The 125,827-nt window shown below is 41.5% G+C and overlaps 2 protein-coding genes and 2 pseudogenes across 4 annotated transcripts; 2 read left to right on the top strand and 2 right to left on the bottom strand.

Annotated features, from left to right (window-relative positions):
- The first annotated feature begins 5,228 nt into the window (after positions 1-5,228).
- LOC122865092 lies at positions 5,229-5,402 on the top strand (annotated as a pseudogene).
- A 9,350-nt stretch (positions 5,403-14,752) lies between these two features.
- LOC122865091 lies at positions 14,753-14,928 on the bottom strand (annotated as a pseudogene).
- A 19,736-nt stretch (positions 14,929-34,664) lies between these two features.
- On the top strand, positions 34,665-82,447 carry si:ch211-57n23.4 (immunoglobulin superfamily DCC subclass member 3). Of its 3 annotated transcripts, none has more exons than XM_044172292.1 (14): positions 34,665-35,017; positions 43,108-43,413; positions 46,825-46,969; positions 48,578-48,708; positions 51,399-51,536; positions 51,647-51,805; positions 67,417-67,582; positions 71,138-71,388; positions 71,523-71,687; positions 73,168-73,356; positions 73,748-73,861; positions 76,665-76,791; positions 77,025-77,139; positions 78,592-82,447. In XM_044172292.1, the coding sequence occupies exons 1-14, from the start codon at positions 34,969-34,971 to the stop codon at positions 78,604-78,606; spliced, it is 2,070 nt and encodes a 689-aa protein (XP_044028227.1). In that variant the 5' UTR covers positions 34,665-34,968; the 3' UTR covers positions 78,607-82,447. The 3 variants fall into 3 exon arrangements, with proteins under 3 accessions (XP_044028227.1, XP_044028226.1, XP_044028225.1); XM_044172291.1 differs by lacking the exon at positions 78,592-82,447 and adding an exon at positions 77,678-78,562; XM_044172290.1 differs by lacking the exon at positions 78,592-82,447 and adding an exon at positions 77,675-78,562.
- A 9,329-nt stretch (positions 82,448-91,776) lies between these two features.
- Positions 91,777-108,170, bottom strand: LOC122864755 (gonadotropin-releasing hormone II receptor-like). Its single transcript, XM_044172370.1, has 4 exons — positions 107,850-108,170; positions 98,390-98,930; positions 94,468-94,669; positions 91,777-92,798 (listed from the first exon to the last, which is right to left on the bottom strand). Exons 2-4 carry the CDS (start codon positions 98,927-98,929, stop codon positions 92,371-92,373), a joined length of 1,170 nt encoding a protein of 389 aa, XP_044028305.1. The 5' UTR covers position 98,930; positions 107,850-108,170; the 3' UTR covers positions 91,777-92,370.
- Between the last annotated feature and the right edge of the window lie 17,657 nt (positions 108,171-125,827).

The following is a 125,827-nucleotide window of genomic DNA, read 5'->3' as shown; positions in this document are numbered from 1 at the left end:
CTCCCGTTACAGGAGATTTAACTGAGCCCGTCGACTGTTAGACTATGTAGTGCATTTATTCCATTTCTTAGTGATTTTAGTCCCAGACACTGATTTGTTGTTTCCCCTAATTTTTTCCTTTTGGTTTTTTTAAAAAAACTTTTTATAAACCACATAGTAGCACCTGTTGATTTTATGAACTTAGAATACAAAGAAATACTAGTGCCAGTGCATTATAACTCCCTGCAGGGAGTTAACCCCTTTTGCCCTAACCTTTAACACCGGTCGGCTTGGAGTTTTAAGCTTTTAAACTGAGTATTGGTCAGGACCTTAGGCAGACATTGCTGCAACAGGGCTATTCTGTTTCATTGTTTTGTTGTGTATTTGTATATTTTTTCTATTATGTACATTACGATATACTATATGCATGTTTTTTTCTATTGAAGCACTTATTCATATTACTATTATTAATATAATTTCTTGTATCTCCCTTTGATTAATCAGCACTTACCTTTTTTTATTTCCAGCACTTACCGCCCTGCTGCAGTTCTGTTTGTCTGTTTTTTGTTTTACTGACCCAGTTGCTCTCCTGAAATTATACCTGAGTATTTACTTTTTATGAATTATCAATGGTGGTGTCTCAAATCTCCCCGTTACAGGAGATTTAACTGAGCCCCGTCGACTGTTAGACTATGTAGTCATTTATTCCATTTCTTAGTGATTTTAGTCCCAGACACTGATTTGTTGTTTCCCCTAATTTTTTCCTTTTGGTTTTTTTTAAACCTTTTATGAACCACATAGTAGCACCTGTTGATTTTATGAACTTAGAATACAAAGAAATACTAGTGCCAGTGCATTATAACTCCCTGCAGGAGTTAACCCCTTTTTCACCTAACCTAACCCTAACCCTAACCACACCCCTCCCTTCCCTTACCTCTATCCCTTTACCAAATCTAACCCCACCCTTTTCCTAAAATGTATCCCTAAAGATATTCAAAAAAAAATGCATACATAGACTTAAAATCCATAAATATATTTAAATAAAAACTATTAATATTGCATGTTTTGGGATATACAATATTAAAATCGGTTTCATTCTGATTAAAAACTTATATTTATCGACATACGAGGGGTTAAAAAACAAGTGGACAAAATACAAATTGTAAAACACAGACACAAGTTAAGAACACAAACCAAAGTTAAAACAAGTTACAAGGAGGGTATAAATAGAGTGCAGTGGCTTTTTCTTTCATTCTTGCTCAAACCATTGAAGAGTCAACATCTCTGCCAGTCTGCAAGCCATTTCATTTTTTTCAGTTGTGCCTTAGCCTGAAGAAGACCCAAAGAGGTCGAAACGTCGCGCCTAGGCACACTTTATTATTTAAAAAATTATTGTTTAGTTTGTTAAAAAAAATATTTATTTTGTTAAAAAATTAAAAATATAAAAATTTATAAAAAATAAATATATTTTAAGTTCACAATTTAAATTTGAGTTCAAATTTGACTTCTGTTTTAGATAATTTCATTTTATTTATTGGGATTTAAAAACAACTCCATCATGAGTTTTGCTCATGATGATGGATGGACCGTGGTGCGCCACAGCAAAAGACGTCGTCGATCCTCTGAAAGGGATCGACAAAGAACATTTCAGGGCAAGACGGTGTAGTCCCTCATTCGTCCAGGAGTGTTCTATCGTAGAAAAGGTTTCAGTCGTAGTCATCTGGACACTGTTTTCAGAATCAAGACATTTCGGCTCCCATCCGGAAGTCATTCTCAATTGTGAAAACATTGGACGGCAACTGGAAATTTAAGCTAATCTGAGTTACATAAGCCCTGCCCTCAGGAGGGAATCTGCCTGAGTATCTGTTAATAGCTAGTTTCACCTGAAACTGCCCTAATAGTTTCAAGATGGCCCAGTGATCAGTAATCAGGCCTATTGTTCTCTGGCTGCATCTACTTCATCACTGTTAAGTGCCTGATTGGCATGTGATAGGCGTGACCAAGGTGATAATACACTCTGATAGACTTTGGGCAGATTAAATCTCAGACCACCATTTCTGTTCAAAGAGGGGTTCTCTTTCTTCACAAAAATGGCTTCCTTGACGCCCCGTTCAAACCAACTCTTCTCTCTACTAAGAATCTTCACCTCGATGTCTTCAAATGTGTGGTTTGTAGCTTTTAAATGCAAATGCACGGCGCTCTGTAACCCTGAGTTAGCGTGTCGTCTGTGCTGATAAAGTCTTTTGTGAAGTGGCTGTTTGGTTCCGCCTATGTACCGTTCTTTGCAGTTTTCCTCACTGCACTGAATGGAGTAGACAACATTGCTCTGTTTTTGTGTGGGTAACTTGTCCTTAGGGTGAACGAGTTTCTGTCTTAAAGTGTTGCCTGGTTTAAAGAGGACCGGAACATCGTGCTGTCTAAAGATCCTTTGTAGTTTTTCAGACAGTCCAGATACATAAGGAATGGAGACACCGTTCCTTCTCGGTTCAGTTACACTTTTGTCCTGTTTTTTGGCTCTTTTAACTTTGTTGATAGCCCAAGTAGGATAACCACAGGCTGAGAGTGCATTCTGGACATGCTTTTCCTCTTTCTTCTTACCCTCTGAGCCTGTGGGCACTTCTTTGGCTCTGTGTTGTAATGTCCGGATTACACCCAGCTTGTGCTGTAGTGGATGGTGTGAGTCAAGGCGGATATTACCACCAATCCGCCTTTGATAGAGGGGGAGGGTGTGGGGGTAGGGACTACAGGGGGAAGGAACGTGCATGTCCTGTCTCCCACTTTGCTGGGGGTCAGGTTCAGTTCCCCTACCCTAACCCCCTAACCCCTAACCCTTGGCCTTTTGGCTAAGATCAAGTGGAGCAAGACGGGAAAGAAAACTACAAAGAGGAGGATATACGAACAACAGAAACAACATGGCTGCAACAGTCCACAACCAGCAGATGGTCCCAAAGGTTGGTCTGAGGTTTACCTTGCGGTTCCAGGCTGTTTCAGATGCAGAACAAGTTCTATCATGAGCTTTTTTTTGGAACAGTGTGGCTATCGGGCAGCTACACCTGAAGGTGGAAGAAGTCTATTGTATTCAGTGGAACCAGCAGGAAAAGGCTTTTGACGTCACCCTGATGGATGAGGATCTCTACAGAAGAGTGGTTGAAGTCTGCAGCAAAGAAGCTGGGGTAAGGCCCTTGTCCTGTTACCAGGTTCTGAATCTAGACCGACCAAATTTCAGAACCATCACCGTACATATGTTCAACCCTTTTGTGACTGACCTGGCGTTAGCTGCATTTTTGGAGCAGTATGGAGAGGTTGTGACGGCATGCTAGGTACATGAAGGATCCAATGGGGTTTTGGACTGGAAGGCGGCAGTTCCAGGTACTGCTCAACCCCGACCCGGAAGGGCCTGGTGGACTGAAGCACCCACCTGCTTTTTTTAGCCTTGGTGGGGATCGTGGGTTTCTATACTACTCCCGGCAACCACCTTTCTGTAGGAGGTGTAGGCAGTCTGGCCACACGGAGGGGCTTTTTCCTATGCCTATTTATGGCCCAGTTTCCCCTAAGGTGAAGCAGGGGGCACGGAGAGGCTCGCAGGTGTTCGGAGCAGGGCTCCCAACTGAAAGTGGAGAGAGCGAGGAGGGGGGACACAGCAAAAAGACAAGGGGGGAGGGGAAAGAGGGTCAGGCAAAAGAGGAGGGAGCGGATGTGGTGAGGGGTGATGGAGTAGGACAGCAAGGCAGAGTAGATGAGGAAGTAGAGGAGGGAGGTGGCGACACAGAGCAAGGGGTAGGTGGAGGGGGGATGGGTCAGTCCAGAGGAGATTCGGGTGACCTGCTCCCTGTAGGGTTGGGGCTGGGTTTTGATCTTTCCCCTGGCCTGCTTATGCTGACATCCCCATCAAGTGAAGATGCATATGATGGACCCAACAGGCCATCAAGCTCGCCAACCCAGAGCCCTTTTCCTGGGCAGAACAGATGGACAGTGAGGACCTTTACTCCCCGTGAGGGAGGGGAACGTAGTTTTGGAAAGAACATTTAAATTTGAGGAATTTCAATGGTTTGTTTGAATGTTTTTCTTTAAATGTGAGAGGAATGAGGACTCTGTTAAAAGAAGGGTCATTTTTGATTTTGTAGACTCTCTGCATGTTTCCATTTGTTTTTGCAGGAGGTACATCTGCGGAATAAGTTTGATGTTGGAAACTTCTCAAGGGAATGGACAAAAGGGGATTCACTTTGGAGTGTAGGGGGGGTCCACTCTACAGGGGTTGGGATTTTGTTTGGAGTTAAAGAGATCGTGGTGGAAAATGTTTTTGTTATTGTCCAGGGGAGAATAATAGGTGCGGATATCACATGGGGGACAGCCAAGCTGAGGGTTATTGTGGTGTATGGGCCGCAAACTCCAGCAGGAAGGCAAGAGATGTTTGGGCTAGTGGAGCCGCACCTTGCCACAAATAGGCAGGTAATTGTAGGGGGTGATTTTAATGTGGAACTAGGTAAGGGGAGGGATACCAGCGAAAAATTTATCTCCCACCTTATGGCCAGACATGGCCTGGTAGATGGGGGGAGGGAGGTCAGGCCGCGGGTAGACGGTCCCACATGGCGTAACTCCCGGGGAATAGTCAGACGTTTGGATTATGTGTTTTTAGCAAAATCCTTGAGTCTGTTGGCAGGCAGGCTGCTCCCTGTTTTCTTTTCAGATCATGATGGGCTGCTGTTTGAGGTGCGCTCGTGTGTGCCAGGTTTTGGGCCTGGTTACTGGCGCCTAAATATTAGTATTCTTGAGGAAGAGTTGTTTAAACAGTATTTTCTAGTGTTTTTCAATGGCCTTCTGGGACTCAGACAAATGTGTCCTGGGGTGATAGAGTGGTGGGAGGTTGCCAAGGAGCGGATGAAGATTTTTTGTATAAATTATTGTAAAAGGAAGGTGAGGTGGGTGAAGAGGGAGGTGAAACTGTGGCGGCACGGTAAATTAGCTGGTTTGTGACTCCCTGAAAGTGCAGCTTAAGGAAATTTTTGAGTGTAGGGCATATCTGTTGCGATCACGTCGAGAATTCCACGAGAAGTTTGAGACTGTTTTTTTCAGCGCAATACAGGCTGAAAGGAAAAAACAGGTAATGACTGGGGTTAAGGATTCATGGCAAAAGGGTTTCTTTGAGAATTTCAGTTATGTTGGTAGGGATGCAATGATATCATGGACTTTGTATCTACTGAATGAAATGATGCATGTATGCTGTATTTGAGAAACTGTTTTTGGAATTGAAACCATTTTTTGTAATAAAAAAATCTGTTCCTATCAGTTTAATATCTGATATGTCCTCTATAAGGGGACGACATATTAAACGGATTTTTAGCACCGAGCTGAAAACGGGCTCGCTCCGCTCACTCCAAGCATTGACCTGGTACTGCGGCGCCGCCGGGAACGGTGCACCCTTCTCCTGCCTCGTGGAAAGCCAAACACGGACGCGAACAGAGAGGTTCGCCGCTCTGCTCGACGCTGGACAAAAAGACTCGAGTCAGGGTGGGCTCACCGATGTTCCTTGTGGAACCTCATTGGGCCCCCAGTCCCAAATCACCGTGTATCGGCCGCGACGTGGCGCAGAATTGACAGCCAGGCGAAGCCTAAGAAAATCCAGCCAGATTTGCGCTTTGGATTGGCAGACAAACTGGCAGGGGATATTGCCCCATTGCGACCAGTACACAATACCTGTTAAATGTGCCCTGCATTTTCCCTCCCTTTCTCTCACTCGTCGCCGAGGGCTTGGCTTGCGAGAGCCTGAGTACTCCTGATGTTTAAAGAAATAAAGAAAGCCTGTGTAAAAGGGGAAAACAAATCTTCTGGGTTCACTCACATCCCTTCCCTTAACCAGTCATGAAAGACAGTCATCCTCATCTGGCTCTTCAGAACGAAAACCACGCTCTGAACCGGGAGGGCTGTCCTCAGAAGGTAAGGGGCTGCCTTCTGGAACTGGTAAATGATCTGAGAGAGTAGCAGCCAACCTTGGAGACTCTCCAGATACACCGCTGGGTGTAAGCCTGCTACTGTCTGATGCAGTAATGTCCTGCTGAGACAAAGACGTTCCAGTTTCCCCATTCTCCATTCCATCTCCCTCATTTGCGGCTGCAGCACCTTATCAGACTCATTTTCTTTGTACATCTCTTCCAAAACCTCCGAAAGTACATTGTACCTGCTCGCCTTAACCAGTGGAGAGGGGGACGAGGGTGGCAAAACAGGAATGCCCACCTCCAACCTCTTTCTTTTTCCCTTTCCACCTCTGTTTGCCACCGTTACCCACTCAGCGACAAACGAGTTCTCCTCCAAACTTTCATCCTCCTCGACCTGCTTTTCCCCTGAGTCACCGCTCCCCACAAGGGCTGGTGCTGCATCAGGCAAATCAGCCACAGCTGCTTCAATCTCTCTGTCTCTTGTGAGTTCAGCGATTACATCCTCAATTGCTCTTAACGAGGAGGTGTGACAGTCGTCGACCCATGGTTTTTCCAAATGCTGTACCCCGTCACCACTGACTCCGTCTGGCAGCATTAGCATATGATGAAACAACTTTGTTAAAAAATATATTATTTAGTTTGTTAAAAATTTAAAATATAAAAATTCATAAAAATAAATAATTTTTAAAAATAATTTAAAATTTGAGTTAAATTTTGATTTTTGTTTTAGATAATTTTATTTACTTTTGTATAGGTATTCAACAAAACAACAACTCCATCATGAGTTTTGCTCATGATGATGGATGGACGTGGTGCGCCAAGGCAAAGACGTCGTCGATCCCTGAACGGGATCGACAAAGACCATTTCAGGGTGGATATTACCACCAATCCGCCTTTGATAGAGAGGGTGGGGGTAGGGACTACTGGGGGAAGGACCGTGCACGTCCTGTCTCCCACTTTGCTGGGGGTCAGGTTCAGTTCCCCTACCCTAACCCTACCCCTAACCCTAACCTCTTCCCCTAACCCTAACCACACCCCCTCCTTTCCCTAACCTCTATCCCTTTACCAAATCCCACCCCCACCCTGTTCCTAAAATTGATCCCTAAAGATATTCAAAAAAAAATTTTATACATAGACTTAAAATCCATAAATATATTTCAATAAAAACTATTAATTCATGTTTTGGAATATACCATATTAAAATCAGTTTAATTCTGATTAAAAACTTATATTTATCGACATACAAGGGATTAAAAAACAAGTGGACAAAATACAAATTGTAAAACACAGATACAAGTTAAGAACACAAACCAAAGTTAAAACAAGTTACAAGGGAAGGTATAAATAGAGTGCAGTGGCTTTTTCTTTCATTCTTGCACTGACCATCGAACAGTCAACATCTCTGCCGATCTGCAAGCCTTTTCAGTTTTCTTTTAAGTTGTGCCTTTGCCTGAAGAAGACCCACAGTGGTCGAAATGTCGCACGTAGGCACACTTTATTAATAAAAAAATATATATTTTATTTAGTTTGTTAAAAAAATATATTATTTAGTTTGTTAAAAATTATAAAAAATTCATAAAAAAATGAATATATTTTATGTTCACAATTTAAAATCTGAGTTAAAATTTGACTTATTTTATTTTGTTTATTGGGATTATAAAATAACAACTCCTTCATCATGAGTTTTGCTCATGATGATGGATGGACCGTGGTGCGCCACGGCAAAAGACGTCGTCGATCCCCTGAGCGGGATCGACAAAGAACATTTCAGGGCGGATATTACCACCAATCCGCCTTTGATAGAGGGGGTGGAGGTAGGGACTACCGGGGGAAGGACCGTGCACGTCCCGTCTCCCACTTTGTTGGGGGTCAGGGTCAGGTTCAGTTCCCCTACCCTAACCCTAACCCTTCCCCTTTTCCTCTTTCCTAACCCTAACCCGAAGTTTCCGTTTTTTACTTACCTGTTTCCCTTTACCTACTTACCTTCCCATACTTACCTACCTGGGTGACCATTTGATCCTCCTTACCTTTGGTTAAGTTTCTTTCTCTTCTCCCCTTCTTTCAGGTCAGGTTCCAGCGAGATCTCTCTTACCTAGAAGATGTAAAAAAATAAATAAAAAACACATTTTTTAACACCGGGTCGGCTTGGAGTTTTAAGCTTTAAACTGAGTATTGGTCAGGACCTTAGGCAGACATTGCTGCAACAGGGCTATTCGGTTTTATCCTTTTGTTGTGTATTTGTATATTTTTTCTATTATGTACATTATGATTTACTACATGCATGTTTTTTTCAATTGCCCACCTCCAACCTCTTTCTTTTTCCCTTTCCACCTCTGTTTGCCACCGTTACCCACTCAGCGACAAACGAGTTCTCCTCCAAACTTTCATCCTCCTCGACCTGCTTTTCCCCTGAGTCACCGCTCCCCACAAGGGCTGGTGCTGCATCAGGCAAATCAGCCACAGCTGCTTCAATCTCTCTGTCTCTTGTGAGTTCAGCGATTACATCCTCAATTGCTCTTAACGAGGAGGTGTGACAGTCGTCGACCCATGGTTTTTCCAAATGCTGTACCCCCGTCACCACTGACTCCCGTCTGGCAGCATTAGCATATGATGAAACAACTTTAGGGCAGTGCTTAAATAAATGTGCCTCTGACCCACATAGACTACACTTTTTAGGATGGTCACAGCCTCTCATAGTGTGTCCCAAGCCATCACAGTTTCTGCACCGCCCATGCTTGCACGACGTTGCCAGGTGTCCGTATGTAGCACACTGCCTGCAGTACTTCGGCTGACCTGCATAAATCAGATAACCTCTATTGGTTCCAATGGTGAAAGTGGCTGGGGATTGCAACAACCATCGTAACCGTTTGGGTCGTCTTTCAGCATGACGCGAAATTGACGGGCCTGTCTGGGCCTATTCCACTGATGTGCCAAAATGGGGCTCCCGTTTGAAATTGTCCCCTGTCTAAGACAGAGCTGGACTGGGACATCTGCCTGTTACTAAGCGGGGCACTTCTAATCCACAACTTAACCTCTCACCACTTTGTGCTTTCTGTACTTTAGTTTAAGTTACAACATTTTATTTACTTATCTTTGGTTTGTTTTTCCTTCACTTAGGTTTTCGTTTAGTCCTCTGTTATATTTTGTTTTATTTGTACTTTCTTTTAAGTTACAATCCTAGTTTAGGTTTAATTTACCATTTCTTTGGTTATCAGTTATTTTAATAGAGTCTTTTCTCCTTCTTAGGGTTCCTTCTCTCCTTTTGACCATAACTCCCCCGTCTTAGGGTTAGGGTTAGGGTTACGGCTAAGCAATCCCGGGAAGGGACTACCCACTCCATAACTCAATCTCGCCCGGAGTCCAGTCCAGGCACAGGCTAGTTAGGGTAGGGAATTGAATCAAAGCACCACAGAGTGGCACCAGGAAGTTCACGGTCCATGGACCGACTCCCAATCGGGAGTGGGGGCCCGTCTCCCCCTGAAAAATTGGGCTCTCTCGTCCCCACACAAGAAGAGACAGACACGTCATCCCATCCCGTTAAGGACTGGGGGTTCAAAAAATTGGACTCTATTATCCAGAGGAATTAATGTTACTGGTTCCAGCCTTTGTAGCTACGTTTCGAGTCTGTTTGCTCTTCGTCAGGCTAAGGCGGAACAATGTAGGGCCTACTTTGGCCTCCTATCCTTCTTACAGCGGGGCCTGTCTGGGCCTATTCCACTGATGTGCCAAAATGGGGCTCCCGTTTGGAGTTGTCCCCTTTCTAAGACAGAGCCGGACTGGGACATCTGCCCTGTCACTTTGTGCACTTCTAATCTTTAGTTTAACCTTACAACATTTTATTGCTTTTTCTTACTTTAGTTTTCCCTCTTTTAGGTTTACATTTTATTTCCTTATCTTAGGTTTGTTTTTCCTTCACTTAGGTTTTCGTTTAGTCCTCTGTTATATTTTGTTTTATTTGTACTTTCTTTTAAGTTACAATCCTAGTTTAGGTTTAATTTACCATTTCTTTGGTTATCAGTTATTTTAATAGAGTCTTTTCTCCTTCTTAGGGTTCCTTCTCTCCTTTTGACCATAACTCCCCCGACTTAGGGTTAGGGTTAGGGTTACGGCTAAGCAATCCCGGGAAGGGACTACCCACTCCATAACTCAATCTCGCCCAGAGTCCAGTCCAGGCACAGGCTAGTTAGGGTAGGGAATTGAACCATGGCACCACAGAGTGGCACCAGGAAGTTCACGGTCCATGGACCGACTCCCAACCGGGAGTGGGGGCCCGTCTCCCCCTGAAAAATTGGGCACTCTCGTCCCCACACAGAAAGAGACAGACACGTCATCCCATCCAGTTAAGGACTGGGGGTTCAAAACATTGGACTCTATTATCCAGAGGAATTAATGTTACTGGTTCCAGCCTTTGTAGCTACGTTTTGAGTCTGTTTGCTCTTCGTCAGGCTAAGGCGGAACAATGTAGGGCCTACTTTGGCCTCCTATCCTTCTTACAGCGGGGCCTGTCTGGGCCTATTCCACTGATGTGCCAAAATGGGGCTCCCGTTTGGAGTTGTCCCCTGGCTAAGACAGAGCCGGACTGGGACATCTGCCTGTTACTAAGCGGGGCACTTCTAATCCCCAACTTAGCCTCTCACCACTTTGTGCTTTCTGTACTTTAGTTTAAGTTACAACATTTTATTTCCTTTTCTTAGGTTTGTTTTTCCTTCACTTAGGTTTTCGTTTAGTCCTCTGTTATATTTTGTTTTATTTGTACTTTCTTTTAAGTTACAATCCTAGTTTAGGTTTAATTTACCATTTCTTTGGTTATCAGTTATTTTAATAGAGTCTTGCCCTTTTTAAAAAAATACAACATCTTTATCAATATGTGCAATTTTCAAAACCATATTTTATTTTTTTTGTTGGTTTTTTTTTAATTACAGATGAAAGTTGTCATATGATAAAGTTACGCATAAAAATGTTTTATTTCATCTTGTGTATGTCTGATTGTATTGAGTGTCCATGTTACAAAGTCTTTAAAAGGAGTGCATTGGTTAAAATGCTCTCTTCCAAGTCTATTGCTGTGCAGGAGCTTAGTGAGTCCCTACCAAGGATAACTCATTTCGCTCCCCCAAACATATTATGTCACTCGGGATCCTGTCGTGGCGTTCAGAGGAGACCCTCACCCTGTTGCTCCTTCCCACCTGCCTCACCCGGAGGGTCAGGCCGCCGCTGCTTTGAACTTTTTTCGTGTGGCTCCTGCTCCTTCGTCCGAATGGGCACAGAGGCGATTCTTCTTTGTGGCTGTGTCCTAGGCCTGCCGCAGCCATCCGGATCACAGCCACGGGGGGATCTGCATGTGCTTCCTTACCAGCAAGTTTCTGGAGGTCCACATGGCGTCTTTAATGGCGGCTAGGGTGAGCCACTGTTTGGCAAAATCACGTGCTGGTATTTGTTTTCTGTGGCTCACCCCATACAGCACCAGCTGTGCCGTAAGGACCTCCCTTGCTGGCAAGCACGGGAATTGCAAGGAGCCAGCCGTTGCCCACTGTTCTACGGCAGCGCTGCACTCCCAGAGCAGATGCCTCACCGTCTCAGGCGCGCCGCAACCTGGTCGGGGGCAAGTTGAGTGCGCTGACATGCCCCGGGAGTGCATTACGGACCTGACTGGGAGGATCTCGTGAGCCACCATCCACGACAGGTCCCGGAGTCTGTTTGGAAGAGCGGAATGGTTCACGTTACGCCAAACTGTTGAGGGCTCGTCGAAAGCGAGCCCGCGCACTGGACTCACCGGTTCCCGCTCCTGCACAACAGAAATCAGAGAGCGGTGGTTGGTTAAAACTTCTAACTCTTCCTGCTCAAGGTTAAAATGCTTTAAAAATGTCTGGATAAAAGCATAGGCTGGTGGCAGGCTAAAAGACACAGGTACTCTAAGATCAGTGGGTAAAATCTTTAGTCTTCTGAGGTAAGACCCCATCCAGAAACGTGTCATTGCTGTGGTCTTGGGGTTTCTGGATGGGGCTGTGGTGGTTGTGATGTGTAGTGCGGTGTATCTGCTTCCTAAAAACAAGTACAGGTCCTGCACTCCTTTTCCTCCTTTCTCCTTTGGCTTTTTCATCACGTCACTCCTCAGTCGTTCCCACTTGGAGCCCCACAGGAACTAAATTTTATGTCATTAAAGCCATAAATATTTAAGACGTTAAAATCTTTTCCCATAAAAGTCAAGTGTGCTAAAATTGCCCGGCCATGCCTCACCACAGTGCTGCCCTTCACCAAGACCAGAGGGTTTTTGATTAAAATGGCCACTCCATCGTTGTTGTTTTCATTTGATCCGCTCCATATTGATGTTTGTGGCAATAACTCCTCCCACTCTCTGTAGTGATTTAAAAATGGCAGGCCACATTCCTGTATTAAAAACACATCTGACTTAAAAGAGTTAAGAAAGGATAAAACAGTCTGGGCTCTAACTCTCGACTTCACACTTCTCACATTTATGGTTGAGAAGGTGAGTGTCATGAGTATAGTTAAAAATAACAGATATGAAATCTTAAAAGACTGAAAAGGGATTTTCAGTGTTAAAAGGCAGTTAATCCATTTCCTGTTAATGTTCCTGTGAATGGAGCTCTTCCTTCACTCTTATGGGTGAAAGGTGACAGGGTTGAGTTTCATTTCCCCGTCGGACTCTGGGGGTTGGCCTCGGACGCAAGGTTGCATTGAGGTTTGAGTCCTTAGGGGTTGATTGCAGAGCTATGGTTAAGAATGAGACCTCATTTGGGGAATTGGAGGGGAAGACTCTGGGCTCTTCCACAGATGAACTGTTTGAGTAGTTCGCAGCTCTTCCCCTCTTCTGTGAGACTCCAGGGGACTCAGAGGACAATTCCGATATAGGCCTCTTGGGCTGCTGGGCATTGGGAAAGGGGGCATCCTCGCTATCACCCATTGACTTCTCATTTTCAAATCCTGAGCTAGAGTCTGGGCTAGCTCTGCCTTCTGCCTGCATTGCCCCATCTTCCTCATCACTCTCTACCTGTGGGGCAATTGCAGGCCCCTCCCCTACTCCCGCCTCACCTGTTCCCTGTCCTCCAATCAGAGGATTTGGCGGGAGATTTGAATTTTCCAGCCCAGCCTCTTCAATTAGCTCTCTAACTGCTTCATTTTGTCCGCCATTTTTTCCTTTTTCTGCTTCTTTTGTTGCTTTCAATTTGTTGGCAAAGGATTGAGGGCAATCTCTGAAGAGGTGGTTTGTTTCTCCACAAAGATTACACTTTCTGCCATTGGTGCACTCCTCAAAGGTGTGCCTGTTGTTTCCCAATACTATCACAGATGGCAGATGTTTCAGGCCTTGGAAGCCTTGAGGGTCCTGCCATTGTTGAATGAGGACCCTCCAAGCGCACTTCCAAATACCATCCTCATCTCACTTTGGTAGCCTGGCCTTTCACGGTGCAATATCTACCCAGCCACAAACAAATGTCATCCGCATTTACTGTCTCATTGAACATTCTGACAATGACCGTTTTAGAGGCATTGTCAGTCAGTTTCTCAACATTCAAAGCGGAAAACTGGGGTTTTGCATTTTCAAAGCGTGACCAGAAGTCTCTTAGCGTAACAGCAGAGCGAAAGCTAACATCAAATCCTTTGTTGAACGGTAGCGTCAAAATGCAATTTATGTCTTCAGGTCCGAACATCAAGGTTTTTTGGATTAGCTTCCTGGAGAAGTCAAGTCTTGACATGCCCATTGGCTTTCCATCTATTTCTTTAAATGTGAATCGGACACTGTGGTGCCTCCGCATGCCGGCATGGTTGAGGCACCACACGCTAAAAAGATGAAATGAACTAAAACACTTAAAACTGCCTAAAAAACCAGGGATAAATAAAAAACTAAAATAAAAGACTAAAATAGCCTTAAACTACAAGATAAAAGAATAAAATCACTTACCTTTTCTTGTTTGGCCTAATAAAGATGTTAATCCAGCAAAGTACAGGCAAACAATCCTCTGTGCCAATGAATTCCTATATGCTTAAGATTTGCAACTACAAAGAAGTTGAAATATTTGCATAAAAAATTTGGTGAATGTCCTCCCAAATACTGGTAAAACCAACGCCACAAACAGGCGAAAGTTTTACAACCAACAAGAGGCGATCGCAGTCTTTGCCAAAAGGCCGAGAATCGATGAGCCCTGACACTTTGCTTCCGGAGCCCACGGCATGGAACACTTCTCCCTCGACCTGGTGCAGCCTTTTGTCGCTGCGCATAACAACGACTGCTACTCAGAACCGCCTCCCAAGCGGCCCATGCCCCGATATCGCCTAGGGAAGCTCTCTTGCTTTTCACAGACGCGCAAGGCTCGGACAAACAGCAAGGCCTGCCAAAAATAGGCGTAACTCATGGGAGGCCCAAATACCAGGCCATGCCCATTCTCCCTCAACCGCATTATCCCAGGCTCCATCCAATCGGATTGCGGAGAAATTAGGGCCTGGCTTTTAACATCAGGATTACTCAGGCTCTCGCAAGCCAAGCCCTCGGTGACGAGTGAGAGAAAGGGAGGGAAAATGCGGGGTACATTTAACAGGTATTGTATACCGGTCGCAATGGGGCAATATCCCCTGCCAATCCAAAGCACAAATCTGGCTACATTTTCTGAGGCTTCGCCTGGCTGTCGATTCTGCGCCGCGTCGCGGCCGATACACGGTGATTTGAGACTGGTGGCCCAATTAGGTTCCACGAGGAACATCAATGAGTCCACAGAGGGTTTTCCCACCGCTCCCAGCCCTAAGAACTGCCATCCACCCCGACTCGAGTCTTTTGGTCCAGCGTCGAGCGGAGCGGCGAACCTCTCTGTTCGGCCTTCCACAAGGCAGGAGAAGGGTGCACCGTTCCCGGCGGCGCTGCAGTGCCGGGTCGACGCGTGGAGTGAGCGGAGCGAGCCCCATTTTCAGCTCCCGGTGCTAATAATCCATTTAATACGTCGTCCCCTTATAGAGGACATATCAGATATTAAACTGATAAGAAATTTTTTTTTTTATTACAAAAAACTGGTTTCAATTCCAAAAACTCTTTCTCAAATACAGCATACATGTATCATATCATTCAGTAGATACAAAGTCCATAATATCATTTCATCCCTACCAACATAACTGAAATTCTCAAAGAAACCCTTTTGCCATGAATCTAAATTTCACCATATCCATCCAAACCCTCCTTTCCACCTCTCCAATGCAGCATGCTTCCCCCACTTCAAAATGTCCCTTTTAATTCTCCCCTTTATGTCTGCTTCCACCTTTCTTATTACCCCTTCCACACTGCTATCTCTTTTTCTTTTCACCAGATCTTGCCTGGCCAACCACAAACTCCTCTTGTTTAGGCTAACAATTTGCCAAATGAAGAAACTTGCCCGACCATTCCCTAAGCTCACCCCTCTTTCGACCCTAGCCCATGTCAGGTGAAACCCAGGGATCACCTGGCCTAGCCATGTCCCAACTTTACCCCATACCGCCCCCGCAAATGGACAGTCCCACATGACATGCCTAATCGTCTCCTCTTCTGCACAAGCTGCCCTCGGGCACACAGGGGATCTTGCCAACCCATGCCTATACACAGTTGCTCGTACCGGCATACATTTATGAAGGCATAACCAATTTAGATCTTTGAGTCCATTGTCTAGCCTCTCGAGGAGGTGCTGTAGGCGGAACACCTCCCTCTTCACCCACCTCACCTTCCTTTTACAATAATTTATACAAAAAGTCTTCATCCGCTCCTTGGCAACCTCCCACCACTCTATCACCCCAGGACACATTTGTCTGAGTCCCAGAAGGCCATTGAAAAACACTAGAAAATACTGTTTAAACAACTCTTCCTCAAGAATACTAATATTTAGGCGCCAGTAACCAGGCCCAAAACCTGGCACACACGAGCGCACCTCAAACAGCAGCCCCTCATGATCTGAAAAGAATACAGGGAGCAGCCTGCCTGCCAACAGACTCAAAGATTTTGCTAAAAACACATAATCCAGACATCTGACTATTCCCCGGGAGTTACGCCATGTGGGACCGTCGACCTGTGGCCTGACCTCCCTCCCCCCATCTACCAGGCCATGTCTGGCCATAAGGTGGAAGATACATTTTTCGCTGGTATCCCTCCACTTACCTAGTTCCACATTAAAATCACCTCCTACAATTACCTGCCTATTTGTGGCAAGGTGCGGCTCCACTAGCCCAAACATCTCTTGCCTTCCTGCTGGAATTTGCGGCCCATACACCACAATAACCCTCAGCTTGGCTGTCCCCCATGTGATATCCGCACCTATTATTCTCCCCTGGGCAATAACAAAAACATTTTCCACCACAATCTCTTTAACTCCAAACAAAATCCCAACCCCTGTAGAGTGGACCCCCCCTACACTCTCAACTGAATCCCCTTTTGTCCATTCCCTTGAGAAGTTTCCAACATCAAACTTATTCCGCAGATGTACCTCCTGCAAAAAACAAATGGAAACATGCAGAGAGTCTCTCAAATCAAAAATTACCCTTCTTTTAACAGAGTCCCTCATTCCTCTCACATTTAAAGAAAAAACATTCAAACAAACCATTGAAATTCCTCAAATTTAAATGTTTTGTTTCCAAACTACGTTCCCCTCCCTACGGGGAGTAAAGGTCCTCACTGTCCATCTGTTCTGCCCAGGAAAAGGGCTCTGGGTTCGGCGAGCTTGATGGCCTGTTGGGTCCATCATATGCATCTTCACTTGATGGGGATGTCAGCATAAGCAGGCCAGGGGAAAGATCAAAACCCAGCCCCGACCCTACAGGGAGCAGGTCGCCCGAATCTCCTCTGGACTGACCCATCCCCCCTCCACCTACCCCTTGCTCTGTGTCGCCACCTCCCTCCTCTACTCTGCCTTGCTGTCCTACTCCATCACCCCTCACCACATCCGCTCCCTCCTCTTTTGCCTGACCCTCTTTCCCCTCCCCCCTTGTCTTTTTGCTGTGTCCCCCCTCCTCGCTCTCTCCACTTTCAGTTGGGAGCCCTGCTCCGAACACCTGCGAGCCTCTCCGTGCCCCCTGCTTCACCTTAGGGGAAACTGGGCCATAAACAGGAATAGGAAAAAGCCCCTCCGTGTTGTCCGAGGGGCCTGGGCCTCCCGTCAGCCCAGTCTGCTCCCTGCACCCGGAGAGCTGCCTCTTTTGTAATCTCAGAAAGTACAGCGCCCGACTCTTCCTGCGCTGGCCTCCTTGGGACATTCCCCGCAGGTTTGTGTCCCTTTCCTGGCTCCTTGACTTCCTCCAGCCCACCACTGGTTTTGGCTACTTTGAAAAGTCCTCCCTGCGGCTAGGACAGCTCTGGTATAGGTGGTCCAGTCCACCACATCCATGACAGGCCTTAGGTGCAGTGCAATCTTTGGCCTCATGGCCCCGCTGCAAGCAAAGACGACAGCTGGCTCCAGCACAGCCTGCCTCTGTGTGGCCAGACTGCCCACACCGCCTACAGAAAGGTGGTTGCCGGGAGTAGTATAGAAAACCACGATCCCCACCAAGGCTAAAAAAAGCAGGTGGGTGCTTCAGTCCACCAGGCCCTTCCGGGTCGGGGTTGAGCAGTACCTGGAACTGCCGCCTTCCAGTCCAAAACCCCTTGGATCCTTCACGTACCTAGCAGCTGTCACAACCTCTCCATACTGCTCCAAAAATGCAGCTAACGCCAGGTCAGTCACAAAAGGGTTGAACATATGTACGGTGATGGTTCTGAAATTTGGTCGGTCTAGATTCAGAACAGGTAACAGGACAGGGGCCTTAAGCCAGCTTCTTTGCTGCAGACCTCGACCACTCTTCTGTAGAGATCCTCATCCCTCAGGGTGACGTCAAAAGCCTTTTCCTGCTGGTTCCACTGAATACAATAGACTTCTTCCACCTTAAGGTGTAGCTGCCCGATAATGACACTCTTGCAAAAGAAAGCTCTTGATAGTACTTGTTCTGCATCTGAACATGCCTAGAACCGCAAGGTAAACCTCAGACCAACCTTTGGGACCATGTGCTGGTTATGGGCTTTTGCAGCCATCTCGTTTCTGTTGTTCGTATAATTTTCTCTTTGTAGTTTTCCTTCCCTTCTTTTTTTCTTTCGAAAAGATTTATTGACACTCATTTCATACATATTTCATAAAAAATACATCACATATTTAAGACATACAACTTCCCCTTTTAAAATAAATAAATACAACATCTTTATCAATATGTGCAATTTGCAAAACCATATTTAAAACTTTTTTTTTTAAATTACAGAAGAAAGTTCTAATATGATAAAGGTACACGTAAAAGGTTTTATTTCATCTTGTCTGTGTGTATTGAGTGTCCATGTTACAAAGTCTTTAAAAGGGGAGTGCATTGGTTAAAATGCTCTCTTCCAAGTCTATTGCTGTGCAGGAGCTTAGTGAGTCCCTACCAAGGATAACTCATTTCGCTCCCCCAAACATATTATGTCACTCGGGATCCTGTCGTGGCGTTCAGAGGAGACCCTCACCCTGTTGCTCCTTCCCACCTGCCTCACCCGGAGGGTCAGGCCGCCGCTGCTTTGAACTTTTTTCGTGTGGCTCCTGCTCCTTCGTCCGAATGGGCACAGAGGCGATTCTTCTTTGTGGCTGTGTCCTAGGCCTGCCGCCTGCAGCTCTGGCCGTTTGGGCCATCGCTGCAGCCATCCGGATCACAGCCACGGGGGGGATCTGCATGTGCTTCCTTACCAGCAAGTTTCTGGAGGTCCACATGGTGTCTTTGATGGCGGCTAGGGTGAGCCACTGTTTGGCAAAGTCACGTGCTGGTATTTGTTTTCTGTGGCTCACCCCATACAGCACCAGCTGTGCCGTAAGGACCTCCCTTGCTGGCAAGCACGGGAATTGCAAGGAGCCAGCCGTTGCCCACTGTTCTCACGGCAGCGCTGCACTCCCAGAGCAGATGCCTCACCGTCTCAGGCGCGCGCAACCTGGTCGGGGCAAGTTGAGTGCGCTGACATGCCCCGGAGTGCATTACGGACCTGACTGGGAGGATCTCGTGAGCCACCATCCACGACAGGTCCCGGAGTCTGTTTGGAAGAGCGGAATGGTTCACGTTACGCCAAACTGTTGAGGGCTCGCGTCAAAGCGAGCCCGCGCGCACTGGACTCACGGTTCCCGCTCCTGCACAACAGAAATCAGAGAGCGGTGGTTGGTTAAAACTTGTAACTCTTCTTGCTCAAGGTTAAAATGCTTTAAAAATGTCTGGATAAAAGCATAGGCTGGTGGCAGGCTAAAAGACACAGGTACTCTAAGATCAGTGGGTAAAATCTTTAGTCTTCTGAGGTAAGACCCCATCCAGAAACATGTCATTGCTGTGGTCTTGGGGTTTCTGGATGGGGCTGTGGTGGTTGTGATGTGTAGTGCGGTGTATCTGCTTCCTAAAAACAAGTACAGGTCCGGCACTCCTTTTCCTCCTTTCTCCTTTGGCTTTTTCATCACGTCTCTCCTCAGTCGTTCCCACTTGGAGCCCCACAGGAAGTAAAAGATGGCTCGCTCCAGGTCTAAGAGCACTCTCCTAGGAGGGATGAAAATGGAACTGATGAGTGAAAGCAAAGGTAAAATCAATGCTTTGATGATTAAAACCTTTCCTTCTATGGTCAGTCCTCTAAGTCTCCAGTACCCTAGTCTCTGCCTGACTTTCCCTACTATGCCTGGCCAATTTGTTTTCCCTCCTCCCTCCCTATCGAATTGAATCCCAAGTATCTTTTGGTCTGTCTGGGTCACAGTCAGGGGGAGTCTTGTTGTCTCAGTCGCTGTCCACGGTCCATAAAAATGGGCTTGGGTCTTGCTTCTGTTCAGCTTTGACCCAGAGGCCCGTCCAAACCAGTCAGTCAAGTCCAGCATCCTGTTGACAGATAAAAGGTCAGTGCATAAAATGTTTATGTCGTCCATGTATAAAACACATTTTGTCACCAGTCCCCCACTCCCTGGGACTCCTACCCCGTTGATTCGTTGGTCCCTTCTCAAGATCTGTGCCAGTGGTTCTATACACGTAACGTAGAGGAGAGCAGATAACGGACAACCCTGACGGACGCCGCAGTTTATATTGACTGCTTTTGTCAGATGCCCATTTACAATGAATTTGCTGGTAATGCCCCGGTACAGCAATCCCACCCAGTCTATGAACCTTCTCAAAATCTAAATTTAGGACTACCAGCCGGATGTTTCTGTCTCTCGCATAACAGATGGTGTCTCGGATCAGTACGAGGCTGTCGGTGATCTTCCTCCCCGGGACAGCACAGGCTTGATCCGGGTGAATCAGCTCTTTTAAAAACAGGGACATACGTGATGCTAAAAGTTTACTAAAAAGTTTACAGTCAAAATTTAAAAGTGTGATAGGTCTCCAGTTCTTCAGGTCGGTCTTGTCTTTGTCTTTATAAAGGAGAGTCACTATCCCTACTCTAAAACTGTCAGGAAGCCGGTCAAGTTGTTCAAAATCCATAAAAACAGCAAGCAAGTCAGGTGCTAAAATGTCCCAAAATGTCGAATAAAATTCAAAAGGAAGGCCATCTTCTCCTGGAGACTTCCTGCTTTAAAACTCTTGATACATGTATTTATCTCTGAGTATGGTAAAATCTTGGGTTAAAAGCACACTGTCTCCTACTGCTTGTTCAATGAATTTTAAAACTTCAGTCATGGTGTCATTTTTAACAGCTTTTTCGCTGTACAGTTCTCTATAAAAGTGTTCAACCGTTTCTTTAATTTCCTTTGTTGTGTCAGCTGTGCACCCATTTTCTTTTTTAGTTTTAAAATGGTCCCCCCTTTATTTACAATTTTCTTAAAGAAATATCTTGAGCACTTCTCACCTTCTTCTATTTCCCTTTCTTTGCTTCTTAAAATGACACCCTTGCTTTTAATCTCTGCTAAAACTGACATCTCTGTTTTAATTTGTTTTATCTCTTCGTTAAAATCCATCCCTTGTTGGTTTAATTTAAAATACCGCTGGAGTCGTTTCTGCAGTCCCAGCAAGCGTCTGTTGTCTTTTTTTCTCTTACCTGCCTGTCTAAAGAAAGTCCGGGTCCTCCCTTTCACCATTTCCCACTAGCGTGCACGTGTCTCGTAAAAGTCTTGAAGGGTCTGCCACTCTTGGTACTGCTCCCTATATTGGCTAACTAACTCTCTATCTTCTAAAAGGGAGCAGTTGAGCTTCCACAGACCTCTTCCTGTTGTCACACCAGACGAGTGTGAAAGGGTGCAGGATAGCATTGCGTGATCGGAAAAGAAAACAGGTGTCAATCTAGCATCGGTTGGTGGGCAGTCACGTGATAAAAGGTAATCTATGCGAGAGGCTCTGGTGCCATCACCACTGAACCAGGTGAAGCCCTCCTCTCTGGGATGCATGGTTTTAAAACAGTCCAGGAGTTTAAAATCCCTGCATATGCCCTGCAATAAGACCGATGTTTTGTCGATTCTAAAATCTTCTCCTCTTCTTTTCCTATCTTTCTTGCTTAAAATGCAATTAAAATCCCCCCCTACAACTAAAGGTGCCCTCCCTAGCATGCCGAACTGCAAGTCTTCTAAAAGGTCATACCTGTCATTTTTGTTGTTAAAGCCATAAATATTTAAGACGTTAAAATCTTTTCCCATAAAAGTCAAGTGTGCTAAAATTGCCCGGCCGTGCCTCACCACAGTGCTGCCCTTCACCAAGACCAGAGGGTTTTTGATTAAAATGGCCACTCCATCGTTGTTGTTTTCATTTGATCCGCTCCATATCGATGTTTGTGGCCATAACTCCTCCCACTCTGTAGTGATTTAAAAATTGCAGGCCACATTCCTGTATTAAAAACACATCTGACTTAAAAGAGTTAAGAAAGGATAAAACAGTCTGGGCTCTAACTCTCGACTTCACACTTCTCACATTTATGGTTGAGAAGGTGAGTGTCATGAGTATAGTTAAAAATAACAGATATGAAATCTTAAAAGACTAAAAGGGGATTTTCAGTGTTAAAAGGCAGTTAATCCATTTCCTGTTAATGTTCCTGTGAATTGAGCTCTTCCTTCACTCTTATGGGTGAAAGGTGACAGGGTTGAGTTTCATTTCCCCGTCGGACTCTGGGGGTTGGCCTCGGACGCAAAGGTTGCATTGAGGTTTGAGTCCTTAGGGGTTGATTGCAGAGCTATAGTTAAGAATGAGACCTCATTTGGGAATTGGGGAAGACTCTGGGCTCTTCCACAGATGAACTGTTTGAGTAGTTCGCAGCTCTTCCCCTCTTCTGTGAGACTCCAGGGGACTCAGAGGACAATTCCGATATAGGCCTCTTGGGCTGCTGGGCATTGGGAAGGGGGGGCATCCTCGCTATCACCCATTGACTTCTCATTTTCAAATCTTGCCCCATCTTCCTCATCACTCTCTACCTGTGGGGCAATTGCAGGCCCCTCCCCTACTCCCGCCTCACCTGTTCCCTGTCCTCCAATCAGAGGATTTGGCGGGAGATTAGAATTTTCCAGCCCAGCCTCTTCAATTAGCTCTCTAACTGCTTCATTTTGTCCGCCATTTTTTCCTTTTTCTGCTTCTTTTGTTGCTTTCAATTTGTTGGCAAAGGATTGAGGGCAATCTCTGAAGAGGTGGTTTGTTTCTCCACAAAGATTACACTTTCTGCCATTGTTGCACTCCTCAAAGGTGTGCCCAATTTCTCTACATTTCCCACAAATTATCTGCTGACACGCTTCCGCCATGTGCCCATGCTCACCACACTTGCGGCAGAGCTTGGGCTGGCCCTGGTAATGAATATAGCCCCTGTTGTTTCCCAATACTATCACAGATGGCAGATGTTTCAGGCCTTGGAAGCCTTGAGGGTCCTGCCATTGTTGAATGAGGACCCTCCAAGCGCACTTCCAAATACCATCCTCATCTCACTTTGGTAGCCTGGCCTTTCACGGTGCAATATCTACCCAGCCACAAACAAATGTCATCCGCATTTACTGTCTCATTGAACATTCTGACAATGACCGTTTTAGAGGCATTGTCAGTCAGTTTCTCAACATTTAAAGTGGAAAACTGGGGTTTTACATTTTCAAAGCGTGACCAGAAGTCTCTTAGCGTAACAGCAGAGCGAAAGCTAACATCAAATCCTTTGTTGAACGGTAGCGTCAAAATGCAATTTATGTCTTCAGGTCCGAACATCAAGGTTTTTTGGATTAGCTTCCTGGAGAAGTCAAGTCTTGACATGCCCATTGGCTTTCCGTCTATTTCTTTAAATGTGAATCGGACACTGTGGTGCCTCCGCATGCCGGCATGGTTGGCCGACATGGTGGAGGCACCACACGCTAAAAGGATGAAATGAACTAAAACACTTAAAACTGCCTAAAAAACCAGGGATAAATGAAAAAAACTAAAATAAAAGACTAAAATAGCCTTAAACTACGAGATAAAAGAATAAAATCACTTACCTTTTCTTGTTTGGCCTAATAAAGATGTTAATCCAGCAAAGTACAGGCAAACAATCCTCTGTGCCAATGAATTCCTATATGCTTAAGATTTGCAACTACAAAGAAGTTGAAATATTTGCATAAAGAATTTGGTGAATGTCCTCCCAAATACTGGTAAAAACCAATGCCACAAACAGGCGAAAGTTTTACCACCAACAGGAGGCGATCGCAGTCTTAGCCAAAAGGCCGAGAAGCGATGAACCCCTAGTCCTTAACGGGATGGGATGACGTGTCTGTCTCTTTCTGTGTGGGGATGAGAGAGCCCATTTTTTCAGGGGGAGACGGGTCCCCACTCCCGATTGGGAGTCAGTCCATGGACCGTGCACTTCCTGGTGCCACTCTGTGGTGCCATGGTTCTGTTCCCTACCCTAACTAGCCTTTGCCTGGACTGGACTCCGGGTGAGAGGAGCTATGGAGTGGGTAGTCCCTTCCCGGGATTGCTTAGCCCTAACCCCTAACCCTTTCTCCCCCCTTCCCCTTCCCTAACCCTAACCTTTCCGTCTGTCCCATCAAGTGGGCGAGGGCTAGATACAGATGTAAACTTACAACTTCCTCTATAGAAACTCTGAGGAATATGACCCATCTGGGTACGCTACCGCCTAGCCGCTTACCCAAGGAGTTGCCACCTGACGAGTTCCCACCTCTTCCACCTTCAGCTCAGTCTCAACAGACGGTTCAAAAACCCACAATAGAACAGCCAGAGAGCATAACAGTTGAGCCTCCTTTGCCTCAAGCTAAGCAGACTCATGTAGCTCATCCCACATCTAGGGAGATTACGCTCCCTTAACAGTACACAGTCTCTCTGTCATTCCTTCACAAGACGAGGGAGGAGACAGTGAAAGCTCTCTTACCACAGCCTCTAAGAGGCCAGACACAGAGAGGCTTCGACTGTTAGACTATGTGGTCATTTGTTCCTTTTCTTAGTTATTTTAGCCCAGACACTGATTAATTTGTTGTTTCCCCTAATTTTTTCCTTTTGATTGTTAAATCTTTTATAAACCACATAGTAGCACCTGTTGATTTTATGAACTTAGAATACAAAGAAATACTAGTGCCAGTGCATTATAACTCCCTGCAGGGAGTTAACCCTTTCCTCACCTAACCTTGCCCGAGCCTAGCAACTATTCTTCTGTCAACAAATATTGGAACTACTTTGGTTATAATTGCTACTCATAATACTATTGTTTTATTTTATTATGTGCTTGCTTTTAAAGACACCTAAATAATTTTATTAGTTTATGTTCTTATTCTTATTTTTTTTTTTTAAATATACTTCCTGCTTTTCCCTACCTCGATTCTAGCAGCAACCTTGTGCCCCCTCCCCTCCCTCCCCCCTCCCCTCCCTCCCCCACAACACAAACAAACACACTTGAGGGTGGGTACTTTACAAGGATAATGTCACACCCCACCAGGGGCTTGTGCACCCCATTAGCCTATCAGCTGGGGACACATCAGTTCACACCTGTGTGGGGTAAGGCTATAAGTTTGCTGCCTTTCCTTTGTCTCCCATCTTCTGATGAAGCCGTTTGGCCTAACGTTAAGACAACTCTTTCTTCTCAGTTTTTTCTTATAAACAGTATTTGTTTATTCTAAAATTCCATTTTAATCAGGAGGACTCAGCTTTTTATTGATTTTTACAGCACTTGTCTTTTTGTTTGAGTAAAATAGGAAAACTTATCAGTGAACAATGGACTGGAAACCACCAACACAAAGCCCATGAGGAGCATCAGGCCTACTACAGCCTGCTATTATCACGACTGACCATACAAGTATCAGGCTCCTACAGCTGCAAATGGTGAGTTGGTTTCCAACATAAAAGAGTGTGCGCACACAGAAGACTTCACAACGGCCTGGAGAAATATTCTCCAGAGATTCTACCACGAATTTTAATGTCTATGACACTCCTCCACTTGCCAGCAAAGCCCATCCAAGTTTACTGAACTGTTTTCCCACCTTGGAAAAGACTGTTTCTCCCCCTTCCCTCTTTTTGTTTAAAAGTTTGTTTGGACACTGAAAGCTGTTTTAACACACCTCCTCTCAGTTGGTGGTTTTAAAGGTGCAGTTCTGGTTACAGACCACCAGATGTCAGGACAAGCTTAGAAATCCCAGTGAGTCAAAATCTCCGTTTTCTTTGATTATTTGGATTTTTATGGTCTAAACACTGAACTGTTTATTTTTACCTTTTTACCTTATACCCTTAGATTTCTTAAATTTCAATTTTTAATTATTACATTTTGTTTTTTTCCCAATGTTTCAATATAGTGACACAACCAGTAGTAGACCAAAATCTTTTTTAAACTACTGCAGGCTATCCATCACTCTGAGATTCTGGTTAACTGTGTTGGGGATGACTTTTTCCCAGTGGGGATGATGAGAAAAGTAAACAAACTGACCTCATTCATTAAACCTGCTTCACCTAATGGTGTCACTGAGGAGAGGGTCAAACTGAACACAGCACAATGGATGGATAACAATCTAGCAATTCTCAGGGACCATTACGATCAAGTCATAGCATCCATCCATCCATCCATCCGTCAGTCTGGGTCCTTTTCAGGAGGAGGCTTTCAGTAGAGCCATCAAGTGGGCCAGGGCTAGATACAGATGTAAACTTACAACTTCCTCTATAGAAACTCTGAGGAATATGACCCTTCTGGGTAAGCCACCGTGTAGCCGCTTACCCAAGAACTTGCCATCTGACGAGTTCTCACCTCTTCCACCTCCAGCTCAGTCTCAACAGACGGTTCAAAAACCCACAATAGAACAGCCAGAGAGCATAGCAGTTGAGCCTCCTTTGCCTCAAGCTAAGCAGACTCCTGTAGCTCATCCCACATCTAGGGAGATTACAGCAGAACTCCATCACGCTCCCTTAACAGTACACAATCTCTCTGTCATTCCTTCACAAGACGAGGGAGGAGACCGTGAAAGCTCTTACCAAAGCCTCTAGGAGGCCAGACACAGAGAAGCGTGAGTTACATTCTCATCAGATCTCACCCTCACCTCCTTCTACCTCATCCCCTAGAACTGTAAATGTCCCAAGTCCTGACCAAGACAGAGTAGTAAAGGATATGGAGGGAAGCATAAAGCAGAGAGATTTTAGTGATACTACAAGGGTCCATTTCAGTAACGTGGCAGTGGAAATGTCTGACTCAATTTTTCCTTTACTCACCCAATCACCTCCTTCTGTTCCCAAATCTTCCCATCAGGATCCTGGGCTGACGGGAGACCGTTCATAGGCTTTCCAGACTTGTCCTAAGGTTAATATCAAACTGAAACGGTGACTCCTCAAACCAACAAACAAAAGGAGCATGGTGGACATGTGATGATGGGGAACACTGCTAAAGCTATAACAACAGCTCAAAGCAGCAGCAGCAGAAACAGCAGCCCCCAATCTGAGTCCTCCACAAAACTTTCCAAAACACAGTCACCTTCAATGTCTGGCCTTGCCTCTGTCCAGGAACCTACAACCCATCAGAGAACAGAACAGAAGATCAGAAATTGGCAACTACACATTAAAAAAACCTGTCCTAGTAATAGACTCCAACCTGGCTCGTATTCCACCATTCACCAGTGATGAAGTTCAAATTGACAGCTTCCCTGGTGCACAGTTCCATCACATTGACCAGGTACTAGAGAAACTCCAACCTGTTAGTACTGTCAGCAAGGTCATCCTCTCCTTGGGTCTCAACAATTGTCTGCGACGCCAACAACCACTTACCATGTTCAAACAACTGAATGCTCTACTGAAGACAGCTGAAGAGACATTTCCCAATGCCTTAATATACATACCCATTATCAATTACTCAGACAGATTGAAAAGAGAACACAAAGTTTTATTACAACACCTGAATCGGCAAATAACTAAGAAAAAGTATGCACTTCCGGAGATCAGTCCACTAAGATTTAAGACTGAATCTTGTGATCCCATCCACTGGACCAGAGATACTGCAGAGGCTCTCAAAGTTTTGGCTCAACCAGATAGACATGTAGAGGGGAAACAACTTGGACAGATATTTTAATTTATATTGCATTTCTTTCTTGCATTGCAAGTCTTTTACAAGCCATTTAAACATTTGATAAATACCTTCTTAACCATTTCCCCTTCAATCAGCAGGCATTCAGGTTGGGGAGCTTCTCTCCCTCAGAAACTAACACCAGAAATTCCATTGTGGTTTATCCTATCCAGTGTGAACACGGTCATAAACTGTACATTGGTGAAACAAGCAAAACCTTGAAAACCCTATGACTCAACGTATGTACCGTATTCTGAGAGGAAGGGCCACCACCTTATTTCATGGTCACTTTAAAACATTTGATTTGGAGCATCTTGGGTATAGAAGCCTGGAGGGCAGTGACGGCTAGTCCACCCTATAGCACAAACGAGCAGAGAGGAAATGGATCACTCGACTGAAGATTTTAGATCCCAGTGATTTAAAGGAAAAACTGATATGCTGTCTACTTGCCCCCCCTTCTTTTTTATTTCCTTTTTTCTATTCAGACCACCTTAGCATGGTTTATAATTGTGTGTGTGTGTGTGTGTATAGTGTTTTTTAAAATTATTTATTTTTATATGAATTCTTATTACTAACAAAGCACTTGAATCCAGCACTTAGGGTGCAATTTTATTGTACCAACAACCCCTTTCTTTATCAATTTAGCATGCTTCCTTTTTATAGTGTATATACCCCCCCCTTCAATATATTATTTATTCTTTTTTATGAGACTTTGTCAGCATCAGTCATTTGCTAGCCCTAGTTCCTCCCTCATATTTTGATTTGTATTCGTTGGTCTGATTTTTCCCTTTTCTTAGCAGCTTTCTTTAAACTTAACCCCCCCTTCCCTAACCTCCTCCACCCTTAACCCTAACCTCTTTCCCTCTCTAATCCTAACCCTAACCTTTCCTTTTCCTCTTCCCTAACCTTTCCCTCTTCCCTAACCCAAGTTTTCGTTTTACTTACCTGCTTTTCTTCGCCTACTTATGTTCACATATTTACCTAACTTGGTGGCATTTGATCCTCTGTCTTCGGTTGAGTTTCTGTCTCTTCTCCCCTTCTTCCCTGTCAGGTCTCAATGAGATCTCCGTTATCTAGAAGACATGTAAAAAATCAAATAAAAAACATATTCTTCAACAAGGGATTGGCTTGTAATTTGAAACTTTTAAAATCGAGTATTGGCTAGGATCTTGGACAGACTTTGCTGCAAAAGGGCTATCCTGTTTGATTTTTTTGTTGTGTTTTTGTGTATTATTTATTCTATTATGTACAATTATGATTTATTACATGCATGTTTTTTATTTGAAGCACTTATTAATATTATTTATCTCCCTTTTGATTTGAGTAGCACTTACCTTTTCTTTTCAGCACTTAACGCCCTGCTGCAGTTCTGTTTGTCTGGTTTCCCCAACGCCCTTTACATTAGTACCTTTTTTTTAAATACCGTTTTTTTATAATTATTTTCAAGTTATGGTAAGTTTAAGGGAAATTATGGGGTTTATTCTGGCCTCGCTGCTCTCCTGATTCAGGCCTGAGCACTTAATTTCTATGAATCAGTGGTGGTGTCTCAAATCTCCCCGGTACAGGAGCATTAACTCCGAGCCCCCTTGCCTGTTAGACTATGTGGACACTTGATCCATTTTTTTGTTATTTTAGTGTTTTTGTTTTTTCCCCCAATTCTTTTTTTGGGGTGGGTTTTAGAGCTTTTATAAACCACATAGTAGAAAAATATTGATTTTATGAACTTATAATACAAAGAAAAACTAGTGCCAGTGCATTATAAGCCTCCTGTGGGGAGTTAACCCTTTTCCTCTTTCCTAACCCTAACCCCATGTTTCCGTCTTTTATTTACCTGTTTTCCTTTACCTACTTACCTTCCCATACTTACCTACCTGGGTAGCATCCTTCTTACCTTCGGTTGAGTTTCTTTCTCTTCTCCCCTTCTTTCAGGTCAGGTTCCAGCGAGATCTGTTACCTAGAAGATGTAAAAAATTAAATAAACACATTTTTTAACACGGGGTCGGCTTGTAGTTTTAAGCTTTTAAACTGAGTATTGGTCAGGACCTTAGGCAGACATTGCTGCAGCAGGGCTATTCTGTTTTATCCTTTTGTTGTGTGTTTGTGTATTTTTTCTATTGTGTACATTATGATTTACTACATGCATGTTTTTTTCTATTGAAGCACTTATTCATGTTAATATTATTAATATAATTTTTTGCATCTCCCTTTGATCAGCACTTACTGCCCTGCTGCAGTTCTGTTTGTCTGTTTTTGTTTTTGTTTTTAATCGCTTTTAACAGATTATTTGTAGTACATGTTAAAGTAAGGGTACATTAGGGCTTCTTTTTTTCTGACCCCGCTGCTCTCCTGAATTATACCTGAGTGGTAACTTTTTATGAATTATCAATGGTGGTGTCTCAAATCTCCCCGTTACAGGAGATTTAACTGAGCCCCTTCGCCTGTTAGACTATGTGGTCATTTGTTCCATTTCTTCCATTTCAGTGTCCCAGACACTGATTAATTTGTTGTTTCCCCTAATTTTTTTCCTTTTGGTTTTTAAATCTATTATAAACCACATAGTAGAATCTGTTGATTTTATGAACTTATAATACATAGAAAAACTAGTGCCAGTGCATTATAACTCCCTGCAGGGAGTTAACCCTTTCTTCACCTAACCCCTAACACCCCAACCCCAACCCTTCAAACTAATTTCTTTCACGCTGTCATTATGGGATATTGTTTGTAGAATTTTGAGGACAATTTAATCCATTTTGGAATAAGGCTGTAACATAACAAAATGTGGAAAAAGTCAAGCGCTGTGAATACTTTCCGGATTTTCTGTGCAAGAGTGCACACTTCCAGAAGACTAACAAGCTGGATATTAAAGTATTACTCAAGGAAACATACACTCAGGCTCTGCTCCACAAAACCAGTCATCATCCTAAACACACACCTGCTGGGCTAGATTACCATGATTTCACAGAATATGTAGTCAGAAGGAGGATTTTTGACAGGCCACTAAGATGCTATTTTTCCAGCTTTTGCCACTAGAGGGTACTTTAGGTCTAAAAGTCATGGGGAATTGTTCAAGCACTAAACCTGGTTGCGCAGTAAATATGTTAAAGACAAGCAACCAAAAACTGTTTACTTAATAACATTTAAACTATGTGGTTTACAGTATGTGGGTGAGGCTGGCAATACTGTGTTAATAAGATTCACCCAACAGACAATGTTGTGAGGAAGACTCACATGCCACTAGTAAAACACTTCCTATTACATGTATGGCAATCTATACCACAAAAGGAATCCAAAGTGGAATATGGCTCAAAGGGGAAAAAAGCACAGAGAAGCTGGATTTCTAAATTGGATACTACATATCCCATAAGCCTAAATGAGAAGTAGGCCTGTCTTAGTGGAGGACAGTGATGGCCAGTGCATTTAATTCCTGGTGACAAAAATTTAATTTTTTGATTTCCTAACCCTTGACATATGCGTACGAGAAGATTTGCCTCAGGAACAAAGGGACTCAATTTTCAACATTAATCGTGGTGAGGAAGAGAGAAGTTTAACACTGTCCACACAAGAGGCGTAGAGTGAGCAGCAGCTTCAGTCCTCCACCTGTCTACACAGGACGTGTTCAGGCACAGTATTGATTGTAGGTCACCTGTGTTTTGGCAGCGCTCAGAGCCCAACACACAATCACTCTAGTTACATGCGTAAAACGGAAGAAAATAAAGCGTTAAACACTATAATGAGTCAGGTTTATGTGTGTATAACCTCGCGAGCCTTTACACAGCCTGTGTAGACAGCTAGATTGATTAAAACAGAAGTGTATCTGTTTCGTCAGATGGAAGACTGAAAAAAACACAGTTGAAAAGACTCCTGTGTAGACATGCAGTAAAGCTAACATGGGGTAAGTTCAGACATCAGTATAATATTTGGACAGCCGAACACTGGACACGAGTCTACACGGAGATGGTGGAATGAACAAAAGATGACTTTATTTACCTACTATGAAGTGAGAAAACAACTGAGGGCAGCTGAGAAGTTCAAGTAAATGTCCAACAAAGGTAACCCACACAGCGGCAGAGGAAAAATGCAGAACTTGTGGGGACGATGATGATGATGATGTGACACAGAACAACGGAAGAACACAGATTAAATACACTCTGGTAGGGGAGACAACGAGACACAGGTGGAACCAATAAGGGCAAGCAAACTAATCACAATTTTTCCAATAGAAATAGGGGCATACAGTCTTCCGCCTGGATCAGTAACCATCGACCTAAATTCTAATATACAAGTACAGTGAAATGCGTGTGCCCAAGCTCTCCCATCCTTTGTGTACATAAATAAATACAGACCATCCATACAATAACATTTAAAGCCCACATAATAGCGATACTTACAACCCACATAACCATATACCCAGTGCACTCACGTTACATCGCATGCATACTGTTTACAAAAAGTGCATGTATGAGCGTCAGCTATTCAGCAGCCTGACTGCCTGTTGAAAAAAATTGTTTCTGAGATGGCGGTAACGTTGTTTAGACGGAAGGAGTGTAAAAAGTCCATGAGCAGGATGGCTGGTGTCCTTGGTGGCTTATTTTGGTTAATCAAGACTGGTGCTGAATCTGTGTCCACTGGGAAAATGGGAGGCTCTGTTATGCTTATGGCATGCTTATGTTTTGTGTGAAGCACTTTGAATTGCCTTGTTGCTGAAATGTGCTATATAAATAAACTTGCCTTGCCTTAAGGATGTTATGGGCTTTCTTTTTGCAGCAAGTGTTGTAAATGTCCTGGAGTTGTGGTAATTCCATGCTTTTGTTTTTTACAGTCCTGCACAGTCAGGCTACAGAACCACATTGTGATGCAGCTTGCCAGCACACTCTTGATGCTACATCAGTAGAAGTTCACAAGAGTTTTGGTTCCCATACCAAAGTCCTAAGAGTTATTGGAGATGAGTATGTATTAGCTATTGGGCTACTGCCTGCCTGCCTGTCAAAAATCAAATAGCCAGTTGCAGATGGAGTTGCCAAGACCTCTGAGTTTTAACTCCAGTTTGGATGGTACAATTGTATTTATAACAAAGCTATAATCAATGAACAACATTCTCACATGAGTATTTTTCTTTTCTAGGTGGCAGCTTTGCCAGCCTTCACTCTTTTTTAAAAGTTGTAATCAGCCTCTGTCACCTCTAGATCGACTGCAATGGGTGGGCACTGTGCTGCTCCCACTTGGTCCACGTTGTGGGCTTCGAAGTGGGTATAAAACTGTTAAGCTCCTCTGGGAGAGAGAGCAGAGGTGTTGGTAGCCACGTTGGTCTTAGATTTGTGGTTCATAATTGCCTGCAGTCCCTTCCACATGCCCCATGAGTTGCAGCCACTGTAGTCACTTTCCAGTTTGTCCCTGTATTTTCTTTTAGCGGCTTTGATAGCTCTCTGTAAATCATACTTGCATTTCATTTAGCACTCCTTGTCCTCCACTCTAAAAGCAGTTGTGCACCAAGTAAATGTAACCTGGTAGACAAGCTAGTTTGCATACGCCAAAAGACACAAAAGGAACATTAAACATGTATTCAATAAAAGGAAATCTGGATACAACAGTAAAACAAAAAGCCCATCCAACACTCTCTATATAAAATATCTATCAACCTACTGCATCAGTATAATAGGCAGTATAACTTTTGAAAGTTCCAATTCCAGAGAGCTTCACAGACCCACACCTTCATCCCTAAATTAACCAAAGATACAGAAAGTGTCCACTAACAATTGGTGATACATATAAAGAGTTATGCTGTAAAACGAAAGGTGCTGTGGATTAACATTCACATTCAAAGAGGGAAACATACAAAATAATATAGAAAGCCATTAAAGGAAAGATGTGATACAAGTTATATTTTCTTAGTTCAGAGCTATTAGGCTGTAAAACATGTCCAAATTGCTTTACTAATTTTATTGCAGGCCTGATATAGACTATGTGTCCTATACTGATAATACCTGCACTTCAGTACAAAAATGACAAACAGTCAGAGACAGACACTCCTGCCTTGATGAAACCTGGATAATACAGCAATATATATAATAATTATATATAATAATATAAATGTGTTCCATGTCATATCCTAAATATGATAGATAAGACTTATAACAGGACAGGATTGTAGTCCTTTTTTAGTCCTCCAATTTTCCAACAGTAATTATCAGTAGTGTCCTTGAGCAAGACACTGAACCCTAAATTGCTCCCAATTGTGGGGGAAAATGTAAGTTGCTTTGTGGACTAAAGCATCTCCTAAATGAATGTTATGTATGTAAGTATGTTTAGGATCATTCAAACTATTGCCAGATAGAATGTCTATAGTGGACGATTATGCAAAACCCTGAATTACATTCAATGACAATGTTTTTTAACCTTCTAGGCCCCAGTAGAATTCTAGAGTGTTGCTGCAGTTCACTGAACAACATTTGAAACAACAAATGGCACTGAAACTGTTGTAAATAGCTATGATGAAATGCATCTTAGTCTACCTAAAGAAGAGAAAGTAACTTCAGGTCAATTTTATAATGAATATGTGATCCACAACATTTCTTTTCGTTTGCTTCTTGAGTCAACATTCAGAGTCTGACAACAAAACAGATGCTTGTACTGGATAACATTAAGTGCAGGTCTCTGACAGAACACAATCGTCAGTCTCCGATACACTACACAAACTTTCCACCTACATAAAGGACACGCTACTACTAATACTAAATTGTGAGGTGCAGAATCACCCTTTAAGGACTTGATTGCCATGATGCTGGGCTCGTATAAGAAGTCCTTAACTGTTCACTTCATACAGATGTGACCGCCCTCAAACACCCTTAAAGCTGAAACTCAGCACTTAAACCTGCTAGTGATTGCTTTATTTTTGCAGTAGAGCCAAAACAATAGAAACTGTGTCCCTGTCCAAAAACTTCCAGTCTGCACTGTGCCTCCCAAACTGTTTGAGAGTTTCTTTAAAGAAAAGCATTTCATGTGAAATGTTTTCCAGTCTGACAACAGCTACTTGAAAACATCATGTATTTATTTTAATAAAAGCTGCTTAGAGACAGAGTGTGCTCCTTCAGCCTGGCTGTGAGCAGTGTGTCCAGCTGAGGCCACAGCTGGCCTGAGCTGGGGGCGGGGCAGGGCAAAGCGGCTGGTCAGCAGCCCTCTGTTTAAATGAATATCAATCATGCCTCCCTGGCTGAGCTGCCACCCCTCTGTCACCTCAGGACTGTGATTGGTTCATAGGAGACCAACCTGGAACAGCCGGTGAAAACCGCTTTATCAGTGTCCATTCATTGACAACAATGAGGCTGAATAACTCATGAGCTCTGTCCAAGCTGAGTTGTCTTTCTTGCACGATTCTCAGAGTAGCTTTGAACATGACCAGCAGCCTTCTGTGGGCCAAACCCTTGGGACCAGGGAAGCTTTAATAAAACAACACAAATTTTAGCTTTATCACCAAAGAAGATACATAGTAGGAGGATACAGAATAAGACGCCTTTCCATTTGGATTATTTTTTTAAATGTATTTGATTTTTGAGGGTTCTGAGGGTAAGAAGCTTTGACGTCAAGGAGGTTGGAGTGAAAAAAAACAAAATGAAACCAAGAATCTTTCTCACCTGCCTGGCAGCTTTCTACTGTTTGAGTAAGTACAATTTAGCTTTTAAATTCAGTACTGTAGCTTGGTTCAGCTCTTGGATAGCACAGGGTGAGAACTTGGGGAACTTCACCAAGTCCAGAGAGTAGAGGATGCTGCAGCAGCATCTATTGTTCTGTTGCTGCTTTGACTTTGACTTTCAGTAAAGTGGAAGTCAAATGTTTGGCACCTAAGTTATTAATGATCCAGTTTATATACTGAAATCCATAATCATTATCATAACAGCTTCCTTGCTGAAGATCCAATTCTTCACCATAGAACACTTCAACTCATTCCAGATGACTGGAAGCTCTTATCAATATCTACATGGGTGTGAATTGATTTTCACTGGATATAAACTGGAACTAAGCATCAAGTTCAACAAGAACTGTGAATCTGATTATACTTCATGTACAATTTGACAAAAATTCTTATCGCAAAATCCTGTCAGTCTTTCCTACACTTTCAGCCACTTCTTGTGGCCTTCCAGAAACACCAAGTGGACCCTCTGATGAGAATTTATGGTCAAACTGCTATTTCCAGGATCAAGAATGAACCTTCAACATAAATGTACAATGCTGTGGCATATAAATGGAAATATACCTCTTAGTCGATTTAAAGCTAAATACTGAATAACTTTGCCTTGAGAACATTATGCAATTTAATGGCCATTGTGTCACTTTCTTCCCACCAAAACAGTGAAAGCAGAAGGCTATTGAATTGACATTTATTTGGGGGGGGGGTCTCCTCCAAATAGCTCCTAAAATAATAATATACATGAGTGATAAGTTATAATTATTAATCTTGAATAAACATTAAAATATTAAAATTCAAGGCCATCAAACACTGTTTGACAAAGCAAGAAAGTTTATTCTTCTTCAACATTCAACTTTTACTGGAGATTTTCAAAGCAAATGAGGAAATAATGCAGCTCTAGTAAGTGTTCATCCACTATCTAAAAGCATCAGGGTTTAATTCTGTTGGGGACCCAAAAGACACTTTTTCTGTACCCACAATTAATTTCCATACCCAATACTAATTTATTCATATATTCATAATTCCACACATTAAAAAAAGAGCATTACAAAGAAAATTCAAACCCTGAGGGTAAAGTTATCTTCATTTTCCCATTGTTTTTCAGGCACGGTCATCACATAATAAACCTTCAAAATAACCCACAAAGCTGTAGATGGGGGGAAAATGTATTAGAGGGAAAGACAGAGCAGCTTTGCATGAGAAGGGGAGCCATGCAGACGATGTAGGATTCTCTGTCTTTAGCTCAGACCACAGTAAGAGGTTAGAGTCAGTGACCTCTGACCTTTAGGAGTGGGTAGGTCTCTAGGTTGTCCTGGTCAGCAGAGCAGTCTGTGGAGGGGGGGACCAAGGACACAATAGGCCCCCCAAGTCCTCACCCTTCATTGACCTGAACCTCAACCCCTCATCTCCATAACACTGCCCCCAGTCTGCGCTCAGATTGAGACCTTATTAAAGATATATGTGTAAAAGGTAATCCCCCTACAGCTGCCCATGACCGTGTCCTCGACAACCCTCCCCTGTCAGGGCTCCTCACTCAGTCTCACTCACACACACTGTCGACGAGGGACTAGGACAGCAGAAACACCTCTTGGTTCAATCCACAGCAGGACACAAAGGGCTTGTGGTAGTCGGGTTTCCTGCAGTGTGATAGAAAAAGAAGCTAACATCTCATTCTGTAGAGAGTTTGGTCTAATGCTATGATTATTAGGCTGAAGGGACTTTCGGAGAGGGCCCTCATCCAACATTTACCTGACTGTCTGTATGATTTGTTAACATGCACACACTGCTTTGTGAACTTTAATGCAATGAACTTTTTACAAGAGACTATTTAACTTCTTTCATTATTGGTTTATCAGTTGGTTTGTAAAATCCTTAATGCTTTATATTTCGACCCAGGTAGAACCTTAGAATTCTAAGGTCACAGCCATATGTCCGGTGCCACTGAGTGGTTGACAGTAGAAACATGACTGGTAATGTGCTAAATTTAAATCCAAAGCTGGTCATTAGCTATGCCTTCTAATACCAGGCTTTTTGTTTGTAATGAGATTTCTCTAATAAGAGTTGCTGCACCCATTCTGTGAGCTGACACATCACTGATTAAAACTGCACGACAAACAAAGAGGCCTCCTCTCCATCACATTAGAGATTATTGCTTATTGATCCACCTGGTGTGGACCCTGTTTTTGGTCAGGCTTTTTAAATCTGCGCTGACCATTAGAAAGAATCCCCAAATGCAGATGGCACGTCCTGGGCCCCAGGACTCATGGGGACAATATCAGTTTGTGCATGGGTAAGCATGTTATCAAAAACTGAGAGATGTTGCTCTAAAAACATCAAGCCTGATCCCACACAAAATTTAACCTTAATTAAAAAAAGTAAACACTCACTCTTTATATCATATGATAGAGGTGTTGTAGGTTTCACATTCAGGATATTTACAAAATGAAGTAAAGTTATGTGAGAACATGTTGAATAGGCCTGGGTACAGTATCAAACCCCAATGTATCTTTGGTACAGGTTCAAGTACAGAAAGCTGGCAGATTCATAATATTTACTGTTTGATCAGAGAGTTCCTGATTTCAATCAAAACTTAGCAAATGTGATCAATTTTGATAAAGACATTTATTTTGACTTGTTTTGTTAAAAATGTGTGTAGAAAACTGGTTTATATTTCCCAAAGTAAGGCACCGAAAATAGTTTTTTCTTTATACTCAGGTATCGCCACCAGTATCAAAAAACTTCAAACCCCTAATATTTGAAGACCAACTTTTCACCACACCGAGCTTCATTTAGTTGCTGAATAAAGAAATAACTTTTTATATTAAGAGCTGTCTTAAAACTATGCCTGTTATATGTTTAAACTGCACTGTCATGAACACAAGCATGTTTTATTTCTGTTCATTTCTCAAAAACACTCAGTGTTTAGACATTGAACTTGGCATATGACACCTAGTAAACAACCATCATTTGGCTTAAACAAAATACCTGGACAGACCCCCTACAGCAACTACAATAGCATGTTTGTGTAACACAGCCAAGAGAACTTCTCTGAGCAAAGAGAGGTTTACTCCCATTAAGGGGACAAAGGTGGAAGCCCTGGGGCAATGGGTTTCATGCCTGCCCAGCCATTCTCATCTTCCAGCCCTGACCTTCAACTGCACATTCATTCAACTGCTCCTTCTTCTGAAATACATATAATAGAGGAAGATGGCAGGGGCAAGGGAAAAATAAGAAAGGGGAATATTAGAACATGTAATATTGCATGTTGCAATTTTTAATGTTCTCTGATTTATTCATATTTGAATCAATAATCAAACATTTGCTTTAATGGTATGTCTGCAGATATGTGCAGTGATTCCAATTAAATATGAAGCTCCAACCCTGACCCTTAAAGCTTCTGCCTTATTCTCAACCCTAACCCTTGCAAAGGATTAATCAGAAATATTTGTTTCATTCTACTTGTCATTCCTAGCTCAAATCCATGCAGCCCTCCAAAGTTGCCTTTCAAACAGAGATGTCTAAAGGGGGAGAGAGGAAAAAGGAAAATAAATTGATGAAAGGATTTGTATATAGTGCTTAGGACCCCCTTCTCTTTCTCTGTCCCTTTTTGGGGGGCGGACAGAAATCTGTGAAGTTCAGGGGCAGCAGTCCCGCTAAACAATAGCAGTGGAGAGCTGGTCACAAAATGCCCCCCATCCTCATCTACACACCCATCCTGAGGTGAGGACCTCTGACTCCCTCATGGCCCCTGAGGCGCACAGGGTGCTAGTGTGGGGGTTGCTGGACAACCCCTTCCCTTCAAAAAATGTCATTATAGTCCTATCCCTATATTGAAAACGGTCCAATCTCTAATGTTATGCACTTGCATAGCTGCATTAACTCCTCCAGTCTGGAGATGATTTAAAGGTTGCTGTCTAACATCCTTTAGTCTTGAGACACTATTATCATTCTTCATCCAGTCTCACTGGATTTGAGGCTTCAATCTGGAAACAAGACAAGGGATTGATCCTATGTCAATACCAATGTGTCAAGACACAAATCTCAGAGGTTAGCTGAAAACTATTATTGAGTCACAGTTTATTTCAGAAATCAGAAATAATGTGAATCAGAATCAGAAATACTTTATTGATCCCTGAGGGGAAACTCTTTTGGTTCACCTGTGCAATCTAATACAACCCAATACAACAGCCCTTCAATGAACTCTACCGTTATGAAGATAATCCTCAAAATGATTGCAAGACTGTTGTATTAGATTGCATTAGATTGTTGGTGTACTTAATAAACTGGTAACTCACAACAAACTATAGCTCTCTGGTAACAGGGTATTGTTCTACCCCAGCACCTTACCAACCCCTAGGATAGCATATGATGATACAACCCACCTGCTCCCCGATATAGATCCTCTTGACAAACAAGCATTTAGATTTTCACTTCAACTAAATGCTGCAGCAGCACTGACCAGTTTAGATTTTTCCTGGATGAGAATGTGTAGAGGAGTGCTATATTGCACTCGCAAAGAAAATATGTAATGGAATATGGCTGAGAAAAACTGAACAAACATCATGTTACACTCTATTCTGTTCCATTATCTTAAGTTACGTTACCTTAAGTTACTTTACCTTAAGCTACGTTTCTTTAAGCTCCCCTAAGTTGTCTTACGTTCCCTTACGTCACCTTAAGTTGCCTTACGTTACCTTTCATTGCCTTCCATTTCATTACTTTGTTGCCTCATGTTAATTGCCTTATGTTACCTTACATTAGCTTAAGTTGAATTGTGTTTTACTCTGGTATTTGGTCATATTTGAGACATTTAAACTTCTGAGATAATATTTAAACAAAAGAACAATATATACTGTATAAGCAACCAGTCTTTAGAAGTCATCTTGCAGTGTGTTATCAATCTTGTACGTGCTATGTAGACATTATGTTGATTATCAAGTAGAAACCAGGCAGATAAATTCAGTGTTAATCTGCAGTAGTGTTTTATGAACCAATATCCTCAAAGAGTTGACCAGTAGACACACCATCCTCTCTGCTGGCTGCATCTGCTAGGTGAGAGATTTCTCATTAGAAGAAGGGCAGATGCTCATGTCTTGATGTGACACATCAGATCACATCTGAAGTAGATGACAGAGATCATTGGGAATGGGAACAGCTCTGCTGTATGTTCAGGCTGTGAGTAAGCTCCCTGGCTTTATTTAAGTGACAATCAATAATCTGATGGGCTGTAATAAAACCTCAAAGCCATTTCATCAACTACTTTGTCAACATGACATCATCAACCTGCTCATATACAGAGGAATTACAGCTGAACAGTTTAATGTCAAAATGGCCACCTTTGTGGCATTTGTATATGCAATGCCATGATACCTCAGTCCATACCATTTATCAGGGTTTAGCCAACAGAAAGCAGTTAAGCTGAATGTAACTGCTGTGGAGGATATTTTATCCATGTTTACACTGATTTATTTCATTTGCATGTGAGGACATAAAACAAGGTGTGGAGTAGTGACTTTTTTAAAGCGTTGGTTGAACCAAATTTCAAAACTTAAACTTAAACATATTTTCTCACTTAGCTAGTGGCATTTAGGAGGTTTCCATCCATGCAGATAGTTTTGGATATATGCCCAGGTTTTGAGATATCTGTGTCTGAGATTTCTGCCTCCACCCCAATCCATGCAGATAGCATTTAAAAATGGCATTTAAAAATGGCATTTAAAAAAATCAACAGTAACAGAATTATGTAGACTAACCAGGACTCTGGTAAGACATTTTACTGTTTATGTTTATTCTATTTTTTTCAATGAGATATCTGTGTCTCAGAGATATTCTGGACCTGGACCTTCCCTCTACTGGTATCTGCATTGCTAGTTTCCACTAAAGGTTAGTGAGAAAATATGTTTTGTTTGTTTTTTGCTTTTAATGAAAAATAAAAATCAATGGGAATATAAATGTGTACTGACAATGATGTTCAACACAATTAGCAAACAACATCAGCTGACTTTCAGAGTGGAAATGAACTTCACCAGGAAAAGAAATACACAAAACAACTGAAACCAATCCAAAGTCAAGTTCAGTTGCAAGCTGCTGTGTGTGGGATGTGATGCTTGATGGTGGCTAGACAACAATGAATGCTGTTGTACACCTCACAGCTGAGTTGAAGGAAAGGGCATATTTGGTTGAACAGATGCAAGACTCCATAATGACATTGATAAGGCATTGTGCAGCTTAAAGTGCATGTGATTTTTACTGCTTCACAGCTGGGAAGGAAAGCAGCTATTGGGTTCAAGGCTCTTTGCATATGAGGACATTAACACCAAAAAGGCTGAAAGAAAATGAGGAAGACTGGGAGTGTCACCAAGGTCACAGAGGGATAAGGGTGAGGAAGAGAGCTCTGGTGGCATGGGAAAGTCACCTCAGAGATGGCTCTGAAAGGATGTGAAGAGATGGGAGGGGTGGAGGGGATGCATAAGAAGGGGCAGATGGTGCCCTTGGGTCCGTGGTGGCTGATGCGAATTTTTTTACAGAGGTTACTGTGGGTTGGGTGCAAATAAGCATACACTATTGTCACAATTGGCCCCTGGTTCAATGGAGGCTCTCCTAACTTGACCCCAGCAACCCTTGCCAGTGTTCTCTTCCACAGCTTGGGTATTGTTGTTGCCCTCTCTGGCTGGATGGCTCGCTGGGATTCAGCCTCCATTGTGGCTCGTCTTCAGCAAAAGCATTATAGGCTGCAAAACCAATGCATCGTCAATCAAATGAAATGGTTTTTGGTGTTGAGTTAGGTTTTTCAGGCAATTCGGGTAGGGTTGCCTGAGGATTGGTTTCTGACAGAGAAGCCTCCCCCTGTGCTATTGTCTCTGGAACCATGTGATGTTTGTGGGTTTTAGATGGAAAAATAGCTTGAGTTTTCTAGTATCACACAATAAATGTCTTTATACAAAATGATAAATAAATACTTTCTTTCACACATACAACTCATTCCATGTTAATGCAAGAATTTATTAGGATTCTAAATGACAGTTGGATGGGATTTCTTGAACGCCACGGGATTCTAAAAAAGTAACAGTATTTTTTAACCTGGACCCTATTTTCCCATGTTTTGTCTCTAAGTGACAATTTTTGAAATTTATCCAGTATTGAGCGAGAGTGCTGCAGACGGCAGCTGCGATACCAGATGTAATGTAATCATCTGGGGCAATTGCGCACCGTCAATTTACATCCACTAAAAGTGCTTGTTCTGAAAATGTGCTCTCTGACAACATTATGGAAAGGATACCTTTTTTTAAAGAGTAAGATCCCTTTTGTTTAACCAGAAACAGCCGTATATCGCTCTTCTCAAAGCCACCAGACTCCATTGAACACTGTATTTATGTACATTGACTGAGGCTGGGTTTCTGCCTGTGTGTGTGTACTTCTACTTGCTACATAGTGAGGACTGAAACACGTTTTTTACCTACAGAGTGAGGACATTTTTGGAAAGTGAGACCGGTCATTTTGGCCGGTTGACACAACTTCAAAGGGCTGTTTGAGGATTAAGACTTGGTTTTAAGGGTTAGGTTAGAATTAGGTTATGGTTAGGATGAGGGTAAGGGTTAGGGAATGCATTATGTCAATGACAGCCCTCATAAAGATAGAAGTACAAGGATGTGTGTGTGTGTGTGTGTGTGTGTGTGTGTGTGTGTGTGTGTGTTTGTCATAGTTGTGTGTCTGATATTATATTTTAACCTGCAAAGTGTGCAGAGACTCTTTGGGTCACTTAAATAAACTGAAGAGATATAGACAGTGTGTCTTGAGCTTTATTGTGCCTCCTATCATTTCCCCAATGTTCAAGATGGTTTAATGCAATTACATAAACCTGATTACATATCTGATTTGTAATATTCCTCTGGATTGCACAACAAATTCAATTCAGTTTTATTTATATAGCGCCAATTCATAACAGAAGTTATCTCATTGCACTTTTCCTATAGAGCAGGTCTAAATTATTATCAAGCAAGCAGGTGAGTGGTCATACCGCCTTTCTCTCTCTGATAACCTGTTTCTCTTTCTCCTGTCTGCAGGTGGTTGTCTGGCCTCAGAGCTGTCTTTCCTGCTGGAGCCCAGTGATGTTATTGCGGTGAGGGAACGCCCCCTCATGCTGGACTGTCGGGTTCAGGGTGAGGAACCGATCGTGGTTACGTGGCGTAAAAACGGTGTGCCTTTACCTACCAGCCCGCGGGTTCGGGTGCTGGTGAATGGCACTCTGTTCATCCAGAACTTCCAGAAACGCAGAGAGGGGAATGATGCGGACATGGGCGAGTACGACTGTGCTGCTCAAAATCGCTATGGCATGCTGGTCAGCCGCAAGGCCAAAGTCCATTTGGCATGTAAGTGTTTGACAGTGCAACACAGCGTATTACAATCTATGTACTTTTTATGCCATACAATGACATGTGCTTTGGAACAGTATAAATATGACTCAGACACAGGAAGAAATCTTAATCCCTGATGAGCAGAAGACATTTCTCACAGTGCAAATGAGTTGAGTTAGAAACTGGAGATGCAATGAGGAAGCTCATTGCATTCACTACCACAATAACTGTACATCATCAGTTCCTAAAACTACATTGATAAGATATGGAAATATAGAAATCATAATTACGAGACCCTTATCTCATAATTACAGATACTATCTCATAATTTTGAGATCATCAATCAGAGATACTGATATGATAATTATGAGATCTTTTTGTGTAATTAGGAGATGTTAAGCCACAATTACAAGAACAAAACTGCCATTTTATTTCTTTGATTAATGCAATTTCCGTCTGTAGAGGTCTGATCAAAATATAAATTACAGTTCAAAGTAATTATTTGTTGTCTATTAATTAATTCTCATTGTAATTATGGGCTGTTGTCAGGATATTAGAAATACTGAAGTCACGAGTCCCCCAACACACATAAGACACCAAAAATTATAAAAAATGTTGTCATTATTTGGATTCCTCATATTTAATTTGCAATTAACTATTACATTATATTTTCTGTAAATCTTCTGCCTTCTCTGATTAATATACATGCACACATATTGTAGTGCCTATTTGAGCATTTCTTCAGAAGGGTCACAGTGCAGAAGCAGCAACAGTACAGCTTCCTTGGATGTGTTCTGGAGGTTCGGTGTCTTGCTCAGTAGGACTTTGCCAGCCACTCTCCAGGTGATCACAGCAATGAAACTGGTGAATGAGATGTAATAATGGACAAAACTATAAGTTCCAAGTTGTAATAAAACATGATTTAGCTTAAAACTTTATGTGTGTGATGGGCATTTGATAAAGTCTGACATGTCTGCCCAATCACAGATAATCACATAATAATGACCTTCCTTTAAGTGATTTAGATGTGAAGGCTATGCACTCTCAAGTTCTGCTCTCTTACTCACTTGAAGATAACAAACAGTCATTCCCTCAGGCCATAAACCTGCACAGGGAGCAGAGAATGTCCCACAGAGTCTCCACATGTTGCCTTTTCTCTGTCAAAACATCCCATAGTCTTTGTTATAGGCCTAAATGATGCATCACATGGTGAACACCTCTGCATCATACTTGGCAACCCAAGCCCCCCTCTGACTCTGTGATCCTTTGTTGTCAGAGGGAACGGGCGCCCAGATACAAACCCCTCACCAAAACATACTAGCTTCTCATTATGGAAAACCTATAAATTAGACTGCATATACATTACTGTACATGGCTACATGTGCTGAACACACACACAAACACACACACCTGCACTGCTTGAGTGTACAACACCCCAGCTCGCTCAGACCAATAAAACCAGGGGTTTATGGGTAATCCAGGAGAATTATGGCTATCTTGAGGTGGTCTTATTTCAATGTAATGTGTTGCCATGGTGATGCTCTCTCATTTGCAGACCCCTCCTCTATGGTATACACCCTTATTGATTATAGCCACCAGGTTATTAGAGTGTGTGTGTGTGTGTGTGTGTGTGTGTGTGTGTGTGTGTGTACATGAATGCGAGTGGAAATCCTGGAAGTGGTAATGCTATTTTAGGTTATTCCAAACCTTCAATAGGAATTACGCCTTCTTTTTTTTTTTTGGGAATACAGGGCATGGCAAAGTATGGTCAGCAAAACTAGGCATGTGAAGAATATGTCATGATTTACAGTGACAAAGGCTACACATAATTTTTAAATGGATTGTAACTAGCTGAAATAAATCTAATTCTACACTATTCTAAGTCTACACAACACTGAACAGTTATTAATATATGTATTTATTATTTATTTTATTTATATAGCGCCAATTCATAACAGAAGTTATCTCATTGCACTTTTCCTATAGAGCAGGTCTAGACCGAACTCTTTATAACATTATTTACAGAGACCCAACAAATCCCACCATGAGCAAGCACTTGGCAACAGTGGCAAGAAAAAACTTCCTTTAAGAGGCAGAAACCTCAAGCAGAACAAGACTCAATGGTGGGGAGAGAGAGATGTTTAGAGAGAGAGAGAAAGAGAAAGAGAGAGACAGAGGTTTTGGGGAGGGGGTGGGGGTGGGGGAGAGGTAGGCACAATGCAAATACCACCTAGAATTTTTTTTAAATAGTAGAAATGTAATTATAGTGTTAATATAAATAAAGTAATAATAATAGCAATGACAGCTATAGGAAAAATAATGTCAGTATTAGTAACAGAGCCAATAACAACAACTGTAATAGCAGTTGTCGAGCAGGAACACGGGGGCAGCAGGTGGCCTACAACCACAGATCCAGACTCTGCAGCTCCGGAGGTAGAATTACCTGCTGAAAGCAACAGAAGGAGAGAGGAGAGAAAGCACAGAACTACGGAGAGAGAAGATGTCGAGTTAGTAACATGCAGTAATGGGATAAAAATGCATACAGATGGAGAGGGAGAGAAGGAGAGAGGAAAGAGGTGCATCATGGGAAGTCTCCTGGCAGTCTAGGCTTATAGCAGCATAACTAAGGGATGGTTCAGGACTCATCCAAGCCAGCCCTAACTATAAGCTTTATCAAATATACAAATATACAGAAGGTTTGAATAAAAAATCTCTTTCCACATTTGTCCTCTTCAGAAAAGTTGGAAATACCAGGAAAGAGAAGTGGAGAAATAGGAAATGTGATTTAATGTGTAATGTGTCTTTAAGTTTGAAAACCTGACATGAGATAGAACCCACTAATCATCTCCACCAAAGTATTGTATGTTTACAGTTTTTATTTAGAAATCATAATTAACTGGATAGTGATAAGAGATATTCCACTGCTTTAGTATTCCACTTCCATAAAGTTAGGGGACTCACAGAAGACAGATTCTAAAATTGCTCAAAATCAAAGGAGCAGAGCTGAGACTTATAGTTCCTAGTATTGGACAAGATCCAAAAACACTGGATCCTATATTTTCCATAATGTAACCAATAGCATATTTTTGTTAGATCTTCCCTCTCTGGTAAAGTCTCACATCTCTAAAACTCTACAACCACTGCTTGTAAGGCAGAATTTCTATTCTACATCTTTAGTCAAACTACAGCTGAGATAACCCTGTTGACATCATTATGATGTCATCAGGGTTATTTTCTCAGACTTGACAAGACTTCTCCAGAGCCACAGAAGACATTATACAATTGATTTTACAGGCTATGATGGTAACCATGACTAGTAAACTGGTAAACTTTATGTGTAGAATTGGTGGAGTGCCCCCTTCAAAATGATATCCACATCCAGCATTTTCCTCATTAAAGCTGATCTTTGTGTGGTTTGCTCCTCAGCTCTTCCTAAGTTCCACACCCACCCAGTGTCCATGTCTGTGGATGAGGGAGGCGTTGCTCGCTTCCAGTGTCAGATCAACGGAGTGCCTGAGGCCAACATCACCTGGGAGAGAGACAGAGTAACACTCAACACCACTGACGATAGGTAACACCATACTCACATTGTAAGACTATGTACTGTAATGTATGTACAGGAGTATGTACATAGGGCTCCTTCAACTACTACTGCAAACACTCAACTGTCAACACGTATCATTCACTACAATATGTGACATCTACAAATTGGTATTTTGCTCTAATTAGTCTAAAATTCTACCCCACCAATTTTTTACATTTTTGGAAGTCAAGGCATCAAAACATCCATAGAAACTTTTTAAACCACTGCTGCAGCAACATCCAGATCTCCACTGTCCAGCTGTATACTCTGTTGTACTCTAAGTTCCAAACACTCAAATTTTTCCTAAATATGGCTGGACACTGTTTTTGTTTATAGCTCACAGAGCTAGCTGTATTTTTATTGTTTGTGAATTGCAACTACTTTTTTCCACCACGAAAACTTGTCACAATTGGAATCCATTCTAACTGACTGTGAATGACTTTAGTCTGAACTTTAAATAGCCACCTTTCTACCCTATATCTTATGAGCATTCAATAGGGAAAAAGAGAGATTAAACGTAAAACATTGCATTTATTTTTGTAAAAGTGCCATTATCCAAAGGATCTGTCTCTGACTCTGCACATCTAATGGTAATAAACATCCATAACTGGTCAGAAGGATAAATGAACTTAGGGTCTCTTGAATGCCCCAAAATCAGCATTAAAAGGAAAAAAGGGGTGGGGTCATTTTAGAAATTACGGAAGTGTTCAAGTAAAATAATTCTAAGTTTTGCTCTGCTTTTATATTTGCACTATAAAAAGCAAACTGCACTTATTAAAAACTGTACATTAAAGTGTACTTGTAAATTACAGTGAACATTTGCTAAATCGCAACCTATGTAACTTATATGAATGCCTTGTGTGCTAGTTTGGGGTGTTACTTTTCAGTACAACACATTTCAATGGCTTCATTTATGGTTAAAACTGACGGGACATATAGTATAGTGTTTGTATGTATACAGGGTACATAGGTACATAGATACTATATACAGTGGTGTGCAAAAGTGTTTGCCCCCTTCCTGATTTCTTATTTTTTTGCATGTTTGTCAAACTGAGAACAAAATGAAGACTTTGGAATGGCCTAGTCAAAGTCCTGACCTGAATCCTATTGAGATGCTGTGGCATGACCTTAAAAAGGCAGTTCATGCTCAGTTCATGAAAACCCTCCAATGTGGCTGAATTACAACAATTCTGCAAAGATGAATGGGCCAAAATTCCTCCACAGTGCTGTAAAAGACTCATTGCAAGTTATCGCAAACACTTGATAGCAGTTGTTGCTGCTAAGGGTGGCCCAACCAGTTATTAGGTTTAGGGGGCAATCATTTTTTCACACAGGGCCATGTAGGTTTGGATTTTGTTTTCCCTTAATAATAACAACCTTCTTTTAAAAACTGCATTTTGTGTTTACTTGTGTTATCTTTGACTAAGATTTAAATTTGTTTAATGATCTGAAACATTTAAGTGTGACAAACATGCAAAAAAAGAAGAAATCAGGAAGGGGGCAAACACTTTTTCACACCACTGTATATATTTGTTTAGCATATTTGTCATAGTTTTCAGTGCCTTGCCTGCACCCTGATCTTCCCTCCCTGTACAGATACACTCTCCTGCCAATGGGTATTCTCCAGGTGACAGGCGTGAGACAGGCGGATGCTGGGGTTTTCCGCTGTGTCGCCACCAACACTGCCAATACTCGCTACAGCCATGAGGCCATGCTCAACATCACTGGTAGGTGGACACACATTCAATTAAATTTTTTCAATGCAATTTTATTTATGTAGTGCCAATTCATAACAGAAGTTATGTCATTGCACTTTTCATATGGAACAGGTCTAGACCGAACTCTTCATTATATTATTTACAGAGACCCAACAATTCCCTTTAACAGGCAGAAACCTTGAACAGAACCTAGGCTCAAGGTGGGCAGCCATCTGCCTTAACCGGTTGGGGGGGGGGGTGTTAGGAGGAAAGAGAGCATACAGTAGCACAATGCAAAATCCACATAGAGATTTTAAATAATATTAATGGTAATGGTTGTGGTAATAATATTAATACAATAAAATAACAATAGTAATAATAATAATAATTGTAGTAGTGGTTGTTGAGCAGGAACATGGGGGCAGTAGGTGCCTTGCAATCATAGATCCAGACTCTACAGCTCCAGAGGCAGAAATACCTGCTGAAAGTGACAGAAGGAGAGAGGAGAGAGACGAGAAACCACAAAACTACAGGGGAGAGAAGATGTTGAGTTAGTAACATGCAGTAATGGGATAAAAATGCATACAGATGGAGAAGGAGAGGAGGAGAGAGGTGCATCATGGGAATTCTCCTGGCAGTCTAGGCCTATAGCAGCATAACTAAGGAATGGTTCAGGACTCACCCAAGTCAGCCCTAACTATAAGTTTTATCAAAGAGGAAAGTCTTCAGGCTACTCTTAAATGTGGAGATGGTGTCTGCCTCCCGAACCCAAACTGGGACCTGATTCCACAGGAGAGGAGCTTGATAACTGAAGGCTCTGGCTCCCATTCTACTTTTGGAGGATGTGCCTGATTTTTGCAACGTTACGTAGGTGAAAAAAGGCTGTCCTTGAAGCTTGTTTTATGTAGGAGTTAAATGACAAATCCTGATCAAAGATAACTCTGAGGTTCCTTACGGTGGTGCTGGTGGCCAGGGCCACCATCTAGAGTAACTATATCTTTAGATAATGAGTTTCAAAGGTGTTTGGGGTCAAGTACAATAACTTAATTTTTGTTTTTATCCCAAACTTAAGGCTTCTACAACTGAAAACTTTTGGAAAGTGTTACCTCAGCAGATGTCTTTACCACTTTCCCCTTTAAGTGTAAATGTTGCCCCCTTTTTTAAAAGAAGTGCTAGGACTTTGGCTCAGCTTTTGTTCTCTTTTTCATTGTGTTGGTTAATTTATAAGTTTTGTAAGTATTCCAAAGTTCTTAGGAAAATCCCTTAAGTTTGGTTCACAGTTGATTATAGCCACCATGGGCATCCGGTCAAGGATATAGGAGACACTGGTAGTCCTTTCAAAACTTAAATTCTCCATAACTAAGTCACTGGAACTAAGTGAGGTCTATAATTAATATACTGGTATATAATACAGTTATATTAAAGTAGGAACTATTATTCAGCAACTTATTCATCTCTGGTCAGTGCAGGTGGGGTATATGATTCTAATCCAATACACGTCTTTTTGTCAGCGAATATCTCCTCACAGTCCTCTAGCTGTCTGTTCCGTGTGTGCACTGAATAAAACTGTGGTGATTGTACACAGCCCTGGCTCTGTGAATGGGAAACTAACAAATTTGCTTGGACCGAACCACACAACACTATTCCAGCCATTCCAGACATGATTTGTGTGTCAGGTAACTAAATGGTAAATTACTTTCCCATGGACATTCAGCTTACTTTGTAGTTTGCCAAGATATGCTGTTGTTGTGATGTTAGCTATAGTAGCAGGAGAGTTTCGCTGTCTGGAGCTGCTGTGCTGGCTCTGGGAAACCGTCTAGTCCTCTCTGGCTATTAGCTTTGCAGCAGCAACTATAGGGACAGTTTGCTAACCCATAACATAGCTAAGCTAACCCACAGCCTAGCTAACTTGAGTTATGTTACTTGCTGTGTCGTTGTTCGCTCGATATCATGGTATTTGTCATGGTATTGGATTTCTCCAGAATCGCATACCCCACCATTAAATAGAGGGCACATTATGACCACACATGGCATAGAACTTCACTTATTTGAAAATTGTGATATCCATCCATTGCAGTCCACTCCTTTGGCAATATAAAAAAGTATGACAAGTTGGATAAATAAACAGCAACCCTAACCCTAACTAAACCATATATATGTGCTATAATGAACAAACTGAAGCGAATATATATTTCTATACACATATAAACATATTCTTAATGTTGGCCATGTGGTCTTCATGTACAAGGTACATGACTAGTGTCTTAACTATATATACTATATACATTTCTACATGAAGAAACACCAAAACCAACAACTCATAAAGGCCAAGACGCCACACTATACACAGAATGTGAACTATACTGATTATCCTTCTAAGGTGATGAGTTGAAATTGGTTAACAGAAAACATAAGGAGCCTGTAACAGAACACGATGCGGGCACTGCTGATTCAGTCCTTGAAGGAGCATGCACATACCTTTGCGAAGGAATTTTCAACAGTAACTTTACAGTAAATGCTGTATGACAGTGTTGTGTTTAAAGTGCTATAGAAATAATTGACAATTTGAAGTGAAAAGAATGAAAACAGTCCACAGTTTATTGTGGATTGACATGGATACTGCAGCACCAGCTGATAATATACACTCATTTATCGTTTTTGTGTCAGTGTATTTTGTCATCTCATCCATATTCACTTGTTGTCTTCCTTTGTCCATCCAGGAGGGGCTCCCAGAACCTACAAGGAGCCAGTCATCCTGTCAGGACCCCAGAATCTGACCATCACTGTCCATAAGACGGCCATCTTGGAGTGCATTGCCACAGGAAACCCAAGGCCCATTGTTTCCTGGAGTAGGCTAGGTACCACTGGAAAATTGTAATAAAATTTATATGATAGCAGGAGAATTAGTTAATAACATGCAGCATGTTTTAACTTTCTCTGTGTGTCTGTTTGTCTGTGTGTCCATCAGACGGACGCTCCATTGGGGTGGAGGGTATCCAGGTTCTGGGGACGGGGAACTTGATGATCTCAGATGTTTCCCTCCAGCACTCCGGTGTGTATGTGTGTGCTGCCAATCGGCCCGGCACCAGATTGAGACGTACTGCACTCGGACGACTCGTGGTACAAGGTGAGGCCATACAGAGACTCAAAGCACTTAATTCTCTATTGGCCCAGTAGAGCTCCTCACTGGCCATCAGTACTGGACACTGATTTTGTATTGACTAACTCCACAGACAAGGCTGTTTTGTTAACAGTCCAACAGTTTTGGAAATGCACTTCTTTGTTATCTACATCAGGTGAGAAGATCGTTATAAGTTAAAATCTGTCTCCAGTAAAGACAGGGCCAAAACCAGCATTTAAAAAATACAGTGGTTATGAGTCTAAATTTCCCCAGTGTACCCCTTCTCAGAAATGTATGACTACCAGGCAAAAAAATCTGTAAAAGTTTCCTGTTATTAACATATGTCTCATATTTTATACATGTAACTGTTTAGTTATATTTTCTATACATTTTATGTACCTTCAATATGGTCTGAATGCTGTTTCAAAACCATCCTCACACAGTCAGGAACATAATTATAAATGCTAAATGACATTATTTTGCATAAATTTAATTTAAGTTATTGCCTAAAACCTGTGAATTAACAATACTGGGACTAATGAATATCAGAATCAGTCTTAAAAAATGAATGAAGAATATAAATCTCATTAAGACCCCACATTTCCAGACTCTTTTCTCAAAGCCAGCGATGGCCCTGAAACGGAGATAGGTATAAAAGGTGTTAAGCTTACCTTAGCTCTGCTCGATTAGCGCTGTCAAAAGTGAAAACATACACTCAAGTCTGAAGATGTCTTATTTAAGTTGGCTAGTTGTTAATAAATCAAATTATTACTAATTAATAAGATTCACCTATTTTTTTGTTCAAATTTACATCAGTGCCTTTTCAGCACGTATTTGAGAAATGCTGTGCACAGTCATTAAGTTGTTAGAAGTTATATTATGTCCATTTTTGAGTAAGCTGGGCAGGCAGTTTAGCCTTTTTCCCAGTCTTTGTGCTAAACTACGTTAAACATGGCCCTATCTCTGTACTGAACGCACAAATATGATATCCATCTGAAACATCTGAGTCTGGGGAAGATAAACAAGCACACTTCCCAAACGTTGGACTGTTCCTTTAATATAAAAACACACTGGTGCAGTCAGGGAAGGAAGGGCTGAGTGAAGATACACTAAAGATAAATGAGTTTGAATTATATATAAACGTACAAATTGTCATAATAATACTGTATACACTGTTTCATAGATTGACCATCTGATACAGATACATCCTCACCAGCAAACATGTAGCCATTGTTGCAGCCTTTGTACTTGAGCTTACTAGACCTCCATAATAGATCCCGTGTGTGTTGTGTGTATGTGTGTACTTGACCATATTAACTGGCGGTGGTGGTGAGGGGAGGGGAAGGACAGGGTCAATAGCAAAGGTAGTGTGGGTGGAGGCAGGGAGCATGGGTGACACTATTAAGCACTCACACCAGTGTTCAGCTGGGTGTGTGTTTGCATGTGTGTGTGGGGGGGCTCTCTATGATGTGGACTCATCCATCACCCTGCAGATGTCCAGATACTCAGCCCACTCATATTTCTCACTGTCATTAGCTGTGTTTTAATTGGCTGTCCTGAGGCCAGCTCAATTAGCTGTGCACCTCCAAGAGTATTAGAGGGCGCACAAGGGGTCAAGACAGAAACATGGAGTGTTAAAGTGTTCAATTTTTAATTACCAGGCTATCTCTGGTTTCTCTGGAGATGATGTACTTCCCTGAAAGTCATGGGAGTGAAATTTGATTTGTAGAAAGAATTAAACACTATAAAACACTGTAAAAATATACTGTAAATCCTCAATCCTCAAACACATCCTGTTTCTATCAGTGGTGAGGGAGTGACTGCGTACATTCACTGTACTTGTACTTCACTGCATTTCAGTGGGAAATATTGTACTTTTCATGTATTCGCATATATAAGAAGCATTTGTGATGGTAATGTGATTTAAAAGCGTATTTTTACTTTGAGGTATTTCTATTTTTTACTTAAGTAATGATCTGAGTACTTCTTTTAACACTGTACAACAACACATTGCTACATGAACTCATAAGAACATTAAAGTGGTACACCATTAATTTAGTATTGCACTTCCCTAAAGTTGGGGGACTTGTGAGAGACTTTTTAAAATGGTCAGAATGGTCACAGTCTATCCAGCAGAGGCCAATATTTCCAGACTTTTAGTCCTAGAATGGGTCAAACACCAAAAACACTGGATCCTACATTTCCCATTTTGTAACTAACAGCATCTTTTTGTTAGACCCTCCCTGCTGGGTAAATGTCAATATCTTTCAAACTTTATGCCTACAGTTTGCTGCAGGCTTTCTGTTACAAATGTGTAGTCCCCATATCCAAGCTGAGATAACCCTGATGAAATCATAAGGGTTATTTTTCTTAGGCTTTGTAAAAGTCCTCCAAAAGAAATGTTTTTACAGGCAGAGTAGTACTCCCCTTGACGAGTAAACTGAAGTTTATGTATAAAATTGGTGGTGTGCCCCTTTAACATTTCGAAACCAGACTTATGTTGCTGCTTGTTTTCAGCGAGTCTTAAAGCCAAAGAGGTCAGAGCAAGCTACAACACACAACACTGAACTCAACCCAATACAGCTCTCTTGTTGTCAGTTAAGACTTATTTTGTGTTGTGGTGCTGTCAACCCAACCCATTTTCATATAAGATGCTGTGAGCCCAGTTCCATTCAGTCCCATGGGAGAACTGAGGACCTGCCGCCCAGAAGTATTTTCCTCACTGTTAATTCCCATGTTAAGGTTTCTTTCAATGATATCCTCAACATTTCTCCACACAAAAACATATAAGTGTCCTTGATAATTCAACAATACAATAGGTTGATGTTTTGGCCATCAGTTTTAGTAATTTCTCCTTCAGCTCTGAAAAATAAACTTTTTTTGTCCTTTCTTTTCTATTGGCCTGCGTCCACGTCACATGACTACCAAGTTTCTTTTATGAAAACCAAAATGTTGGACATTTCTTTTATTCTCAGTCAAAAATGCAGTATTTTAAGAATAAGCATTTCTAAAAAAAGAAACTATAAATAAACATCATTAAAATTTATTTTCACCCCTTTAACAATTTGATATTTAAAATCTGATTACACAAATATGTTTATCATCCCCTTTAACTCCCGAATGTACTCTCAATTCAGTATTTACATCCACTCCATCCACCTTCGTACATGGACTTCTCATCTTTAGACTTCCTCATCTGACTTCCTCCCTTGATCCGTCATAATTACTGAGGCCACTAGAGGTCGCATCCTAGTTGTAAATGTAACTACGTATAGCTACGAAAAGTGAATGAAAAGTGAATGATGATAGCCTCACTACAGTCAGAACCAGTAATTACACTTCATCGAGATGATCTATGTTATGAAAAAGTAAAGATCTTGGTTTATTTCAGATATTTTAGCAAGTATTCTAGAAATGGGATTTTGGGTTGGTAGTTCTTTTGGGTTTGAAAAGTAGGGTTGTAAATACGATCATAAAAAGATATATCTACTAAATATATCAAATATCTAGTACAGCCGAACTAGTAATTACACTGCATCTAAATAATCTATGTTAAGAAAAAGTAAAAAATGTTGGTTAATTTAAGATATTTTAGCCAAAACAGGAGTCGAACACCCTGTGGTTTACAGCTTCCTCTTTACGGCAATGGCTGACACCGAAAACAGCCAATGGGAAGAGAAAAAAAGTTCCCCTGGATCAGGGAGCATTTCATACCAAAAACGCCTATGTAAAAAAAAACGTATGTGGCACACTATGTCTGGCTGATTATGACTGTAAATTTATTGTACAATAGGTACTTTATTAAGTAATTTAAACGTTTTCCACCAGACTTCAGGTTTAGAAGTGAGCTGGATTCCTTTTGCAGTGGTGGCCAAGGATCATGGGTAACGTAGCCTAGCCTTCCGCTATCCAAAACTGACAAAAAAACCTTTATTTCTCAGAATTGAAGGAGAAATACCAAAATGTTGGAAATCATTTTAACATGGGAAATTACAAGAATGCAGGTCCTTGGTTCTCCAATGGGAACAGCGATTGCTCATACCAGTAAATGGAGGGTGTGACAAAATGTTGGTATTTGGCGACCTAAGAATGAGAACGGATTGCTCAACCAGTACACTTGCACAAGATTGTGATAAAATCATGGGCAGAGATAAAATATTTTTATATTTGAACAATAAATTGACAGTGTTGTTATTTCTAAATGTTTTATTCAATTTCCTATAAATTATATACTGTATATGTGCCCACTGAGTTTTCCACACTACACCGCTCCTACGCACCCTGCACTGGCTACCAGTGGCTGCTCGAATCCGATTGTTGCGAATGACTCAGGTCCATCCTAATGGATGGGCCTGAGTCATTCAATTCTTGGGTTTTATCCACATGCATGGTTGAAATGCACTTATTGTAAGTCGCTTTGGATAAAAGTGTCAACTAAATAAATGTAATGTAGGGGCCTGGGAGTTGGAGGGTTCTGCTCAGTATCTCAGATGTTCCCAGGACGGCACTCTTCTGAACAGAGACTTCAGATATTGTACCGGGAGCAACTCAAACACCAGTTTGGAGGTCACAGCCCCCAGTGCTCCGATTACCATTGGCACCACTGTTGCTTTTACTCTCCACATATCTTCTTGATGTTGTTGTCGTTTGGGATTGCTACATCTATCACCACTGCCTTCTTCTGCTGTTTGTCAATCAACACGATGTCTGGTTGGTTAGTCATCACCAGTCAACTTATCCTCACACAACAGTTCGTAGATATCTTATGAAAAGTAATGCACCATTTCTTGTGCATAATCCTACGAATGTCCAGCAACAGGCATACCGGACCTTCAACATATGGTAACAATAAACATTTGGTTAACGTTATGAAACGGTCATAGTTTGATTAGGTTTAGGTACCAAAACTACTTGGTTAGGTGTAGGAAAAGCTCACGGGTACGGTTAAAATAAGTAACTTACGTTAGTAACTCACAGTAAGTCATGTGACGTAAACACGTAAGTCTTAACTTAAACTGACTTAACTTACGTACGTAACTTAAAATAAGCAAATTTTGGAATTAGTTGGTGCTGTAGGGAATGAATTTTATATATTTTAAATCAAGAATTGAGAATATTATAGTATATACTCTATCCTGTACATTTACAACTTCAAACAATGCATAGCATTTGAAATATAAACCAAAAGAAAGACCTGAAGCACATTTCATTAAATGTCTTTTAATCTCAATTACATAAATCTATATTCATATAATTCAGCTTCGCCTTCATCCATCCATCCCTCTGTTCCTGTTGTGTCTGACTCTTTGACCGGATCAATCAATACTTTCACCTGTCACTCTCTCACGGTGATTGGTAGTGCCTCTGGTGTAGAGGACGGGAGAATGGGCCAATCTCTAATATATTCATTAATTTATTGATCAATTTGCTCTCTTTTTGGGGTTGAGAGAGAACAAAGAGCTTTAGGCTTTGGTCATCTGGTAACATGGCCACCCACAATGTGGTTTACAGAGTTTCAAAAGTGTAGAAGAGCTTAAGTTCAGAAGTTGAAATGTCCTCATTGTGCATCCAAAATTAGAATATTACCCCAAAACTGTAGTAGGAGAGAGCTGAGATTAGTTCCAGTTCTAATAAAGTGAGATAAATCTGTACTAATGACTTTAATGACACTGGATCATTGTAGTAACTACTAATTCTGTTCAAATGTTCAAGTGTAAAAATCATATATCATAATTATATATCATATCTGATGTGACATCACATCATATCTCAGATGATGTGATATCATGTCTCATATGATAGGATATATGGGCTAAAACATTGTGCATTACAACATTATTGTAAGTTTGATATCTATTTATATATGTTGAGAAGTGTTTTTAACATGTATGGGCTCAAATAAGTGTCAGTAAGATACTGATCTTGTGAAACTATGCTTTTGAATGATCATAAATGCTTCTGTGATCATCTGAGTAGACATTCACAACAGAAAACTGTGTGAAATTCAGCACTCAAAGTTCCACACAGTGTTTGACACGGAAGTTAAACATCCATAGATACAAAAGCAGTAAGCAGTAACCTTTCCATTGATGTCATTTGTGCACACATTTTGTAGACATTTTCATATTTTACACATCCACATTCACAGACTTATATCTTTAATATATTAAGTTTAGAAATGGGAATATACAGTCACAAGCTCAAAATCTTATTGACCCATATTTGAGCCCATGGTCATTTAGAACAACAGACATTTTTAAATTTAAAAATAGGATTTTTTTTCTATTTTCAAATATTCATGAAGTGTTTAGAAACATTCTTCTAGTTTGTAACAGTCAAGCCCTCCATTACAGTTGTAAAGGTACCACAGCCTGAGGTTCAAATTTGCAGAGACATTGTGATGACTCACAGTGAACGTAAATGTTTTCATTATTTAGCTGAATTCAAGTTCAGTGGTGATCAGTGAGGCTGGCTGCTGTTTGTGTGAAGGTTAGCAGAGGTCTGAACTTTCACACAGTCTGTGTGTCCACGGTCATGGTCAGGATGAAGGGACAAAGAAGACAACATATAGAGAGACAAAAAGTGGAGGACAACTAGACAGTCAATGCAGGGTGCAAGGTGCAGAGGGGGTGCAAGGGTAAGGGAAGGGGGGTGAGGAATGACCTGCAACCTCAGACCCCTGACCTCTGAAGAATAGAGAACAGTGCGTTAAATACGCCCATCCCTCCCTCCTTCCTCCTCATTTTTGTCCATGTTTTCCAGATGAGATGAGCTGCAGATTGTTAATCATGTAGATCCCACTGAGGGCTTCAGTTCACTTCTCACATTTTATATGAACATCAGCACCAAAATCTTTCCCTCACTGAGGACACATTACCTCTTGTGCAAATGTGTTGACAAAAACATACAAATATGTATATATGGCATGTATGCATATTATCTGTTTTACAGCAGGATTTTAGTTCATTTTCAATAGATATTTTTCTATTCATCTGTCAAAACTTCTCATGTAAGAACACCCTGAGTCTGGTTCTGCCCGAAGTTTCTGCCTCTTAAAGGAAGTTTTTCCTTGCAACTGTCGCCAAGTGCTTGCTCATGGTGGGATTTGTTGGGTCTCTGTAAATAAAATTATAAAGAAAGAGTCTAGACCTGCTCTGTAGGAAAAGTGCAATGAGATAACTTCTGTTATGAATTGGCACTATATAAATAAATAAATTGAATTGAATCGATTTAGCATAATTGTAATATAATACTTTATATAATTATAAACTAATTCTAGTTTTGGTAATATCAGGTTTAATATCAGGTTTTATCACTTTGATAGGAAGTCAGAAATATTTTCAGAATGTGATAACTGAAATGATCATATCATATTCAGTGCTGGTAAATAACTAAGTACATTACTTAAGTACAATTTTAGTAAAAGTACTTTACTCAAGTATTTCTATCTTATGTTACTTTATACTTCTAGTCCACTTCAGAGAGATTTTTTTTTTTTTAAATAGCAGATAAATGCTATTTTCCATAGCATTTATCTGACAGCTGTACAGTTACTGGTTTGGATTAAGAATTTACATACATACAAAACATATGATCAGCCTGTAAAATATTATGCATTCTTGTAGATTAAACCACCCAACAGTATAACATAAGCTCCAACAATGCTACATGGACATTAATGCATCAGTAATATTAATCAAATTATATAAATAATAATAATAATTCTGCATAATGAGTACTTTTACTTGTGGTGGTTTAAGTAGATTTTCTCGATAATATCTGTATGAATTTTATTTGTATAGCACTTTTAGGAGCACAAAGTGCTTTCCATAGACAGCATTAAAAAGACAATCACCCATATAAGAAGAAAAACACAAGAACAGCAAAATACAAGACCACAATGAAAAGCACACAATGCATTTACAAATAAATCATCCAAGAGAAAGAAGTATAAAAGAACTATTAAAATAAATTAAAAAACAGGTGGTTGCACAACCAGTGCAACCACCTGTAAACAAATAAAACTAGTTGTCAGGTGAAAAGGCAAGCCTGTAAAACTATGTCCTGAGACAGAATTTAAAAGCAGAAACAGTGTCAGCAGATCAAATACTAAATGGAAGACAGTTCCAAAGCTGAGGTGCCATTACAGCAAACACTCAATCACCCTTTGATCTGAACCTGGACACTGGAACAGCTCGCAGGCCTAAACCAGCAGATCTGAGAGGCCTTTTAGGACAGTAGGGAGTTAAAAGTTCCCTGATTTACTCTGGCGCCTGGGTGAGATATAACTGTGTATCGTCTGCATAACAGTGAAATTAGATGTTATGGTGACGAATGATATGACCCAACGGTAGCATATAAAGAGAGAACAGAATTGGTCCAAGAATTTAATTTTGGTCTCTTGCCTCTTTTGCATTTTGAGTGTAGATGACCAGTTGATCCTTCATTTGTAGGAAGTGGACTTGGAGTTTTCTTGTCCTCCAATTGCATTCCATTCTACTGCATTCATTTTTAAGGTTTTGAATGTTCTCATTGATCCAATGGAAAGAATTTACAGCATTTTTTGTTTTGGTTGTAAGTGGGGCAACACTGTCCAATGTAGTCCCACAAATTTGATTGAAATTGCCTAGCAGCTTGTTTATATCTGAATTTAAAGTCAAGTTGTGTTTTTACTAGTTAAACAGAAACAGAATATATCAGCTGTATGTTCAGTTAGTACCCGAAGCTGAGTGGTGCGTTTACATGCCTTTGGTGTAGCCTGTACCAGAGTATCAAATAAAATACACTGGTGGTTAGAGATGGAGGGGTCAAACATAGACACATTATTTAAGTCCAAACCGAGTGTAAACACCAATTATTCAGGTAAAAACACTTTGCCTTGGGGGGTTAGTAGATGCTAACACATAACACTGGAGTGGCCCCAGGAATTTTCAGCATCAGCACTTCAAAGCTTGAGTTGTTGACAGTAAGGGAGCTGCATTTGTGATGACTTTTAAAAGTAACAGCAAGGCCTCCACCACAACCAGTAACACAGGGAGAGCTTTAAGACTTATAGTTCGGGGGGCAGAGTTCATTCAGCTGACTATAGTCATCAACCTAACCAACCTAATTTTGGCTCTGCATGCGGACTAGAGTGCTGGCTAACAGTGCACTCACACCAGAAGTTTCATGAGTGCCTCTGGGTACTCTGGTCGCTGGCTGCTTGCTGCCAGCCCTCTCCAGGGGGCAGGAAATTCCACCCAATAGTCAACAGTCGTCAGTTTCTCCTCCATTGTCAGTATGGAACAAATATTTGCTAGGAACTTCAGTACACAGGGAGACATTTACAGGGGGAAGAAAATCAAAACCTGCTCAACTTCAACTCGTCACTCTGGTCGCTGGCATTGCGCTGCTCGCTGCTGCCATGCCGTCGGACACCTTTTGTCGCCAGCTCCCATTGAAAACGAATGACTGCTGGCCACTTTTATAGCTCATGAAGCTTCTGGTGTGGATGGTGCACATGGTAAGGATACGGGTGAAATGATCTGCTCCATGACTGAGAGTGGGAATGGAGCCAGAAATAATAACAGACTTTCCACAGTCCTTTAAATGCAGGTTAAATTGTTTTTAGTGCGCTCAGACTCTTGGCGGGATGTGTCGTTTTTTCCCCACATGCAGCACTATTCTCTTGATGGAGGAGGGGAGTGAGGGCAGAATGTCCAGGAGTTTATCCAATTTGTCGGAGACCGGCACCAGGGAAACAGTGTGTGATGGCGTTTATGAAACAGATGTCCCTGGTTATGGAATCTCCAATGTAGTGAGGGGGGATAGAGGACGAGGAGATGGTGTGTGTGAACTGGCTGGACAAGGCAACGGACAATCGGCTACCACCGTCTGCATTGAGGGCAGCGGTCCAGCCTGGAGGGTACATTGTACTACTACCAATGTTGTCTGAATAAAATTTCCAATTATGACTATGAGATTTGGTAGCAATTGCAACTGCAGACTCATAGTCAGTACACAGCAGGTCAGCTGAACAAATGTAAGCTATGTCTTTCTGTGTAGGTGTAAATTGCAAGTAAGCATACAATTCAACAAATATAGAGACTTAAGTTCAGTAATGAATGAATGGATCTCTGTCAGCTTTTACTGATTTCAGCACTTCTTAACTGCTTATAAACTGTTACTGTACTCTTTACAATACAATTAAGTAACAATCTAATTTCCTGATTCTTTCAGAAAAACCTAAATGAAGCTGGTACTTACTATGTGTGCTGTCATAGTACACTGTTTCTATTTTCTTTACAATTGGTCCCAGATTTCATAGTTGTTTCCTGGCAAAGTTCTAGGAAATTATTAAGAAATTAGAGGACCTTTAAAAATTAGCATTGCACATTAAAATATTCTTTGGAGCTTATTGCAATAATATTTAGAACCTCTGGAAGGTAATGTTCCTCAGCATACTTTCATTTGTTAGTATTTAAATACATCTACTGCACATACTTTTTAACTTGTGCTTTATGACATGACAAGCAGGATTGTTGTACATCCTCAGTTACATGACTCATCATAGGCAGCATTAGGCACAACTAAGTGGCCAAAAGTGGCAATAATGTTCAGTTTTGTGAGGAAAATGACACAGTATTGCTCACACATATGTAAATCTAGTTACGTTCAGTGCCAGTCCAAGCAGTGAACAGATGTATGGAACCCCCCAAACAGGCTGCAAACAAAAGGAACTAAACAAATAAGACGAGCTATGAGGTGCCGTGAAACTCAAGGTCAACAGAATCATTTATCAATACAGAGTATGGATCCAACTGGATGAATGGTCAGCTGAGGATGCCTGACACTTTCTAGCATGATGCTGGGACAGCTGAACAGATGGAGTGGACAACTACCCCACCTCCCGAGAGATAATGACCACACACACACGCACACACACACACGCACATACATGCAGAGCAAAACATGATGTATAATCTGACAACGAAGGAAACAGTGCATTGAACTTGATCTTTTATCTTTTACTGGTATGTTTGCACAATTTAAGTCCATTTACTACAAATTACACAGGACTTTACATTACCGCTGACCATTTAAAACATTCTGCAGTGCTTTACATATATGAATGTGTTTTTCACCTTTCATGCCTCTGTATGTTTCCACTCATTTCAATGTGTAATAAAAATCAACTTTGAGAGACTTTAAACTGTCTTGAGATAGATAATCCATCCAATCCGTTTCTGCAAATTGATTTTCATACTTTAGTGAAATGTATAGTAAGGAATAGCTGTGATGAATGCAGTATAAACACGTGCAGATATGTTAAGCATTAGAACAGAGGTCATCAGCCTTTTCTATGATGAGTGTCAATTTACAAAGATGAAGAGGGTGAGTCAGAGGGGTCTGTTAACGTGCATTTACGTGCAAGTTATTTTCAATTTATGCACTGATAGTTACACTATTATTGGACGTTTGACCTTGTTTATGATAATAAGGGAGTTGTATTTGTGCAGAATCCCCATCCCAGAAAGATGTTTCTGTTATTTAGCCTAACCACATGGATATAAATGGGGTGGACAAAATAATAGAAACACCTGTCATACACAGGTATGATGCAATAAAGTTAAACAAAACTGCAGCCTCCAAACTGACCATACAGTTGAATCAACACGTCTAAAATAGCTTCAACAAACTAAACATTATAACCTTCATGCAGGTAGGACTTATTGTAGGACTGTTGGATTAGACTGCATTAGTTTTAGCCATGGCAACTAAGTATAGATTTATGTACTGACACGTGTTACTGTAAAGGCATATTTTCCACTTCTCTGCAATATGATTTAAAAAAAATCTAAAAATTGAAATGTAATATAAAGAGCAATTCTAACTGCTATAGCCTGTTTACACAGGCTAAATCTGTTTATTGAAACTCAATAACTGACATCAACACTCCCTTACCCCACCATGTCAACATTTGCTTCTGTGATGATATTACACAACAACCAAACACACCTACAGGCTGCCATTATCACTTCCTTCTGTTTTTTCCTTCATGGGTTAGTTTTGGCTCAGATGAGCTAATCAAAGTGGTCTGACCAATAGAAGAAATAAAATCCCTGGCTGCAGTGATGAATGTGTCCTTACTGAAATGGTCATCTAGTTGACACATCCCTCTCAGCTTATAGGTGGATGGTTGGGGGTGTGGAGTCACAGCAGGTGTTGAGGTCAATAGATCAATGGATGCTGAGTGTGGGCTGAAGTGGGGAGGGGCTTTAAGGCTTAGGGAACGTTGCCTATATCCCAGCATATATATGCATGTCTATTGTGCCTGTGTAAAATTGAACTGGGTGTCAAGAGGAGCAGTCTGTCAGGGGACAGCTGAGGAGTGGCTGGAGTCAGCAGGCTGTGTGTCTGTGTGTGTGTGTGTGTGTGTGTGTGTGTGTGTGTGTGTGTGTGTGTGTGTGTGTGTGTGTGTGTGTGGTAAAGGGATCTGACCATCCTCTGGGGTTTGGAGAGACACCCTTGATATATGAAGTTCAAGCGCAGACACAGATTTATTGATTGATGAAACATTATATGTATTTCTTAATGGTTTAAGGTTTTCAAATGAAGGGTTCTATATACAATTTTCTTATCTGAGTGTTTTTCTGGGTATTGATTCATGTCAATACAAAAAGCCTCCAGCCTCCATCCAGACCTTCTTGATGCAGTAGCACTTTGCACTGAAAACCAGGGTGATGATATTTTTTTTTTATGGTTAGCAGCTCTCTAAGGCTGGTTTTTAATCCCGTATAAGCCCACAGTGGAAATGTACACTATATGGCCAAAAGTCAGTGGACATCTGACCATCACAGCTATATGAGCATGTTGGACATCCCATTCTAAAACCATGGGCATTAACATGGAGTTGGACCCTTTGCAGCTATAACAGTTGCCACTCTTCTGGGAAGGCTTTCCACAAGATTTTGGAGTGTGTCTGTGGGAATTTGTGCCCATTCAGCCAAAAGAGCATTTGTGAGGTCAGGCACTGATGTTGGAGAAAAAGGCCTGGATCGCAATCTGCATTCTAATTCCTCCCAAAGGTGTTCAGTGGGGTTGAGGTCAGGGATCTGTGCAGGCCACTCAAGTTCCTCCACACCAAACTCGTCGAATCATGTCTTTATAGACCTCGCTTTGTACACAGGGGCACAGTCTTGCTGGAACAGTAAAGGGCCTTCCACAAACTGTTACTACAAAGTTGGAAGTGCCCAATTGGCTAAAATGTCTTCATACCCTGTAGCATTAAGTAGACCCTGGAACTACGGGGCCTAGCCTAAACCCTGAAAAACAGTCCCAGACCATTATACCTCCTCCACCAAACTTTACAGTAGGCACTCCAGTAGGTAGTGTTCTCTTGGCATCCACCAAACCCATATTCATCCATGAGACTGCCAGATAGTGAAGCATGATTCAGCAATCCAAAGAATACATTTCCACTGCTCCAGAGTCCAGTTGCAGCATGCTTTACACCACTCCAGCCAGCGCTTGGCATTGAGTCAAGTGAGTGTTCATGGAAACCCATTTCATGACGTTTGTGTGCTGAATTTGGAACTCTGTAGTGAGTGATGCAACAGATGATAGGCAATTTTTACATGCGTTGGCCCAGCTCTGTAAGTTTGTGTGGTCTACCACTTCGTGTCTGAGCTGTTGTTGCTCCTAGGCACTTCCACTTCACAATAATAGCACTTACAGTTGACTGGCAGATCTAGTAGGGCAGAAATTTCACAAACTGACTTGTGGCATCCTATTGTGCCACGTTTAAAGTCACTGAACTCTTTATGACCCATTCTAAATTCTAAATGTTTGTCTATGGCGATTTCATGGCAATGTGCTGGATTTTATGCACTTGTTAGCAATGGGTGTGGCTGAAACACCTGAACTCAATAATTAGTAGGGGTGTCCACTGACCTTTGGCCATATAGCTTTATATTATATTTTGTGCTTGGTCGCAACTCACAAGAGTGCAGTCTTACAGCATTCTGTGTCCCCTTGTGTACTTTTATGGTCCTATAAATTACTTTTGTCCTCCCTTACGATTTTGTTAGTTTTGGCCATCATTTCTATCAGTAATAATAACACTGCAATCACCAAGTAACTGCTGAGATCCAGGAATGAAGTGATCACAGAAGCAAATGTTGACATGGTGGGGTAAGGGAGTGTTGATGTCAGTTATTGAGTTTCAATAAACAGATTTAGCCTGTGTAAACAGGCTATAGCAGTTTGAATTGCTCTTTATATTATATTTCAATTTTTAGATTTTTTTAAAATCATATTGCAGAGAAGTGGAAAATATGCCTTTACAGTAACACGTGTCAGTACATAAATCTATACTTAGTTGCCATGGCTAAAACTAATGCAGTCTAATCCAACAGTCCTGCAATAAGTCCTACCTGCATGAAGGTTATAATGTTTAGTTTGTTGAAGCTATTTTAGACGTGTTGATTCAACTCTATGGTCAGTTTGGAGGCTGCAGTTTTGTTTAACTTTATTGCATCATACCTGTGTATGACAGGTGTTTCTATTATTTTGTCCACCCCATTTATATCCATGTGGTTAGGCTAAATAACAGAAACATCTTTCTGGGATGGGGATTCTGCACAAATACAAGTCCCTTATTATCATAAACAAGGTCAAACGTCCAATAATAGTGTAACTATCAGTGCATAAATTGAAAATAACTTGAACGTAAATGCACGTTAACAGACCCCTCTGACTCACCCTCTTCATCTTTGTAAATTGACACTCATGATAGAAAACGCTGACGACCTCTGTTCTAATGCTTAACATATCTGCACGTGTTTATACTGCATTCATCACAGCTATTCCTTACTATACATTTCACTAAAGTATGAAAATCAATTTGCAGAAACGGATTGGATGGATTATCTATCTCAAGACAGTTTAAAGTCTCTCAAAGTTGAGTGCAGTCTTATAGCATTCTGTGTCCCCTTGTGTACTTTTATGGTCCTATAAATTACTTTTGTCCTCCCTTACGATTTTGTTAGTTTTGACCATCATTTCTATCAGTAATAATAACACTGCAATCACCAAGTAACTGCTGAGATCCAGGAATGAAGTGACATGGTAAAAACTACAAAAATAAGACCCAATTTGTAATAAACCAGAATTATTTAATTCTGCTTTGAATTTTGCTAATTTTATACTGGGTCATGGTTTAAAAAACATGGTTATCTAATTAATAAATGTAAACAAATTCCAAGATTAAGCAGACTCTCTGAAAGATATCAGCCCTGTAGTCTGGAGGATGTGATGGATTTTTATTCCTGACCAGATACAGAACTAACTTCACATGGACAGTTGGATGTATTGCTAGGGTAGAGAATATAGCCCATTGTTATGAGTAACAATGCAAAGAGTATTAAAGAAGATATATTTCTACCAGGCCTCTTAAATTATAAATAAATTGTAAATGTATTATTAAAATTTCTCCTTGACATTGGCATTTCAGGTCTCAATGTCTGTTAGCTGTTAGGGTTTATGGGAAACATGAGTCTGTTATGCGCTTTAGTTTTATATTGTGATTATTTTTATTGTCTGCACCTTGTCTCATCACCCTCTCTGTTCCTCCTCAGCTCCTCCTGAGTTTCTACAGTGGCCACAGTCTGTGTCCAAACCAGCAGGGGGCAGTGCTGTGTTCACCTGTGTGGCCCAGGGTGTACCTGAGCCTCACCTCATCTGGCTGAAGAACGGCAAGGTCCTGATGCCCGGACATAACGTCAAGCTAACCAATAATAACAGGTAGGTGATGGCAGTGATGTACTGTAATGCAAGTGTATTACTTTTTCATCTCATTTACTAGAAAGTGAGGATAAGAATGACTTCAATCTCTCCATTCTTAGCTCTGCGCTCACAGTGCAGACAGTAACACAGTTTAATGATCTTTAAAGTACATAATTAAACATTTAGACAAATACTGTTTAAAGAAAACAAGTAATACTGAATCAACATGCTTAATTCAGTATGATCCTGATGGGCCAGTTACTGATAAGTTGCTTTTCGAGCCTACAAAAGTAGATAAATGTGATTTTATCTTTAAAAAATCAATAGTACATGAAACACTGCTCAATTACAGTAACTGCAGGAAGTTTAATGTAAGAAGGCAAATTGCAGATGTCAGTTATATTGACATATTTAAAAAATAGATAAGGAGGCACAGACCAAAGTGGTGATTTGAGAAGCAGGCAGCAGATATGACAGAAGCAAAAAGAGAGAAAAGATGCATTTGACAAACAAACAGCAAATATATGGAAAGAGAGACACGTGTCACAGAGGTCAGGCATCGAAGAGGCCTGTCTCAGAGGTATAGGATCTGAATATCTATGTGAGAAGATTTCCCTTAAACTTTGGTTTTCTATGAAAAGCCCAATCTGTGCATGTCACCTCTAATATACAGCAGCCTTTTTTAGCCCTGCATTTAACAATTATACCACATGGTGGAGGGAGTGCACAGAGAGTGCAGAGTTACTGAGTCTGTTACACCCTGAATATCTTCTGGTGATCAGTGTGTGGTGTGGTCTATGATTGAACAATGATGTCTACTGTATACTGTATATTTATGAATTATACCGTGTTTGTATTTATGCATGTCAACATTGACTGTAACCACATTTTGGTGTTGAGGCTGAGTTCTTAATATTATTAATAATATTGTCCAGTTAATGAAAGTAAATTAGCCTTGTTATGGATGGAAGGCCATTAGTTTCTCACTAACTAACTAATCCCAAGAGGACAGTTTAACTGCATTATTATATATAATAATAAATACACATCTCTTATGTATCACTGGCCTTTATAGGTGGTGGTAGTATTAATAATAGAAGAAGCAGCAGTATTATTAGTTGAAGCAGTATTGCAGGAGCAGTAGTGCTGGATTAGTGCAATGAGATAACTTCTGTTATGAATTGGCGCTATATAAATAAAATTGAATTTAATTAACTTGCTAGAGGGCCCCAGGACAAAATTGAGCTGCAGGTCCCTATTGACAGTTTCTCCCACATATACAGTGGTGTGAAAAAGTGTTTGCCCCCTTTCTGATTTCTTATTTTTTTGCATGTTTGTCACACTTAAATGTTTCAGATCATCAAACTAATTTAAATATTAGTCAAAGATAACACAAGTAAACACAAAATGCAGTTTTTAAATGAATGTTGTTATTATTAAGGGAAAACAAAACCCAAACCTACATGGCCCTGTGTGAAAAAGTGATTGCCCCTCCTATTAAAACATAACTTAACTGTAGTTTATCACACCTGAGTTCAATTTATCTAGCCACACCCAGGCCTGATTACTGCCACACCTGTTCTCAATCGAGAAATCACTTAAATAGGACCTGCCTGATAAAGTGAAGTAGACCAAAAGATCATCACATGCCGAGAGCCAAAGAAATTCAGGAACAAATGAGAAAGAAAGTAATTGAGATCTATCCGACTGGAAAAGGTTATAAAGCCATTTCTAAAGCTTTGGGACTCCAGCGACCCACAGTGAGAGCCATTATCCACAAATTATCCGCAAAAACATGGAACAGTGGTGAAACTTCCCTGGAGTGGCCGGCCGACCAAAATTACCCCAAGAGCGCAGCGACAACTCATCCAAAAGGTCATAAAAGACCCCACAACAACATCCAAAGAACTGCAGGCCTCACTTGCCTCAGTTAAGGTCAGTGTTCATGACTCCACCATAAGAAAGAGACTGGGCAAAAATGGCCTGCATGGCAGAGTTCCAAGATGAAAACTATTGCATTGCAAATAGAACATTAAGGCTCGTTTCATTTTTGCCAGAAAACATCTTGATGATCCCCAAGACTTTTGGGAAAATACTCTGTGGACTGACCAGACAAAAGTTGAACTTTTTGGAAGGTGTGTGTCCCATTACATCTGGCGTAAAAGTAACACCGCATTTCAGAAAAAGAACATCATACCAACAGTAAAATATGGAGGTGGTAGTGTGATGGTCTGGGGCTGTTTTTGCTGCTTCAGGACCTGGAAGACTTGCTGTGATAAATGGAACCATGAATTTTGCTGTCTACCAAAAACTCCTAAAGGAGAATGTCCGGCCATCTGTTCGTGACCTCAAGCTGAAGCGAACTTAGGTTCTGCAGCAGGACAATGATCCAAAACACACCAGCAAGTCCACCTCTGAATGGCTGAAGAAGAACAAAATGAAGACTTTGGAATGGCCTAGTCATCCTGACCTGAATCCTATTGAGATGCTGTGGCATGACCTTAAAAAGGCAGTTCATGCTCAAAAACCCTCCAATGTGGCTGAATTACAACAATTCTGTAAAGATGAGTGGGCCAAAATTCCTCCACAGCGCTGTAAAAGACTCATTGCAAGTTATTGCAACCGCTTGATTGCAGTTGTTTACTTGTGTTATCTTTGACTAATATTTAAATTTGTTTGATGATCTGAAACATTTAAGTGTGACAAACATGCAAAAAAAAAAAGAAATCAGGAAGGGGGCAAACACTTTTTCACACCACTGTACATAGCGTGCATGCAGCAGACAACACAAGGAAGCTTCATTATATTTTACCTAGAAACCAACCAGTTCTACTATGCTAGAATAATACTCTGACCCAGGTCTGCTGTGTGATTAAACACATCTGTAATTTAGAATATGCAAAATGCAAGCACAATATGCACACAAAACAAATAAAGGTATTAAAATTTTGACACAGGGCCCTTCAGTAAGACAGAGCTTCAAAATGAGGTTAAATTGCAGGAACTACCTTCATCAGGTCCTCATCATTTTAATTTATATTGCGCTTTGGTACATATTCCCAAACAAAGCACTTTTTGAATTTCCCTGTTGGGAAGAATAAAGTTATGAATTGAATTAAAGTTAATCAGATTTCCACAAAGCAAACCAAGGCCCTTGTGGCCCCTGATGATCTGGGACCCCAGGACAGTTGCCCAATTTGCCCAGTTGAACAGTAGTACAGTAGTAGTAGTTGTAGTGGAAGAGGTGGCAGCAGTAACAATAGCAGGAGTAGTACTAGTATTAGTGATGGGATTGTATTATTATTCATACAGTATTAATAATATTGTATGAGTGTTATAATTAATAAGTAGCCATAGTAGTAGTAATTGTAGCTGTAGTAGTAGTTGTAGTAGTAACAGTAGCAGCTGAGCAGGTGAAGTAGAAATAATAGTATTAGGTTTAGTTGTACTAACAGTATTGATATTGTGTCTGTCACTACTGACCCGCCATGTTTTTCCATACAGTCCTTGTATTGTGGTGTCTGGTAGATATGACTAGTAGTGAACTGATGCAGCTGTGTGTTTTCTGTGCAGCACTTTGGCTCTGACCCGTATCAGCTCAGAGGATGAAGCCATCTACCAGTGCATTGCCGAAAACAGCGCTGGCACCAACCAGGCCAGTGCCCGCCTGGCCGTGGCCCAGACTAAAGACCTGCCCCTGGCCCCCCAGAGCCTCACAGCCAGCGTACTCTCCTCCAACACACTACAGATCACATGGAGCCAACCGCCCTCCAACGTCACTGACAGCATCATTGGATATGTTCTGCACATCCGCAAGATAGGAGGTGAGTGTCAGCACACACACACAATGAGAGTCTACTGTAGAAAGATACCATCTGTCTGTGTGGGTTGTTTAGTTATAATAATGACAAAATCTAAATGACTGTGTGTGTGTGTGTGTGTGTTGTGTGTGATTCAGAGCCCGACAGTTTGGAGCTGCAGGAAGCCATCAGTAAAGGTATCTTTCAGCATGATGTGACCAACCTGGAACCAGCCACCACCTACTCCCTCTACCTGAAGGCCTACTCTCCACTGGGAGCCAGCCAGCAGTCCCACACTGTGGTGGCTACAACACTAGGGGGTGGTAAGAACATGAAACACTGACAAAAGCATGGGAAGTTCACTTCTGCTGTCTCCTGATTCATTTTTTTAAATTATTTTATATCACGTTGAATGATATTGGTCATCGCCCAAAAGATGAGAGAAGATTAGTGAAAATAGTTTTTATAAACAAAAGTTTGAAAACTGTAGTTACTGCGGGTTCTTTTGACACACACAGACTCAGAGGCACACTTTTCACACACAGTACTTTTTGTTTAATTCTTTTGCCCCTAAACACAACTACTAAATACACGGTACTCAATCACTACTGTTGATTTGCCATCTTCATTCTGTCATGCAATCCACTAGCCAGCAGTTAGACGTTGTCCATGGGAGATCCCTGAGGTTCAGCAGCTACTGCATATATATGGCAGCGCATAAACAGTCAATGTGTTTCAGCTGTGACAATTAGCTCTTCCTGGCACAATCCACAGTCCTTGTTCTGTGCAAAAATGCATTCTAATATGAGGCTTCAGCAGTCTGATTTACACAAATCAAGTGGGAATCTTTAAGGAAGGGATCACTTCATTCACAGTGTGGACCAGAGGAATGGAAACAACAACCAGTAACTATTGTAACATATTTACATATGGCATGTAATTGTCTGATAGATTCACAACAATTGGAACATATCCTTTAAAAATGTACTTAAATACTAGTGTATTTAAAAATCTTATCACTGCCTATGTACACCTTAATCCCCTCACTAGTGTTTTTGAAAGGTTTCTTGTACATCACATTTCCTCTTCCTCCCCTTAATAATCAAAATTATTCACACTGCAACTATTCTGCATTCTTATCAAATTCTCTTTGTAATTCACATTTTTATAAAGAGGATTGGGTGCCTAAGAGGTGTAAAAGTATTTTGAACAAACCAAGTGAACGAAACCTTACACTATTGGAAACCTTTTATGAGTTCCACTGAACCTCAAATTGCTCCTGAGGGCTGTGCCTTCAGTGTGTGAGTGTGTGTGAATGATTAGTTAGTTTCTTTGAATTGAGGAGCAGTTAGCATCTGCCATCAGTGTGTGAATGTAATATGTAGTGTGTGAAGCGTTTTGAGTGGTTGGAAGACTAGAAAGGCGCTATACAAGTACAGTCCATTCATGTTTCTACAACTATGAATAATATCACTAATTTTTGAAATTTAATCGCATTGGTATGAAATTAAAAATGCCATCCTTCAAAAAGTTATTTTATTATTTTTATTGTGTCACTAGTTTTATTATTCTTAATGTTGCTTTAGTTTTTGTTGTCTGTTCTGTTTCTATATTATGTTGTTTTTCTGTGCTGAATCCACTTCCTATCAGCTACTTCAATGACCACATTTTTCAACCAAACCTGCTCTCTTCTCATCATCTCCTCGGAGGACAGTTAATACTGTTTTGTTTTTGTTTTTTTTTGTCTAATCTCTAAGCTCGTCTCTCATCATTCTCCTTTTTCTGTCTCCACTCTCCGTCCAGTGCCGACCCCTCCCACGTTCTTCACCAAGGTGGTGAACTCCAGCACTGTGCAGGTCCTCTGGGAGCTCCCCAGTAAGGCCGGCAAGGCTGAGGGCTTCAAGCTGTCCTACCGCAGGGTTCCCCACGCTGTCTTCCAGGGACCAATCCAGCTGCCCTGTCACATCAATGCCCACACCATCTCTAAGCTGGGTGAGTCTGTGTGTGTGTGTATTTATGTATGTGCGCATCAGGGGCAGAGAGGGTAAGATTTGGCTCTCAGTTGTGTCTCCTAGACAAGGCTTTCTCTCAGGCTGCGTACAATTATTGCCTCCTTTGCTGTAACTGACAATCCTTAACACCATACCTGTCAACACTCCCATTTTTCCCGGGTCCCCCTCTGTTCCCTCCCCATTAATCAATATGAACTATACAGCAGCATTAACAAAGTTAAACAGTTGCTGATGGAATGAAAAAGAAATGGAAACCGACTATGATTGTGCATAAAAAAGAACACACATCCTCAGCAGAGACACAAATCCTTCCACTTTAAAAACATTGTTTCAAACTCCTGACTGACTCTGTATGTGGCCCTTTGTTTCAGATCCGGGTGCAGTGTATGAAGTCAAATTGGTGGCCTACAATGGAAACGGGGAGAGTGACTGCTCCAAGAGACTGGTGTCACTGGCAGAGGAAGGCATGAGTGACCAAAGCACTGGTGAATATGATCACCAACTGTGTCCTGGAAGAGCTTTCAGTAGATCCTCTGATCCTGTGAATGCTGTGGAAGAATGCGGAACACAATGAAGAAAACTTTTATTTTATAATTAATTCATAACCTATACACATCTTTTAACTATTATGAACAGTGGTTGCAAACATGTTCTGATCTTGCTTAAAAGTAGACTTTAACATCATTAAGTTAAAGAACAGACCAACATTTTTGGAAGTACACATAACCTTGAAAGAAATTTTGTGTTTTGTGTAATAACTACTAGACACACAAATTAAAGGATAAATGAATGAATGACCATTTGACACCAGATGATGCAGTGACTGATTATTTTAGCAGGTGGTCTTAGCTAGTGTAAACACAGGAAACCACTATGTGGATAAACTTTAATAGTTACAAGTGAAATAAAATAAAGGAATCGTTCAGCAACTGAGAAGTTTTGGAAAGTCAAGGGAGATTATTATTAGGAATTATTAATAACCTGAAGCAATTTAGATATCCTACCTATGTTAATGGGAGATACTAATTCTGATGTACATTTTCTAATTGTTCTTATTAAGCTAAAGCATCAAACCCCACTATCACAGGAAAAGTGTCTGTTGTTACACTGGAGTTTTGGCTGGGTATGGCAGGCGTTGCCCTGGAGGGGAGAGGAGAAGCAGTGCCATTTCTTTGGGGCACTTGGTGGGTGATTGGTCCCCGTAAGCATCTGGGTTAGCTGATGGGCTTTCGGTCCTGGATGAAGCGTCCCGGAGCTCCATCCAGGACCGGATGTGCTGTTGGTCCCGTGAGGCAACATCAGCCCTCCTTCCATAATCAGGCTGATGACGTCCGGTTGTGATGGCAACACGGTGTGAGCATCAACCAGCTGTTGCCTGAGTTTAAAGTTTGTTACGGTCCTCATTAGGTGCTGCAGCAGAGTGGAGCAGGCTTCCTTAACCTGGTAGTAGCAGTTTTGGAGTGCTAATAGAGTTTATTTGTTTAAGAGTTAGGTCTTTGAGTCTCTTTCGCTCCATCTCTCTATTTCTCCTTCTCTGCACTATGTGGCTGGTGTGTAAACCAGGGTTTCTTCTTTCCTAACCTTCGTTGTGTTGGACCTCAGAAATGGAACAGGCTCCTTCCAGCAAGTTTTATTCTTTCAAAGTTGATGGCTATTGGATATCGGCATTTTCCAACAGGTTCTGTGTGCCTTCGCCTTCGGTTCCTCTGCGGGTCAGTTGAAGTCAGCTGGGTTGTCCGAGGTTTACTGAAGATGAGAAGGTTTTGAAGTGCAGAGGAGAACGGAGCAGTCAAGATGCTTCCTCTTGTTTTTGTAATCTTCTGTAAAAAGGGGCGAAGTGTTGTTCATGGGAGTACTCACTTACTCCCACAAGATATATCTTATCCTAAATCTTTACTTGTTCTAATTTTTTCTAAAGAACTTATAAAGTTTTAAGGCTACAAGTTAAATTCTAGCATGTTAAAGCTTGGTCTCATCAGTTGCTGGAAGGTACCACACACTTTTATGAATAAACTGGATATTATCCACTTGTAAGTAATTAACAGACAGTTAATTAAATATCATACAAAAAACTACATTTGAAAAACTCAACAGCAATGTTTCTTTCCAGAAATTAAGACATGGTTACTCAAGATAAACCACAGATGTTGTGAGGCTGTTCTCATTCACTTTTTGTAGTTATGCCTAGGAAAAGTAATGCACTATAATTCGTATATAACCCACGTAATAGGGAGCCATGAGTTACATTTATCATTAGGCAGCGAGCTCTAGTGGCCTCAGTAATTATGACAGGATCAAAGGAGGAAGTCAGATGAGCAAGTATTTTCTTCACATGACTTACGTGTTTACATCATGTGACTTAATTCAATTAAATTCAATTTTATTTATATAGCGCCAATTCATAACAGAAGTTATCTCATTGCGCTTTTCCTATAGAGCAGGTCTAGACCATACTCTTTATAATATTAATTACAGAGACCCAACAAATCCCACCATGAGCAAGCATTTGGCAACAGTGGCAAGAAAAAACTTCCTTTTAACAGGCAGAAACCTTGAACAGAACCAGACTCAATGGTGGGTGGGTGGGGTGTTGGGGATAGGGTTAGGGAGGCACAATGCAAAGACCACGTAGAATTTTTATTTTTTTATATAGTAGAATAGTAATTATAGCGTTAATATTAATAAATTAGTAATAATAGGAATGACACTTACTGTGAGTTACTAACATAACTTATTTATTTTAACCATAACCATCAGCTTTTCCCAAACCTAACCAAGTAGTTTTGGTACCTAAACCTAACCAAACTACAACTTTCACAACATTGACCGTGTGTTTATTGTTACCATGATGACTAAGGTCCAGTACAACTGTTGCTGGACATTCATAGATTATGATTATAATTACAAGATATCTACGAAACATTGTATGAGGATACATTGACCTTGTTGTGAGCAGTTTCATGTAGGAACTATCAGTAGAAAGACAATAGTTCCTACATAAAGCTGCTCACAACAAATCTGTGGATTATACTAAAGTAAGGTAACTGGGTAATAAATATATATCTTTTAATTTTGGAGTGAACTGTACCTTTAAGACTATGATATTAGCAATATATATGCACTTTGAGTGGTCAGAAGACTAGAAAGGCGCCATACAAGTACAGTCCATTTACCATATAAAATACAGGAAAAAATGGACCATATACATGTGCCAAATATTAGTCTGGCCAAAGCTCAGCTTTTTTCCATCATGAGGGTGTTCCTCATTAGTGCTGTGTTTGTTTCCAGGAGGGAACAGTCTTTGTCAGTGCAAGGATGGAGAGGCCTCTCTGGGCAGCATTGTCATTGGCATCCATATTGGCACCGCCTGCATAATCTTCTGTGTTCTCTTCCTTATGTTTGGATATCGTCGCAGGTAAGTGCCAATACACTGTATATCCTTTTTACTTGCATAACAATACCAAGAATTCTTGTTAAATTATAATCCAATGAATTGTGTATAATGTTTACTGATATAGAAACCTAGACCAGGCTAGTTAACTGATCAACAGGACTGGCTTCTGAAAATCCTGTACCTCCATGAATTGTGCTTTAGCTATGTTGTAAAGTTATGCAGAATCTGCACTCATAGCTGGAACCTGTTTACAGTCTGTTTTGCAGTAAAGGGACTCAGGACAACTGGTCTGTACCGAGGGACAACACAGGACACAATGGCATCCCTAAAGATGGAGCAAACCGCCACACAGTGGAGTCAGTGCCTCAGGTAGTCAATATGCTGGTCACAGCTTTTTTGACTTTATTCAACCACTTCATTTATTAAGTACAGTTTCAGTACATTTTCAAGTATTTGTCTTGGCATAGGGACTTGATAGGTTATAAAATGATATTTATGACTAAAACTCAAATTTGTTCATCTCACGTTTGGTTATGTCAAAAGTGAAAATCTCGGTAAGAAATTGTTAGTGACCTCTGGGTTCCTCCAAGATCAGGAATAGCCTCAGGTAGCTACATTTTTAAACAACCATCCATAGATGGTTGTGTGGAACAATGTTAGTTCTCAAATAGGCCAACCAGAAGAACAGACTTTACAGTAAGTAAAACTAGTCTTTACAGATCAATAGTATAATCGAGCAACAGTCTAATGGTGACATAGTGGCCAACCAGGAGTAACTTCATTGGTACTTTGGTACGCTGCTTGTGCATGTCATAAATAATTCCATACTTGAATGATATCTGATTTCTTGTCTTTCTTCTCTCTAATCTCCTTCCTGTCCTGCTGTTATGACTCTTCCTGTAAGCAGGTGGTCTGTCCAGCGCAGTGCCAGATTGTCATTGAGCAGCACTTGTCAGGTTTGCCTGGCACGGGCACTGGTTAACACTGGTCAATAATATCAACACCCACATCCCTGTCCTCCCCTCCAATGGTCTACTATTCACTTAGGAACCACACACCTCCCATGAATGAGCTCCTTCTGTGCCGTTTGATAGGGGTCAGTCATATGTTTAGTCTCCCCAAAACCCTGCTGCTAATAACCTGAAAGTAGCCTCCACAAAACTGTAACAGAATGCTTATAGAGCTAGGAGACATCCTGGTCCTTTGCCACCCCACCCCCATCCTCCACCCCTACCTCAAACCAAAGCTTATTGCCTTTATTGCCTGTGCACATGTGCATGTAGAAAAAAGTCTTCAAACAGCATTGCCACTCCAGATTAGGTCCTATCACATTCTTTTTATGTGTGCACTTCAAACACTCATGTCACTTTTCCAGTGGGAGTCTGTTCCAAAAACAAAATATTATATTCCTCAGATCTCCTCTGGTAAGCTGACATGTGAAAATGTGCACTATAGTCTTGTGTGCACCCCAAATTAAGCCAAATATTCTAACCTGACTGGGACTTTCCAATTAATCTGTTGTGACATAACTCTTGACTTTGCCTTCAGTTCCTCTGCAATAAGAAAGGGAAGAAACATAGCTGCCTTTGTGAATGCCTTACAGAGGTGAGAGTCTGATTAGAAAATGATTGTCTATCACCATATGAGCCATTTAGAAAAACCATGTAAACAGGCATTCTTTACTCAACTCTTCCTCATCCAAAAGCTGCACACCTCCAAAGAAAGCTACCTCAGTCTGGCAAGAATGCCTGAGCCATAGTTAAGGCCAGTGCTTGTGCTAGCCTACCTCAACCAAAAAATACTGAAACCCTTTCCCTTCAGCAACCATTTCCTTGACCAGTTCCTGTACCAGTGTACCGTGTCAGCTGCCAGCAAGGCCAGTCCAGAGAGTGCTCACCAGGATGACTACCATGGAGAGCATAACTGTGGCAGAGCCTGAATTCCACTGCCACAAGTCTAAGCCTTACTGTACCAGAGATCGACAGGAGCCTTAACAACCTCCTGTTCCAGCCAGGTCACGTTTTGTTTCCATCATGTCCAGTTTTGGTGGAAATCTTCAACTTTTCTGATCTGACATCAGAAGATATCAAGAAGGCCATGTAGTGTTTCCTCCTTGATTATTGTTGCTCCATTATGTGGTTATCCATGGCTTTTCAAATACACACAAGTGTCCATTTCCAAAGACATATTTGTGCAGAGGATGTAGCTCATGGACCTCAATTCAATTTTTTCTATGAATTTCATCAAAGACAGGATGCTTGTTTGATCTGCACAGACCTGATGGCATACTGAATATAAGCCAAAAAATGACTGAGGCCATGCTGCCAAGTTAACTTTCCAGATGCCAAATTGGTCACCCTGGGACCTCAACGACACTGAGTTGGCGGCAGACGTTTTAAGGTGATACTTGTCTGAATGCACGGACAAGGCTGATGTTTCACCGTGTCAGCCTATCCAAAAAGTTCTTCTATGAAAACCAAGCTGAATGATACCCAAAGATGTAAACATTTTGATGGTTTTCTTTGATTTCCTTTAAAAAATAATTTTAAGAGACTGCATTTACTTACAGTTTTGGATTGTTCCAGTTTGAAAGGGGTCGCCTGTGTGTAAAGTGCTTTAACTGAACCCAAGCCAAAAAAATGTTACTCATGATTTCATTACCATTTTTTAAATATCTTTCATGTCCTTTAGTTTGGAAGTCATTACAGGTGTACCCCTTCAACATGGAACTCTTTATTTTGATTATTCTAATATTTTACTTTTAAAGAGTGACCAAATGAAGATGCCAGATATTTTGAAAGATTTTTTATGTCGATACCATAAAGAATACTTGCTTCCTCTTGTAAAGTAGTTGAATTTGTGCCAAATATTTAGTGATCTTAAAGAAATATGTAACCAAATAACTCTACATTTTTAACATTCATAGTATTTACCATTACATTTCCTCAAAACCAAAGCACAGAAACATGCTTGTGAGTGAGATACATGTGTGTGTGAATGGCTAACAATACATGAACCTTGAAGGTAGAAGCTTTGAGAAGGAACCACAAATTTAGACACAAAACGTTGGTTTTGACCCAAGTTGTTTTACATAGCTCCCTAATTCCATCTTTTAGTGCACAAAAAGGAGAAATTTATATTTATTTATTTTTTGATTTCACAACAGTTGGTTACAGTTTGTTTTTTTGCATGTAACCAATCAAATAATTTCATTTTAGGCTGTATTTGTAATGTCACTGTTTTATCTGACAACTCACAGCCAGAAAACAGGCATGACACAACACAAAATGAGCCTTAGACTTTGATCACCAAGCCACATTAGCTTACTAGCTAATGTCTCCTTTTCTAAAATTAAAGACACATATCATATGTTGCTCCTTGGTGTGCTGAACAACCAACCAAACAAAGTCCACCAGGGAAAAGTGTACTGCTAACATCAGTTTGCAGGCTAGATAGTTGTAGCTGTAGCACATTAAACAGCTTGAAAACGTACCTGCAAATGTCAACAACAGTTAGTTTATATACTAAATGATGTGATCCTTAGTATTCACCACTACTAACAAAACACTGCCAGTCCAATACTTTTAAACTACAGTTTGCAATCTAAGAATGTTGGTGAGTCCTGGCTTGGCTGTCAATCAAACACTTACACCAGCCCGCACACTCAGAGGCTAAATGAGCATTTCTTATGTTCCTCCAAATACCTTACCTAATACCTAATACCTGAATACTTTTTTTCAGTGATAAAAATAATAACAATAAATGTAAATCACTTGACTGATGTGACTGATTGTGATTTCAAATGGACTTTAAAAAGGTGTCCCAACTGAAAACATGAAAAAATGCTTTGAACCAGGGTTTCAACCATGGCTCTGCCTCTTATTACATAACTGAAGAAACTCACTCACTCAAAACTGTGTGTTGCCTCAAGCTTTTATGGCCCTCAAGGTTTACCGAAACCTTTATGAGTGTTAAAGGCTTACTCAAAGCAGAACAGTATAAAGATAAGGGTTTTCCCCTTCATCTCCTTTCTTACACAACTGAAAGCTGTTAAACCAATGTGATACCAAAAAGTGTATGGGAAATCTAAAAAGTCAATGTGTTTTTGTGGTATGAAGTGGTTAAACTAGTTTTTTTTTAATGGAAAGCATTTGTTGCTTCTGTTTGGTTGGATTCATTTCTCTGCCTCTTTTCAATTGAGTATTTTGTTCTGCCAAAACAAATGTTTGCTTTTTAAAAAAAAGTTTATTATTGTTATTATTATTATTATTATTATTATTATTAGATCTGATAACATTAATTATGATAATTTCAAATGTTTTCTTTTTTGACATGTGTAATGGATGTAATGGATGATATGAAAATGATTGTTAGGATTACTTTGTGATGGTCTTTGAGCAAATGATGAGTTTTCCAGAGACAGTAACTATAAGACCAGAACGATTTTGAAGCCAGATTGGCCCTGAAGACTAGAAGAAAAAGAACTACAAAAAATACAATTAAAAAATATAGGAAAGTAGAAGCTGGCTGCTAGTACCAATGAGAAACAACGCTTTAATGATTATAAGTGTTTCTCTGTTTTCTGAGCTTCCCACTGATTTATTGTAGCCAACTGAAAACCTAAAGCTTTAACCTGTTGTAACTGAGGTCCTGTCCTTGGTCTTTGGCCAAAATGAAAAAGTTTGGAGGTAAAGGACTGACTGTAGATAAGCTGCAGCTGGAAACGGAGACCAAGTTGTGACTTGAAAGGTTTTCAAAGTACATTTAATTTTACACATTAATGTACTACATTCTCACAAAAAATGTTTTAATTTGTTAAATGTTTCAGTTCACACAAATGACAAAAAAAACAACTCATAGGTTGGATTTTATTTACCAAGGTTTGTTTGTTACCAATCCAGTACACTAGAAGTGAATGGAATTTATGTAGCTTAAAATGAGACTATGTAACTTTTGAAAGAAGAAATAACATTTTTTTCACATTAATTCATAAGGAACGCACCTTTGCTTAATTCATTACACATTTACTGCTACAGTCTTACTTGGCCTGGTATGACCAGTAGTTTATGGTGGCTATTGCTAAAACTATCATATAGATATTGCTGTGTTACTGACATTACTTAGTTCGCTGACTAATCTCGTGCTTCTGTTACACTATGTTGGAGCATTTTATCCCATAATTACCACTTGTGGCTACAGTGGCCACTGTTCAGCAAAAGTTACATATGCTTACTTTTTAAAGCATTGAAAAATATATTTGAAAAACTCAACAGAAGTTGTACTTTCTATTTTGGTTGTACTACCTGAATGGCTAGATACCACAAGGGATAAGTGGGAAATGTGTTTTTTGTGATTTGTTTGAACTGACCCTTTAATGTTATTTATTTAGCCTGATGGCTCCTGTTGTAAGTCCTTAAGTTGTGAAGGTAATTACAAGACAACACCAGCACTTTGCCACAGAAACTGTGGCGCTCATATGATAAAATACTAATCAATTGCATATTTATTGTCAGTTAGTATTCTGATAATACTCAGTAAGCTCCTTCTCATAAGCTACAGTGCATCTGGAAAGTATTCACAGCGCTTCACTTTTTCCACATCTTGTTATGCTACAGCCTTATTCCAAAACAGATTAAATTCATTATTTTCCTCAAAATTCTACAAACAATACCCCATAATGATACAGTGAAAGAAGTTTGTTTGAAATCTTTGCAAAATAATAAAAAAAATAAATAAATAAATAAATCACATGTACATAAGTATTCACAGCCTTTGCTCAATACTTTGTTGAAGCACCTTTGGCACCAGTTACAGCCTCAAGTCTTTGAGTACAATGCTACAAGCTACAACCTATTTTTGAGCAGGTCCTCCCATTCTTCTTTGCAGGACCTCTTGAGCTCCATCAGGTTGGATGGGGAGCGTCGGTGCACAGCCATGTTCAGATCTCTCCAGAGATGTATAGTCGGGTTCAAGTCTGGGCTCTGGCAGGGCCACTCAAGGACAATCACAGAGTTGTCCCGTAGCCACTCCTTTGTTATCTTGGCTGTGAGCTTAGGGTTGTTGTCCTGTTGGAAGATGAACCTTCGCCCCAGTCTGAGGTCCAGAGCGCTCTGGAGCAGGTTTTCATCAAGGATGTCTCTGTACATTGCTGCATTCAAACTGTCCCTCAAAGTGCTGCAGAGATGGTTGTTCTTCTGGAAGGTTCTCCTCTCTCCACAGAGAAATGCTGGAGCTCTGTCAGAGTGACCATCAGGTTCTTGATCACCTCCCTGACTAAGGCCCTTCTTCCCCGATCGCTCAGTTTGGCCGGGCAGCTGGCTCTAGGAAGAGTCCTGGTGGTTCCAAACTTCTTCCATTTACGCATGATAGAGGCCACTGTGCTCATTGGAAAAAATTTCTGTACCCTTCCCCAGATCTGTGCCTCAATACAATCCTGTCTCAGAGGTCTACTTCCTTGGACTTCAAGGTTTGGTCTGTGCTCTGACATGCACTGTTAACCGTGGGACCTTATATAGACAGGTGTGTGCCTTTCCAAATCATGTCCAATTAGCTGAATTTACCACATGTGGACTCCAATCAAGTTGTAGAAACATCTCAAGGATGATCAGTGGAAACAGGATGCACCTGAGCTCAATTTTCAGTGTCATGGCTGTCATAGGCTGTGCATACTTGTACATTTTTTTCATTTTTTATTTTATTAAATTTGCAAAGAGTTCAAACAAATTTCTTTCACGTTGTCATTATGGGGTGTTTGTAGAATTTTGAGGAAAATAATGAATTGAATCCATTTTGGAATAAGGCTGTAACATGTGGAAAATGTGAAAAAAGTGAAGCGCTGTGAATACTTTCCGGATGCATTGTGCTCTTCTAACCCTTCTTTCAAACAATGTATTGTTTCTGTTGATAGCTACATATAGACCAAATTACTTGTTAAAAAAAAAAAATGTACGTTAATGGAACAAATATCACTTTAGAGCAAAACTAGGTGAAAATGTTTTCCTTTTTAAGTTAAAGTAAGTGCAAAATATTAGTATTGGAAGCTATGATTACTGGTATTAAAGTGTGATTGTTTAAATTAAGGAATATTTAAAGTTTCTGCTGACTGCGATAGCAGCATTTTCAACTCTGTAATTCCTACTATACAGCTTGGTCTCTGTGTGACTGCAGACTGCTCTATCTGAATGTCTGGACTGACCTCTGCTTTTTCTCCTTCCTTGATCACATTCCAACATGCTTAAAACCAAATAAAGACATTTTGCTGGATTAATGTTTCTCTGTCTATTTTACTTTAACAGATAGATCACACACATAAACATACAACTACTTAGCACTGATTAATTGGAACACACAATTGGTTTGGTGAGCTCATTAAGCCTTGAACTTCATAGACAGGTGCATCCAATCATGAGAAAAGGTATTTAAGGTGGCCAATTGAAAGTTGTTGTTCTCTTTGACCCTCCTCTGAAGAGTGGCAACATGGGGGCCTCAAAACAACTCTCAAATGACCTGAAAAAAAGATTGTTCTACATTATGGTTTAGGGGAGGCTACAAAAGTTATCGCAGAAATATAAGCTGTCAGTGTCCACTGTGAGGAACATAGTGAGGAAATGGAGGACCACAGGCACAGTTCTTGTTAAGGCCAGAAGTGGCAGGCCACATAAAATATTGGAGAGGCAAAGGCGAAGGATGGTGAGAACGGTCAAAACAGCCCACAGACCACCTCCAAAGACCTACAACATCAACTTGCTGCAGATGGTGTCACTGTGCATCGTTCAACAATTCAGCGCACTTTGCACAAGGAGAAGCTGTATGGGAGAGTGATGCGAAAGAAGCCTTTTCTGCACACACGCCACAAACGGAGTCGCTTGAGGTATGCAAACACACATTTGGACAAGCCAGCTTCATTTTGGAATAAGGTGCTGTGGACTGATGAAACAAAGATTGAGTTATTTGGTCATAACAAGGGGCGTTATGCATGGCGGCAAAAGAACACAACGTTCCAAGAAAAACACTTGCTACCCACAGTAAAATTTGGTGGAGGTTCCATCATGCTGTGGGGCCAGTGCCGGTACTGGGAATCTGGTTAAAGTTGAGGGTCGCATGGATTCCACTCAATATCAGCAGATTCTTGAGAATAATGTTGAGGAATCAGTCACAAAGTTGAAGTTACGCCGGGCTGGATATTTCAACAAGACAACGACCCAAAACACTGCTCAAAATCTACTCTGGCCTTTATGCAGAGGAACAAGTACAATGTTCTGGAATGGCCATCCCAGTCCCCAGACCTGAATATCATTGAACATCTGTGGGGTGATTTGTCCAAAATACATTCATCCAGAATCCAGACACTCATTACAGGCTATAGGAAGCGTCTAGAGGCTGTTATTTCTGCTAAAGGAGGCTCTACTAAATATTGATGTGATTTTTCTGTTGGGGTGCCCAAATTTATGCACCTGTCTAATTTCGTTTTGATGCATATTGCACATTTTCTGTTAATCCAATAAATCTCATTTCACTACTGAAACATTACTGTGTCCTTCAGTTATTTGATAGATCAAAATGAAATTGCTGATCCAAACACCCAAATATTTATAAATGAAAATCATGGAAATTGTCAGGGGTTCCTAAACTTTTGCATACAACTGTACTTTAACCCTATCAGTCCAAGCGGGACACTGGCGTTCTGCCCACTATTTAAGTGCGGCCTGCTCATGACACGATAGGAGTATCTTGCTATCAGTGGACATATCAATAGCGCTGATCCTTACACCCAAAATGAGCTGCCATGCTTGGCCATAACCTATCCTTACGTGTTGTTATAGCGAGCCAAACAACATGTGCACATTCAAGTTTGGTTGGGTCCCATTCTACTAAATGGGAAAGAGGTTGTAAAATAATTATCTAACTAGTTGCCCATGTAATGTATTAGTAAACTATTCAGTTTTGACCTTTGACCCCTGAAGTCAGAGAGGTAAGTGATATGGTTTGAAAAGTTACTTTGAGCAAAAAGTTTTTTGTTACACTTGATCATGTTTTTCCTGTTTCTTGTCCAGGGTCCTTGCTGTTTCACTGAAGTAGTGCTCCCCACAGCTGTCACATGTGATGTCATGATGATGTCATACACCACTCCAGTCTTCCTTTGTCGTAATGGATGTCACGCAAGGGAACAGGGAACACAAGGAATAGGTCCCAAATGCAGACCAGAGGCAGAGCAGGTGCAGTTCATTAATTAATCTTACGGGAAAGGCTTACATGGGTAGTCAGGCAGGCAGAGGTCCAAATCAGAAAGGCAGTCCAAGACAAGTAAACAATTCAGACAAGGAGCAGGCAATAAACAAAAACCTAAGTCCAGGCGAGGGCCAAGCAAACGCAGACATAAATCCAAGAGACTCAGGAGAAGCACAGGAAACAAGGCTGGGATGACATTTAGTCTACATACCACTGTTGATGCAAATGATCATGACAACAAACTGACACTGAACAACCTGGACTAAATACACTTAGGTAGGGGAGACAACGAGACACAGGTGCAATTAATCAAGGCAAGGCCAACAATCTAAACTGGAGGGAAAGACAGGAAGTAAAACCACAAGACACACGAGGAGAGGAGAACACTACAAAATAAAACAGGAAACAGAACAAAACCCCAAAACTATGACATCCTTTAGGGGGGTCCTGTCTTATGGGTGTACCAGCAGAGGTGTTAAGATGTAGAATGTGGTGGTGCTGACTCCTTGTGACTTGAAAACTCAAGCCAGATGTTCTCAGAATCCCACTGGGATGCTTCTGGTGGTCCCTGTTGCAACAGCAGTGTCTGTCCTGGTCTTGAATCAGGGCAGGATTTTTATCATCCACTCTTTGTACCTTTTGGCCCGGAGTGTGCCTCAGACCTGCTGCACCTCCCTCTCTATCCTCCTCCTCCTCACTGACAAATGTTGTGCTTTCTGTAGGAGACTCCTCACCACTGATCTATTATATTGTAAGTCGTGGTTAGAGTTCAAATAAAAGTCTGTGTGAGTGGGTTTCCTGTACACTGTGGTCTTTATGCCCCTGTCAGCTGGAGACAATAGGCCCAAGGGGTTTGTTAGTCCCTAAAATTTTGGCACGATTCTTTTCCCCTCCATTCTTTTAGCATTGCTTCTAGGTTACTCATGTATTGTATGAGATCAGACTTCAGTATAAGACGGTGTAGTTCCTCATTCGTCCAGGAGTGTTCTATCGTAGAAAAGGTTTCAGTCATAGTCATCTGGACACGGAAGTCATTCCGGAAGACGTTCCCGTCCCATTTTTTTACAATTGAGAATGACTTCCGGATGGGAGCCGAAACGTCTTGATTCTGAAAACAGTGTCCAGATGACTACGACTGAAACCTTTTCTACGATCAGACTTCAGTTTAACATAGGTGCTGTCATCGCTAAAAAGTTTGCACTTTTGTTTAATATCCATTACAACCATTAACCTTCCTTTGTCCACTGGTAGGATGAACTGAATGACTGCAGACTGTACAGAACTCAGCTGCTAGGCTTTTAACCAGGACCAAGAGGTACAATCACATCACACATGTTTTAGCCTCTTTACATTGGCTCCCTGTTTGTTGTAGGATTATTATTACTTATTGATTACTTTTAAGGCTATTCATAACCTGGCTCCAGATTATATTTTATACCTTTTAATCCCTTATGAGCTTTTACGTAGTTTGAGATTTTCGGGCAGATCTTCTGTCTGTTCCTGAGTCCAGGATGAAAACAAAGGGGGACAAAGCTTTTGCCATCAGGGCCCTGAAGCTCTGGAACGACCTGCCTGAAGAAATTAGGTTGTCTGAGTCAGTGTCTTCTTTTAAGTCTCTTCTCAGAACGCACTTTTATCGGAAAGCATATCCTGATCTTTATTTTATTTATTTTCTGCCCTTCATATATTTTGTGGTATTTTATTTCTCTCTCTGTGAAGCCCTTTGTACTTTGTACTTTGTTTTGATAAGTACTCTATAAATAAAGTTTATTATTAATGTTATTATAGGAAGGAGGAATCGAGCAGTGGGAGAGGTCCCTCTTTTTGATTCGTACTATTGACCTACTGCAGGTGGAGCGCTTCTAGTAATATAACAATACTGACTTAAAGGTTACTACATGTAAAAGAAAAGCTATTTTTTCCATTGCTGTCTGTCCCATATATACCAGAAACGTTCTGGTTTTTAAAACACAGCAAAAAACAAGGCAGTAGAACCTAGACCTTACAGGTTCAGGTAATAGAAGCTCCAGATTACAGGTTATTAATGTTACTGCAGTGGAAAGAAAGTTGTTTTATGTACCAACATTCCACATGTAGGTCACATGATGACACTTGAGCCAGATCTATTCTCTGATTAAGACCCTGAGATGCAGTTGAGAACTCTGAAAAGGCTAGTAGAAGGCTAGAAAAGAAATCATCGCTTGTGACGCAGTGGACGTCTCGGATCAAACCATTTTGTTGTACAAAGGTCTGCAGTAAGCCATGAACCCTTTGAGTTTAGATTGTTTTGTTACACATAAAGTTATAAACTGTAAGCCTCTATAAGGGAGAATGCTGCTCTTCCTAGTTCAAACAGGGTGGTATCATGGAAGTTAAACATATTCCATAACACTAAATATGGTTGATTCATTCAGACAGCTCATCAACGTCACAAGCAATATTGGAGGCTAACCAAGCTGCAGCCACCACTGCTGAATGTTAAAGTCATAATTTATGTAAAACACCCAAATAATCTGCGATATTTGTTCACTACACCTGTCACCATATAGGACTTCGATAGGATTTCTAAATGTTGCAAAAATATTCAGAACCATATTAGAACACACAAGACTGTAATTCTGTCACAACTGTCAAGGTTATTGTCCAGTAGACTTTTATTGAGCACATATGAGACTAATATGATTGATAATTCACATCACGCCTGATTGCACTTAGAGAATGATAATGTTGGTACACTCACATTCAATATATTTTTACATATAAATGGCATAAATTGCACATATGTTGATCATATGTATGCATACATAACAGGTTATTTCTATGTAATGACTTCCTATTAATTATTCAAGAAATGCTCTCTATACAATCCCTACTACTGTTCATAGTAGTTTTTCAAAATCATGCAGAGAAATGGTAATTATCCAGTTAGCAGTTTTTGTCTTCTCTTAGAGGTACTGTTAACACAGACTCTTAAAGGGATAGTTCAACATTTTGGTAATGCTCTTTTGTCTCAGAGTGAGATAAAAAGATCTATATCAATATCATGTCTGTGTGTTACGTACAGAGTTGGAGTCAGTATGTGGTTAGCCTAGCTTAGTAAAGGACCAAGTATTAATAGCCTTCAGTAGACTACACAGTGGGCACATGTCAAAGTAAAACAGGCATTTATACTCCATTTATTCTTCACTTGGTATGCAAGAAAAAAATAACTAGAAGAGAAAAAAATGTGGGGAATTGTGTATTGATGTTCATCAGATGCATGTCAATTCTATCGCCCCTCTAAAAAAGAAGATAATAAAACAAAGAAGGTTAGCTCCATGGTATAACAAATTAAAGCAAACATCACAAAAACTTGAAAGGAAATGGCGTTCCAACAACCTGGAAGAATCCCATTTAGTCTGGCAAGATATAAAACATATATCTTAAAACATATAGGAAATCCCTCCATAATGCCAGAGCAGCCTACTACTCAACATTAATAGAGGAAAATAAGAACAACCCCAGGTATCTTTTCAGCATTGTAGCCAGGCTGACAGAGAATCACAGCTCTATTGAGCCATGTATTCCTATAGCCCTCAGTTGTAACGACTTCATGAGCTTCTTTAATGATAAAATTTTAACTATCAAAGAAAAGATTCATCATGTCCTGCCCTCAACCAGTACCGATTTATCTTTAAACACATGATCCTTAGAAACAGCTGTAAAACTTGATATAGATTTAGACTGCTTTGCTCCTATCGACCTTCTTCAACTAACTTCTACAACTAATTCATCTAAGCCATCAACCTGTCTCTTAGACCCCATTTCAACTAGGCTGCTTAAAGAAGTTTTTCCTTTAGCACTTCTTTACTGGATGTGATCAGTCTGTCTTTATTAATAGGCTATGTACCACAATCCTTTAAAGTAGCTTTAATTAAACCTCTTCTTAAAAAACCCACTTTTGATCCTGGGGTTTCAGCCAACTATAGACCTATATCTAACCTTCCCTTTCTCTCTAAGATCCTTGAGAAAGCAGTCGCCAATCAGTTGTGTGATTTTCTAAATAACAATAGTTTATTTGAGGATTTTGAGTCAGGATTTAGAGTCCATCACAGCACAGAGACAGCACTGGTGAAAATTACAAATGACCTTTTAATTGCATCAGACAATGGGCTTGTTTCTGTACTTGTCTTGTTAGATCTTAGTGCTGCATTCAACACCACTGACCATCAAATCCTATTACAGAGACTGGAACATTCAATTGGCATTAAAGGAACCGCACTAAGCTGGTTTAAATTCTATCAGATCAATCTCAGTTTGTACATGTTAACGGTGAGTCCTCCATGCACGCTAAAGTTAGTCACAGAGTTCCAAGGTTCTGTGCTTGGACTGATTCTATTCACTTATATATGCTTCCTTTAGGCAATATTATTAGAAAAACTCCATAAACTTTCACTGTTATACGGATGATACTTAATTATATCTATCGATCAAGCCAGATGAAACTAACCACTTAGCTAAACTTCAAGCATGCCTTAAGAACATAAGGACCTGGATGACCTGCAATTTTCTGATGTTAAACTCTGGCAAAACTGAAGTTATTGTACTTGGCCCCAAACACCTCCAAGACACAATATCTAAAGATATAGTTACTCTAGATGGCATTGCCCTGGCCTCCAGCACCACCGTAAGGAACCTCAGAGTTATCTTTAATCAGGATTCATCCTGTAACTCCCACATGAAACAAACTTCAATGACTGCCTTCTTTCACCTACGTAACATTGCAAAAATCAGGCACATCCTGTCTCAAAATGATGCCGAAAAACTAGTCCATGCATTTGTTACTTCTAGGCTGGATTATTGCAATTCCTTATTATCAGGCTGCCTGAATAAGTCCATTAAGACTCTCCAGTTGATCCAGAATGCTGTGGCACGTGTACTGACAAGAACTAGGAAAAGAGATCATATTTCTCCAATATTAGCTTCTCTGCACTGGCTCCATGTAAAATCCAGAACAGAATTTAAAATCCTTCTCCTCACCTTCAAAGCTCTTAATGGTCAGGCACCATTGTATCTTAAAGAGCTCATAATACCTTATTACCCAACTAGAACTCTGCGCTCCCAGGTTGCAGGGTTTCTTGTTGTTTCTAGAGTGTCTAAAAGTAGAATGGGAGCCAGAGCCTTCAGTTATCAAGTTCCTCTCCTGTGGAACCAGGTCCCAGTTTGGGTTTGGGAGACAGACACCATCTCCACATTTAAGAGTGGGCTTAAGACTTTCCTCTTTGATAAAGCTTATTGTTAGGGTTAGCTTGGGTGAGTCCTGAACTATTCCTTAGTTATGCTGCTATAGGCCTAGACTTCCGGGAGACTTCACATGATGCACCTCTTTCCTCTCTCCTCCTCTCCATCTGTATGCATTTTTATCCCATTACTGCATGTTACTAACTCGACATCTTCTCTCTCCCATAGTTCTGCGCTTTCTCGTCTCTCTCCTCACTTTCAGCAGGTATTTTTACTTTTGTTACCATTTATCATTATTATTCCTATGACTATCATTCCTATTATTATTACTTTATTAATATTGACGTTACCACTACCATTACATTATTGCTATTTTAAAATTCTAGGTGGAATTTGCATTGTGCTTCCCTCTACCCACCCCCCTTCTCTCGCTCTCTCAACTCAACACGGCAACAGCGGATGGCCACCCACCATTGAGTCTGGTTCTGCCTGAGGTTTCTGTCTGTTAAAAGGAACTTTTTCCTTGCCACTGTCACCAAATGCTTGCTCATGGTGGGATTTGTTGGGTCTCTGTAAATAATATTAAAAAGAGTACGGAAAGTGCAATGAGATAACTTCTGTTATGAATTGGCACTATATAAAAATAAATAAATAAAATAAAATGAATAAATGTCTCTTAGCACTAGTGTGGACCGACACAGCTGTTAGGTGAGATGGAGGACTAAAATGTCTCAGAAGATTAAAAATAGAGCTATTGCGTTAAAAAAGACTTAGTTAGGTAAAACGTGTCCAGCTCCAGCTGGCCTGACAGAAAACATATTGATATTTCATTGATATACAGTAATTTAACAGAGAACGGGTCTTGCAGCACATTCGTTTTCATTTGCAATCTGGCGAGAAACCATACAAGACCAGTAAGGGCAATTATTTTCAGAATGGTGCATATGTTAAGGAGAGAGGTGTTTCCCTCTGGATCACCGTTCCACAGCTCAAAACAACTGTTCTAAAGGGCAAGAAAAGTCAAGTTGTTGCGCCATCCAATTATGTATTTATTATTATTATTATGATGGATTTCCTTGAGCATTAAACAGCTAACACCTGCATTAAGTACACTGGATATAGTGTAACAATGCTTAATTCCTCAGAGTCAGATCACCACTGTTTTTCACTGGGGTTCCCACTGTGCTGGTTTGAGCTCAGATCAGACTCCATTTCCACAGCAGCTCCAGCACTTCGAGCAGACAGATGATCTACAGAGCGAGGCGAGGCGTTGTTGGTTTGGAGACCACAACAGCATGCCACCACGTCAGTGAGATCGGCCCGGAAAGACGGCGTGTAGAAGCCGTAGATGACCGGGTCACAGCATGTGTTCAGGTTGCCAAAGACAAACAGTATGTGGTGCACATACTCAGGTGTGTGCTGGATAATGGCTGGTTGGAACCAGTACCAGATCCCCAGGAGGTAGTAGGGTGTCCAACAGATGACAAAGGAGCTGACAATCACAATGGTCATCTTGAGCGTCTTCATCCGGGCTTTGGGTATCATGTCTGTTCCACTGCGTCTCAGCCAGTGCTCACCATCTGCAGAAACACAACATGGGCAAAAACTAATATAGGAAAGCATTCATTCCATAAATGTAAGCAAATAGGTAATCACCACCTTAAGATGGGGACTATTTACTTTAGGATGCGGGTGTTTGGGAGGGATGCTTCCTGACTGCCACAGTGTCTTTTCTGATATTACAACTACAAAGTTGGACATTTTCAAATTCTGTACATAGTAACTTTAAAGCTATTTTTTGTTGCTACTTTCACCAATAACTATCATCTTTGCTGTGGTTAAAACACAACAACAATAAATACCCCTTACAGCTGTATAATGTAAAGCCAGTTACAAAGCTTTAAAGGATAATTCCAGTTTATAACACCTTTAGTCTTATATTCATAGTTTTGTCCATCATTTTGTATCAGTCGTGATAGCATTGTACTCACCAAGTTAATAGCTGAGTTCTGGGAGCACAGGGACATCAGTAAAAGTCTGACAGGTCAAGAAATACAAGCGGTCTGATGATCAAACTGGTTGCAAACAAACCAGCAGTTTATCCAGATTATCTAAACCACTTAATTTGAAATTGAGCTGTTACAAGTGCTGTCCATGGTGCTGATTCCACAGCGCACAGTTCCTTAAGATTGCACTGGCGTTCTTACAGGTATTCCCACTGCCAGGTACAAGATTTCACTACAACCAAACTAACTCAAATCATCAGCCACATCACCTGTATGTTATAACACTGTGCACTGTAACAACTCTGAGCTCTCTCTACAATCTGTGAAAGGCCCTCACATCAATTCATTTCAGTAGAATCAGGATTAGCAAAAGTAAATCTTTATCTTTTAAGTTTAAGCTCAACTCATCTTTGACACTGAATTAGCACCATTGTCCAGAATCAAGGTATCAGTAACAATCCTCATTGGGTAAACCACAGGATCAAAGTTGAAGGAGTAAGTCATTCTCAGACAGTTTGGGTAATAATTTTGTGAAAATGCTCTGAGAACTGTCAGAAAAGGTTTTTAGTTAGCTACTCTGTGTTGCTCCCATCCGGAAGTCATTCTCTGAAAATGCAGAGAACTCAGAAATTTAAGCCTGTGTTGTCTGCCCTCAGGAAGGAGTCTTTGAGTGTCTGCCTGCCTAGTTTCACCTGACACTGACCTTCTTTTGTTTCCATGATGGCCCAGTAAACAGGCCTATTGTTTTCTGGCTGCACCTCCCTCATCACTGTTATGTACCTGATTAGCATATGATTGGCTTGACCACGGTGTTAATACACTGTGGTAAGTGGGTTGTGTGTGGGTTTCTACGATGGAACACTCCTGGACGAATGAGGGACTACACCGTCCAACCTGTCTGATTGTCTGACTGCTCATTTTTCTGGACCTGTTGGACTTATTTTTAATGATGTCACCATGTTCCCAGATCTCAGCTATTAACTTGGTGAGTACAATGTTATTATTAACAATAGCAGGGATTGAAACAGTACTAGAATATTTACTCAAGAAAAAGTACTGTTACTTCAGAGACATTTTACTCAAGAAAAAGTAAAATTACTTTTGTAAAAATGTACTTGGGTAAAAGTAAATTAAAAAGTACTCTGAGTAAATGTTACTGGAGCAGTTGTGTGGATTGTTGGGAGGAAAGGGTTAAAAATGTCCCACTCCAGATTCTACGTCACAGCTTTTGAGAGTCACAAACCTTTGCTCATGTGCATCTGCCCATTGATCTTGGTGAGGATGCGGGTGTAGCAGAAAGTCATGACAAGCAGGGGGAAGACATATAGCATCACAAAGTGAAACATGTTGTATGCCGTCTCCTGCCAGAGATACTGGAAACTCCCATGGGTCACACACTGAGTGAAGTCCACCCCATCAGCTTTAATGACCCGAAAGATGAACAGCTGAGGATGAAGAGTGTAAAGAGATGAAGAATGAATTGCATGCAGTCACAGAAAAACACAAAGAACCGAACAATGGAGGTTCTTTGACTCCATGGTGGGTTAGGGGTAGGGTTAGGATTAATCTCAAGGCAGTGTCCATGGCGCGAGGATCCGCGGGCCAAAAATGACATCATCGCACCTTTCACCATCTTGCTTATTCACAGGATATTTTGTTTGTACGCCCCCTGGTGTGTTGGAGAATACTGCAACACACAACGCGCTGACCATAAACACCTCTGTGCGTGCTTGCAGCTCTGCGTTGGCCGGCGCCATGGCGTCTCGTGCGAGCACAAACAAAGCTTAACCTGCAAACAGTTGCCCTGGTGGTATAGCATTGACAGTTCTGCTAATAAGCTTAGCTGTATTATAGTGTATTATATTTTGATTTGCTTAGTACTTCTATTCATGTGTGCATTGACGTGATAGTGAGCAGCTGTAACGAACCACCTCCCACGGTGGGTTCATGAGCCTCAACAATGTTATTGTTCTCATTGTCCATGAATGTTTTTGAAAAAACTGGAAACACGGGAACATGATGTAAAATATCTCCTCCACTTGCTTGTTTTTCTGTTCTTAGTTTTCATTTAGCTGCTCCAGTGTCCGGCAGTGATCCATTTTGCTTACACAAGCACAGTTATCAAGATCATGCACAGATTGACCTTAATGTGACCTGTGACAAACTTTATTAATATCCTCCATCAACCAGTTTCTATACTCTTAATCTAATGGGAATGGACATTTGTAGCCCACTCAAGCTTCTCTTTCTTGAAAAGTGACAATAATAGGCTTACGATATTATATCTGCAATAAATAGGTGATCCTCTGATTTTTGCAAGAGGTGGGCCCCTATAATCTATTCAAAACAGTTTTTTATGCTCATGTGAGGAATCTCACTTGTCCCAGTTAAGGTCTAACACTGGAACATAAAGGAGCACACAGTCCACAAACAAAATAAAACATAATAATAAAAATTTTAAAAATCAATCAATATAGGTTATCTGGCATGCAATATATTTTAAATTGCATTCTTCAACAGGCTGCACTCTCAGCACCTCAAATATCCTGCCCTACCCTGCAAAAAGTCTCTGTACCCCTATGCAATATGGAGCGACTTCACACAGAGGCTCTGGCCCTTGGGCCCTTGGGCCCCTGGGCCCGGTAGGCCAGTTAGGTAATCCACCCATGCACATAAGGCAGTCATCCTAAATTCTTCCTGTCAAGCAAGGGACCTTGTTCAGTAGTTGTTTTTTTAATGAGAGAAGCCTTGCCTTATTGTGGTCTATAAACCCGTTTCACATTGTCATGGTAACAGCTTAACCACTGCATACAACTTCCTGTGGCAAGTTTCTTTTTGCCACTTATTGACAAATTGATCCAACAAAAACAACAAAACTATAATGGTTAGTAGCACTGGATACATAATGTAACAAATGAAAAATTTTGGGCAGGTTGTGGAGCAATTTAGTGGAAGCCATAGCTGACAACAGGAAGTTGTATGCACCGGTTTCTCAATGCAGACGCAGTGAGGAATAGAACGTGCCTATTGCGTCCATTATAATCAATGCAATATGCAGGTTAGTAGGCTATTAAAATATAATAATATTTTATTAATAATTTGAGATTATAATTATTATGTTATCATTATTGTTGTTGGAACTATATATATTGAGTTGCCAACTTTCTCTGACTTTATTGTACATTTCAAAAACATGGGAGAAGAAAGCCTTTGTAGAGCAAAGTGAGATAAATTCAAGTTCCTCACAGTATAGGATATATATCCTTAAGATCCTCTAGGAACCGTAATTCAAATGGGTTCTTTGAGGAACCAGTTTTCATACTGAGGAATCCCAAAAGTTCTTGCAGACACCTCTAACAGCATTGAGGAATGTCTGAGTTCTTGGAATAACCTAGAGGTTCTTCAAGAAACTACTCAGTTTTTACAGTAGTTCCTATAGGAAGCTAAAAGCTTATACAAAGACCTCCCAAAAACTCAAGACAAAATATAAATTACAGGACAAAAACCCAGAATGACGATTATCATTACTATTAACTAATGATCATTATTAATTATTAGGTTCTCCTTTCATTTATACATTTTCTTAACTATGTCATTTTTTATAAACATCATATGTTTAAAGATCATTGAATGTTACTCACACAACTAATCAAGGCAGACAATAAATACATTCAAGACATTTATTGGGCTTATAATTCAACATTCTGATTAATAGCAGGTGGGTTGCGGGTGGGTGAAATGGGGTGAAGGGTTAGGGTCTCCCGATTAAGAGAGATGCTGTGCACATTTAAGCACAAGGCACAGCAGTGTCCTTTCATTGATTATTTAAATCTCCCCACAGGATCGGTCAGGATCTAATGTAAATTAATTTTATGTGTTCTTCAACACATCCAAAAGGTTGCATCACTACAGTCCGCACCAGGCGCCGATCCCCAGAACAGCGTGTCCGCACTCAACTTTCTCCCTTTCAACACTTTCAAGTCCTCATCAGGCACAGGTGCAGCTACTATTCTAATCAGTGTCTGCAGCAGCTCCCCTCCCTGGCCACAGTCACTCCATTACAATATCAGTCCTGCTACCTTCTGATGCTGCAGGGATTTAATGAACTGAAGAAGCATCATCAATGCAGCAATGAGTTCCTCTATGTTGGCTTGGCTTCACGTTGCACAAAGTCCTTCAGGGCATGCCAGTTCAGTCGGGTTCAGATCAGGCGACCTAAAGTATTAAATGGAAAACACAAACATTTGTGGCTCGACCCAGAATAAAACCAGACGCATCCAGCTGTAATTGCGGATGTAATGATAGCTAAAATGATATATGCCAATGAAAAGATGCTTAAACTTTTTATTTAAGCACGTTGTTACAGTACTGGGTGTTTTGATAAGTACTAGGCTTATAAATGCTAAATACAGATTATTGTTAAATGATAAGGCCTGTTGCTACGAAAATACACACTCTCCCTGGGATTTTTTGCCCTTAATATCTTAGTGTATCTTCTATATCTATCTGTATTTTGACATGCAAATGCAAAGATACCATTTACAAAATGCTTGCTTTTTAGCGTGCACACAAGTAGACTACACATAAATAAAAATAAATGCACACAGGTACACACATATACACATTGTCTCTTCTTACCGTTTATCCGGTTCCACAGCGAAGAAACAGCTGAATAAATGTCAGGAACAAACTTAATGAAGGCCAGCAGATGAATATCAGCTCGAATAAAGAATAAAGGTCTTGTGACTTTCTTCCACTACAAACATAATAACAAGACACAACAATTTCACATGTTGGCTCAAATTTTCAGCGAAGTTCCCCTTCGGGAGTGGGAAAAATACAGACAGCGCCACTCTGCCATTACAACCCACATTGTGGTCGAGGGTGTATTATCCTAAAGTCCTGTCAACATGATTCAAGCACTCTGCTGCCACCTAGCATCCACAGTTATCAAGTGCAGCCCACACCTAACCCCCCCTTTTACCGCCCTTTTATTGATTTTACTGTTGGGATGTAAAGATAATTTCAACAAATATAACAAAAATGTTTCTGAAATACATTACCTACCCTAGCATTAAGCATGTGTACTCAGACTCATCACCAGCTGGTGAAAATGATAAAGGCCTTCACCTGAAGCTCAGTGTGTAACCTGGGGTTAGGGGTACCTGTGGAGATGCCAGCAGCAGACTCAGGGTCCAGGCCACCAGCAGCATGCGTCTGTTCCTGAGCCCAGCATTGAGAGAACCCAGAGGATGAAGGATCGCCCGATAGCGGTCCAGACTTACCACCACCAGTATGAATGCTGCTGAGTGCATGGCAAAGAGCTTGAGGAAACACAGCAGTTTACACATGATATCCCCAGCATACCACTGAACTGTAATGTTCCAAATGGCATCAAGTGGCATCACTACAAAAGTCATCACCAGATCAGCTGATGCCAAGCTTGCAATGAGCGGGCGCAGGTGTGCTGCCAGGCGATGACCCCGCCCCCAGCACACACTGATCAGGACTGACAGATTACTGCCAGCAGCAAAGACAAACAACACCAGCGTGGCTGCTACACGGCAGCGGGCCGCCACAGTGAAGGATGGAGCCTCCCAGGGTGGAGGGGAGGGTGGAGCAGACGAGTTCAGCAGGGAGAAGACAGAGCCATTCTGTAAAGGATCAGCATGTGTGGAAACCCACAGAGACAGGTTTCTTGTCATCCTGTGACAGAGGGAGAAAACAAAAGCTTTGTTTTGATGGACAAGCACACGGTCACTGACATTACTATGGCAGTATTATGACATAAGCCAGTGATCTTCTTCTGGGAAATGACCTTCCAACACAACATAACTAACCCCCTGAGACTGCTTGCATGTTTTAAGTTATGATATCAAATACATTTCTTTTACAACCTGTGTTTTGCAAATAGCTGGGGGGGGGCACTGTAAATAGAAATGTACCTTTTTAAATAATCTCTGATAAAAATAAAAGTTTCTATTCAAGTGCTTGTGCATGCATTTTTCTGCTGTAGATCAAGTATGAAAAATATGGTAAATTTGAAGGATAAACATATGTATGATTTACACAGTGTTTTCTTATTTTGTTAAAACTGAATCTCAAAGTAATTGCAACTAACCATCAACCTGTGGAGGCAAGAAGATAAAAACAAACACTGTGTGCAGAGAAAGAAGCTGCTGATTCTGAGGACAGAGAGATGAGACAGACAGGATGGACATCTACAGTATCTTAAACATGATGCATCATTAATAACATGTTGAATAAAACACAAAGCGGTAATCAGCCCATACATGTATGTTTTTCTTTTCTTTGCAGTTTTGAGTTTTGAGGGAGTCAGCTGCAGCTGAGCTTGTTGCAGGTTGAAATATCCATCATATGGATCATACTGTTTATGATGAAAATGTGATACTACATCTGTCAGTTGTTTATTTGTGCATCTAAGCTGTTGCCCGCATGCACATATCCAGGGCAGCCCTCCCCCTACTGAAAATGGGTTACTGTGCGCATGGTCATGGGTTTGTTTATGTCTGTATTCTTGATGGTTCCAAACGTTCCACTGAGGTCATGGATACAGCCAATGATAGTAAGTCAGAGTGAGTGGGCCTTATGCAAGAACATTTTTGTATTCTTATCCAAAACGTTTTTCTGTGAGGTTTGTTCGTACGAGTGTTCAAAGTCAGATTCACCAACCTCTCCTAACTGAACAAACTTAGTGACTTAAATCACTCGTTTCAGTCTAATGGATAACACCTGTTCATGACACAAGCAAAAACAGACAACAAAACCAAATACAGAAAACAACCAAAAAGGAGTTGGTAGACACTGAAAACAGAGCTAAAAGAGAGTGAATATCAAGTGACACAAACATCACTCCAAATGAATAATGTTGCTCTGAAACTGCTGGATTTGTAAATAAGTGACTGTTTGCTAACAAGTTCACCACATCAGCAAGGTGATAATGTGTCAATGCTGTGTTCACAACTTGTTTCTGCTGCCCCCAAGTGGCCAGAAAATAAGTTATTGCAGATTAAAAAAACAAAATTACAATTTTCACATTTATTTTACCTTTCCATGTGCATATACACATACTCTGCTCTGTGCTCATATACACAACCATATGCACCGTACCAACCATACATACATACTAATACCAAACGTGTCACATTTCCTCTCTGTGCCTCCGTCCAACCACATTCCCACTTCCCCAAACCCATTCACTGCCATTCTCCACCTGTCCACCAGATGCCCTCTGACTTTTCTACATGTTCCAGTCATCTCACTGACTGGGCCTGTCTCAAACCGGACCCTCCCCACTCCCACTCTGTCATGGAGTGTACTGTGTAATGAAGCACCCTTAGGGTATAAATACAGCCGCAAGCTTCAGGGACGAACTTTCCTCTCTCCGGCGGAAACAGGAATTGTCATAACTTTTTGTAACCGTAGTTTCGTATCAGCATCTTTCGGAAGCAGTAGAAATTGTACAACATGGCAAGTGATACATCATCAGTAGTAGGCTCTTTAGAAAACGGAGCACACAATGTAAACAGAATTGTAACCTAATAAAAGAAGAAAATTTAATAAAATAGAATAAAATAAAATAGCTAAGGGGTCTCTTAATAAGTAATAATAATACATTTAAGGCATCAATAATGTTCAGTAGTTTTTTGTGTAGCTTTTTCAGTGCTAGTTCTCTCATAATAACCACCAATAAAGGTTGTGTCTTAATAAAAATGTATCCAAAATAAATAAAGTATTCAACAGACATTCAGTTTTCTGAAAGCTGTTGTTATTATCCACCAGCTGTTGGAAGATGAGATCGTTTTTCACTGTTTTGCTTGGTTTTTGCAACAGTCCCTGTAAATATACAATCACACATCAACACTTTACAATCAAATGAACACATCTACCATTTTCTAGACTAGAGAAGGACATATTTGATCCTAAATACAATGTAACCTTTAAGTTTTTAATGTCTGTATGACAATATTAAATGTCTATCTTAGTTTGAGCAGTTTACATTTATACAGGTAGTCACACGACAGAGCATCTTCCATGACGAACACATGCTGTTGCATGTGGTCAGTAAGTCAGCATCAATGCAGACTTGCTGTTGGAGGGTTGGACTTCCACTCCCTCCTAATCGGTTTAGGGTGGCACTTAAAGTGGTCGTATTATGCCCATTTTCAGGTTCATAATTTTATTTTTTGGTTATACCAGAATAGGTTTACATGGTTTAATTTTCAAAAAACGCCATATGTTTTATCGTAGAAAAGGTTTCAGTCGTAGTCATCTGGACACTGTTTTCAGAATCAAGACGTTTCGGCTCCCATCCGGAAGTCATTCTCAATTGTGAAAAAATTGGACGGGAACTGGAAATTTAAACTACTCTGAGTTACATAAGCCCTGCCCTCAGGAAGGAATCTGCCTGAGTATCTGTTAATAGCTAGTTTCACCTGAAACTGACCTAATAGTTTCAAGATGGCCCAGTAATCAGTAATCAGGCCTATTGTTCTCTGGCTGCATCTACTTCATCACTGCTAAGTGCCTGATTAGCATGTGATAGGCGTGACCAAGGTGATAATACACTCTGATAGACTTTGGGCAGATTAAATCTCAGACCACCATTTCTGTTCAAAGAGGGTTCTCTTTCTTCACAAAAATGGCTTCCTTGACGCCCGTTCAAACCAACTCTTCTCTCTACTAAGAATCTTCACCTCGCTGTCTTCAAATGTGTGGTTTGTAGCTTTTAAATGCAAATGCACGGCGCTCTGTAATCCTGAGTTAGCGTGTCGTCTGTGCTGATAAAGTCTTCTGTGAAGTGGCTGTTTGGTTTCGCCTATGTACCGTTCTTTGCAGTTTTCCTCACTGCACTGAATGGAGTAGACAACATTGCTCTGTTTCTGTGTGGGTAACCTGTCCTTAGGGTGAACGAGTTTCTGTCTTACCAAGTGTTGCCTGGTTTAAAGAAGACAGGAACATCGTGCTGTCTAAAGATCCTTTGTAGTTTTTCAGACAGTCCAGACACATAAGGAATGGAGACACCGTTCCTTCTTGGTTCAGTTACACTTTTGTCCTGTTTTTTGGCTCTTTTAACTTTGTTGATAGCCCAAGTAGGATAACCACAGGCTGAGAGTGCATTCTGGACATGCCTTTCCTCTTTCTTCTTACCCTCTGAGCCTGTGGGCACTTCTTTGGCTCTGTGCTGTAATGTCCGGATTACACCCAGCTTGTGCTGTAGTGGATGGTGTGAGTCAAAGAGCAGGTATTGATCCGTATGTGTTGGTTTCCTGTACACTTCTATCTGGAGCTTTCCGTCCTCTCCTCTGAGAGTAGAACAATCAAGAAAGGCCAAGCGGTTCTCTTTTGCATCCTCACGCGTGAACTTGATGTTGGGGTCCACCGTATTAATATGCTCTGAGAACGCTTCCAAGTCTTGTTTCTTGATTTTCACAAAGGTGTCATCCACGTAACGGTACCAATGACTTGGTGGTGTGCCCGGGAACGAGGATAATGCCTTCTTCTCAAACTGTTCCATGTACAGGTTGGCCACAATGGGAGAGACCGGAGAGCCCATAGCACAACCGTGAATCTGTCTGTAGAAGTGTCCCCGGAATTGGAAGTAGGTTGTGTTGAGACAGATGTCTAATAGTTTACATATGTGTTCAGGTGTAAGCTTGGTCCTTTGCTGCAAGGTGGAGTCCTCCTGCAGTCTTCTCATCACCGCTGACACTGCTTCTGAGGTTGGGATGCAAGTGAACAAGGACACTACATCATAAGAAACCATAACGTCATCTGGGTCCAACTGGAGATGTTTCACTTTGTCCACAAATTTCTGTGTGTTTTCCACATGATGTACTGTGTTCCCCACCAACGGAGCCAAGATTGTAGTCAAATGTTTGGCTATGTTGTATGTGATGGAATCTGTGCTGCACACGATGGGTCTGAGTGGAACATTCTCTTTGTGAATTTTGGGAAGGCCATAGATGCATGGAATGGCTTCCCCAGGGTATAGTCTGTAGTACAGAGGCCTGTCTATCACCTCCTCCTTCTCAAGCTTCTGTAGACAGTCTATAACCTTCTTCTTGTAGCCATTGGTTGGATCTCTTTTAAGTTTTTGATATGTGGTTGTGTCTTCAAAAAGGTTGTTGACCTTGGTTTCATAATCGGCTGTGTTCAGAATCACAGTGCAGCGACCCTTGTCTGCTGGTAGAATGTTTATGCTGTGATCCTTCTGCAGTGCTGAGAGTGCCCTCCTCTCTTCGGATGTAATGTTGGAAGGAGGTGGTTTGGCACTCTTTAATGTTGCAGTGACACGTAGCCTCAGGTCTGCAGCCTCTGCTTCAGTCATCTTGTTCTTCCTAATGGCTGTTTCGGTGGCTGTGATGTAGTCCACTGTAGGGATGTGGTTGGATGTAACTGAAAAGTTGAGCCCTTTGGAGAGCACATCTTTTTCTGCCTGTGTCAGGATGCGGTCTGATAAGTTTTTGATCCAATTGTTTCTGTTAATACATGTCTCACTTTGTTCAGTCCCTGATCTCCTGTTGTGCTGGTCCTTTCCTAGATTCTTCTTATTCAAAAGGATGTTAAATTTCTTAATTTGCCGCTCCTTGCTCTCCCTATGTTGTGCACCCTGTGCTACCTGTGTAAAGTCCATCACTCTCTTGAGGATTTCTTCTGGGACAATGCTTGATAACTTCTTCTGCAAAAATTCTATTCTGTTCTTCAAATTGTCTATTCTTAAGTTGTTTTCCTGATCCTTTCACTAAGCATCTGGGCCAGGTTTCTTCTCCAAATCTTCTCTGCTCTGTGTCCTTTTACTGGTGGTTTAATCTGTAGGCTCTTGGGAATAATCTTGCTCTGCCTGCATCTTAGATTAAAACGGAGATGGTTCCTGTGGTCTGCTAATTTCCTGGCTGTGTTTTCGAGTTCCAGAACCAGATCCACGGTTTTCTGCCCAAAATTCTTCAAAATAAGGCGGTGTAGTCCCTCATTCGTCCAGGAGTGTTCTATCGTAGAAAAGGTTTCAGTCGTAGTCATCTGGACACTGTTTTCAGAATCAAGACGTTTCGGCTCCCATCTGGAAGTCATTCTCAATTGTGAAAAAATTGGACGAGAACTGGAAATTTAAACTACTCTGAGTTACATAAGCCCTGCCCTCAGGAAGGAATCTGCCTGAGTATCTGTTAATAGCTAGTTTCACCTGAAACTGACCTAATAGTTTCAAGATGGCCCAGTAATCAGTAATCAGGCCTATTGTTCTCTGGCTGCATCTACTTCATCACTGCTAAGTGCCTGATTAGCATGTGATAGGCTGTGTGATAGGCCTGTGTCTTGAATGCTCCGTTTTAGCTACCGAGTGAGGCATCTCACTTCTATTGGATTTTTGTTGGGAGTTGCACTTAAACAGCCATTGTAGCTTTTGCTGGGATCCAGCCGAACTATTGTCGGCAGTCCAGAACAGCTCAGAGCCCGTAGAAAAGCACTAGGGGTGTTATCAACTTAGCCAAACAGCAAGTTACCCAACATACCGTAAGTGGATTGCCAACATAACAGCTTGTAATCATAAATTCACCTCCACACTAGAAACATTGTTCTACATCTTATGATCAAAAAACCATTGGCATATTTCTTCACAATTTTAAGTAAAAGTGGGCCTAGAACCACTTGAACACAATAACGGTAGCTAACACTACCAAATTAACTGAGACCTACAGTGGTTTGGTGCCCTCACATCTCAGCCTGAAAGGTAACGTTATAAACATACATCCACATGCACACTTGGACACTGTTATTGTGATTGAAAAACAATCACCATTTTTTATACAGTTTTACATACTTGTGGGAAAAAAGCTGATGAGCAAAACCATTTGAACACAGTAACGTTGACTACAAAGTTAGTAGAGGCCTACATTTGACTGTGACCGTAACATAGCAGCGGCGGATGGCCGCCCACCATTGAGTCTGGTTCTGTCCAAGGTTTCTGCCTCTTAAAGGAAGTTATTCCTTGCCACTGTCGCCAAATGCTTGCTCATGGTGGGATTTGTTGGGTCTCTGTAAATAATATTATAAAGAGTACAGTCTAGACCTGCTCTATAGGAAAAGTGCAATGAGATCCCCTCTGTTATGAATTGGCACTATATAAATAAAAATGATTGAACTGAATTGAATTGGTATACGTTACTCATAAATCCATATCCACAGAACAGCATTGTTCCATATCTTGAAATACACAACCCATCGCCATATTTCAACACAATTTCAGGTAAAAATGGGCCTACAGGGGATTAGCAAAACCATTTGAACGTTAGCTAACTAGCTTTAACACCTGGTACAACATTACAATTTTAGCTGGGTTAGCTACAACCTCCAACTCCACACTCGGAAAAGGTTGCCTTGTTTATTTTAAATAGAATCCATAACTAATAAAGCATACTTACAGGTTGTGATTCTGAATCTCCACATTGGCCAAACAAAGTTGGAACTGCAGTGTCTTTCAGGAGAAACTGTTTAGAAAATCCTGAATTGAACTGTTGCCGGTTCACAAAGCAGTCCTCAGTAAGTGAGAAGTGAGCACAAAAAAAGGTGGGGTTGTAGTCCTGAGGAATACATTTTAACCACTGACTCTTCAATTCATCTTCCTTTGGAAGACAATACAAAGGAAATTTCCCCTCGCACTGACGAATACAGCGTCTCCTAGACATGGCGATACCACAAACTGAACGCTTCCGGCCTCCGCTCTAAGTACCTTGGTTTGAGGGCATGCCACACTAGCTAGGTGTGCATTATGACGCATGTTATATAGTGACGTAGATACATTACGGAAGTAAAGGCTGGACTACAATTGAGCTGTTTTTAAGCAGTGTTTTCTGTGGGAGAGGGTAACTCCCTTTGGGGTGGACTTTAGGCTTTTTCACTTTGCAAAACTATTACATGCACAAAAAAGAAACACAATAAAGGAAAGGGAAAAGCCAAAAAGCATAATATGACCACTTTAATGTGGCTGTCCCTAACGTGGAAAAAGTAGAAGTGTGTAGGGAGAGGGTGTAGGGGGTGGTTTGAGAAAGGCCCTCTGACTCCCTCCTGCCCTGCAGTAACCCTTTTCCCTCCAGTCCCAGTCACTTGACCTTCCCTACCCACCTGCTCACCTGTCTCCACATGCCCTCATCAACAATGCAGTATTTAACTCGCCCATTTCCACTCACTCCTTGCCAGTTTGTCAAAATTGTCAACGTTGCTTCATGCCTTTGCTTTGGAACCTCAGCTACCTGTATCCTGACACCTAGAACCAGTCCTGTATCTGTGCCTGCCTGTCTGTCTGCGCCTTTTCCCAGCCCCATTCCTGCTATCCTGGGGACTTAATACAACTTCAGTTTGGACTGCTTGGACTCGCTACCCATGCCTGTGAGCTTTTGTGTCTTCTCTTCTGTCAATAAATCACTGAACTGTCCCTGCTTGCCTCGATTGTCTGCATTGCGGTCCTTCCCTTGTTGCCTGTATTCACCGGCCATGACAAAACCAGTCACTCTTGGCTCTCTAGGCAAGCCCAGACAGGCCCACAACTATTAGTTGTGATAGTTCAGGACCAAGATAGTTTTTAAAAATCATAAGGTTTGTTTCTCAATGCTGTAGAGAAGGCTGGATTAGGCATCAAACTTACACTTGGGGTCCATTGGGCAATTGCAAAAGTAGTACTATATAACAATATTTGTAATTGTATGTCTTCAATATCCAGTATACATGTCTTGAGGCAGAGCTATAGTCACCTCAATATTTTATCCAACTCCCTTCAATTTTACTTCCAAAGTCTTAATTTTCCCTATATTCCTCCTTCTGAGTTTTTACATTCATTACAAAGACTTGGTTCATTTTATGTCTAGACTTTGGTGTTGTGTAGTGGATGTAATACCTTGTATTACATTTTCCAAGCAGAGTTGCACAAGTAATGAAGACGGTTTGCTCTTATATCTCTCCAGTCTACCTCTTCAATGGGTGCGCCAAGCTCCCCATGTACTTTTGACATCAATAGTAAGTTTCAACTATCTGCAAGCCTGATTTTTGTACAGTGTTATTATAATGTAGGCCTATAGAAACTAATGACTGCTTCAGAAAACAAATCGAGAAAAATGTAAAACACAACATCATGCTTTGTAAGGTGACCAGCAGTAATGTAAAGTATATACAATTTGTAATTGCCCAGCACATGCAGATATCAGTGTCTGATGAGTGGAAGACGGCGCGGGTGCGCCCTCTGCTGGCGGACCACCGCAGCTGTTCATGTGTTGTTGCACCAAAGAACTCGTACAGGCAACGGCTCTGTCTTCTTTAAGCCCGTTCAAACGTAACATGATAAAGACGGCCATTTTCACGCAATAAAATCCGAACTCTTCTGTTCTGTTTAATGACGGTCTGAGTGGATGCATTCTCTTCTTTCTCTCACTTTTTCCATATTCTCATCTCCGTATATTAGACTGCATTACTTCAACATTGGGGGGAGACGCGCCCTCATCCCCCACCGACATGCGGACACCGATACTGACTTAAATGCACTATACCATCTATACTTATATTAGGCTACTACACTTTAGTACTGAACTACAAAGACACAAGCAGCAGTGAAATTACCTGGAGAAGAATCTTCTCAGTGTACTGGTGGTCAGATGAAGACAAAACCTGAAGGAATCTGGTTTCAGAGCAGAGCTGTCCAACGCTCACTTTGCCAGGTCTCTGTCCTGATAAATCAACGATTCAACCGGATCAGCGTGATAGTTTGTATTATTTTTGTGCACACACACACACACACACACGCACACACTGTTTCTACAGTGAATATCTTCAGCGTGAACAAGGAGCCACAAGGATCAATGCCGATTGGTTAATTAAGGCGGGTGACGTGCGGGATGTTGCAGCGGTAGCCACCTTTGTCACAGAAAAACATCCTGGGGGAATTTCCAGCACATGATGGGCTCTTTGCGCAGAGCTGTGGAGATAAGAGCTTAATCACAGATTTGTTCAGCAAGGATCATGTTTTTATTGACATGCAGTTGTAACTGTGTCTGTCTGCAGTGTCAGTTAAACATCACAATTGTAACATTCTATACCTGCCTATACCAATTACTCGTCCTCAGTGCCGCTGCTAGCCATTTTGGTGCCCTAAGCATAATTCCTTTATCCTAAGCATAATTCCTTTATCCTAAGCATAATTCCTTTATTATTCGCCCGCGCCGGACCATCCGGCGCGGGGGGACACTAGACTACAGCAACTATTAAATATCTTTCTTGTTCCCCCTTTTTTGTTACATATACATAGCTAAAATGTGCCTAATATTTCTATAGGCTAATGAAATAATACCGGCATTTAAAAAAAAAATTTCATTAGGCTATTTTTGGTGCCCCCTCAGCACTTGGTGTCCTACGCACAGTGCGTGATGCGCGTGGTGGGAGCGGCTGCTCGTCCTGTTCATGACTCTTTCCTTGTTATTATTTGATTTTTCAGTGAAAGTGTAAAAGAGCATGTATGCTCAGCCAACCTTATCCATGTACATGTTAAATAAATATCTGCATATTCCTTTTCATTCTATAATTCATGGGATCTGACAGAAATTCCAAATTTAAAACATTTTGTTCAAGGTAAAATAAAATATCACAACCCAATGACATGCTCATACTTATCAAGTGCTCACCAGATTAGGGTATATGTATTCCATAAATGACAAAACACACTTGAAGCACAAAAACCACATATCCATTTCATGTTTTATCTGTGATGCCTTACATGCAGGCTACATATAGACTGGTGCAGTATTTGATGTATGGATTCAATAACCTGATTACATTTATCTTCAAAACTGACTGCATTTGGGGCTATGTGTTTCTGAATTAAACGTGGGTTCAGCAAAGTCTCTGAGATGTAACAAACATGCCTTCATACCAATACTGATGTATCTCAAAGCAAGGTCAAATATTGGTTGATGGGTTCAGCATCAGTGATGGTCCTGTCTCTGTCATTGCCTTGCCATGTGTGCTACATATCAATACTGAGGACATACCATTTTTGATATTCATACCAATACTGATTATTCAAAGTTTTTAAAGATTTCATTTGTGTAGGTCAAATATTGGTTGATGAATATTGGTAAACAAATGTAAACAAAAAATTGTCCACATAATGAACTGGTCTTTTGTTGAGGGACACAAAAAAATACAAAAATCTAAAAATATTAAAACATTACGACCATAGAACCTAGAGATGAATGCATACTTGATTAGATTACTTGATTTGAAATAATTGATGTTGAGTACTATACATGATAATTCAAATATTACAACATATACACTGTAAATGTAAGGGGTTAGAGCAAAGGCACATAGAAGTGAGTGGGATCAGTGGTGGGCTGCAGGCACAGAATTTGTGAATGCTTTTACAGTTTTTCTGCACTTCTGTCAACTGTATTCTAAGACTGCAAGTGCAGTGAACTTCAAATGCATTCACTAAACTCTTGATGATTTCTGGTTCCTTTAATACAGTTCTCATTACTGTTTGCAAAACTATCACATAACATGGATTGCAAAACATCTCACACAAGTGAAGACACTGAATGCAGATTTCAAATGAAAGTCTTCTACTCACAATATTCTTAATCTTAAATGGAACCCTCTAATTCGGGATGGGCTTCACCCTGCCCCCTTGTTAAAAAATCTGACTCCACATTCAGACCTTACATATACTTTGGTTATTGGTAATTTCACTATTCAATTCAATAAGACCTATGACCTTCTAAGTAAAGCTTTTTTGGCACTTATTACTTAGCCCTGAAGTTTATTCTCTCCCGTGGGATGTCTGCCCTGAATGTTTCTTCTATCTCTTCCGCTGTGTCAGATCACTTTCTAATTAAATTTGAAGCGACACTAGCCTGTCTTTGTAATGTTGGCCCCAATGTTTTTAACCACTCGCCACATTGGCCCGTCAACTTTAACTTCACTTAATGAACATTTACCTGCGGTCCTGGCTCCTTTCATGGCAGCGACAGAGCCTGTTGAAAATTTTACTAGTGACTTAAACACAGCCCTTTCTACCCTCATGGGCTCAGTTGCACCTCCTTCTACCAAAACTAGATGGTCAAAGAGGTCTACACCCTGGTTTACAGATGAAACACGTGTTCTTAAGTACGCATACAGGAGATTGGAACCCAAACGGCGTAAATCAAAACTAGAAGTTTTCCACCTCGCATGCCAAGAGAGTGTACTGAACTACAAGAATGCTCTGTCCAGTGCCAAAGTAGCCTATTTCTCTTGCTTAATCAGTAACAATAAACACAATCAGAGATTTCTTTTTGACACTAGCTAAGCTTACTCAAAAGCCGCTGTCTGTTAGTTGATGACCCCTTATGGCTCATGATTTCTCAGACTTTTTCTGTGGGAAGATAGATGAGGTTAGATACAAAATTACTTCCTCATCTCCAGCTACTTCTGCAGAACCGGTCGTACAATATTCTTATTCTGATTCCCAGTTAGTCTCAGTTCTTACAGATTTTGAGACCATCTCTCTTCTCTCGAAACATTGTCTAAGCTGGTGCTAACTTCTAAACCAACCACCTGCCTCCTCTACCCCTACCAGACAAACTTGTTAAAGATCTGTGGCCATTTTTGAGGCTTAAAATGCTGAATATTGCTAATTTGTCACTTATGACTGGCATTGTCCCAATTAGCTTTAAGACTGCTGTGGTTAAACCACTACTTAAGAAACTACACCTTGATCCAGGGTCTCTAAATATTTATCAACCAGCAACTTTCTGCCCACATATTTAACAGTTATCTTTTTGAACATTTTCAATCTGCTTTCAGGGCCTGTCACTCCACTGAAACTTTATCTTCTGTTTACCATAGATTCGGATTCCACCTCACTGTTTCTTTTACTGGATCTCAGTGCAGCTAGATCATTGTATATTCCTTGATCGACAGGAAAATCAATTTGGCGCCTCCGGCCTGACTCTCACGTGGTTAAAGTCTTAACTATCTGACAGAACACTGTGTTTCCTATAATAATACTCCATCAAATATTTCTGATGTGAAATATGAATTACCTCTGATCTTGGCCCTCTGATTTTCTCTCTTTATATTTCACCTCTTGGCCAAATTATACACAGTCATGGAATTCATTTCCACTGCTACACTGATGATACTCAGCTGTATGAGCCTGTAAAGGCAGATGATCATTCCCAAATTATTAAATCAGAGGCCTGCTTGTCTGCTGTGAAAAAATGGATGTCATGTAATTTCCTGCTCCTAAATTCTGATAAAACTGAGATGCTGGTAATTGGCCCTGCTCGACTTAGACACCAGTTTGATCACTTAACAGTAACTCTCGACAACTGTGTGATTTCTCAAAGTCTGACAGCCAAGAATCTTGGTGTTGTGTTTGATCCTACCCTCTCATTTCATCAGTCCTTGGCTGATGCATAGATCCTAATTCACGCCTTTGTTTCATCCAGATTACTCTAAGGTTTGGTTATCAGGTCTAACCCTTAAAATAATTCAGAATGCTGCAGCTAGAATCTGAACTAGAACTAGAACATTTTATCATATCACGCAATCTAGATAATAAAAAATATGCAGCGGGAGTATTTATAGATTTTAAGAAAGCATTTGATACCATAGATGACATATTACTCAATAAAATGGCAAGGTATGGCGTTAGAGGAGTTGTGCTGAACTAGCTGAAAAGCTATACAGGAAACCGGCAACAATATAGGCAGGTAGGATACTACAAATCAACAAGTTTGGATATTACTTGTGGAGTCCCACAGGGGTAATAATTAAGTCCTAAGGTGTTTGTTCTGTATATAAATGACATATTTAAGTTATTAGGAATATTGAAATTAGTTTTATTTGTGGATGCCACTAATATGTCACGACAGAAATTAGTAAATTAAAACAGTGATTTGACAAAGTATTATTAAATTTGAACAAAACCAAACTTGTGGTTGGAAACTGTAAAATAAACACAAGTACAAGTAATGAGACAAGGTTATTATAGAAAGAGTAAATGAAAATAAATGTCTGGGTGTGACATTAGACCACAAAATCTGCTGGAAACCTCATATAACATTTGTGCAAGAAAAATTGGCAAGAGGCGTTGCAGTTCTGGGAAAAAAATAGACACACTCTGGATCATAAAGAACTTTACACTCTGTATACTCATTCACTTGTATTACTGTATCTGAATTACTGTGTGGAGGTATGGGGCAACACCTACAAAAGCACCCTACAATGATTATGCATACTACAAAAAAGAGCCATAAGGATATTAAACAATGTAGGATTTCATGATCACACTAACAAACCGTTTTTAAAGTTACATGCATTGAAATTTCAGGGATCTGGTGGAATTTAAGACTGCACATACAATGTACAAAGCAAGAAATAATTTACTTGGCAATGTGCAAAGACAGAGAGGGAGGTTATAACTTGGGAAATTGAATTTTAAACAACAAAAATTTAGAAAGTAATCTTTGCTTCCCTTCATTGGCTCCCTATCCATGTCAGATCAGACTTTAAGGTGCATCTGACAACTTACAAAATTGTAAATGGGCTCAGCCTTTCATACCTGTCTTATTTCCTTAAATCTTATATTCCATCCTGATCACATTAAAAAGAAGTCAGCAGGCTGCAGTGCCTTTTCCTATTGTGCTCCCTTCCTCTGGAATAACTTCCCTATTGACATTAGTGTCATAGTTTGCCACATCTCTCTCCCTATCCTTGTGTGCTCTCCTCTTCCTGTATTCCTTGTCAGTCCTCTGTTCATCGCTGGGTGTGTGTGTGTGTACTGGCCTGGGCGGGGCGCCCTGGCTCTCCCTCCTGCTGCTGATCACCGGCACACCTGACATTCATCACCCAATCAGTCTCCACAGTATATCAGAATCAGAATCAGAATCAGAAATACTTTATTGATCCCCGAGGGGAAACTCTTTTGCTACAGCAGCTCACTATCACTATCACATATAATACACTATAATACAGGTCAGAAAATAAATTAAGTACCAAGTGGGTATAAGTATAAAATAGAATAAGTGTGAAGTACAAAGTGTGTACCTACCTCCACCATACTACCAGCGCCAGATCGTCTCCGTACACCAGTACGATACCGTCATCTCTCTCTGCCAAAGAGTTATTCCCTACCGGTGATCGCAGCCACCGGGTCCTCTCTTATCTCTGCAAAGCTGCCTTCCTGTTCTGCCTGCCACACTACACGAGCCATACCTAGAACCTACACTCACCGTCTCCGTCCTCTTAGCCCAGTCGGTTCTCCACGGACTGTATCGACAAACGCTTTTAGCTTTCCTATTTCTTTTTAGCTTTCCTTTTTCTTCCAAACTTGAGTAAACTTTTGTGTAAGTATATTTTAAACTAGACTCTCTATGAAAATGAGAGTAGAGAGTGTTTTGGTAATTTTTTTTCGTCATGAAACTTCTTCTCCTGTCAGGGCATCACTGCAGAACATCTGTTTGGCCGCATTGTTTACACCAGGGTACAGCTGATCACGCTGAAGCCGAGCAGCATGGCACCCAGAACAACTGATATCTAGAGGAGGACACACCGAGGATGCAGAGGTGGAATGAAGCAGTGAGGGAAGAGAGAGGGGTCCAGACAAAAGAGAATTAAGAACAAGAGATTTAAGCCGCGTCTGCCTTCTCTCATCATGGGTAACATGAACTCACTGGTGAATAAAATGGACAAGCTAACGGCGTTAGCTCGGAATCAGACAGAGTTCCATGAGTGTAGTTTGATGTGCTTCTCAGAGACATGGCTATACCAGGATCATAACGTTTCCATTGACGGCTTTCAGACTGTTCGGGCCGGCAGGGATCACACCGGGAGCGGAAAGGGGTGGGCTTACTGTGCTGGTCAACAACAGATGGTGTAACCCTGGTCACATTACTATCAAGCAGAGTATCTGTAGCTCGGACATTGAACTGTTAGCTGTGGGACTCCGGCCATATTATCTGCCACGTGAATTGTTTACATCCCCCCCTCTGCTAACCCGGCATCGGCTTGCATCGCCATTCACACCGCCATAGCACTCCAGACTCAACACCCGAGTGCACTCATATTAATCTCGGGTGACTTCAACCATGTCAGTGTTTCAACGACACTTATTAATTTCACCCAGTATGTGAGTTGTCCTACTAGAGAGGAGAGGACACTGGACCTGCTGTATGCTAATGTTAAGGTTGCATACAGCTCTTCCCCCCTCTCCCCCTTGGGTAGGTCAGACCACAACCTGCCTCTGGTTAAAAGGCAGCCTGCAACCACAAGGACAGTGAGGAGATGGTCAGAGGACGCCTATGAGACACTTCAGGGATGTTTTGAGGTGACAAACTGGGATGCACTCTGTGAGCCTCATGGAGAGGACATTGATGGGCTTACTGAGTGCATCACACCATTTCCACATTTAAGTGTAGGCTAAAGACTTTCCTCTTTGATAAAGCTTATAGTTAGGGTTGGCTTGGGTGAGTCCTGAACCATCCCTTAGTTATGCTGCTATAGACCTAGATTGCCAGGAGACTTCCCATGATGCGCCTCTTTCCTCTCTCCATCTGTATGCATTTTTATCCCATTACTGCATGTTACTAACTCAACATCTTCTCTCTCCCATTGTTCTGTGCTTTCTCGTTTCTCTCTTTCCTTCTGTCGCTTTCAGCAGGTATTTCTGCCTCCGGAGCTGCAGAGACTGGATCTGTATTTGTGGGCCACCTGCTGCCCCTGTGTTCCTGCTCAACAACTGCAGTACCAATTGTAGTTATTGGCTCTGTTGCTGATGCTGACATTATTTTTCCTATAGCTGTCATTCTTATTATTAATTTATTTATAGTAACACTACAATTACTATTCTACTATTTAAAAAAATATTAATTCTACGTGGTCTTTGCATTGTGCCTCCCTCTCCCCCCACCCTTCTCTCTCTCTCTCTCTCTCTCTCTCTCTCTCCATCTGTATGCATTTTTATCCCATTACTGCATGTTACTAACTCAACATCTTCTCTCTCCCATTGTTCTGTGCTTTCTCGTTTCTCTCTTTCCTTCTGTCGCTTTCAGCAGGTATTTCTGCCTCCGGAGCTGCAGAGACTGGATCTGTATTTGTGGGCCACCTGCTGCCCCTGTGTTCCTGCTCAACAACTGCAGTACCAATTGTAGTTATTGGTTCTGTTGCTGATGCTGACATTATTTTTCCTATAGCTGTCATTCTTATTATTAATTTATTTATAGTAACACTACAATTACTATTCTACTATTTAAAAAAATATTAATTCTACGTGGTCTTTGCATTGTGCCTCCCTCTCCCCCACCCTTTTCTCCTCTCTCTCCTCCTCTCTCTCTCTCTCCCTCTCTCAAAACCTAACACAGCAGCGGCGGATGGCCACCCACCACTGAGTCTGGTTCTGTCCAAGGTTTCTGCCTCTTAAAGGAAGTTTTTTCTTGCCACTGTCGCCAAATGCTTGCTCATGGTGGGATTTGTTGGGTCTCTGTAATTAATATTATAAAGAGTACGGTCTAGACCTGCTCTATAGTGCAATGAGATAACTTCTGTTGTGAATTAGCGCAATATAAATAAAAATGAATTGAATTGAAGGAGGTGCAGAAGGAATGTGTGAGGAGAGGGTCTTCCTACCACCCCCCATCTGCACTTAACGACTTGCAGGTGTTGCCCCCCCGGTGGGTGTCAGGGAGGGGTATGTTCCTAAACCCTGCAACTGTATGTAGAAACAAAGAGGCAGAAAACTTTAGCTTGCTTTCAGCTCGACTGCAGGATTTATTCTCTTCCCTCAACATAGGAAATACTAAACCAATGACTTCCTGAGGAAATCAACAAAAGGCTCTTTGTAGCATCAGGTAAGTTACAGTATCTTCAAGTATAGGAGATATCACCATATCTTCAGAAAATACATAAGTAACCATAGCATATGTAAATACATTGCAACTGAAGCACTGTGAAATAAACAGTATGAATGACCATAAGTTTCCTTGTTCTTCAGTTGCACTTGAATTACATATTTACCAGTAAAACAAACATAATTTATTCTTATTTGGTTATTGTAACTAACATTTCCCATAGTTCGACACTTTCCTCACATTGGATATCAAACCATAATACACAACCTTACAGTGAGTAACTATTAAATTTACCTCTCATATTACTCCTACTCCTTTGTCACACATTCACAAATTACTGTATTTATGTCTCTTCTAAAGTCAATAAACACACATACACAGGAAAACTGCTTAACAGAATGTGGGCTATATGCATTGACACTGTATACATCTTCAGGTAGGTTAACAAAACAAAATAACCCCTTTTGCGTGTCTCATTAGCATTTCTATTGTACTATGTTAACCATTAGCAACAGGTGTGCTAGCCTAGCATGGCAGTGTATAGCTAACATCTCCATTTCAACATTACTGCAAAACCACTCAACTCTAAACATTGTACATTGTCACAAAGGATTCACACACTCTTATCCCTTATCTTGTGGTACATGAGAGTTTCAGTAAAATTAACCCACCTGTATGTAGAAACAAAAGGCAGAAAACTTTAGCTCGTGTTCATCTCAACTGCAGGATTTATTCTGCAGCACTTGCTTCTTATGGGTTTTAGGTTCCTCCCCAAGCACTATGCGCCATCTAGTGACCTGTTTAAATATCGCACAGACACAGTAACAAGTTTAATCACTATTTAAGACACAATATAATAAAATATATATGGGTGTCAATTTGTTATTTATATGTATATGTCAAACAATATCCACTCTCCAAAGAGAAAGAAGAAGGAATTCAACCAGTAATTGAAAGTTTACTTAAACAAGGAGTTATTGTTAATTGTCAATCACAAAACAATACTCCTATAAATCCGATTTTGAAACCAGGAACTATGAAATACAGATTCACACAAGATTTGAGAAAATTAATGAAGCAGTATTTCCTCTAGCTCGGATTGTGTCTGATGTTAATGCAATTCTGGTCACCATACCTGCTGTTTCTAAATGGTATACTATTGTAGATTTGTGTTCAGTTTATTATTTGATTCCAGTGCATAAGACTACACAAGCATTCACATATTATGGTGCTCAGTATTGCTTCACAAGATTAAGTATGGGATATGTCAACAGTCCAACCGTTTATGCAGCAGCAGTGCAAACACATTTATCAAAATTGGTCTTGCCCAGTCCATCTGCGTCACTACAGTACGTGGATAACATTTTAGTGGCATCTTCAACAGAAGAAGATTGCCTATTGCTTTGCTAACACAGAGCCTCACTGGCTAAGCTCCAGTTTTGTCAGACCTCGGTTCACTATTTGGGATATGTACTGAGCGATGGCTGTCATTATTTGTCACCGGAAAGGATTGAGGTGATAATGTCGTGAGGCGAGGTGCTATATGCAGGTATGTGGACTCAAAAGCAGATGACGAGGAAGCGGAAGTAGCTGGATGACTACCGTGTTTATTGTTGGGTGGAATGCAGGCAAGAACAGGCAGAGGTGAGCAGACAGGTAATGAGCAGACAAAAGCCAAAATCCAAAAATCCAAAAATCAAGGGCCAGGTGGGAGACTTGGGGCGGATGGCCCGGGGGCTGGACAGGTGCAGAGCTGGGGACCTCGGGCGGACGGCCCGGGGGCTGGACAGCAGAGCTGGGGACCTCAGAGCTGATCTCCGGAGGCCGGCGACGAAGACGGAACCCTTCTGGAGGCCGGCGGCAAACACGGAGCCCTTCTGGAGGCCGGCGGCAAACACGGAGCCCTTCTGGAGGCCGGCGGCAAACACGGAGCCCTTCTGGAGGCCGGCGGCGAAGACAGAGAGTCACTGGAGGCCGGCGACGAAGACGGAGAGTCACTGGAGGCCGGCGACGAAGACGGAGAGTCACTGGAGGCCGGCGACGAAGACGGAGCCCTTCTGGAGACCGGCAACGAACATGGAGAGTCACTGGAGGCCGGCGACGAACCCGGAGAGTCACTGGAGGCCGGCGGCGAAGACGGAGCCCTTCTGGAGGCCGGCGGCGAAGCCCGAGAGTCTCTGGAAGCCAATGGCGAGGACTGACCCCTTCTGGAGGCCTGCCCATTCACTCAGGGACCAATGGCGGTACAGCGGGGCCGGGAACCGGCAACGAGACGTCAGGACGGGGAGCCGGCGACTGGATACCAGGGCGTGGAGCCGGCGACGGCGGGACATCAAGACAGGGCGGCGAGGCGGTTGGGCCTGGAGACGGTAGCAAGGCGGCTGGACATGGAGCCGGCTCTGGAGCAAGAAGCTGCTGCGACCCAGCAGGGACTGGAGCAGGGGGCTGCTGCGACCCAGCAGGGACTGGAACCAGCGTGGCAGCAGGACATGGCACTGGCGACTGGACCTCCGGACATGGTGCTGTCTTCGGAACCTCAGGCCTGGGAGTAAGGAGCTGCTGCGATCCAGCCGGGAAACGAGTCGGCTGCGATCCAGCAGAGAGTTCAGGGAACTGCTGCGATCCAGCCGGGAAACGAGTCGGCTGCGATCCAGCAGAGAGTTCAGGGAACTGCTGAGGTCCGGCGAGGAGTCCAGGGTGCGGCTGCGGTCCGGCAAAGGCGGAGAGCGCAGGCTGCTGTGATCCAGCGGCGGAGGCGAGGACAGGGTGCGGCTGCGATCCAGCGGCGGAGGCGAGGACAGGGTGCGGCTGCGATCCAGCGGCGGAGGCGAGGACAGGGTGCGGCTGCGATCCAGCGGCGGAGGCGAGGACAGGGTGCGGCTGCGATCCAGCGGCGGCGACAGGGAGTGATGGCTGCTGCTATCCAGCAGAGACAGGGAGGAATGGCTGGAGCCATCCAGCAGAGACAGGGAGGAATGGCTGGAGCCATCCAGCAGAGACCAGGAGCAATGGCTGCCGCCATCCTGTAGATACCGGGAGCGATGGCTCCTGCCATCCAGCAGAGACCGGGAGTGGTGGAGAGTGACTGGAATCTGTAGGCGAGGTGGTGCCGGTTGTTGAGAGCTGGGTGGTGAGTCGGGAGACCTGCTGGGTTAGCTGTGTGATTTGGGAAACCATGGCCTTTCTGCTGTCTGTCAGAGTCTGGAGTAACTGTTCGTGCTGGCCTAGCAGAACCTCTCTGTTAGCCAGTGCTAAGTGGTAGGGTGCTACCACCGGGTCGTTACCTGCTGGGTCCATGTTTGGTCGGATCATTCTGTCGTGAGGCGAGCTGTATGGAGGTATGTGGACCCAAAAGCAGATGACGAGGAAGCGGAAGTAGCTGGATGACTACCGTGTTTATTGTTGGGTGGAATGCAGGCAAGAACAGGCAGAGGTGAGCAGACAGGTAATGAGCAGACAAAAGCCAAAATCCAAAAATCCAAAATTCCAAAATCCAAACAAGGTTCACCAGAGAACAAAGAATCCAAGATAAACTCAGTCAAGGGCTTGGCCAGGAACAACACCATGTGTACAACAATGATCCAACACAGAACAAAGAAAAGACCCAGACTAAATACCCAAGGGGAGGTGAGACAACGAGACACAGGTGCAAACAATCAAGGGAGGACCAACAATCAAAACTGGAGGGAAAACACAGACAGGAAGTAAAAACACAAGACACACAAGGGAAGGAGACTACTACAAAATAAAACAGGAAGTGTCAACACCAAAACTACCACAGATAAGGGACATTCCAAAAACAAAGAAGGAAATGTTGTCTTGGCTTGGACTTGTGAATTATTGCAGGGCGTGGCTGCCAGAATATGCGATATATGATGCTGTTTTCCGGGCACTGACTAGACTATCTCTTAACTATTCAGTGGAAAGGAAACATGCATTCCAGCACATGAAGCACACTGTGTGCTTTGGGGTTGCCTGATTACAAGATGACCTTTCACCTCTATGTGGCAGAGGATGGAAGTGCAGCCGCTGCTGTGTTGGCTCAGATGCACAAGGACAGATCAAGACCAGTGGCATACTATTCAAAGATGCTGCAATTAATTGTAAAAGGCATAGTTTATGTTTACATGCTGTGGCAGCAGCTACACTTATGGTGGAGAAGTCAAACGATTGTTCTGGGACATCCCATGATTCTTCATACTTCTCATGCAGTAAATATTATTTTGTTGAATATTACAACACAACACATGACTAGCCAATGACGTAACAATTATGAACACATTTTGATAGGGACTCAAAATGTTACGATTTTCAACAGCAAGAATATGTTAAAACCTTATACAATTTTGTTTCTGAGTTTTCCGGACAGGTGGTTGACAAACTCCCGGTGCCAGCAGAAGAGGTGACGAATCCTTTTCAACATGGTGACTATGTGCTGGTGAGGAGCTTGATGGTGATCGCAGGAGATCCACGGTACAGCAACCAAGCCACCAACACAGGTCCTGCTGGTTACCAGAACTGCAGTCAAAATGAAAGGCCAGCACCAATGGATCCATGCCAGTCAAGTCAAACAGGCTCCAAACCCGCCATTAAGGGACCAAAAGGAGACCACAGATGGAACCTTGCCATGATGAACTATGGTATGTTCTTCATCATGGTGATAAGTGGAGGAGTCTAAGGAACTGGGAATCATGATCAACACACCTCCACTGGGCACAAATGAAGATCAAGGGCCAGACAGGAAATTCTCACAGGCCTCATATGTTGTCGACAATGTCATTCCTCTCACTAATACTATGACTAGGGCATGCAACTCAGGGAATGTGAGTGTGGAGGCACATGAAAGGAAGCAGAGAGCAAAAAATTGTAGGGGTCGAAGTATAGACCAGTCCCTTGCGATAGGTAGAGTGGAACATGTGCCTTTTAGTGAAATTGAAATACAGTGCATGCTAGTTCCGTTAAGAAATACTGGTACTAAATCTTTCTACATTAACTTGATTAATTTAACCGTTTTTGACCCAGATGTGGTGCTGGTGACTGCAGAATATGAATCTCCTGAGAGTGAGGAGAATTAATTCAATTCAATTTTATAAATATAGCGCCAATTCATAACAAAAGTTATCTCATTGCAGTTTTCCTGTAGAGCAGGTCTAGGCCGTATTCTTTATAATATTATTTACAGAGACCCAATAAATCCCACCATGAGCAAGCATTTGGCAACAGTGGCAAGAAAAAACTTCCTTTAAGAGGCAGAAACCTTGAACAGAACCAGACTCAATGGTGGGCGGTCATCCGCCGCTGTCATGTTAGGTTTTAGTACCTAGGATTTTAAGACACCATAGTTTTGTAATACGTTATGAAAGAAAATGCTCCCCAAGTTCTTTGTTCGTAGAGACACATAAGTGTTATTGGATCAAGAGTGACCACATATAACTGCTGTGGAGAAACATTCGCCTCTCATTTGTCTTCAACCTTTAGGAGGTACAAAAGTTCATAATTTGGGGACAACTGTGCCCGAAGATTGTTGATGCTGATTCTAATTTGGCCATTCCGGCAAATGACATAATGTTGCTGTTCCCTTAAAAGGCTCTAGAGGGATGCCATCCCGCTGTTTGGCGATGTTTCAATTTGTTCTTCAAACGCACCCTGTCGTGGGAGCGCTTGCAAGAATGGCATTTGCAGCCAATAGACCTGTTGTAGTGGTGCGTCGGTTGTTTTTACATTATATTGATGAAGTTGGCATACAACGGGAAAGGGGAGTGTTTAACAGAACAGGGAAATATAAGATTTACTCATATATCTCAGTGAGTCAAGGTAAAGGTTGTCGGCGTTTTCGTGTACCCGCCAGAAGCTTCACCTTAAACCTTCATAAATTGACATTTTATCGAGTTTTTAAGCCAAGTTTTCTACGCTACACTGTTTTCCTGGCCATTGTTTTACCTATATGTTTAACTTGGTAAACATTTTCAGTCATCTGACGTATGGATCTTAAGTGATTTTAAGGTGGCTGCAACTCGACGTGGTTTACCGGACTGCCTCCACTGCTGCTAGCTTAGCTAGGTTTGTTTTTAGCCCGGTGGCTAGGGTAACCGGTCGCTTTTACTAAGGATTTTAAGCTCTTTAATTTTATGGACTTTACTGTGGATTTTAAGCTTTGAAGCACTCTCACGGACTAACTGCAAGCCTGATGACTGTGGATCTTGCCACCTTACCATCTCAAAGCTGAAGAAAAGTATCGCCTGTCTTGAAGCCGAGCTCGGAGAAAAAGACAAGCTCATCCTGGAGTTCTCCACTGTCACTTCAGCCCAGGCAAAACACCTTGCAGTCCTCAGCTCCTCTGGCTGCACAAGCCGGAATGCAACCATCCCATCTCACTCCCCTGACTGCTCCACTCCAGAATGTTTCAGCTAAGCCTGAAGATCCATGGCTCCTCATGGCTCCTCATCAAAGCCCAAAGCAATGGCCATTTCTACTCCTTGCCGAGCCCCAGTGGATGCACAGTCACTCGTGAAATCGACTCCACGTCAACCGGAGCACTGGACTGTAGCCTGTAAGGACAGACATGGTGCAAAGCCCTGCCTCCTCCACCTTCACATCAGGACCTCCCGCTGGCCAACAGGTTTGACATTCTGAATACGCAGGACTTTCCTCCACTGGAGCGGTCAAGTCTTCCTCCTCCTCTAGCCGCAAGTTACTAAAAGATGCCATGATCAGGAGAAGCTCTGGAGGTCTCATTCGTCCTGAGATGGCAGAGAACACCTCTTCTAAGAAGGCCCCCTCGCCGCAGCAGTCCTCGGCCACGTCTATCCCAGGGACAGCTGATGGAACTCGGCTGTCTCCACGATCACCGACTCTGCCTCCTCTCATCCCCCCGGATGGAACTATGCTGAGAGTTGGAGATTCCATAGTAAGGAATATCCGCTTTGTTAATGCAGTCACACAGTGCTTTCCTGGAGCTACGACCCCCAACAACCTTTGAAAAGCTCCCTGGACTTCTGGCTGCACTCCCGACGACTATCACGAAAATCATAGTCCATGTCCATTGCCGTCAGCAATCGGAGCTGACAAAAGCAGATTTTATCTGCTTTCATTTCGGGTCCAATTCCTACACTTTGTCATGGAAGTGGCCGTTTTAGCAGGATCCTCAGCCTTCATACCTGGCTCCAGTCTGTCTGCAGCACCCATGACATTGGTTTTATTCACAGTTTTAACTTATTATGGGATCGTTCTTCCTTGTTTGCACAAGATGGTCTTCACCCAAACAAGTCAGGTAGTCGCATGCTAGCGGCTAACCTGCAGCACGCTGTGCTGTCCTCCTCACGTAGTTGACTATTTACATCACCTGTTTCCCCTCGCTCTTCTTCTTTCTCTTCTCTGCCCACCAAAAACAGCCATGCACCCTCTGCTGTCACTACCTCCCCCTTGTGGACTGATCATAGTGCTGCAATTTGGAGCCCAGATCCCTCTAGTGCTACTTTCAAAATTCTTGTGGTAATTTCGGATAGGTCCTTAATACGAAACAGACACAGCCGACACAGCAATAATAATAACTTAATAAGGATCCGGGCCAAAACCCTACCTCCACTCTCAACCTCAAATCTGAACCAGCACAGACTTTTTAAGATGGCTCATCTCAATGTAAGATCCCTCTCTAACAAAACATTTATTTAAATGATTTTATCTCTTCTACTGATTTAGATTTTATGTTCTTAACAGAATCCTGGTTATGTCCTGGTGATCACAGTCAGCTGGCTGAATTGTGCCCTCCAGATTATGACTGCTTTAGCTTCCCTAGGGTTTGTGGTCGAGGTGGGGGCCTACTGTCTATAGGAAGCATTTAAAGTGTGACCTCATAGCTTGCAATGATTTTTCTTCCTTTGAAGTGCTCATGTTTAAATTTGGTGGCCCCCTCCCGGTCATATTTGCTATTATTTATCACCCCCCTAAACCAGCTGGCTCATTCTTTTTGGAACTCCTTGAGTTTTTATCCAGTCTTGTTTTAAATTATGATAGAATTGTTCTTTGTGGTGATTTTAAAATTCATGTTGATGACTCCTCTAATGCCCTTGCTGCTGATTTTTTATCACTAACTCTTTTAACTTTCAACATGTGTCTGGCCAAACTCAGGGAGGGAGGCACAATGCAAAGACCACGTAGAATTTATTTTTATTTTTTAAATAGTAGAATAGTAATTGTAGTGTTAATGTTAATAAATTAGTAATAATAGGAATGACAGCTATAGGAAAAGTAATGTCAGTATTAGTAACAGAGCCAATAACAACAACTGTAGTAGCAGTTGTCGAGCAGGAACACGGGGCAGCAGGTGGCCCACAACTACAGATCCAGTCTCTGCACCTCCGGAGGCAGAAATACCTGCTGAAAGCGACAGAAGGAGAGAGGAGAGAAACGAGAAAGCACAAAACTATGGGAGAGAGAAGATGTCGAGTTAGTAACATGCAGTAATGGGATAAAAATGCATACAGATGGAGAGGGAGAGAAGGAGAGAGGAAAGAGGTGCATAATGGGAAGTCTCCTGGCAGTCTAGGTCTATAGCAGCATAACTAAGGGATAGTTCAGGACTCACCCAAGCCAGCCCTAACTATAAATTTAATCAAAAAGGAAAGTCTTAAGCCTTGTCTTAAATGTGGAGATGGTGTTTGCCCCCCAAACCCAAACTGGGATCTGATTCCACAGGAGAGGAGCTTGATAACTGAAGGCTCTGGCTCCCATTCTACTTTTGGAAACTCTAGGAACCACAAGTAACTCTGCATTCTGGGAGCATAGTGTTCTAGTCAGATAATATGGTATTATGAGATGTTTAAGATACGATGGTGCCAGACCAATAAGAGCTTTGTAGGTGAGGACCATATCAAGTATGGTGTGCCTCAAGGTTCAATTCTGGGACCAATACTGTTCTCCTTATACATGCTTCCCTTGGGTGATGTCATCCGCAGACATGGGATTTCTTTTCATTGTTATGCGGATGACACACAGTTGTACCTCCCTGACAAGCTCACTGATCTTAGTACGCTGAGTTCTCTGCAGGACTGCCTGTCTGACATAAAATCTGGATGTTCATAAATTTTCTTCATCTCAACTCAAATAAAACTGAAATCCTTGTTATTGGGCCCTAACACATCACTAAACCATCTATTGCCATCTACTGGTAACCTGTCACAACATATCAAGCCTGTTGGTGTCCTGTTTGATAGCAATTTATGTTTTGAGGAACATATCACTAAGCTTGTCCAATCATGTTTCTATCACCTCAGAAACATTGCAAAAATCCGATCTATTTTATATCTTACTGATGCAGAAACTGTTGTACATGCTTTTATCTCCTCACGCCTCGATTATTATAACAGCCTGTTCACTTGTCTTAATCAAAAAACTTTGACACAACTGCAGACTGTACAGAACTCAGCTGCTAGGCTATTAACCAGGACCAAGAAGTCTGACCACATCACACCTGTTTTAGCCTCTTTGCATTGGCTCCCTGTTTGTTTTAGGATTGATTTTAAGATCTTGATTACTTTTAAGGCTCTTCATGGCCTGGCTCCAGACTATATTTTAGACCTTGTAATCTCTTATGAACCTTCACGTAGTTTGAGATCTTCGGGCAGGGGTCTCCTGTCTGTTCCTGAGTCCAGGATGAAAACTAAGGGGGACAGAGCTTTTGCCATCAGGGCCCCGAGGCTCTGGAACAACCTGCCC

Source organism: Siniperca chuatsi, linkage group LG17 (genome assembly GCF_020085105.1).
Source record: "Siniperca chuatsi isolate FFG_IHB_CAS linkage group LG17, ASM2008510v1, whole genome shotgun sequence".
NCBI classification, from domain to species: domain Eukaryota; kingdom Metazoa; phylum Chordata; class Actinopteri; order Centrarchiformes; family Sinipercidae; genus Siniperca; species Siniperca chuatsi.
This window is presented reverse-complemented; position numbering and strand designations above follow the sequence as displayed.

Coding starts and splice junctions, on each gene's coding strand:
- si:ch211-57n23.4 (XM_044172290.1), top strand. CDS start 34,969: ATGAAACCAAGAATCTTTCTCACCTGCCTGGCAGCTTTCTACTGTTTG. Junction 51,806..67,416: donor CGGACGACTCGTGGTACAAG/GTGAGGCCATAC, acceptor GTTCCTCCTCAG/CTCCTCCTGAGTTTCTACAG. Junction 73,862..76,664: donor CATGAGTGACCAAAGCACTG/GTGAATATGATC, acceptor GTTTGTTTCCAG/GAGGGAACAGTCTTTGTCAG.
- LOC122864755 (XM_044172370.1), bottom strand. CDS start 98,929: ATGACAAGAAACCTGTCTCTGTGGGTTTCCACACATGCTGATCCTTTA. Junction 94,670..98,389: donor TGCTGCTGGCATCTCCACAG/GTACCCCTAACC, acceptor CTTCATCCTCAG/CTGTTCATCTTTCGGGTCAT. Junction 92,799..94,467: donor GCAGATGCACATGAGCAAAG/GTTTGTGACTCT, acceptor GTGTTTCTGCAG/ATGGTGAGCACTGGCTGAGA.